The sequence below is a fragment of the Dufourea novaeangliae genome, unplaced genomic scaffold, assembly GCF_001272555.1.
Source record: "Dufourea novaeangliae isolate 0120121106 unplaced genomic scaffold, ASM127255v1 scaffold2, whole genome shotgun sequence".
NCBI lineage: Eukaryota > Metazoa > Arthropoda > Insecta > Hymenoptera > Halictidae > Dufourea > Dufourea novaeangliae.
In genome coordinates, this window is record NW_015373882.1 from 684,830 (window position 1) to 829,008 (window position 144,179).

Consider the following 144,179-nt stretch of genomic DNA (forward strand, 5'->3'; position numbering starts at 1 on the left):
TTCTAAAAATTCTATCGTTGTCCAAACTTCTTTTTCATGATTCTCGATTTATTAGATAGTTCGCGATAGAGGTGCAACGATCACAGAAAGACGCCGACCGGTAGAGAAAGAGAAATAGAAAAGCTTGGGCGTCTCTCTCAGATGACACAGTCGAAAGACTTTCGGAACCCCTCGATCGATTTGATCTTCCACGGGTCCTATCCATCTGATATTCACTGCACGATGGCGTCTCGATGCCAGAGTTATGCGGTTACGATAAGATGAGACGTTCTAGCATATGTTCACGATTTGTCTAACTATGAAATTTCGTCGTTGAAATATTTTAATCAGCGTCTTTGATTTCGTTGTGGTCTCTAGCTTCCGAATCCTGAAACTGAAATACTAATTTGTGGGTAATGCGCAATTTTTCAAGTACAATTTCTGCAAATGTACGGAAAATTAAACAATTATAACAAAAAAATTTTCGTGACCAGATTATAACAAAACTTTTTTGACAAATTTATCTGAATTAAATTCCTGACAGACGTGATTAATCCTCAGTCTCCACATATAGGGTCACACTTGACCCATCGTGGTAAGAAAGTAAAGTTTTTCAAAGTCTTTCGATAACAGTATTTAATATAACAGTTTCAAAAACATTTAGTAGATTATACCTGCTTACAGAATTTATATACATGAAGTGAAAAGAACATTTATTTTTTCCACGATAGTTCGAACTATTAATTACTATTACATAATATTTTAGAAACCGAATCTAAAGTATTAAAAATAAGAAATTTACTATGGATTAGAAAGGATCAATGATTGACTCTCTCAGTCGATGGGTTAAGACTTAACCGCTAAGTGGTTGACTTTTTAAAGACTGAATAAAGCTGAATGGAATTTACATTTGTGTGTCAAATATTTACTTTCAACAATAATAGGTATTCGTGTGCGAAAACATTAAACAATTTATAACGAAACCACTCTACACTTGTGCATGGATCACCCCTCGATTCGCGGTAATTAAATACCAAGTACATCCCCTCCTCGTGAGTGGCACCCCAGCAAGGGGGATACGAGTAGGGTCAGGTTATTGATATTGCACCAGGGGAACAAATGATCCAACCGTGAATATGAATATTAATTTTACTTTACTAAGCTTCGTTCGTCGCGTAGTTCCCCTATTTGTCACCATTATAGACGATTCCCTCTGCTTGAAACAATTATATCGAATTACGATTCTTTGGACCGTTACAGTGAAGATAATCGATTATCAAATAAAGTGATATATGTATTAATACATACGTACGTTTCTTTGCTGTCATTATATTTCATGCGGTGTACTCGCGATAAAGTCGCGATTTGCCATTGTTTATCGGTAAATTAATACCGCACTGAACTGAATTTCAGATTTGACGAATTTAACACTATCTTGTAGCACACTTAAACTTCAATATAAACGTACATGTAATAATGTGCTGTATGTGTATGTGTGTACTAGTTGTGTTTGTTCTGACTGGGAGATGTGTTCTTGTTAACGGTTGAACGTGTTCTGTCTGGTGGTTGTGTGCGTAGACGCTTGTCTCAAGGGATCGACTTGTCATTCGCGGAAAATTCAGGACTTTTATTGGTAAATATTGTGGAAGAAACGGGGCTTGGTGTAGGTATTGTTTCTGGGATTCACGGAGGTCAGCGCCGAAATATAATAACGAACTGTTCTTAGGACATTGAATGTTTTGTACTTGTGCGGCTATCAGTTTGCTGACCGTATTGACGACCCAGGACGCGACGATCGCTGCAATCTTCACCTACCTGCGTAAGGTCGCAATAATATTGTTGCGTGAGCGCGACATGACTTCAAATAAATAAAGACAATGTTTATACACAGGAAGAATTGTTTATTCGAAGAGGAGGACTACTTATCTTGGCACGTCTTTTCTGTTCTACGGTCGTACCACGACTCTACGTTGTCTCTGTTTTTGACATCTTTACCAAAACGATAAAATACGTGCTACTTATCGGGTAACACATAACAATATTATCAGAATGTAGCGACTAGAAATATTTTTCAATTATATATAATTTGACATATAGCATTCAGTAATAGCAATTCTTCTTAAGTATATTATTTGTAAAAAATTCTTCAAATATTTTGGATTATAATATTAATAAGATCATTATTGTGTAGTTTATTAAAACTACTTTATTAAATAGGTTTTATAATTTAAGCTTTTTTCATTCGTGGATTTCATTATTTGAGTTTCTTAGAAGTAAGGTCATAAAATATACACTGTAGATAATTACATTTAAAGAAGAGAAATTATTGTATGGAAGACTAACAGGAATAACAGAAACACTATGCAAATGACATAATTCTACATACCTTTGCATAGTACATAGTGAATCGCGGCGGATTTATTTCGCTTTCCATCTCCAAGACGTTTTCTTCGCTGTCTAAAAACTGGATATGGGCCAAACCAATGAAAGCTTTTGATCGTTATTTCACCTATGCTAAAACATCTTTCAATGTCAGTGAAATTGATTGTCTAAATAATGGAACCAATAGAGAATCAGCTGAGGATCTAAAAACTCGAAATATTCAATCAGAACATTTAGAAAACAGTCTTATTGAAGGTGCATCAGATACGGGAATTTAAGAGACGTACTCTAAATTTACGAATGTTGTTCCATGACTACATTTAACACCATTAAAACAGAATACGATACAATTGGCATAAAACGACAGCGAAAAATTCGCACTTCGGTATGAACGAACACGCGCATTTCGCTGCTCCTGCGAAAACATCGCGTCGATTTCGGGTTCCTTTACCCCGAAAATTATTCTTAGAAAAAACAGCCAGGAAGTTCGTCGTGCTCACGTATCGTTTCTCGAACCTTGCTTCACATGGTCCTCACGTGGTTTCCTGCTCGTGGTTTTTCCATGTCTAGCCAGCATATGCACGATTGCGTAACAAACACACACAAATCATACGCGAGACAGAAGAAACCGAACAGACTGATTTATGTTCGCGGTGCGATGGCCTATCTGCGTTCGCCTGACGAAATGCAGTTCGGCCGCGGCGCACGAGTGCATACATGTAACTAGCGCTGCGCCCGAGGAATGTCTTGGTTTGGGCATCGGATACCGCCTCACTTCCTATGGGACATTGCCGTTTCGACGAACGACAACAAGAAGAGAAATACCATATCGTAATGGAGCATGAGAAAGTGGAAAAAAAAGTGCGAAGTGTGCAACGAAACACGTGCGCACGACCTCCGAGTCCGAATTTTTGCGAGGGATGTCATCGAAATTTACATCTGCTATAATTTGCGCGGTTATAAGGCGAAACGGCATACACTCCCGCTCGTAATTTTTAAGACACTTATGGAATGTACGGTTAATGTTACATGACATTAAGTAATTGTAGGATATTTTGAAGAAATATTGTTCAAGGGATATTAAAGCTCGATGGGCAACGCTTATGCTACCATGAAGTAATAAAAATGGACTAAAATATACGATTCTTACGAAACATCACATTTTCTTAGTACACAGACCAGGTGTCCTAATACTTTTGTTAAGTTTTGTTTATGTATAAATTAGGTAATAGAATAAGTAAACAGATTATATACCCTTGCAGGAGAGATAACTGTTTTGAAAAATGTTCATAGAAGAAAATGAAGACACATAATGGGAACTACATAATCACAAGTAGTTATGTTTATTAATTTCTGTAACAACGTAACAGGATTATAAAATTTATATACTTGTAATAAATGGGAATATTTACATAATAAAATAGAAGTTACTATCAAAATTGAATGATGTTATTTTACTTTGAGTTTAATGAAATCTTTAAAGGAATCAATTAATTTCTGTCCACCCCTGTTTTCGAAAATTATTTAATAAAGTTGTGACTTTCCATATGTGTTCTGCTAATCACAAACAATGCATAAAATCTTACAATATTAATACAGCTGTTACTATTATTACCCTTTATTTCACCCTGTTTATATATATTTCTACACGCAAAATAAGTAGCGGCATTGTTATTATTAGACTGCAAATGTTTATAAATCCATATCTTTATGGGTTAATTTATAAAATCAACGATAAAGTACAGACATATTTTCTTCATTATTTGTTCTATTTCAACACCAATGTGACAAAAATTATATGAAACTATGCAAAAGCTTTTCCTCAATTACATTTTTCACACGAACATAATATCATAGGTTCATAAACGTTCGCAGTATAAATATCATAAATACCATAAGTAGACCAGTCAGCGCCTTAACCTCAACCTCGTCCAAGACCCTTACGTGTTCTCCAAATCTCCATTCACAAAACGTACCCCTCGAAGTTACCGCCATTAAAGAATAACTGCCTGCACACGCGTAAGTCCGACCAATAAAAAACAAAGCGATAACATCCAAGTACCAGTCGAAATCAGTGTTCGTCGAGAATGGTGGGTATCCCCGTCAAACGAACGAACCGCGTTCCAAAATTGAACCTCGAACCTTTAATCTCTCCCGCTCCCCAGACAACGACAAGGCGACAAAGACAAAAAGAAACGAGGAAAGACAAGCGGAACAACGACAAAACGGACCGAGCACAAAGAGCGAAGCAAGCAACGCGACCTCGGTAATTAAAACAAGATGGAACACCTCGGTCAACGCAATAAATCTCACCATTTCCCATTCTCGCTCCCCGCTAGTACCTCTCTACCACCGTCACGACCCCACCCCCTCCGATATATCTTCAGCTTTCCCCTTATCCGAAAGATCAGAACTAGCTCCCTTCGCGACGCTCGAGGATTTATTTTATTATTCGGTAGATTTACCGACGGCTACCGTTTATTGGAATCCACGTCGATCGGAGATTATGAGGCAACTCAAACGCCTGCCAGATGCACGCGTTACGAAACGGATAATTACCGTGGACGACGGAATAAATTATCGAGGTCCCGCGAAAGACGCAACGGACCCGGCGTTCCGCGAATCCCTTGTCCCGCGACAGGATAAGTGGATTCTGTTGTTTCGCTTTATCGACGCATACCGTGCAACTGGATCGACGGATCGAGATCGCGAACGACCGACCGGTCGGTTTTAATCGGTCCGTCCTGAAGTAGTACGATCGCTTCCGTGGGAACGATTGATTCGGTTTCCATTGGTTCATTGCATCAGGACTTTTCTTTGCACAGGATCTGATCGAAAATTTCGGTGACTTTATGTATAAAATCGTTTATTATTAATTGGATGAGCGAAGCGAGTCCTTAATAGGCCACTTGTTGCAGTTTTCTGATAAGTAGGAAACTAAATCCTCGATGTGTGTACGAAGACTCCTCCACACTGACAAGGACAGGTCCCTAGGTGTAACGCCTACTCTTTAATGAGATTTAGGTTAGTGGTAGAGCTTGGAATACTGAATACATTGATATTTGTTTCAGCCACCTGAGGCCAATGGTTTATGAAATATTTAATGTTTAGTGCCGATGAGACTTCGAGCACTTATCGAGGATTTATTGTACTCCTTTCACCTTTGATGTTAGGAAATAATATTTCGCCCGTGTGTTCTACATCACCTGTAGATGTGCAAAAGCTATAAATACGATCAACCTTGTAAACGGAATTATCCCTTAATTTAAAAGACGAATCAGATAGTGGAAAAAATTATGTTAGTGCATTTAAAATTTTTGGAGTTCAAGGTCATTTCAAGATCATACTTTTATAAATGGATAAATGCATAATAATGTTGGCTATAATATATAACAGGAAAAATGATGTACATACACGTAAAAGGTAACCTTGCAAAAACCATTAAAGAATGACACTTATAACAAATTATTGTCGCCATCAGATTTGTCAGTTGAAACCATTTAAATTACGTAAAAAATATTTCCCGTGTGATCACAGATAGAGAAGATATTTAGGTAGCCTGTTTTAAGCTGTACACCCTGTATAGTGGAAACTAATATTACTATATTTGATTGTTAATGTTTATATTACATCAGTGGAAAATAAATAATCGATTGAATACGTTAAATTTATTGTTGATCTTGTTGTAATGACAAATGTGTAGAATCTTTTCAATTCTCTGTACAGGGTGATAAATATTAGGTATTGCAGGATTCAAATGAATCGTAGTTAATAGGATTTTGGTTAATCTTTGCAAACTGTATCTATTTCTCTCCAAATTAATAAGATCCTTACAAAAATTAATGTAATTATTAAAATGACATTAAAATATTACCAATCCCAACATCTAATACGATGTATTAATACAACAACGTCATAGAACCAAAATTACACAATATTCGTGTTTCATTTTGCAGTTTGATTTAGTTCCCGTCAAAGCTCGAAGTTGTCGTTATTCTTTCACGAAAAGTCTCGCAGGATCTCGTTAAAATTTCTCGCCACCTTGTCGTTCGGTCCATTTACATTCGTGGCAGGGTCAGGCTACACGTGTTTTACACGTGATAACAACGATCGTCCGAATCCCAGGACCATCGTTTCCCCTAGGTGACGAAGTTAATTGCTCATTTTCTCATCTCGTTAACGTTGCCCTGGTAGGGACACATCGGCGACATAGGAAAAGCGGAACGACGCACGTGTAAAGGAAATCGTTCACCGATAGGAACACATGTCTTCCGACAGCATTCATTGCTATTTGGAATATTAGTTCTATTTGTACATCTGTTTTTTCCTGAAATATCGTCCGCTATTATGAATTGTCCCTTTACGAGATTCTCAGCTGCTGTGTAACATAGAAAATGGGCTGACAAATGTTTACAAATTTCTACGGGATTAAATTGCTAATGTTGCTACTTTAGAGTGTAGTATTTGTGGACTGTTTTTAATTTAATTATTTTACGTCACATCAACCAGTAAACTGGGTTATTAACGACTCAATCTGTAGAAACGATTTTTGCAGTTATTTGTGGATTTGTAATAGTTAAATGAAAAGAAGTTAATATTATTAAGGAGAACTCTATTTTGAAATATTTATTTTTGAGCTTCCGGTCAATGATGCTACCAAAATATTTCATTGCTTTAGATTCCATTGTAAACTGTACGGTCACGATTAATTATCAATATTGAGTAATATTGGTTCGAAATAAACAAAAATTAATACACTGATATTTATTTCTTTTTGTGATTGTTACAAAATCAGGCTACCCTTACAGATGATCTCTTATCATCTCGAGAAATATGCTGAATGAATAAAATATAATGGCAATCTATGGTTGTTTATGCGAACTCAACGGTACGAAGACTAATTCCCAAAAACCGAAATTGAGTAGATCTCGTTTTAGTAAGTATTTAGTTGAGTTAAAAATATCAGACGAACTTCGAGAAAGTTTAGTACAGTTATTAATTTATCATATCTTGCACATTCGCAGCTATTATTGTTAAACGGTGCCTTTCGAAAGTGCATATAAATACTAAAACACTACTTTACTCTTAATAATTTACAAATATACCTACTACAAAAGAATTTTTCTGTTCTGTCAACTGACTTGATCTATAGATTAGACTGCTTACGAGAATAAGAAGTTTTGGTCTGCTTATGATTATGCCCGAATCGATAACAAAATGATTTCGTTAAATTAAATAGTCATCATTTGTATCGTATCTATAAGAACTATCCGAATGTATAAAAAATATTAACATACCTACCGATTCATAAAGTTATTCCAACGGTATACTAAATAGAATCACATAATGACGATTTACATCTCGTATACCGCAACACTCAAGAATCATAACTAGACTTCGAATTTTTACGCAAAATATCCTTTTATGAAGTGATTTTTAAAGACAAGACTACATAAAAATAGAAAATTCTTTCTTCACTCAGGGATTTTAATAGGATAAAAATGAAATAAAAAAATTTATGAAAATCGATCTAATTTTTCACCTTCACTGTATTTCACGTACTTCTGTATGCTATAAATGCATGAAATCTGTAACCTAATCATAACTATTAAATTGCCAGCACTCATAGCGAGAAAAAGAAATTTCTGGGATGAACAAAATTACCGAATGGTTGAAGCACAATATGAACGTATCTAAGGGAGGCGAACTAAAACGAAAGTTCAGCGTAGAATTCCAGAAGATTAAATTCCCCATTACTTCCTCTTATTACGTGCTCGATTAACTTTCCGCCGTGAGTGGAGCCACTAAATTCAGTGGTGTGTAATTAACCAGCAACGGCGTAACGAACCGCAAAAACGTAAAATTCTATTTTCTCAGCCAGATATACCTGCTCTAATTCCATGATCGTGGATATGCGATCGACGGTGGCCAGATATTATGCGTTTCTCATATTCTCTGACAAGAAACGGTCGCGGCAGACAGGTCGACTTCAAAAGACGACTTCGAAATCGCGTTAATGATGGATCATAACTGTGAATAGATTGTCTTGGATATTTACTTCATAACTTTGTGATATTAGATCAGTGCAAAAGTTTCAATGGATTTTCTTGTCGATGATGTGATCGCCACAGTTTTCTGGAGACAATGAACAGTTATGTTAATACATGTGTCGATTGCTGACGATTATTGTTGTCGAGTATCGTGTGTGAATGTGACGATAACAGAGTGAATTGTTATTTAAAACAAAAATTTACGCAATTCAGTTTGTCTTATTGTTTAAAATAAAGTTGAAATTTAGGGCTTTACAATTTAAATAATGTGCTATAGTAGAAAAATAATTTCAATTAAATAAAACATAAATGAATATTTTTTAAGGTAAGTAGGTACTTTGAAATTGAAGTATTCTTGAAGTGGCATAAATGGGAAAATCAAAGATTTGTGCATACAAAATGTTTTGATTAAGAATATTACTTAAATCACAGCATAAAAAACTTATTTTTAATCTAGTGTAATAGATTCGTTCACACATAGTTCTGATTTAAGGTTATCGCAGATTCGTTTGAAACAATTTTGCAAAAATATAATGCATAAAATATAGATAAATAGAACTGCCAAAAACACTTTCCTAAAATTTTGGGGAAACACCAAGTCAGCAACCGTTATAGGCACACAGGTGCAAATTCACACCAACACACATTTTCGATGATGTTCCTTCGAAGATTAAACCGTCAATGATCGTTGGGCCCTTACTACCTGACATTATAAGGGATAGACAATAAACATCTATTTAACCTAGTGGAGCAAGATTCATACGGTCACTTACCTGTAAATACACAACACTTGAAATTTTTGTGGTGCGAATTCGCACCAATATGCCTACCACGGGTTAATATACGTTACAGACAGCGTAGAAAACATTTGTGATCCGTTTGAATAAGCTGTTATGTCAATCCCACTCTGTGGTACACAGTAAATTTATTAATATAATTTACTTAATTATATTAATTCTCTGAATAATAATATTCCAAAAATATGTTTACTAGAATACAAATTTCTATTAAAAATACTTACGTTATAAAAGAATAATTATGTATTTCATTACATTACTAGTAAATTATAATTCAATTTATTTGTAAACTATTCTTTTACAGCAAAACCCATTAAAACTTTTGCACTGACCTAATATGCAGTATTGATAATAATTGACTTGAATTGCATTTTCAAAATGTTTCAAAAAAACAGTCTGTTCAATATCCGATTACAGTTATTAAATCTATGATACGAAATACTAAGGAGTAAACAAAAAGAGACTGGAAGTAAAAGATAAAAAGAAACACATACCTTGTCACTGCGGTCGTCGTAAAGATATTAAAGAGAATCGGTGGGTAAAAGTGAAATGTGAAGAACGCAAAGGTATAATATTAATGCATCATTTATTTAACACCTACGATGACGATAACATGAGATGGATACGATGCGCTTAAGGTAGAGTAATCCGCTAGGCAAAATGACGGTGTGCGTGCGTGTGTTTTTTACGACAAATGATTAAATCCTACGGGAGGGAAGGATTGTAAAGAATCATTGTGACATTTCGGGCAATAATTATTTTAATTTGCTGACTCTGGGAGAGATTTCAGAATTTTTGCAGCGCCTGGTGTTATGATACAATAATAATAAGTATTAGGTATATATATATTTATAATATATATATACATGGCAAGATCATTGGTCAATAAATATTTTACTTAAGTCTGCAGCTAAATTTACCAAATAATTAATCCCTTGATTTTCATCATCTATATCAGTCCTCCTTCAATAAATTAACTATGTTCATACATTTAATTAATTAATGAACGTAATCAAAGAAAATACACTCTATACGGTCGATAATGTTATTCAAGGAACATGGACCACCTTTCATTCACTCTTTCTCTCTCCCTCTCTCTCTCTCTCTCTCTCACACGCTCTCATTCTCTCTCACCCCTCTCTCACTCTCTCACATCGCTCTTACTCACTCTCACTCCTCTCTCCCTCTTTCCCCCTCCCTCCCCTCTCTCTCTCTCTCACTCGCTCTCATTCACTCTCACCCCCCTCTCTCTCTCTCTCTCTCTCTCTATCTCTCTCTCTCTCTCTCTCTCTTTTTCTCTCTTTCTCTCTTCTATGAAATGGATATATCGTTCGACACGAGATGCATCCGATATCGTGACGATCGATCGATCCACCGTGTCCCATAATTATTTGGAAAATTTAGACTCGCCATCAGTGGCCTAATCCCCTAAAGTCTATGCGAACTAGAGGCTCGTTTCATTTCAATTGCCGGTCGGACATCCAGTCACTATTGAAGGTAATAAGTGCGCGCAAAGTATACCTCTAATACTATCCGAGTTGTACGCTAATAGTAGATCCTTACAGTAATTAGGTAACACTATGTACACATGCTCGACTCGGCGGGAACGATATCGCGAACACGCGTTCCCATCTCCGGGTCGTAATAACAAAGTTCCATTCTTCCCGCCCCCCATGTGATCGTACGCGGGGAGGCCAAACCCAACGAACAGATCCCCCCTAGCACGCTAATATCACGTTAACGTCGTCTAAAAGTACGCTAGTCTCTTCCCCGATGTCCCGTCGAAGGTGTCGCGATCGCCATTTTGTCGCTACATTTCCAAGCCGTTGTGTTCCGCGGTCCCTCTCCTCGGTTCCCCGATTAGTGACCCCCGATGGCGCTCTCGGCATCACGGTGAAGAGCAAACGACTGCTACACGTTCTTGCGGTCTCGAGCTCGTGTTCGTCGCGGATTCGGCGAGTTTGTTCGGCCCACGAGACTCAGAAGCTCGCTTCTAGAACCAGTAGAGGTCTTTCGAATCCTGTACTTGCGACTCGAGACCTGGAACAACGAAAATAGTGCGGCGATTTTTAGTCTGAACAAACTTCAGATCAGATGGTCTTACAATTAGATGCGATGATAGTCGTGTACTTTGCTTCGTTTTAACTTTCGGGTGAAATTTCAGTTTATACAAAAGAGGACGTGTATGACAAAGGAAGACGCATTGGCTAGAAGAGGGGGAGATCTACAGTGTGCGATTAGCTGAGTGATGTAAATTAACAATGCTTTGAATATAGATGTAGATACATGTAGATAATTGTAACGAGTTGAGATATTATTAATTGATATTAAGGCCATTTAAATCGACGAATTCGTAAATGATTAAACATTTGCGTGAATATAAAAGAAGGATGCTATTCACATAAGATATGTTGTAATACCTATTTATAGAAAAAGAATATCTGTTATTTTATGTATTCGTTATGTAGATCATGATACTTTGGTCCTTCTAACCTGAAATTTACATAGGTAGTACATACTTCGATTTTACAGTTCTTCGTGAAATCTAAAGTTAAGACTTTATGGAACGCAAATCTACAAACTTATAATTTGTATACGAATAAGTAATCAAGACTATTACTAATATTTCAGTCTACAAACCTAATAGTTTTATCTCATCTAAGAATTATAATTAACTATTTCACTTTGTTCATAGTATTTAATTATACTACCCTTTTTACGAAGAAATATATTAAGGATAAAAATACTAAAGACAGTCTTCCTCAAATCTCAGAGGATAATTAAATCGCCAAAATTTACTACCGTCGATTTATCACTTGTGTATCGTTCAAGTTATTCCTATGCATACGTATAGACAGCAACTGAGTTATATAGATCCTAATGGAACATGACATTGCACAAATATTAGTTTGTAAGTACATTGTAGTAGACATAAATTATTTAAAAAATGTTACTTATAAACTTACACATCCCAAAAAAAACACAAAATTAATTAATACACTGCATGCTGATTTAGTAACATTAACTGATATTTAGCCTACCCCTGATCGAACAACGATTAAAATTTTAGAACCCCTTACTTTTTCCCTGACTATACAATAATCTATTAATTATTCCAATCTACGACTGTACAATAGTCTGTAAAATATTCAATAGATTATGCTATACTGTACTGTACAATACTGCCGTTAAGCAGTTATCAATTGGTCTCGACCGACTTCACTGATCCGCGGGACAAAACTTTCACGTACACGACAAGTAATTGGTTATTCAAGAAGGTAGGAATGACTTTTTCTTTCGGGCGACCGGCTCATCGTTCATCGAAATTTATAACGCGTCCTGCCGCGTAATAAAAGAAGAGTCAACGTTTTGACGGATGCGAGGGTGCAGAACTGGTGATGGCACCCGCTGAGCGACACGGACGGACAAACCGACGGACGAGCCAAGGGAACGAACGAATGGAACGAAGCCGAACAGACGGACGGACGGACAGACAGACGGACGGACGGGGGACCAACAGAATATGTCACGAGATCGACCAGTTAAGATCTTATGTTCCTTACAACGGTTGCACGCATGCGTTCAGGACTATCTTCGATCTTGATATCTTCGAAGGGTGACCCTGCGGATCATCTTAGGTTCCCGAGATACTACTCTTCAACGATGCACCGTCCTTCGAGAATCGTCCGTAATTAAGAAGAGGTTTATGGGAAACCGTCTGTACTTGGGTTAACAGTTGTATTTACGAGTGTTATCTTGTGCGTTTAAGGACTAGTTGTCAAATTTACAGCGGGGTGATCGAATTATTAAAGCCACCTGTATAAATTCACGATTTCACGATTTTGACAGTATTTTTTATAATTATACAATCTAAGTTTAATTATTGTTGGGTATTTTTAATGGGCAATTGTCAATTACAAAATTATCCAATGTAAAAACTTTGATATTGTGATTTTATTTCTACACAAATAGGAAGAAACATACTTTTCGTATTGTGGGTTTAATAATTTGATCAAACGCTGTAGATTCTGGTGATTCTACAGCAGTTCTGAGAAATGTTCAGTAGTATGTATTGCTCCGGAAATGCTTGAACATGTACGCATACAGGACAGTGTGCTTTAAAAAGAACGTACAGTGGTTGTCAAAAGTATTCGTTCACCCTTTAAAACGGAACAACTTTTCTAAAATTGGTTCAAATGACTTGAATTCTTTTGTGAATTTAGAGACATTAGTTTACTAAATGATGAGAAAACAAAATTTGAAAAAGTCGCAATTGGTCCGAGTCGCGAAGAAAATAGTAAAGGTCGTTTTTTACAACTTTTTTAACTGAGGCTATAATGAAAATGTAATAAATACATATCGAAGATTTATGTTAGTTATATATATGTAGAAAATTTCATCAAAATCGGTTAACGTTGCTACGAGATACAAACGATTAAAAATGTTGAAAATTGCAATTTTTCGCGACTTTAGACCAACAACTGTAATATATCTAAAGATTCTTACATCTTTCGATGCCTGTTACTCGTTTCTGTATTAATCGCTGATTAATTGTGATTCGGGTGATTATGAGATCAACGTTACCAGATATATGTATTCCGTGTCCATGCTAAGTGATACGCCTCTCTCAACACCGGTGTAATTTCAAGTCGCAGCTCGATGCTGGTAGATCGACGTTTTCAAATACTTAAATTCATGGCACGTGGAGCACAGCACGGCCGATTAAGTTCGTATCTGTCGGCGCACACGTGTCAGCACGTGGATCTACCTGCTTCAAAGTCAGCAACGTGTGCGCCCGTACGTTACCATATTGGCGCATCCACGCTGAAAGAAACACGGGCGGAAGCACAAAAGATCTGATCTTGCTGGCGACGACGGGAACTCGAAGCATTATTCGATAGGAAACCATTGGGCCGGAAAGTGATGCTAGAACAGCGTGAGAAGGAGCTACTTCGGGTGTATTTCGGTGAATAAATGATAGAAATTGAAAGGCTCGATTCTTAAAGTATTTTTCACACTTTGATAATAAAAAAATTTACTTAACAATTTAGGTAGATACCTACAACATTGTAGCGTAGGTAATTCAGTATAAGAAACGTGACTGATTTGTACTGTTGCATTTATCGATTTATTAGACCCAAAAACTAACCTTTTAAACACCTGTTTGTTTAAACTTTCAAATGAGAGTTGTTAGGAATCCGAAGTAGAAACAATTTGTTCAGTATTAAATTTATTCTAAGCATGTATTTATTAGACATTGATCACATAATTACAATGAGAATGTAAAGACTACTTTCATTCATTGTGGAAATAATTAACAAGTAACACTATAGAACTTCAATTATAAATTACTATTACAAGAAATGTGCAAATATTTTTTCTTCATCGCTATAGAAATTTTTTTAATTTTCCTAGAATATGAAATTGAATAATTTTGTAAGGAAGCAGATACAATATACTAGACGAATTATAAATATTAAGGTGGGTTAATTAATGAAAAATATTTAGTTAATTAATCTATTTATAGTGAGTTACTTAATGAAATATTTAGGTATAGATTTTTCAGCGATGATCTGAATGGGGATCGAATAAAAAAATTCAATGATATCTAAAATATAATACAAGGATCTCACAGGGGACTTTCTCACTATTTATAATCTTCGCATACTTTTATAGTAGGTATTTAGCTTTCACGCTGTATTTACTCTGCGGGAGCCACACGCTCCCCTCAAATAATCTGAAAACATTGAGTTAAGCCACAAGTCGAAACTCTGCAAACACTGAGTTACCCTACGCGTGATCCTACCGAAAAACCGTTGAACGCGCCAATATAATATTTACCAAAACTACTATCAAGAGCTTGATCCACCACAAAGCGATGGAAACACGAAAAAGTGTTCACATTCTAAGACAGTGTTACTACATAGAATGGTATTAAACTGTTTTGTGTTACCAATGCTTGAAGTAATGTCTATTGTCAACAATACCTTTTTAGTGTTAAAGATCATCACTCAGGTATCTTTGAATATATTTTTTCATATGTTACAAGACGTAATAGAAAGAAATAATATATATATACTCTCCTGCAAAAAAAATACCGATGACCTTGAAAATGCACGAACCAAATGACCTAAACAAAATTTTTCAAAATCGTTCAAATTATGCTTTTAAAAAAGGAGATGTTTAAGTGGCCACCTTCAGCTGGGGCAGCCTGTATAACACAGAATCGATTTGTACAAATTTCATAATCGTACAGGACAACTGGTAACGGACAAATAAGACAATTAATTGTGGCGATGATATATGTAATGAATTCTGTGCAATAGGTTTGGCGGGAAACAAAAGTGGAGAAGGGCCCCTTGGCCATAATCGGCGCGGGTCCTTTCGCTTAAATACAAGAGGGTGACTCCGAAAGCCGACGAAGAGACCGGGGCAATATTGCCCACGCTATCTGACACACCATTTACCAGCAACATCCCCGTCCATTTTGCTCCAGCATATTGGCCTCGCATACTCGGCCGTGAAAACGTTATAGCCACGTACGCGGCACGCATAAATCGTACTGACACTTATGGTGCATTATTCGACGGTTGCGGTCTCCGTATTGAATTAGGATGCTCTCTCACGGAGATTATAATCGGACGTAAACGCGACACGAAAATCGGAATACGAAACCACAGATTAATTAAATAAAATTCGAATGAAAATTTGGCGAATCAAATTTTGTTCGTGATATATGATGAAAACGGTCGGTTTCAATTCGAAAGATTTTGTAATAAATGGTCAGTACAAAAGTTTCGAAGCATTTTCTGTAGATGATATTACTGCCTTAGCTTTACGGCAGTGATAGACTGAGGGGGACGAAGGCATGGAAGAAAGACAAAAAATTCTAAAAAACTATGTAAACTATTAAGAAAGCTATTAAAAGAATATTAGAGCTCCAAAAAATCGTTGGAAAGGGGCGCAAATGAAACTAATATGGAAAGTTGGGTCCCAAATACTAGAAAATTGAGAAGCGCCGTTGTATGGAAATAATAAACAAGCTTGTTAATGTATTGCCTTAATGACCCATGTCAATTTGTACATAGTTATTCGATATAATAATTCACGTAACTGAATACGTTTTATTGTTTTAAAACAAAGTTGAGCGTAATCTTAATCTTAATAATTATATTCATAAAAGGCGGTTATTACAATAAAAATTTGTATTGAAAATATATTCCTACGTATGTTATAAAAGAATCATTATGTACTTTATTAAATTATTGTTGCATTATATTTAAATAATTAAAAAATGTTATTAGTCTATTCTTTTACAGCGAAACCCACCAAATCTACAGAATGGTCTATGAATAAAATGTGAAATGTGACTTGGTGACTTTGACTTGGAAACGAAGCGTTTGCAGAGCCACGTTTATGTATTCATTTTATATTTATCAAATAAATAGAATCAGGTTAATAAGTAGAAATATCGCATGTTATCCATACAAAATATTAGAACACATTGTACAATATTTTCTTTTGGTTTTTTCATAAAGTGTAAATACTGCAAATAATCACACATATTTAAATGGTAATGCTGAGGCGTTGTAATATCTCAAAGTATTTTTTCTACAGTTTTTTATTCTAATAAATATTCAATCTTTACAAAATGTACAAATATGACTACTTCAAAAGTATCTCTTCTGAACATTACTTTCTATGAAAAGAAGTATATTATTGTAAAGTTAATAACAAATAGCTTTATTCTGTTAAATCATTTAAAGTTTATAGTATTTCAGAATTGTACAAATGTTACAAAAAATTATTTTTTTAACTTTACAAGTCTTTGAAGTAAAGTACCAAATAAAGAAGTAAAAAAATCAAGTAAGGAGTACTCGAGTTTGTGTGAGCATTATTGAGAAACAATAATCATTTACGACTGAAGAATACACTGAAGCGTGTTTCCGTTTGAAACCTCAGACGCGGGCAAGCCGGTGAATACAAGGCTACGGACGAACGCACCTGTTATGAATGTTTCAGTATTCAATATCGCGATATCAAAGAGCATGGCTAGATTGTGCGAGGAATTCCCTCCGGTGCTTCCAACAAAGAAACAGCACACAAAGTCGAAGGAAATTCGGAGCGAAAGGTACACGGTCCGAGATATTTGCAATTTCGTCTACTGTATTTCACTGTGAACTTGATTATCAACTGCGACGTATTAAATAATTAACAACTATTTGTCTATGAAATTTAATTTGTTGTACCACATTAGATTTTCAATAAAATTGACCTGGACAAATTATATAGAAAATATAACACATTGTTAAAAGTACAATTATTTTAACAAACTAATTTTGATATCATTTCGATCTACGTTGTACTGTTCGAATAAATACTTTTTATTACCACGATAGAAGTGAACTTGAATATTCTGGTTGAAGGAAAATTGGAACCTTCAAAAATTTTGAAACATTTTATGGTAGTAATTTATATTTAATTAACTTCGTAACACAGATTAAAAGATGTGCAAAAACATGTAGTAATAGGAGTAATTCTCGACTAGTTATTTACTGCAATAATTTATGAAAGTAATTTCTACAGTAACAAACCGTATTTAAGGATTGTATAACTTTCATTATGCATTTTGACGTAACTGCCAAATACAAATTCAATTAACAATATAGAAATTATCTCTAATGCTTTCCTACATATATAATACTATAAAGAAGATTATTACAAATGCATGAGAGGTAATAATTGAATTATAAATTTTATCATTGTTTAATCACCTACATATACGAAGCAAAACATATTTCAAGTCTCACAAAGGCTCACCTCTATATTGCACGAAAATGTCCGAGCCACGTAAATTTAGTACCTTAATTCTCAATTAATAAACGCTCATCGATGCATACGAGGTTCGCGAAGGGGTGGAATCAAAGTAGGGGCTTTCCTTTACCGCGAGTATATTGGATTTCAGCTAGCGGAGGGTTTGACCCCATTGATAAGGGTCATCTCGATGCTTTCGATACCTACCCCCCGACAGAGGGAAGGGTCAGGTCGAGTCTTTGCTTTTTGGAACGGTGGTGTTCGATTTAATTTAATCCCCGATGCCTGATTCTCGTCTTTTGATGTCGAATTTACCATTCGTAGTTAACGTTCAATGAAAACGACCCGAAATGGTTTTCTTTTATTTAACTGTTATAATTGGATATTTATGTAATATAGTCATTTTATGGACCAATAATGAGATTAAACTTTTAGTAGAAATTTATATTTTTTTCTGAATAGTTAAATGATATATAATAATGTTATTAACCATCGTCGATTATGTATGATGTTGGTGATGTACTCCTTCTCAATTGAAGAAGATTTCATCTAGAGGAGAGTTGCGTATAGTGTATCGTTCTCTTAAATCGAACCTCATCAATATCTGTATAATTAATGAATATAAACGACATACAGAACGTACTTACCCAAAATCGTAGTAAAACCGGCTGAGTGGTGACTCTATATGCACAAATAAGTCGAAAAAAAGAATACCATCCTTTCGAGAGATGCTTTGTTTTCGAGATAATCGAATTTAAAAATTTGCTGGATATACATATGTAGTACGGGTAATGGAGTAGGATTTGGTTAATGCGTCTGTTCATTGCGAGCCATTTCTACTTAGTGCCAACACGTGATTCAGATGAATCTTCAAACCTAATTTAGTCGAAAACGAACTCTTAAATGAAAAAATGTTTTTTTTTTCGACTTATTTTTGTGTGTAGAATCACCATCCAACCGGCTGAACCACAATTTTCGGGACACCCAGTATGACTTGTGACCAATTTATTTTACCTGATAATAATCTAACAATACAGTTTTATTCCATATTTTTCTAAACGCAGGTTCCTTGTTCAATATTTTACAGTCATTTTATGTGTACCTATATATTATATTTACCTATTATAAAGGTTAAATCGATATTTATTAAAAAGTTGATCATCTTTCTCAAAACGTACCACTTTACAAGGTTCATGAAATCGTACTGGTACAATTATATATGATAAAATTTTAAACTATTAAATAATATAAAACAAATGGAGAAACCATCATTACACGGCAATTTATTTGTTATGGAAAAAATATGATTTCACATTTAATATGACTTAATATTAATATAAATATGTTGCTTCTGAATTATTATCTATTGGATGTTTCTTTATTTGTTATTAATTTCTATAAACATGCATTAGTAAATGATACCTCATCTCACCCATATGTTATTCCTTATTTCTTTTCTGAAATTCACTACTTTTTATTAGGAAACCGGTTGCTTAAATCGTGTGTACCTTTTACACTATGTCCGAAAATGATTTCTGAGAAATTAATTTGTTCTAGACAAAAGATTACACATCTATTAGTTGCTGCCAAATCATTAACGCCCAGATCCTCAAATTGTTTTATTTTTAAATTACGAAACTTGTATATATAATATGTTACATCTTGTAACTTTGAAGTCGAAAATTTCGATATTAAACCGGCCAATTAAAAAAATTGTTGTAAATATAAAAAATTTATCTTTAGTAGAAGTATTTGAATTTCTCGATCGAAGATCTCGAAATCTACTTCAGATCATTAAAATTACGGATCCCTGCTGACAAAAGTTAGATATTAACCAACAATAGAATTTGACGCACTTTTAAACTAAGTGCTGCACCGATGCAACACTGGGAATTACAGGGTCAAACATCAAGCTACAATGTCCAATATTAACTTGCGTACAAATTACTGCGAAATAGAAAGCATACCACAAAATATCTTCAGTGGTACGATACAGTCAATCCTCCCCAATATAAACCCAATATCATCCAACGATCGATTTCCATAGAATCGATCTCCGAGGGAAATGAACAATCGCGGAACTCGAGCGGTGATTTAAGGTCGAAGAGGGTACACACACGACGTGTTCACCGCAGAGCCCCAGGTCTCCGGTTCACCGGCAGTGTCTCCGGCCGCGAACGAGCCGACTTCGAGAGATCGATATAACCGGCGGCTTTCGACCACTCCCTCCATCCGACCGGCTGACCAATCGAGGCTCGCTAGCCGTCCCCGGCTACCGAGCGGTGTGTCCCTCTTTTCCGTTCTCTCTTCCCTTTTGCTCTCGCCGGGCAGAAGCGGTGTATACAAGCGTGGATTACGTGACGTCACCGTGCGACGCCATTTTCGAGGCGCGTGCCAGAAAGCCCCCGGGGCTGCAACGACCCGCGGATCGAGAATATTCTCCGGAGAATGTCCCACGCGGACGAGAATTTATGGCGAAGATTCCCTGAATTAATTCTCCTGGAAATATTGAGACCGCCGCCGCCGCCGAGGACCCCCTTTTCTTTGTTTACGCGCGGACGCCGCCGCCGCGGCCGCTTGACCAACGCGACGAGCGACGCTCGAGATGACAATAGAGCCCGCCAATCGACGGTGAAATTATGCGAACGATCGATGCGCCCTGCCAGCCCTTGACGATCACCGAAATACTTACATTAATGGTCGGAAGTTTGTAATAACTGCGTGAATTAAGAGAAGCAAGATCTTTTTTTTTAATGAACATGTTTTACGATAGAACCAAACCCGGGAAAATGACAGATTGCAGATTTCTTACTTTACGGTTACTGAAATTATAATAGTGCTTTTCATGGAATTTATTTTGGCTCTTAATTTACTACACTATTTATATTATATGTTATGCTAGACTGCATTATATATTATGTATATTACTATATTATACAATTTAATTTAGTATACATTCGTTGCTGGTAGTTCTAGTGTTAAAGTAACTGATGAAGTTTCATTTGTCAAAAAAGTAGTAAGGAACATATTTTACATTGTGTTACTTTTTTTACACAGAGTCACCTATTTTTTTTAAATGGTCCTTTCACTGGAAGCGTTACTTTAACGTGAGCCAACGGGCATGCAGGATCTCGTGGTAGTTCTGTCGATCCATCGATTGGATCAGAACTTTGGTTACAGATGGCGACCGATAGTGGGGTTCGCGCACGTGTGTGAGTAATACGTGTGATTGGGGCGTTCCTACCATTACTTTAACGTGCGCTACTTTAACGTGAGTCTACTGTATTTTGTACATTACGACGTAATATTACAGCACTGGACTCTCATAAACAAAAGAATTAGATGTTACGATATAACGCTTAAACAGAATGTCTTTTCAAGCAGTAGGAAAGGTTAGGCCAAGCGTTGCCTTAAATTGGGTTTGTTGACTTATACAAGATTATACTTTGGATGTAAGGAAATGCTGATAACTATTCAAATAAAAGATACTCTTGTTAACATGTAGTATATTAACGACGGGCCAGTACAATATTTATCAGGACATTCTATTGTACTAGAAATCAGCAAGCGATTCCAAACTTTTGATCGATGGAGTAGGCGCCCATTGGACCTATGGACTGACGATTTTCTGTTTTGAAATACGATCCAAAGTCTCCCACTATTGTTACTTTCCTGCATGATCTGACTTATTAGCGTCACCAGATGGTTGGAGTGATGCATCGTGCACTCGCACCAGTTTTAAAAGGCAGTTTAATAGCGCGTTTACTCCCGGATTAAGCAGTTGCGGACCGAGTGAGCATTGTCCGATGTCAACGTTCCTTAACTACTTACTGTGTGCATGAAAAAAGGTGTTGAGCAACTCATAATTTTGCAATTCAATACAATACGTTGTGGACTGATAGTTTTATCGTTGGCTGCACTTAGTAGTTATATACTATTGTATTTGTACATTAAAAATATTAGGTAGAAGCATATGAAATGTCTATTCTTTTTTCAGTTTTCGAGGAACCCATTTTTGGAGTTGTATCAATTTGTATAGCAAGTTCTGTACCTTGCATGAATTTGCTTCTGCCAAGACCTTCAAACCTTCATTTCTCATCTTATGCACGAGTCTACTCCGCTTTTCCTCTCTACCTTTAGCGTTGGAATGAAAAAACCAAGAATCTTCGTGATTCGTCTGTCATGTGTGAAAATCGGATTCGGAGAAATGAGCATTCTGGGATAATCAACCTGGTGATATAATTTTTCCCTGTGATGAAATTCCGAAAAAATTAAATTTACATGAACAAATGAAGCCGTTAACGTGCATGTGTGTGTAGTAGTGGTGTAAACCAATTCTTTTAGCGCGTGTTTAACGTTACGTTAATTTTTAAAGCTAGATGTACATCCTGCGACTTGTACTTACACTGCAATAATCTTGTAACACATCACTAACACATGCTCTGCGAAAATGATGAAATTTCAATAAATTCCAGGGTATTTTAATAAACCAATCTTAGTCAACTAACTCCCACTAAACTTAGTCAATAAGCAACAAAAACAGCCGAACATATTCTACAACCAAAAAGAACGTGAAAAAAAATCGAATAATAAATACGGAGCCCCTAAAATAAAAACAACTAATAAACAACATAAAGTTATCGGATAAAGATAAAAACATATTTCTACGAATATTTATTGTTAAATGAGAACAAAAAATTCCATTCACCCCAAGAATCCAAGTCGCGAATCGCACGTCACATCTCGAATGTTCCCTGTCAAAACAAAAAGTCTGCGAATCGAGTAAAGAGCTTGAATAAACCGTTCCGTAAGTCAGAGACGAATATATCATTCGCAATCGGTACGTTAATCCGACAAAATACCGTGAACGGAATACAATCTCGTATTCGCAAGGCGATATTCGTGTTTGATTTAAACCATCCAGGGGTCGCGACGTCGGTCGTGGCGGCTGCGTGTTCGGAAGCAATAGATTTAGTTCACCGCGGGGAAAGATAAAAGTACGCGAACGGCATTAAATTAACATCTCCGGATCCAGTTTTACCGCGGTTCAAGCGTTGCCTCGCGATTTCTTAGCTTCCGCGGCACGTTCTTTCGCGAGTGTATTCAACTTCCTGCTCGAAGTTACGTCTCGTGCGTATGTTCTAAGAAGTTTACTGGAGTTACAAGATTCTTTGTTAATTGAGTTTCGATTTCTTCTACTTTTTTTCGAATGACATTCTGCTGTGTTACCAACATCACTCGATATAAATGTTTTATAAACATCAATATTTGAACGAATCAAGAATAACTTTCCACGCAGACGGAGAAAATGTAATGCGTAGACTGCGAATTTTTATGCAAAATGTAATTTTCTAAAGTAATTTGTAAAGACAGGAGCAAATGTAGGAATTTAGTTTTACTATGAAATGTCTTATTGGGTTCGAAATAAAGTAGAAAACTCGTTGGACCTAATGAAAGTTCTGTCTTTTCTGTATTTCTATAAATGCATCAAATTTGCAATCTAGTAATGATTAATATTTAAGGAACAATCATAATATCGTGTCTTATATGTTATAACAATTAATTGTTAAATTTGATAACAGGTAATTGTGAATTATGTTCGTTCGAAATATACTGAAAGAAGAGGAACGGGAGATGCTTATGACTCAACCCAAGATAATTAATTTTAGAGTAGAGTACTTTAACCACACACCATTTATGATTCTTTGTTTCAATTATGGCCTCTTTGGGAAGATACGAATATTCAGATTTTTAATTTAATCATTTTGGATATTTAAGACAAAGCTTTAAAAGCTTTTGTGAACCAGTAAATTCAATAAAATAATTCTTTTACGCTACAACGAATTCCAAAAATGAATTCAAAATCAACGACTATTAAGTTCATTCCTATTAATCATAGTATATAATACTGTATTCCTGATTTGCTTTACAATTTTACGAATAAAATTATTTTGAAAAATCAATATATTGTCAAAAAATGTTGAAAGTGTTATCGACATTTTCTGAAGGAGGACCATTTCATGTATGAGTTACCATTAATGATTTCAGAATTAAACCGCGCATTCAATTTTGTTCTTTACGGGTGAATTACATTCAAGGAATTTGAAATATTTTACAAAGATTTCTATTCCACGAATCACAATTGATTCTCTGAAACCACCTCGATCGTGGGAACAGGGAAGGCGCTATTATTATTCTCTTTTTGAATAACAATAAAACCAACATTTAGTCGTTGTTTGACGGTGACGGTTCCTGCGAACTGTTAGTAGAAATGAATTATTTCTCTAATATGAATGTTACATTTTAAGAGATAATCTTCGGGATCCTATATATGGCACAGCTTTGTAGTTCTCTAACTTGTTAAGGAAACACTGCAAATTTATTATATTAATATAATTCTCATAATAAAGAAATTAAATTATCCAGTCTGATGAAAGTTACTTAAAAGGATGTAAAAAATACATCTTAATAAAAATATCAGTTTAATAACGTTTCTGTAATGTCAGTTTTGTTGTAATAATCAATTTTCAGGTACACCAATTAGTAATTATCTATTCTTTCATAAATTTGCAGTAAAGTATTTTTCAAATTCATTGCCGCTTTCGTTTCAAAGATTCCCTTACGAGTTAAATCATCCTTTCTCATATTTTAATTAAATCACAGGATAGAAGTAATTATTATTCATTGAAGTGACTATCTTTATTTCATAACCCAATATGAATATGAGATTGTTTGTCACACAAGAGGTGTTTCTATAAGAAAAAAGAAGTGTAAAAGAAAGAATAATTTTTTTGCATTTAAGGTTTCGTTTTCGACAAAAGTGTGTTTTAAAATTCATATAAAACGCGTGTATTCCTGCTAGCAATAAGTAGAAACGGTTTGCAACGAACAGACGCGTTAGCCAAGTCCTATTCTCCTGCGCAGCATCCAACAAATTTTCAAGTTCGATCATCTCGAAAACGAAGCATCCTGAAATGTTTATTCTTTTTTTCGACTTACTTTTTCTTATAAAATCACCTCCTGCCCAGTTCTATTACCCGACCTGAAACCCTCCATATAATATGAAACAAAAAAGTACATTTATAAACAGTGGATGAAATTCACCAAATACATAACATTTCCAAATTATTCTAAACATTTCCGTGGATTTCATTTTATATTTTCACTTCCAGGATAGAAATGAATTCGAAAAAGTACAATCGACGGATCATCGAGCAGAGAAGAACCAAAGATTATTTATCGGAAACTTCGTCAATCGCATAAATTATCCCAGCGATCGTGTCAAATTTGTCGGTTACCAGCCAACGACAGGGAATTAAATTAATGCTTTCCCAGAAGTAATAGGCTGTCTAAGCGGCGGGAGGCGATGGAGCGTATAAAACCGGCGACGAGTAACGTCACACGGTGCGCCATGACCATCTACAGTGTCCAGGCGTCGTCAGACGTCACACGGTAATTGCGATTTATTTCTCTTAATCGCGGTTAAACGGTAGCCAATTTATGCCGGTCGAGTTAATTTTACGCAATTATATAATTACCTCGGAGGCTCGGTGCACCACGGCAAGGCCTAATCGGGGTGCCAAGCGGCGTTCTAATGGCGGCACTTCAGATTCGAAGATGCCGCGGCGGGGAACGGTTCGCACCGAAATTACATTCTCACCCTTCGACAACCGAGTGAGTCCTTTCCAGGACTCGTTAAGAGTCTCGGTGTCCTTCGCGATGGTCGCGTTTATCGGCTCATAACGATAAGGATTTTAAAAGCAATTCGACAGAATTGTAACTTTTTTTCTATCTGTGATCACACTTTGAGACCGTATTTAGAACAAGATTATAGCAGCGTCTATTCGTATTACTCATGAGTAAACTATTGCTATTTACGGGAATTCGCATTTTTAAAAATGATTTGACAATTATTATTTGGAATAAGATAAATACTATGTACTTATAATGGCTTTTTAAATCCTTTGCGTAAATACCGTAGTCTACTAGTAATATTTGAAATGACATATTTTTATAATTTATAGAGAAATGTATTCCATCCGTTATTTTTCATCACTCGTTGGGAAGCTCAATTCTTTTTGCGTTAGTCACTACAACAATATTATCTGCGAGTAATGACTGAAGTTGTGCTTCTAAAAATCTGATTCTCTTTATTCGTCTATATTTCATTTGACTAGAAAATTATCCAATAGATAATTGCACAAGGATAACTAAAAGCCATGCCATACCGACTATGGCCTATCCTGTAAAGTGAAAAAAAGTATGATACGAGGATGTAGGTATTATGTACAGATACTCTGTGTACGCGTTTACATTCTATGTAATTTCAACGTCCACATTTCTTAACAAAATCTGTAATACTCCGAAGCGAATATTTCATCCGAAAAGTATTAAACAAACTTTGGACTTTATCAGCGAATAAATAACATAAATGTGAAAAATGATCAAAAAAACTCATTTAAAATTTACATTTCTAAATCGTATATTAATAGTAAACGATTAACGCAAATTAATTAATGTAACGCTTTGCAAAATTTAAGTGTCCCAATTGCAATAAAAAATAAAAAATAAAAGTAAACCGAAGTAATTAGAGAATGAATCCCTGCAATGACTTTATTAAGAAGCTACCACTTACGTTGGTCGTTACCTAAAAAGAAAGGCGGGTCGAAAACGACCAGACTGCACTTTCCATGAAATACCGAAAATTCGTGTCTGTCCGAATAAAATTCGCAAAAATCCACCCGGCCCGACACCGGTGGTATCGTTTTTCAGCGAGCAAATCGCGGAATCGAGATTCGCTGGAACTACGAAAGAGGACGGGAAGGCCCTTCCTTATTTATTCATTAATTTCCAGAATCGATGTTTGACGACGAGCTCGCGGCTACTTGGAACCAGAGAGCGTGCACAGGGCTCTTACGGTAGCACACGCCAGTTAGAATAGTGAGCGTTGCCGGCATTCCGGCAAGTAAATTCTTGAAAACTTGTTTGGTCGGTCCGATCCGCGAAACCAACTCTCAATCTGAGCTATAAACCGGGGCGCACGCGTGCGAACGTAAGCGTTTCCTAAATTGGCCCTAAATCTCGGGCCATTCGTTCGTGAACCGTTTCCCTGCCCCAGACACCGAGACTTCTTCTGGGGGATTTTTTACGGGGAATTCACCAACACTCGTCTGATTTGACAGAGCTCGATAGAAAAACGTTGTTTCGTTCTCTTACCTCTCGCGGCTCGAGTACAAATAACAAGTAACTTTTTTCTGTTGATAAAATGGACATAACAATTCCCTGCAGTTTTATTCAGAAAAATTTAATGGAAACAGATTCTTGTAGTTTAATACGTGATACGATGAATTGTATTGGAGACAAAAATAAAAATTTTAATTATACTATAATGTAAATACGTCCATCATGTTACTAATAATCGTGGAGCGAATATTCCCTGCTTTCGGAAAATGACAAGAAGAAATCTGTAATAAACTGAAGAATGAGACCTATGTAACAGAGATTTCACGATAATGTCAAATAAATCATGGAAGATTGTGTATTTATTCGTATGTAAAAATGTGAATTCATGGACTTATAGTATACGATAAATATTCAGCCCGAACCTACATGTACATGTTTTTATGGTGAAGGTATTACCAAAATCTTTTGTATGTTTGTATGACATTACTTAAAGTACATTCTAATTCATATCTGTACATTCCTTAATATAGTACATTCTATTTTACATAACAAATTTTTCTGAAATTTGACTGGTTGAAGTCGTCAAGTTAAAAATGTCACGAAGATAATGAGAAGACCGAAGTGGAAGACATAAAGTGGAAAAGAAGGGGAACGAAAGAGCAAGAATCCTTTCCTCAATTATTACTATGTAGATTGACATGACCAAAATGGCTACTGGAAGAGGGTCGAAGCCATAGCATGCAAAATCAATGGTAGCGAAAGGGATGAGAGTGGTGAAGTGGAGCTCTGGTATCGATTTTCGACCCTTGAAATTCACTGTTATAGGGAACCAGACCAACACACACTATTTTCTCTCCCTTTCAATACTCTCCTGTCAATTTAAATTTCAGAACTTGCGTCTCCTTAAATAGCTTTACGCAATATTGGAAAGTATGTATATTGACGATATTAAAAAAAACTCTGCATTGATACATTATGTTCATTACTTTTTCTGCTAGATAGTAATGATTGCATTAACCTTGTAATTTTTAATTCTTGGCATTTGATAATGCAGTATCCATCGTGTTAAATTCGATGACTGAAGATGAAGATAGTGTGGAAAATCCTTTATTTCAGTTTATTTAGCATTATATGCCATAAGAGTTTTATGGAAGACTCTCCATTAATGTCGATCAAACAATTCTTCTGTTAATTCAAACAACATTCAGCTCATTACGTTCACGGAATTTCAAATATTTCCCACAGGTTTCTTTTCCACGAATCAATATATGCTACAAGAGCTTTACTGTAGATTCTGCATTAATGCCCATAAAACAATTCTTCTTTTACTCCAAGCATATAATTCAGCTCCAAACTATTCAGTAATCTCTACAATGGAGGTGTAGTCAATTTGTCAACTCCACTTTCATTGTCACAGACGTTGACTTAAAATTTATTCAGTTACTTCGTCCTTCTCAGTCATCTTCCTGTCAGTTTTAATTGAAAAGTATATACATATACACAACTTTTACTAAAATTCAACTTAAACTTCTGGAAAATCCTTACATTTCATTCGAAATACTGTTATTTGATATCCGTAACATCGTAATTTTTCGTAAAAGAAATCTCATTAGAAAACAAAATGTCATCATTGCCATCTGTTCCATCCGCGTCTCACTGCACCGTAGAAAATGGAGCGAATTAGGGGATTGCATTCAACATCAACTAATATCATTATTTCCCACATTTCACAATCGTACTACATGAATCGCTGTTGAATTCTGCAATCTCGAACACACGTCGCACAAATCAAGATTAATCGTAACAAGCGTCGCGGGAATTAGCAGAACGACATGAAAAAATGCTCGAATACGATCGACCGGTAATACGAATGAAAATACTTCGGATTGCGAGCCGTGGTGAAAATAAAACGGAAGCAAAGGACACGGAAGTTCCCGTGTACGTGGCGGAACATTGCGTCAGAAGTCACGGATGTGCCGCATGAAATCGCGTGAGACTGCCTCGGGGGGTAACGTGGAAGGCGTGTTGCCCGCAACGACGTGCAGACAGATGGGAGTGGTCTCCGCAATCACGATGGGCGTGGTATTTTCACGGCGTGCTGCAGCTGCACCCTCCGTTGCAGCTCGCGTGCGCTACTGCACTCACCTTTCAAACTCGTGGCAGACGAGTTGAGCGACGTGAAAATTTATTCGTCACTCTCGCCGCGTCTATTTGCTCGATCACGAGAAGAATTTTATTACGTCGGTGGATATAAAAAATGTTTTTCAGAGTTCGAATTCGCCGGGCCAATAACATCCATGAACCCTTTAACGGTGTTTAACGGCTATACTCGTCGTATGAAAAAAGAAATATCTTTTACTATAAAAATTGAAATTTTATTAAAAATTGAAGAACGTATTTGTCTTATGAGAATAAAGGAATCAAACTAACTACGTACAGTAGACTCACGTTAAAGTAACGGTGCCGGGCTCTCGAGGCGGGTTTTTCCTGGAAACGCTACTTTAACGTGAGCCAATGGACACGCAGGATCTCGTGACAGTACTGTCAATCCACCGATTAGATTAGAACTTTGGTTACAGATGGCAACCGATAATGAGGTGCATCCACGTGGGCGTTTCTACCGCTACTTTAACGTGCTCTATTTTAACGTGAGTCTACTGTATGTAGATATGTATACATTTCCAAAACAAAATTTCACCGTTAAAGGGTTAAAACTTTGTCCGATCATTTATTGTTTCAGATCATATGAAAGAAGAAATATGATGTGATACAGGTGTTTTGAATACTAACAAGATTTATAACAGAGATACTAAAACCCTCACTATCAGCCGTCATGAGTAATCAAAATATTCGGGTGACTGTTTTGTATGAACTTAAGCTGGGGACAAGTGTCGTAAAAATTGCTAAAAACATGAATTTAAATGTTAGGACAGCGCAAATTCAAGGCTGGTGAATTTGCATTAGAAAATGAATTAAAAGGAAGGCCGATAGAAAGAGTTAGAGATATTATTAAAAAAATCTACATCAACTGCGTGTTGTTAAAGTTTCATTTGTAAAAACGACATTTGATATGCACCAATCTAATATGTAGTATACCTCGAAAATTCGTTTAACCGTTGTTCATTTCTTTATAAGTTTATAAGTAGACTGCAGATTTTTATGGAAAATGGTATTTTCTAAAGCAATTTATACAAGGAAGAGCAAATGCAGGAATTGCTTTCTTTTCTTAAATATCATATTAGGTTCGGAATAAACTAGAAAACTGATTGAATCTGACTAAAGTTTTGTTTTCTATTGTATTTTACAGACCCCTATAGGCTATAAATGCATAAAAGCCGCAGTCTATTTATAAGTTACTGGTAACAGATTGTTCTGAGAATTTTCCCACTACTTGCCTACATAACAGTAATGTATTTAGAATTACCCTAACAAACATTATGAACGCAATTCCATAAAAAAGACTAGATCTACCTAATATACAGGAACAGATAAAACAATGTATACAGTTTTCCTCATCACTGTTATAATTCGAGCAAACCACCATAATCTAAAATTGTTAATATCACAGTCCAAAATAACAAATAATTTTTTTCTACAGATTTCCACTGTAACCTTCCACATTTTACAACTAACCGATCGATCCAGCACGATCCAGCGCAACCCTCTGGATCGGTCCCGCGATCATGGAAAAAAGGGCGAGATGCGGCAGCCAGCGTCCCCATCCTTCCCCCCTCGCTCCTCACGATTGCAGTGCAGGGTATACGCGTACTTTTTATTCGCGATTTACATGATAAATCTCGTCAGGAGGATCGACCCGACATCAAAGTTGGAAGGCCGAGGAGGAGCGTCCGAACGCCGTTTGTACCGGCCCGGCAGATCGAGCGGAGGCAGAATGGCGCGCAGGTAGCGCAAGAAAGGTCGGTCGGCCCCTCAGATGCTCGCAATTAATAAGAGCTTAATGGGGGCCGCGCGCGGGCCGATATAGCGCCGCTACGTTCGGGGGCCCTGGGTTTCTTCGTTGTTCTGCCACCGAAATCATCGATGCCGACGACAAAAAGCCAAGGCACGGCCGTAAAACATTTCGCTCGGCGAGACGGAGGTGCTCGGGACACGTCTTTGCAAAAAGGGCCGCTCTCCTTTTTAACCCCCGCAGCCTCCTCGACGAATTATATAAGAGACTGGGAAAGCTTTGGCCGTTCTCAGGGATTAGAACGACGAATCGGGGACGCCGAGAAAGAATTCGGAGCTGGTCTGATCTTGGGATCGGGAAAATTGTCAGTTTATAGTAGTGGGGTGGCTTGACGATATTATGAATTAGGGTAAATGTCCCAATTACTACCACTTTATTAACGGTACTGATTTCTGAGGAAATCGAAAGCTTGTGGTGTTTCAATGATATTTCTTAATGTCCAACATATTCCTCTATCGGATTTAAATTGTGTTGTTAGGTAATAAGACATGTAGACGATTAATTATTGTTAGATCTGATACTTGTTGTGATGTTTGATAACTTAGGGAACACTTTGAAGTACCATTTTATATTCTTTTAGGACATTTCCGACTGAATAACGTACAGTGATGTCTGAATACGTATCTAGAGAAAGCTCTCGTTATAAAGATACGGCTTTTTATATGTTAATCGGATTGGATCACCTTCGAAATGGACTTCAAGTTCGTGACTTCAAAGAAGCCGACGCACGAATCATATGCTATAAACCGTTGATAATAAAACTGGGACATACAAGTAACAGTCTCTAAGAATATACTATACTCTTACAACTGATACCGCTTCTCTTTAAAATAAGCTAGTAAGAATAAAATAAATGTAATTAAATTTGACAAACAGAGAAACCATTTTATGTCTGTTAAACTATTTTAGGGTGAAATTTCGTTAATTACCCATACGCCACTTAATTGATGTTAAAGATTTTATGAAAGTCTGGACATTAAGTACCTTATTTCGTTTACAACTATTGCACATTGTAAACGACAGGTTAGATGTCACAACAGCGTTACTTATTTTATAATTTCCTCTTTGAACCTAATCTCAACGAGAAACTTTATTATCTGCATATATCTGAAATAATTAGAGGAAAATGTACTCCATGAACTATTGCTAAATAACATACCAATTACGAAATATGTGTTTTCTAAAATATCCCAAATAATCGAACTTTGGTTAGACATTTTCAATAACATAGGGTGAAACAAGATAATAAGCCCCGATTAACAAAACGCCTTACTACATATTGTTTCACGCACACGAGTAAGGATATAAGTTCGAAACGGTCTCCGACGTCCACAAACGCTGCTAAAGTATAAGCATCATTATTACATTTCTACAAGGAAATACACAAATTTTGATTTTCGTTTTCTGAACAATTTACGGTGAGTACTAAACAAATTGAACTTTGTTCATTTTATTAAACATATTCTATTTGTGTTCCTGACTCTATCGTATATTTGCTTTGCTTCAAATTTGATAATGTTTCGTTAAAAAGAATATAAAGCAGTGACTTATTTATGTAGAAGCATTTTTTCACATTTTAATCGATTACTGTGTTACAAAATGCCTTACCTAAACGTTACAAAAAATGGTTATTTTCTGCTACTTCTTGTTACGTTTTCATCATATCTAAGCAGTAGTTGTAAAGAGAAAAAAATTAATATATTGTAATTTTGCGGATAAAATAAAGAATTCCTGAAGAATATTTTCTTCCATTGAGTTTTCTTTAAAAGTGGATCATACAGTCTAGTTTCACCCTGCGTCTTTTTTTGCCAAATCAGCGACAAGGTATGAAAGGCCCTATATTAGACCGACGTCGGATATCGACCATACAATTCCCGGAACCGGTAACAATTCGCGGATTCATCGAATTAACTCTCGTTCTACTCACCAGAAAGGGGTGCATACGGCCCGTGAGGGTAAGGGGGTGCGGAGGAAGCGTCGACGAGGGACTGCGACGGCGTCGCCGACGTCCAGTCCTTGTAGGAGGCCGCGGCGTGCGCGTGGTGCGCCGCATGGTGGGACGTATGGTGGCCGAGTCCTCGTGCACCACCCAACAACAGACCACCGTAACTCGTCACCGCCGCCATATTATGGTGGTGATACTCGTGCACAGCCCTGGAACACAGAACCGTGGAAACCGTTCGCCTTTTAATTTCGATGTTCGACCGTTTGGTATACACCAAGAATATCACGATGAAAGAAGGGGAGAGGGAAAGAGGGAAAAAAAACAAAGAAGAGAGATAGTGAAAGAGAGAGGGAGAGAGAGAGAGATCGCGCGAGGAAAAGAAAAACAACCGAAACAAAAAAGAGTGGGGCGAAATGAGAGGGGAAAGAGGGTGGCATAGAGAGGGAGCAAGAGGTAAAAGAATTCTCGATATCGTGCCTCTTCTCAAGAACGGTGACAGACTGGTAATTTATACGGCGGCCGATGCAAGATCAGCGCTAAAGATCTCTCGGGGCAGTGGTACCTGCTCCCGACGGTTTTCTGTATTTTTCACGTCTCGTTTTCTCTTTGCCTCCCGCCGTTCTCTCTTCTTCCCACCTTCTTCACCGTCCCCTTTCGTACGGTCCTTTTAATGGGACCCCTCTCGTTCGGGCGCGCGCGCGTGCGTGCTCCGTTCCGGCTGGTCCGTCTCTTTCCTCGATTTCTCGTGATTTTTCTCCCATCTTTCTTTCTTCTTTTTTTTTTGTCCCTTTTTTAGAACCTTCTATTCCCTCCCTCTACCCTTCCTCACCCCTGGCCAGTCTCTACCCGTGCTCGTTTCCCGTCTCGTGCCCGCCGCGACATTTATTTCTGACGGTTTATCCTGGCGGGCTATCGCGTAATGACCGTGTCGCGCCTGCCGGAGGTGGATTTTTGGAATGCGTGAAACATTGGCCGCATTATCGTCCGTTAATTGAACGAACGACGCTAGCGACGATTCCGTCGATTTGTCACCCCCGTACAGTTTTCGTGCGGCGTCGTTGTTGTCGTCGTTGTCGTCTCGTGCGCGAAACACGAGCTTCGGGCGTGAAACCGGTCGAATTTAAAATGGAGCACGCCACGCCGCGGCCTGGAGGCGGATGGATGAGATTCTTCGAGGGGGCCTCCTCCGGTCGCGCTCGTGAACGTGTGATATCATCAAACTGGATTGGCGTGATACTCGTTTTAATCGTCGCAATAAAGTAGACGTACAATTCTAGATTCGCGGAATGTTGACTGATAAAGCTGATATTTTAAATTGGGTTTTAATAAATTGGGTCGAGAATGTTGGAGTAAGGTTGGAATCGGGTTTAATGACAAAGATCTTCGTATCGCTGAACCTCGCTTATTATACGGTTATTAATTTAAAACGTCGTGTACTCCGTTACTTGCGTTTGCATTTTGGAAATAAGACTATCGATAAAAATGAAAATGGTATTTTTCTAGTAAGTAGGTAAATGTTTACATCACACTTGAGGGGAGGTTGATCACACGAAAGAAAATGTACCGTGATTAATGACCATGAAAAAGTCTCATTTTACTCGTTATGTTCGCGAAAGATTGCTCGTATAATAAAATGTTTTTAAAAGGATAATTAAGAAATATTAATGAAGCAACGAGGAAACGTTAAAATTGTTATTTCTGTGCCACAGAAATTTATTTATCTAGAAGAGATGACAACTATTGGATAGACTCACCTGTGGTGATATTGTGGATAATGTGGATGCCATGGATCCGTTGGATACTCATAGCCTTGACCAGGATGCTGACTGTCCCAGAAGGAAGCTGGGAAGTTCCTCATAGACATAGGTGAGATATTTTCTAGAAAAACGAAAGCGGAAAAACCATGTTACTAAACGCAAAATAATTTTCAGTATAATGAAAGAATTATTCTCCACGATCACAGTCAAACAGTATGAAATAGAAAAGACTATTATTTACTGCTAAGTCGTTGGAATTATACGTCACATTTTACTTTTCTTCCCAGTTAAACTTCTTACCAAATTTGCGAAACCACAATGCAATTTCCCAGTTTTTATGCCATCTTTGTGTATTTAAGCGAACGCGAAGTCACGGTAGCCTACTTTCATATCACAATTACTCCTTAAAAGTCACAAAGTGGCGTGATGTACTCCAATTAGAGACCTCAACCTATTTTTCTGTAGTTTAAATATGGAACGAACATTCTCTTTCAACGTGCTGATAATGTTATTCGACGGTTTATACATAATACTTTAAATTCTGGCAGGTTTCCCTTAAATGACAATCAGCTACCAGTAACCTGTACCAAAAACATAACAGAAATAATAATAACAATAACGACTTTACTCCATCATAAATGATGAACAGATGAGATTCAGCAGTATAGTTATTATAACACCTAATCCAAATGACTATCAATTCAATGAAAGATTCAGCGTTGTTTAAGAATTGACAGAGGAAACTTGATAAAGACTTTATTTATTATAATAAATAAAGAAACACTGTTCTCCACAACTTGCCACTGTATTCACCATCTCATCTTTACCGAATTTCCCAGTGTTAGTCCCGTTTATTTGAACCAATTTTCATTCGTACCTAACCGTCAACGGAGTCCGACGCCATTTTAAAGTCTTTAGCTGAGTACAGGTAACGTAGTCCTACGTTATTTCAAAATCTGTAGCATTCATCACCTGGTCCTCTTTAGCGAGATAATTACTACCTTGATTTAAAATTTTTGTTAGCTTAGATATTCTCTTTATATAATAACGTTTTAAAAGGTGACTATTAACTCATTATATGTTTAAATAGCAGAACCCTGCGGTATTCAGTTATAGACTTTTGAACATTCTACGCGTGTTCAGCTAACGTCTCGCCTAAAAACCGCAGACTGTGAATATGTTAATATTTTCCAATCATACATTCGACTGTCTTGTTATTCCGTATTTGGATGACGTAGCCGTCAAAGTGTTAAATAGCCTTCAACAATGAATCACGTAGTGTCCCTCATCGATCTACGATGGATCGACCCGGTTCTCTACCGATCAACGGAACCAATTGACGCAACAGAGTTTCTGTCGAAAACGATGCGTCCCGACTGAACCAGGAATGTTTATTAAAATATTTGTATCGGTTTCCCACGGGGCCCAGCACGCGATTCTTTCGAGGGCTCACGATAAACGAGTAGCCGGATCCCACGGGATCGAACCGCACGACAGAAAGGTACCGCTCGGTTGTTTTACAAGCGACCACTCCAAAGCCAGAAGCTTGTCGTGTATCCTCCCGCGAGTCTCCGGGTCCTTGGTCCCGGGATTCCTTTTTTCTCTCTCGAATCTCCACTGGCCAATCCAAACACATATTCGAAGGTTGAACCAACGAGGTCGAACCAGCCGACGATTTATACTTCTAATTCCTCCTCTCGCTCTTCCTCGATTTCATCTCTCCGCCAGTCCCGGGGCTGCTCTTAACTATCCCATGGAAACCATGTCGACAACTAATTTATCCTGGCACGGGGAACTGCCATTATTTAACGTAACCAGTGTCAACCGGGAGATATCGTTTGAATAAGCCACCCTTAATTCCATTCGAACGTTCTCGTGCCACTTCTAGCGGGTGGTTTGATGATTTTGTGGTATTAATAACTTCATTTTGAGATATTAAGTTGGATATTATACCTTGTGCATTTAACGAAACTTAACCCTTTCATTCCCAAATTATTTCAAGATTATCAAAGAAATACTTTGTTGTAGTTTTGTATATATTACATGAAATATAAATGATTCGCAAGAGCATTTGAAACCGTTTAATGCTGTTTGTCGTTTGTTGCCATTTGGTTACCTGTTTATTTTTATCACAGTTAGATATAATTATTCCTATTACAATGTTATTATACTTAATAAAATCGAATTTTTCTTACCGTTGATCAATAAACCGTCTTGCAATATTTGAAAGAAATTAGAGCTTTGCAAGTTTCTATTACATTGGTAATAATGCTTAACACCCGAATTCCATCAAACGAAGGAAACAGAGGACTAATAATGTCTTATTTTGCCGATAAACTTTTAAATGCACATTCAAATGTGTGTCATACCATCTATACAAAACTAGATAAAACTATTATATACTCACAGATATGAAAAAATACATAATACCTATATTTTATTTCGTAATTTTAAATACGGAACCATATGGCAACAGTGGAAATAAAAGGGTTAATGTAATAATATGTTTGGTGTAGTTTACCCTTAAGGACACGGGCCGTGAATATGCCATTTCTTTGTTGCGTAATTTTAAGGGGCAGAAGCAGGCTTTTTGTTTATCATTTACTTTAGTAATTTTCGGGCAAAAAAGTTAGAAAAATTCGCAGACTTCTCCGTATCAGTGAAGAGGAATACGCCGCCCATGACATTTAAGGTTAATGAGGTTTTTATTTTTTTAACCAAGTAGTTCGCAAAATTCCATATTGTCCAATTAATAAAACGGTCGCAATTCAATAAGAAAAAATTAATTTCACAAAAAGCGAACGATTCAGTACCAACAGCTGAATAAATGCGACGTCGTAATCATAAAATAATGGTTTATAGGTAGTAAATATTTTTCTTCTGGACCAGTTCCAGGTGCGTTCCATGTAAATAATCACAAGTGGCACATCTGTAAGTAAATATTGCGCGAGAACATTAAAAATTTTCCAGATTTGTAAGTGGAGCCGAAGTTTATGTATCAAGGTCTCCAGTATCGATCTGACGTATTCGAACAATTGACAGATAATACTGGAAATGGTTTCACATAACTAGATTGTGGATGTTTATGCAAGTTCACAGCTTTATAGACTAATTATCAAGGACTTTATTAGATGAAAAATTAAATAAAAACTTCGCGCTACAGTATGTGATCAAATTATTGAAGCCATAGTACGAAAAATATATTTTTTTGTTTTTATAAAAATAAAGTCACAATATTATAGTTTTGACACTGCATAATTTTTAATTATCAATTGTGCAATAAGAATGTACAAAAAATAAAATTAGTTTATGCATAATTATTAAAAATACAGAAAAAATTCGAAAGATTGTCAATTTAGTGGCTCAAATAATCTGTTCACCCATTGTACAGCTCATTTAACAAGTTAAGCGCCGTCATATAAGAAGAATGATATTGCTTTGTTGGCCACTGTGTAAAAAAAATTTGTGTAATTTGTAAAATTACAAAAATAATGTAAATACTGTGTAAAAAATGTTGTGTAAAAAAGCGTATCTGAATGAAAGACACAGTATCCAAACGAATACAAGGGCCCACTAGAGTGTATTGTATTCAATTGGATCTAAATGGTGCTTAACGTGCTAACTTCTCGTCAGACTGCGTTCGTAATTACCAACAATGTCCAAAAACCTGTCCGCAATTCCCAATTATGTACACAAGTATCCGTCAGGAATAAAATATTTTTCCCAAATTTTGGAACCGTTTCATCCGTCTCGTCCTCCCGATTAACATATTAACAACGCCGTAACAAGAAGCTCGCCTCCGCCGCGATAGGTCGAGAAATTCGAATCGGTCCGCAATCTCCGCGCGGCTAGCCGGGCCGAACGACGATACTGTAATCCGATTGGGTATCGGGTCGTCCCGGTAACAACTGACCCGCGACACTTTAAGCATAAAGAAGCCATGGGGCCGCATTGTTTCCCACGGGAGGAATAGAGGAATGGGGTGGGGGTGAGGAGGGCTCCTCTCGTTCCCGACGAACGTGTAAAATATACTTTCTCGTTGATCCCGGGGCTGGGCGACTCGACCGACCGGATTGGCCAATGCGGCGCGGCATCATCCTCCTACACACGTATCAAGAAAGATTGACTAACTATCGCGTTAAATATTGCGATTTGCTTACAGCGAAGGGGGCAGGGAGGGGGAGAAGAGATGCGAGATAGCGCGAGAAGGCCGGGGACCAGGCCTTCCACACACTTTCGTCCTTCGTTCCACGTCCTTCGGCCCTTCCTCCAACCCCCGTGGTCCCGCTTCCACTTTCTTGGCCGCCGTGCGCCTCGTTCCTCCTCCTGCTTCTCTCCTATCCCCCTTTTCTGTCTCTCCGGGGCCCCGGCTCACCGGCCTCGGCCGACTGTCCTTTATTTATTAACGCAATTAAAGAAACAGAGTGTCGAGCGTCCACGGCCGGCTTTCTACTGTGCCGATGCCGCGGTGCCGGCCGAAGGGAACGCGTCGACCGAGCAGCGGGTAGAAGGCAGGGAGGGAGGGAGAACCTGGCGAAGGTAGGGATTCAATTCTATGCGAACCGCGAACCGAGGCCCCTGATGGAACTCGAAAGGGTTGTCGATGCCAAATTCACGGACGCTTCAGTCGAACGAACGCGTGATTTGTACCGTAATTGAAGGAACGATTCTGTACCCCTCTGCAAAGTAGCATGCTTGGTATCATGAGATTGCGAAATTTTGGTGGATGTACAGGAAAATGTTTTACTTTGGACGCTTGTTTTTGGAAACTGTGACACAGTACAGTACGAAAGTCAGTCAATAAGTAAGTTACATCCCCTCTCTAAAAACAATACGATCAAATGTAGAAAATCTTTTTCATTAGCAATGTAAACGGACTAATTCACGAGTTCCTGTTTCAAAAAATTTCCGTTCTGTAAGGTTTTATTTTTCTAAGATACGCTCCTGTCATGAGATCCCCGTGTGTCGCACCTGAATAGCGACGGGGCTGGCGACGAACAAAGGCGCGACTGTCAATTTTTGTCTGGACGATGATGTCAACGGGCGAAGCGCGTCGGAGCGACAGATTCATTGTGTGACCGGAACGACGCCTGGTTCGGCTCGCTGCGTGTCCTGATAAACGAATCTTTTTTTCTTGTTACGTATACGTGTCGTTTTTTTTTCTAAACCTTTACCCACCCGGCCTACAGTTCGAATTTCCATAACCATTTTCAGATTATTCCTCCATTTTCTGGAGTGCCCACTTCCCGCGAAATTTCATCGAATTTTATCCGTCGATTTGACTGAAGTAAGGTATCAACTTCCTCAACATTGGCAGGAGTCGTCGCAAATGCGATACTCATGAGTAACCTGGTCTCGCCCATTTTCAAATGCTTTCCACTACTGAATCACTGAATGACTACTCAGAGCACGTTGTGTATACATAGACACTAATTCTCGATGAATTGCACACCGGTTATTATTTTTTTCCCGTAAAAATCGGATAACAGCACATATCTCGGACTTGGACGCATTTGTTACATAATGCTCCATGTTCAACATACAGTAATATAAGACTGATTGGAGCAATCGGATTGAAATTTACTGCACATTAACAATAACACTGTTTCTATAATAGCCATCCACTGACAGAGATATATCTCTTTTCAAACAAATAATAAAGAAGGAGTGGTGTAACTAATATTACTAAATACAGAAATTCATATCTCTGACATTAATAAAAAAAGAAAGGTATTGAAATTATGGTTCATTAAAAGAATCTCTTCGCTAAACAATAGCTAATTTAGTAGGGAAAAGAAAAATACCAAAAACAGCGAATTTAAATACACTTTACATATACAATTTTGACCCACAGCTTGGATAAAACCGAGTACCATATCTGATACACCCCCTAGCATCGGTGCCAGCGGAATGCATGTAATTCTTCAGTTCCCCAACCACTTTATTACACTTTGTTTACCCTTTAATACATGACAAATAGGATAATTTATACCCACAAATATTTACTGAACACTATCAGTATTTATAAAGTTCGAAAATAATCAAAAATTAGATCTGAGCACTCAAGAAACGCAGAAAATATCACAACCCTAGTAAGGACACGTGTATCGGTATCGGCGTTTGTTGATGAACTGATGTAAATACCTGCGAAACAAGCAATGGTACGTTCCGGTTTTACCCAGGTACCCGGTTTTGGGTGGGTTTCCCCCACTCGAGCTGTCATATTACTTTCTATAACGGACTATTTTGTAAGACTTATACTTTGTTATTAAACGCATCTGTTATTAGGGGACGGTGGGGGAAATACAGCGCCAGGTAATCCCGGACATAGTGATATTGACTTCATGTTTACATATTTACAGTGAGTGGAAAAAGTATTCGTACACCCTTTAAAACGGAACAACTCTTTTAAAATTGGTCCAAATGACCTGAGTTTTTTTGTGAAGTTAGAAACATTAATTTACTAAATGATGTGAAAAAAAATTTCAAAAAGGTGCAATTGGTCCGAATCGCGAAGAAAATATTGAAGGTCGTGTTTGACAACTTTTTAATCTGAGGCTATAATGAAAATTTAATAAATACATATCGAAGATTTATGTTAGTTATGTCCATACTGAAACTTTCATTGAAATCGGTTAATACAGAAACGAGCAACAGACATCAAAAGATGTGAGAATTTTTAGATTCACTACAGTTGTAGATCGAAAGTCGGGAAAAACTGCGATTTTCAACATTTTTAATCGTTTGTATCTCGTAGCAACGTTAACCGATTTTGATGAAATGTTCAACATGTATATAACTAACATAAATCTTCGATATGTATTTATTAAATTTTCATTATAGCCTCGGATTAAGAAGTTGTAAAACACGACCGTTAATATTTTCTTCGCGATTCGGACCAATTGCAACTTTTTCAATTTTTTTTTTCACATCATTTAGTAAATTAATGTCTCTAGCTTCACAAAAAAACTCAAGTCATTTGGACCAATTTTAAAAGAGTTGTTCCGTTTTAAAGGGTGTACTTTTTACATTCATTGTATACGTTTTCTCGACTGTTCTTACCATATTTAGTGGCGAGAAAACAGTCACGACAGAACGTCACGCATAGATAATGCGTGTAACAAATGACCGTCCCCTACTGGTCATAATTTGACACTGTAAGTGTAAATGTTACGTATAAAATAGACATTATACGTATAAAATCGATCGAAGCACAAAAAATTTATTTCTGTAGACAATATCATCATCAAGACTCTGTCTTCTGAATGTTTAGCTAGGGATCAAAATCACCCTGTACTATGTCACTGTCAGAACGCTTCGTAACTCTCCCCCTCTACAATAACTTATGATATGATTTCTCCGGCAAAAGTAGTTAAAATTGCTAGAACACATTACTTCCAAAAAAGGTCATCACTCTAGAAAATACCTCCATTGGACATAGCTTCATAAAATGATACCCTAACATTTACGTAGATTTTGGAGCCTCCTATTCCCGATCAAAAGTGAAACTGTGGAACCACCCCCACATTCCCAGTACCTATTCAAGTAATTCATGAGTATTCTTTCCCAAAACCAGTGTACAATTTACAAAGCCAATAAGATTCAAAGCTAATCGAGATGTACACAGTCTAGAGATCACGAAGTCCCCTCGAGGTGTCAGGAAATAGACAGAGAAACGCGTCATTAGTACTTCGCTGTGATCTAAATCCTTGTCCGGGGCGTTGTTTCTTTGCTAGTGGGGCCGCCTCTGTGCGGCTCGCAATCAGAATAACGAGCCATCCGGTCGCACCGCCACATCAATCTGCTCTGGGTTACGTTTTGACGAATCGCGGCACCGCGACGCGCGACGTCTTTATAGAGCCACCTTCTGGCGTTGGGCCAACGCCACGCGTCGACGCCGAGCGGCACGACGAACTCGTGTCAGCCGATTATTTTTCGTGACGCTTTAGAAATGAAACACTGCGACCACGTCCACGGCGAAGATTTACCGTACGCATTTGTATCGGGCTATCGCGCGCGAGTTCGACCGATCGATGTCGCTGGATCGGAGCGGCCGAAAATAAATCATCACCGGTTTAACACTAGAATTACCGATGATAAACGCATATTTGCTTCAATCGGAGGATAAACGTGAAAAACATTAAAAAATTTAGAAATCTAGAAATCGAATTAGAATTTCATGTATTGCCATAACATTTTAATTGTCGTTGTAGGAGTGTATTGACAAGTCATTTTGACTTTCTTGGTAGTTCTAGTGTTAAATCGGAGGAACGAATAAACCTAAAGAAAAATTATTGGTCTCACGCTGGCCAAGCTAGTACATTTCGTTATCCGTATTTACGTCTATTTACTTTGCATTGTTAACACTAGAACTACTCAAGTAGTCAAAATTAGTGATCTGTAATTTCTTATAGGAATTGCAACATTCAACGACATTGCATTTTCTGTGTTAATGCTATATGTAAATAAATTAATTTTATAATCCATTAATATGTATTTTCTCGTGTACCTATACTTCTTATAACTTTGATAAAAATAGACGGAAGTTATCCTTGGTAGTTTTAGTGTTAACCACCCTACGAGTAGTTAACCCTCTAAATAGCATTCTCTTTAATGTAACCCTACTATGGTCCTCCAGATTTCTCCGATCTATTTCTGTTTTTATTTATTTAAAACCTTTCTATATTTAATCCTTCATGGGCAAATATAGTTTTACACACCTCGTAGGTAAACTGAATCGTTTATGTCCGAGCCGAATTTTTTAACTGTTTTAGGCTTTCAAAAAACCTGACATAATTCTGGGATACTTATCAAAATCTCCATTACATTATATAATTGTCCGTTCAGTGAAATGTTTAAAGCTTTTGTCAATGAAAATAGAAATTCAGAGGAAAGTCCCGGAGAAATGTTTTAGCCTGTCTAAAAGTTGTAGCTATAAAAATGCCTATAGGGTTCTGTAAAATATAATAAAAGACAAGTTACATCAGATATAACAAGTTTTCTATTTTGTTCCAAACCTAATAAAATATTCAAGAGAACAAAGAAATTCCAACATTTCCTCTTATTTTTACGAATTACGATACATGAGTATTACCGTACCTTCGTAAGCAAATTCGGCTTCCGCTGAGGGAAAAAGTGACGTAGAAGAAAACTCTTACCACATAGTAAATTTGCTTCAAATACTGAAATAAATGTTAAACCGAATATTACTTCGGCATAAATTTCAGTAACTCCCAAAACTAATAATAGGCCCTAGGAGGTAAGAGGCCCTTCGTCTACCTCACTTTTTCCCCTAGCAAAAGCCGAGTTTGCTAATCAGTGTACATATACTGAAATGTAGAATCTAAATATGTAACGTTTTATAGGGGGTTCCATTTAAAATTATAAAGGTACCCCCGCCCCCACTTAAAGAGGAAGGTGGGGGGCACTTCACGTTTATGTAGTTAGAAAGGCCCTTCACATTAATGCAATTTAATACCAAGAACTTTAAAATCGATGGCATAGTTTTCGAGATATTGAGCTGTTAAGAGTTACGTGGGCCACCCTGTATAACAATAATATAAGTATGTCCACCATATTATACTACACATAATCTCTTGGCATAAAAATTTCCTAAATCACCCCTTCAAACTTAGACAATACTTTCAAACACAACCACGTGAATGTTTCATAAAAAATGTCTGCTGTATATCAATGCTTCAATCGGTCCCTAAACAGCCGATAAAAAATATCTGAAAGTTAAATCGTCATCGTGCGCGTCGTAACGCCTTTCAATTACGGTGCATTAAATCTCGTCGTGTCATAGATTACACGGCAATTTTCATCCGTAGCGATCCCTAGTTCGAGCGAGCACGCTGAAAAAGCGGGATCGTAGACAGGGCACGGTATCGCGACTAATCTCGCGGCAGCGCCTTTGAAGACGCGACGGCGCGTCGTGCAAGGGCCATGTCAAGTAATTGCGCGTCTCTGTTGCACGGTGGTGTGCTCCACGAACGCGGCGTTAATTTGACGCCACCGGCTGGAACGACGCGCTCAATTTCCCGAACTCAACGTACAACCGCCGTTTCTGACGTCCGTATTCTCACCAGAGCGACGAGTACCCGTGACGATAAGCCGCCCCTTCTCCGCACCCCGCGACCCCTTGGCGGATGTTCCGAATTAACCCTTTGGTCGGAAGCATGCGCGCTGATAAACGGGCGCGATTTTTCAGTCGGTGACGGCGGCACCAGTGACTGATTGTGGAGCGGTGTTCTTGTCGCAGGAGGACGTCTTGTTTCCCCGACCAGAAAATGACAAGAAGACGAGGACGTGGAACATCAAGGGCTCCAGCTCCGATGGAAGCTTTGGTTCATCTACGAGGGTTGATCGGAAACTAAGGTTCCTTGTTTGCTGAGGTTGCAATCACTGTTGCGCTTCACTTCTGATGGCTGCTTTTCTATAAAGTGTCCAAGATAATTTATGCGCTTGTCTCGACGTAGCATGAGCTTGAAGAGTCCCTGTCGATAGAAATCCGGTTCCTGATGTCCAAACCATTATCGGACTGTACAGCTGCATCATCCGAAAATCTTCGTCCTGTAAGATGTTTTTTTCAGTGGACCAAACAGATAAATATCGGATGCGGCCATGAACGTCTATCAATTGCGTATCAATTTTTATAGGAAACATATGTTTAGCCCATAAAAACCGAATCACGGTAAATTTCCACGCGGGACCGTGTTTCAAGTTGTGTGATTATTAGACTGTGTTGTAGAGAGGCAACAGCTTACGTCTATGACATGGGTCGTACTGTCGGAACACGTGGAGTTGTAAGCAATGTGTACACACGAGAAGACGAAACTTCCTCTAGCATGCAAGGAACTATGACTGAAGGAACCTTAATTTCGAAGTGGCACGAGCATATGTTTATGTGGATATTCACCGAAACAAAATGGTTAAATTTAGATCCTGCGTTCCTATCGACGACCATTTGAGGCCAATATCATTCTCTTCCATCCCTTCTTTCAACTCCTTGCTTTAATAACACTGAGACAGACACGTGATGAGGATTTCAAACTGGATTTAATGTATAAGTACCTATCTTATTCGTTTTCTTTCATTCAAAGTGAAATATTATTTTCCTAATATTAACATTTAATATTTAAAGTAAATGTACACTTGCAATAAAAATAGAATTCCTTTTGTATCTAGGAAATTATTAACAATAAAACAATTCTGGAAAGTGCAGTCGTGAAGAAAATCGTAAAGCAAGTGGTTAAGTGACGACAGCCGCTTCTAGTGCAGACTGGTAACCGGGAAAAAGTGTATCAGACGCAGTTTCTCCGATGCAAGAAGTCAATCTCCCGAGAGAGTAACGCTGCAACAATTTCCAGACGGAACTGCAATTTCGAGCGGCAACGAAACCCGCCGGGCCCGCTTAACCCTCAACGTTCTTTCCGTCGTGGACGGAACGATTATTTTGTGCCCGCTCGTCCGCCGCCTCTTTGTCCTATGTCGCGAACTCAGCGTGGCTTCCTTTAACTCATTAGCTGGTGAAACATGTTATCGGCAGAGAGCAGAGAAGGCTAATAACGTCTTTAGCTCGGTTATACGGGACTCGGATAATTGATAACTTGAAGCGGAGTAGCCGTGATTAAGGGGCACGCGTATCGCCGATCTAGGTGTTCGGCACTTCTTTGATCTACCGTTGAAATTACATTTAGCGTCCAGTTCCTGTCCGATAAGCGTTCTATGGACACATCGAAGGTAGTTCTTTCAATTCTTGTTTTAATTTTATTCGCTTCTTAGTTTATACCTAGTGTCTTAATGCACTGACTTTATCGACGAAATCGAGTACTGGTTTCGTTCTGGGTATTTTGTAAGTCAATTACCATTTTGCGCTATCTTTTTCTTATACTTGAAGTAGTTCGCAATATGATCTCCTTGCTTCAATAACCTCCTGGACCAAGTTACTTTCTGCGTTGACATTTAACCAACGTTTTGTTTTGGAACACGTATTGCACTAATGGATTAGTTTTCAGTTTTGTGTCATAAAAGCGTCCAGGCAGCAAAAGCGTAATAACTAAAATGAGTGTCTCTCTGAAATACACGCGCTAGAATTCCCCTCTTAACTGTTACTATTACAATATAACTACGTTACCACTGAAGAATACTATAATAATTGTAAAACCTGACAAGTACCCATGTCCTCTAATCTAATCTTACAAAATTTCGCTGCAACATGCAGATAATCGGATACCCTATTCTCAAGGACAACAAAATAAACAAAAAAAAAACAGTCACCAAGACCCTAGCTTCCGATCAGTAGAAAAATCTTCCTAGAAATAGTTCTCCATCGCAAAATTGTTCAATTTAACAAGACATCGTTGCGCAATAATTCCATGCCCGGACAAAGCGTTCCCGTTCGACCGCAAACACGTGCCGTAGCGGGCCGGTTCAAGCAATTCTCAACCCTTCTTATCGTTTCTCCCTCGAACCACCGCAGAGGGTGTCTTTGTGTCTAACAGTGAACATGTTCACCCGGCATGAGACGTTCACTCCTTGTACGTATGTTAGCCGGCATACCGCGGCTAAAACTGTCTCCGGCAGTGTCTCCTCGTTTCTGTCCCTCTCCCCTTACCATCGACCGTCCTTCCTCCTCTTGCCGTCACCCCCCTCGTGGTTTCGTTTCCTTCTGCTCACTCCCTGAGTCAGCAGCGTGCATCTCGTGGCCCCGAGAGAGTAGAAGCTCTTAATTTACCTTTCCTACGCCAAGGAACCGTGCTCGCGATGAAACGGTCGCGGGGGTACACGAAGAAGGGGTGCGGGGGCCTAGGAAGGAACGATGGGGCGGGTCCACGGGTGAAGGGAGAGGCGCACGGCACATAACAATTAGGTCGTGTTGTCTTGAATTCTAAGCAGGCTAGTGAACTGATCTCTGAGCACCGCCGCGAGATAAATGCGGCCTTAAACGATACCGATATAGACGGGCTGCTACGCCGATCGCTTGCCAAACCCGCTCGTGCCCGACAACCCCCAAACCCCCTTCTGCCCTTTCTCGTTAGCGGGCTGTTTCTTTCGGGAACGATGCGCGCGCGGGCCTTCTGCCGGATGATTCGTTTCGCCGCCGACTATCGTCTCCATTCAATTCCTTTTCTGGTGGTTATGAATGTTCCTTCTTGTACCTTCGCTATGTCGTCCATGTTATTCTTTTTTTCTCTCTCTCTCTCTATCAAATTGTACGATTTTAGTATGCAGCCGTTCTTATACTTTTTTTCTTTTCGTTTTGGTAGATTGTAGTCTTGGTTCTTGGTGACGTGCGTTACCAAAAGTAGCCAGATCCATTTTTCGTAAGAAAAACAGCTCGTTCGTCTTCGTTGTCACGAAAAGGATCACGTTTCATTCTTCCCAGCGAGAAGTGGCGTATTTGAATTGGCCTTTCGCTACGAAAGTTAACACGCTCGAGTGATGTGGCACGAAAATCAGCATTTAAAGTTTCTAGCGACAAAAAGATGCACGTTTGACAAAGTTTTATTTAGTACTAATTTATTCAATATTAAAATACTATACTTAAATTGTGCACATTGAAATTTGTATATTGTGTTCCTTCTGGAGATTAAATGGAATAATTATTTCTTAAACAATATTTTCAAGGGTTGAATTTTTCGATGCAAGATGCATTTTAACAATTTAAACTGACCTGACGCCGAGACGTATTAGTTTTCGTCGAAAAATCCAAAATGTGTTATTCTTCGTAGCGAAACGTGCCAATAGCTATTCATAAGAAACAATGAAATGCACTTTTTTACGTAGCAAACTGAAACGTGCTGTTTTTCGTAAGACATACGAGACGTGCTACTTTTCGTAACGAACGTCGTTATAAAGTCGATGATATACGTCTTAGAGTTTAAATACTGTGTTTGGAGACAAATGATTATTTTGTTTTAGCATGGTTCCTGAATGAGCATAAATGGTCAATTAATTTATTTTACTGTGCATGTTTGTAGTTCTTGTTGTTCCATTTGTGGAAAGTGAAAATAAATGGAGGAATATGAGTTTTTTCACATTAAAAGCGTTATTTAAAGAGTCATAACACGGTTTAAACTACACCGAAATCTCTTCTTTTGGACCACTTTTTAAAAAATAAGATTATTTGGTTGCTTTCTTAGGTTTTTATGTTTTTCGTATTTCCTCCTTTATTTTTTAAATCTTTCCTCATTTTTCTACTTTGTGTACTATTTTGCGCAACCGTTTTACACGTTTTGTTATAACGATACGCGATAATATGTATACTATGGCTAACATAAATATTGTCACAAAATAACTCAATAGACGTATGAATGTGTTAGAACGTATATGACGAAAAATATTAACAAAAAGTTACACGAAAAATCGACGCATGTTAAAACATTCTTAACAAATCTGTATTGGTACTCCAACCGGTATTTATAATGGGTATGTATTTGTACACTGGAAATAGAATTTACGTCTTTTAGTTACCTCTTCAATGTTCACATTGACATCTTTCATTTTCCCCTTTAACAAAAAACATTTACCTGGGTTGACCACTGATTGCATATTAATTTCGATTCAAACTCTTTCTGTTTCTCTTTTACGCATTAGTTTGTCTTTTTTATTAGAATAATATTGTAAGTATTAAAAAATGTGGTAATAAATTGTTTTAAAATGTTCAAAAAGGAAATTGTACACATTAATTGACACACAGTAATCAATACAGGTATTCAGTAACTGATATACAGTAAATGAATTTTTATATATATATATATATATATAAGACCAAAGTAACAGACTCAAAACATGTGTATCGATACCAAAAGTCCTACTTATGCATATAACAGACATCAAAATATAATTTCAGAATGTTCCGAAGAGGAAAATATAAAAAGCAGCTGTTTAATAGATCGAAAAGTTTGAACTTCCTCTTAATGGGCACAGTACCTGATACACTTACCATATACTCTGACAATTTTCTTACACACTATACCCCTCAAAATTTGAAAAAATTTTTTGCTCCGCCTCCTAGATCCTGTCGCAGCGCTCCTACATGTTTATTGTTTTATAGAGTATTAGTATTTATTAGAATTTAAAAATTTTTCCTTATTTTTCGTACTCTATTCTTCCTTTTAATCTCTTATTTTCGTCTTTGCTCAATTCTTTTCCCGCTTCGCGTATTCTCGCCCTTGTTCGCCCCCGTCTCTCGCGCGACTTACACTCCTTCTTCTTCGTCTCCTTCCACGGGCCGACAGCGAGGGTTTTAGGTCCCCAAGTACGACGACGGTACAATTGTTACGTGGCTTGTTAGCGTTGTCGCTGGCTAATGGCGTACTTTATTATCGGCCTCTGCTGGCTCCGCGTTGCATCCCCGGTGGATGCGTTTAAATCACCGCCCTTTGATGCATTAGTCTCGGTCCCGGCTCATGCTGTCCGATCTTCGACTCCCGTGCTTCGATGACGTAGAAGCATCGGCATCGTAATTGGAACGAATCGGATCCACACTTTTAGTTTTCACGAACGAATCACTCTATCTGTTACATTTAGCTTTGTTGTGAAATATTAATTTGTTTTCGTGAGTTTATATGTTCTTTTAATTAAATTGTCTGACTTCATATTACCCCACAAATGGGGAGAACAAATCTATTCGCCTTGGCTTATACTTTTATATACAATTTGACGACACAGAAATCATATCACTTCATTTTAACAATATTATAAGAATAAAAACGCTCCTTTTTTTAAGTCAAATACTTCACAGTTCGGCGTGTGAAAATTCTTTCCACACTTAAGAGGTTCACTACGAAACATTGTGACAAATGTTTTTTTAAACTTATGACAAGTTGTATTTAAATACTTCGATCAAATGTTTAAAATTAGATCGAGGTATGTCCATGTTTATAAGTATTTCATGTATTATAACTGTAAGAAGTTTTTCTTAATCAAAAATTACTTTTTTTCTTGTGTGTCCGGTTCATCTAATTTAAGTTAGTAGTACGTACAGCTTAGCGATTTATAACGATAATTCGAAATGTAACAGTGTTCAGCCAGTTTTCTTTCGAAACATAAATGGACGATGATCCTACTGTACCTAATAAGCGAATAAAGCAAAACAAGTGCTAGAGGGTTGCTAAATTGATATCTTTTCCGTACAATACTAACACTATATGTACACCCACGAGCAAACTCGGCTTCCACTAGGGGAAAAAGTAACGTAGGGAAAAGGGCGACCACCAGAAATAAATTTATCAAGTGGTGGGAGGCCCTCCCACTTCGCCACTTTTGCCTCTAGCGGAAGGCGAGTTTGCTCCCGAGGGTACATTGACACCTAGTTATATTCATATAAAAAACTTTTTGGAGATTATACGTGGTACTGATGAGCAGGGCGACTGCAATACACGATCCGTTAATCGTTTCAAGCAGTGTAGTAATGTGTGATTCGATCAGTTGCTTCGAATACACTTTGTTCCGCCTGAAATTTTAAATATGGGTTTCGGTAAAGTAACTTACCTTTTAGTTTGTCGTGTGCTAGTGCCCTCTGAAAATGTTCCTCTACTTCAGACGCAGCATCCCCTCGGTAATGCGTGAAAACCACACAATTCGCATTTACATATTGCGCTCTGCTTTCACCGTCATCTGAGTCCTCCGCGGCAGTCCCAGTACCTACGGCTGTAAAGAAATCAGTAACGGTAATTTACCAGGTTTTGACACTTCCGTTAATTCAACATTTTTATAAAAATGTTACTATCAATGAACATGTAAACAATAGCGTTCCGAGCACTGTGTTTACAAAGAAGGTAATGATACCTTTTTACTGGGCGAAGGAAAGATCATTTGATCTGGTGAACAGGTAGGTATGTACGATTTTCCAGGTGTGGATTGAATGTACTTGCTGCATAAGTTACTCGTCGTTATTTTTTGGTTTTATTGTGAGAAATACCGCCGAAACATATGCACCAGTACCCAGTCCATTTTCATTACGTTCTGTTAAATTTGTAAAACATTATTTATTGTTTTATCTATCATAACTTATTATTTCAACAATTTTAATTATTCTGTGTTTTGTGTTTAATATAGTACGTGTCCGAATTGGAGTCTTGGAGGCAAATATTTTTATTAATAATTTAATCCTTAACTGATGTGGTGGGGTCTGATGAACCCCATTAATATTTTTAAAATATTATACTCTTATACAATCGTTGTTTTTTTTACATAAGAATGCAAACAAATTATGTAGTTGTGCGGTAAGTAATATGTAGACTGCGGAAGTTTATACACATTCACAATTCTGGATGCAAATATACAAAAATTAGTAGTGTATAGAACTTTAAATCATATACTATGAAGTTTATAACGGTAACAATAATACATAAATAACGTTTAACTTTATTAAAACCTTCATTTTCATACGTTTTGCAAGTTGAGAGATGCTGGTAATACAAAAATATCCTCAGTCTAGTAATATGATTTGTGTATAGTGAGATTTGTGTAATAATAATCACGTCATCAGTTAAGGGTTAAACTCCCTGAAAAAATAAACAGTCTTTGTTGAATTCTTGTTCGAACTCACCGTCCGTTGATCTATCGTCGTCTAACGTTCTGGTGGGCTGAGAAGTGGTTGTCGCAAGGGGTGGCCGTGGTTGTGGGGTTGGCCTCGGTGACGCAGGACTAGGTGCTGAACCACCTGCCGCCTCTAGTGATCTTTGGTGCACGTTCAACTGCAAACAGAATAGCACATTCGTTAATTTTTGTCACAAATTTTTCTATGCAACAATATAACTAAAATTTCAATAGTAGAAATACGTAATAGTAATGTAGTAAAGTGTTAATCGTTAAGTATATTGGCTCAGTGCAAACGTTTTTTTTACGTTTTGTTCTAGAAGAGTAGACTAATAATAAAACTAATAATTTAATAGTATATAATGCCGTTTTTATAATAAATGTATTTTTAGTAAAAATTTTGATTCTAATAAACAATGTTTCGGAATATTATTATTCAGTGAACTTGTATAATTAAGTTATATTAATAAATTTACATTTTACCACAGAGTGTGATTGATATTAACAGCTTATGTAAATAAATCACAAATGTTTTTTTCAGTATTTGTAACGTTTATTTCTTTCATTTTTTAATATTTCTTTTCGGGAACTTAATTTCAATTTTATTTTAAACAATAAAACACACTCAATCGTGTCAATTTTTGTGCTAAACAACAATTCACTGAGTTGCATTGATATCAAGACATAATATATTAACATAATTCTTTATTGTTTTAAAAAAATCCTGGCGATTACATCAACTGCAGAAAAGCCATTAAAACGTTTGTATAAACAGAACACACTATACAATACTATAGTTGAACCAAAAAAGTTTGCATAATATGTATCTTCGTTATTTAAATCTCTTTAGTATACACCGCAATTGAGTCTTAAGTTTACAAAATGCATTGCCAGTTTATCGTTAATAATTAGATAAGCAAGTCTGTTATAATATGAGAATACGTATGCAAGAAAATTTTTATTCCCCATGATATTATGCATATTTTGGTAATGTAATATCAAGTTTTCATTCGTGAAGTGTAAATGACATTCCATTGCGGTAAGAATTCAAATGTTAGGATTGTACATTTTAAATATTCTCAAAGTTACGCTGTTTGTCGATAGTCGGATGTCTTGTAAGAAATAAAGATGTGATAAACTTTATTAATGATCCAGTGTTTATACACGCGGCGATTAAGATAGTCACGGTTTGAGTAGAACACGAACCGTTGCATTCGCGGTTCTTGATAAATTTCGCAATGTCCTTTCACTTAGCGATTTTCACACGCTTCTCCATTACATTATACGCAACAACTATTGGACCTGGTGATATTTGTAATCATCAGAATTCGAACAAACTGTCATTTATTAACGTGCATACGCAACACGCAGCTAGTAAAGTATCATGTATCAAAGAAAATTCATTTTAATCACAGTCTATTAACTGTGAATGAAGAGGAATAAAAATAGACATTTCGAGCTTGACGGGAAATAATTCAATCTTCATTAACCCTCTTACTGCCGTGCACTCCAACAAGTCAATTAATGAAACTCTATTTAAACTGTATACTTTGTCAGTTAAGTAACACAATATGTAAGCGTGTTGTTCTACTAACATGTCAATTAATGAAACACTATCTAAACTGTATACTTTATCAGTTAAGTAACACAATATCTAAGTGTGTCATAGTGAGCAAAATTTACTGGGCGTAAACATACGCCTCCATCGAGATTGTATAATACACTACCGCTATAACTAGTGGGACATCTAATCAATACGAAGAAAATATGATGTTTCGTAAAAATCATATATAGTAGGCCACTTTTATTAATTCATAGAGTAGCATAAGCATTATCCATCAAAGTTTAATATCCCCTAAATAATATTTACTTAAAACTATCAACATTTTCGTACTGACTTGTAACATTTACTATATATTCGATAAGTGTCCTAACACTTATGAGCACCAGTGCATATACGCCTTCCGTAGTGTACATTTTTCGCAGTCAAAGGGTTAATATTCCCCGACTCCATCTTTACATCACCAACAACAGTATCTACATATCAACAACCACAATTCATTAAATATTCCCAATTTAGAAAATGCCTCCAAAACGGTCTCCATTGCCAACCATCAAAGGTTTAACCACAGTATAAACTGCAGTTCCCCAACCTGTTCATCCCTTTCCCATATCATTCCATTCAAAACCACTCAATAAAGAGTCGGCGTTGGACGGACCAATCGACGCTACCGAATTGCAACAACCCCCATATGGGGGGCGGCGGTATCGACGTCGGTCGAGGCAACACCAAAATAACGCAGGCCCAGCAAGACCGCCGAAAACGAAATGCCTGTCGATTAAACGCTTCGATATCCGATTGTCAGCGGCGCGGATAATTCGAGGGATTCTCCACCCACCCCTTCCCCCCTCCTGGTACACCCTGTCGTCTGTCTGCTCGTCTCACCCCGTTGAATCCGTCGATCGAACCCCGACGTCTGGGTTGACGTTCAGTAGGTAAATCGTACCAGCAACGTCCTTAGAAGAGGGGTATAGCCCACCATTGAGCACATACCGACGCCAGGCGTCGATGTCCATTCTGCACCCCTATCCCCGGTCAGGCAGACTGCAAATAGCGCGAGAGCTATGCTATGCGCACTGGCATCGTCACACGGCTGCTCGCAACGAGACCAAATAGGACGTAATGCTCGCTATTCATTAGATCCCAGGGATGCAAATGCCACGCTGGGTCATGGCATTCTGCTCGAATTTTTTCGGGGCCGCCGGCTCTACGCGATACAATCGTGCCCGCTAGCAAGCCAACTATTCGGCCACGCTGGGATCGAAAGATGGCACCGGCCGGCCGTGCCTCGACGCTCGATCGGGACATTCCTGCGGGACGTTGTCGATTTAGATTGGTCAATTTACTTATCATTTAATCGTCACCTTTCTACTGTGTTTACGATTCTGGGGTCAACATGAACGTCGTGAAATTGAGGACGATCTTTTCAAACGATATCGTAGAATCTTCAGGGCACTCTTCAATTTTCGCGGAACAGAGTGGGTCAAAACAGTATTCGTACACTACACTTCCCATATTTTAACCCTGTGCAATATGATTGAGTGACATACTAATAGAACATGTAGATATTCAGTGATGAATCTGCATTTAACATTTTCATTTCAGACGGACGACCTACAGTTTGAGGAAACTGAAAACACCGAGTATAACCGTAATTCCAGATATTTGGATCATTTGGATGATGTGACTCTAACAAACTCCAAACGTTTCCGTTTATCGGTTGTGCCAATAAAAGAGTTTCTTCCAGCTAAACGACCACTGTAACCAGCTTTTCTAATAACACCGCATCTAACAATCACAACTAGCTATTCTAATAACAAGTGCATTATTGTAGCAGGGGATTATGACTAAAAATAGTGTAGGAAATTAAATAGAGATTTCCAGTATATATATATTGTTTATTAAAATAAAATAAAAGTATAGTCAAAATATTCAAAACACACAACACGCTAGTCAACTCTCCAAGTGCAATCTCACCACACGACTTTTCTCCAACGACTGCCCTGAAACCACGCACTCTGCCCTCTCTCAAGCATCCACACCTACAACACACACACACAAGCCTTGCATCCCTCGCTCTCAAACTACGCAACCATTCCCCGAAATTCCAATCACCCAATCTAAACAGTCACACGTAACTCTTCCACGCGCAGCTAAACAAATCTTATTCTAAACATTCGCTTAGCTCCAAACATTCATCATTCATACATCAAGTTCACAAACACGCACAAAATCCTCCCCTACAATAGTTACATCGTGAGATTCGTCGAATAAACTGAGGGGACAATAGGTATAGTAATTATAGTCAATATTTGTTCACACTCGTTTAATATTAGGACGCGAACGTTGCAGAAATGATATCGCGAGATATATATAAACACTCAATATATAATTAACTCGTATACAAGTTATACTAGAAATTGTGCGCTGACGCGGCGGTATGAAGTGAACACTTCGGTGAGTTCTTCTAGAATGCCCCCCAAGACCGAAAACCTTGGGGAACAACCTCGGAAAAATGACCTGACAAAAATGGTCACAACCTTCGATGAATTTCACCCTTAATGTTAAAACTGTAGGCCTGCACGAGTCTGGTTGCCAGATGGGTACATCGACAAAAGCCAGCCCCGAGCAGGACCTTCCGGAAAAACCCGGTAAATCGTCGCTTACGCATACTACTTAAAACATGGGGAATGGTAGTGACCAGGTCGCTACAAAAGCATATACTAAGACACCAGCAGTTTGTTTCGTAACTCATTGAAAGACCCGCGTAATTTTTCAGTTGCTCCATGCCACCCACTTTAACCCCCTTTAGAAAGTCTCGACGACTCATGATTCGAAGACAGCCAGGTCGGCAAGGATTTCGCGGAACACGCCCAGACACCCGCGATTCCATTCAATTGATGTCAATTGCGACCACCACGGAACGTTGTCATCATTCCTCGATCAATTCCCCCGAGGCGGGTCCAGGGAAAGATTACGTGCCTCCTAGGCGGAACCGTTAACCCAGAGGGTTCATCAGTTCGAAAGCGGAACGAAGCGGGCTGAGGATCGCGCACGGTTCGACGTCGATTAATTCCGCGAGTATAATCCGAGCGTCGCGATTATTCGAAGAACTCGGAGGACGCGACCGTCTCGAACGGACATCGGCTAGGCACGCCGATGGCTACATAATTTTACCTAGCGTCCACATTGGCCGGTGGCTATCGAGACCCGCTGCCCGTCGCGGCGGGAGTCGAAGGTCAGCAGATTGACGAGCGATCGAAAGTAAACGGCGACGGTGGGCACACACACACACACAGATAGATGGGGCTAATGCTTGCTAGCAGAGATCGCGCAAGACGATCCTGTTGCATTACTCACGCGGCCTGGTGATCGTGATGATGGGCAAAGCGGCGGAATAGAACCGCGTAAATACCGGCATTTTAATGAGGATAGTCGAGATTTCCCGAGTGGCATCGAGGCCAAATGTTTCCTTAGCGGGACTTCCGGAGTTCAAGCAGAGACATTCACCGGTAGAAATAGCTGTCCTACGAGTAGGCTTTCCGCTTGGAATGGATGGGATGACTTGTGAGTGAAGTTCGAATATTTACACGAGCTTAGGCTTTTGATTGGGTTGTTTGTAAGAACGAAAATTGAACGGACAGGTTGTTGAGGACAGGTGTGGAAGAAGAACAGGTTTCGCGTGTTCTTAGTTCGTAAGTGCACACGGTAGGTAATACAGGATGGCCCACATAACTCTTAACAGCTCAATATCTCGAAAACTATGCCATCGATTTTAAAGTTCTTGGTCTTAAATTGTATAAATCTGAAGGACCTTTCTAACTGCATAAACGTGAAGTGCATCCCCCTTCCCCTTTAAGGGGGGCGGGGGTACCTTTATAATTTTAAATAGAACCCCCTATGAAACGTTACATATTTAAATTCTACAGTAAAAAACAAGTAAATTTTGTCTGAAACATGTTTTTGTCAGATATTTCCATGATGAGATATAACAGTTTGAAGTTTCTAAAAAATAAAAAAAAACACAGAACTGTCTAGAAAAACGTTAGCCTATTTATTAGTAGACCTAAGAATAGCAACTTATGAATATTTAAGCCTTTGTCATTTGAATCATATGTTGATGAACCATATATGTATATCATAATATGTTGCACTTAGGATACAATTCCCACTAAAATAGTGTTAAACAAACAACCTCAGAGAACAAAACTGCTAGATGTACCAATAATTAAACCACTATTTTTTCCTTAATAAGCTAGTTATACAGTTTAAATTTATATGGAGATGTACTTTCAAGATTGAGGATAAGTACCACAGAAACATCATAGGCTTTTGATTTCATCAAAACCAAATATGAATTTCACAAAATACAATGGTTTACATATCTGCTGTAGCATCTACCAGTAAATTCAGCAGTCCCAGATACTAACGGGTATATTTATAATTGGCATTTGTTTATTCTACAATGCCGCAGAATTCCATAGAATGTCGCAACAGCAACAATTCCTACGACATGAAGAAGATCGAATATAAAAGAGGATCGGAGCTCCTGGCAAACCATGTCGCAGTCGAGAAATGGACCGTCCACGTCCCTCACACGATTTGCCAGGGTTAAACTTATACTTAACTTGATGCACGCCCATCTGTCGGCCGGTCTTGCTAGGCAGGGAACTCGCGCAACAATAATGGCCACCACCGACGCGTATACGCAACCGCAATTGCGTCTACCCCGCCGTCGAATGGATGAGCTTTCGGGGTATATGCGTGCGCGTTGCACGGACATACGCACACATCGTCCCGGCCGATTGCGATCGTTCATTAGCGAGTCTGAAAGTTTAATTCATCGTATAAACTGTCTAGTTTATGCGGAGGATAGACGCTCCTACGCATCTGGCCTCACTAACTGCCACTTTACAAACTACAACTTTCGCCCATTGAATATTACACGCTTATCTTGTCCGCGGAAACCTCGATTCTTGTACACGCTGCTAAGAGTGTTTTTAGGAGATTCTTTTCACACGAGAAGGAAAAGTACGTCTAATGAAAGGAGGAAAAACATCATTTCCATGGAAGGATGAATTGCCTGGAGAGATTGAATCAAAGTTGCAACATTAATTTCAGTTATTACTACATAGACTGTGGATTTTTATGTTAAATAAGATTTTTGTAAAGTAATTTACAAAGACAGAATTCAAAACAGAAACTTCTTTTTCTTTTAGAGTGTTCATTGAGTTCCGTGTAAAGTGAAAGGTATGTATATTAAACCCGATGGAAGTATTGTCTTTCATTGCATTTCACATACTCCTTTATGCTGCAAATTCATAAAATTTACCGTACAGTTCTGACGATCTTGCATTTGCAGATTAATATCTAGTTTTTTCAATGTTGGGGATATTCCAGAAAATAAAATTTTCACAAATTGTATGTTCAGATGGATATTAGGTGCTGGTAACATATTCCAATATCACGAAATCAGTTGCAATTATATTTGCATATTTAAACTTGGCACGTATTCTTTCATTCTATATATGTATATGTATATGGATTTCTGAGGCTCAGTAACCTATGTTCAAAGCACCCTGTACACCAATTTCGTAACACGAATACTAAAATGACAATAGTACCTGTAAAGAGAATTTGCGTCAAATGTGAACTGTAGATCAACAATTTTATCTATAGAAAATAGATCCCTTTACTCATGACTTTCACTTTGACACTTGAATCATGATTTTCTTTATCAAGAAACTTCTAAGGATATCGTTAAGTACTAAATTTTGTTACCAATGTATATAAAAACACAAACTGGTATAATATTATTAATCATTCATGGGAATAAGTAGCCTGTTATATCAATCGCAGTGTCACAAAGTCGCACAATTCTCACGCTTTCTGTCATTGTCGAATGGAAATCCAAACTTCGGAGTAACAGTCAAGCTGCCTCTTCAATTCACTATGATTCAAGGTATAATTCATGTTCACCCAGGCTGTCCAGCAGATTTATCTGCGATAGTTCCTGAAACAATAATGGCTACCGGCCACGTATACGCGACTGGAATCGCGCGTCCTTTATCATCGCGTCGGGCAGGCATGCACCTCGCGCGCACACCAGCGCAAGGTTTCTTGGATCATTACGATCGTGTTCGGGACAATCTCGAGGATCGATGCACCGGCGGTGCGCGCTCGGTCCAAGGCGTTAGATAGGATTCTAGGTATAATGAATATCGGTTGTGTCTCGTATCCGTCTTCCCGATTTATCTTGTTACTAATATACGCTCGTCGTGGAAACCGAAATTAATCCGTACAGCTGGGACTGGCTCGTTTTGAATATGGAGCTACGGTAATCAAACGTAGATAGAAATAGGAAGGTGTGGCGTATGTTGGAATTAGAATTCATGGGTTTCGAAAAGGCGCGACATTGTAGCTCCACTGGAATAGACGATTTCTTTCACTCCGTTTTATAACAATTATTAGATTTCGGATTTTATGGATTTATAGTGTAGCTGATCGACTGAAATTCAGTATATCGAGAAGTTCGATAAATTTTACTATAGTTTTATGTGTAACCTGGTGGAACCTTCGATAGAGTAAAGAAACTTCTGTGTTTCTAATTTCTATAAATGAATCTTCCAACATTGGTGATTGCATAAAGATTGGTAGTCTAGTAATTATACTATATTATTTCTCAAGTTCAGTATTTATTTCTGAGGATCTCAGAAGAGATTGGCGTATCCAATTATTTTACATGTTGTAAAATAGGTTAGAGTATTAATATAATTGTGACAGTTTTACACAGGAACTTAATGGTCTGTTTTCAACAATAATTGCATATGAATTATCAGAGAAAGTATAATTTAACCGATGAGAGACGGATACATCAAATAACCAGGCAATGGTGACTGTCACAGTAAGTAGAAATAGTCGATAATATACAGACATGTTAGGAAATCGTATTCAGTGGCACGTTTACTCCATGAATGTTTACACTTACCCGTTTTGAAAACGAACTTTTGTCTAAAAAACTCCACTCTGCTTCATTAATATATCTTTTAGAACCATGACAGACTTAAATTGTCCGTCAGAATTGCAACGACAGCTACTGTATCCTTCTAGATACTCCAAACTGTAACATATTTCATACTTTACTAACCCTGCTACAATCTTTGGATTTACATTGATCCCATCACATTTCCGTTTCTTTAACGCTGCCATGATTTTACCCACTCTTCCAACTGAATCATAGTCTCGTCTCTTCAAAAATATCCTCAGGCTAGCAAAAAGTGTAAGAAAATTGTGTTCCCTTTCCTCGCCATTACTTCGAATGCATACCTGCACTGAGGACCACACCAGGATTAACTTGTAATCCTACATGTCAATTAACACTAGAACTACCAAGCAAGACAAAATGACTTGTCAATACACTCTTACAACGACGATGAAAATATTATGAGAACATATTTTCTCAGATCCTTTGCACCTTGTACTACGATATGAAAATGAAGAAATTCGTGAATTTCTAAATTTCTAAATTTTCAAAAGTTGTGTACATTTATCCACCGATTGAAGGAAATATGCGTGTATCGTCGGTAGTTCTAGTGTTAAATGCTTCCTTCATACAAAACATTTGATCTTACAATTACCCACGAACTATCTCACTATCAAAACCAACATCATCCAAACCTAACCCTAGAATTGCATTCTCGATAGATTCACTTCGACCATAACGTTATCCATCTCCTTTCTAATCACCGTTGCTTTCCGATTCGCAACCACAACTCGGCTCAATTGTCCGGAAAACGATGTCACCGAGGAATTAGTAATATTTAACCATCCGGCAAAGACACGATGGCGTCCTCCCGCGTTTCACGTCCACCCCCTGTTCCCTACTCCAAATCAGTTTGTCGTCCCAGCGGAGGAACCTTCTCTCTCTCTCTCTGGTTGCTCGCCGTTGACAGGCAACCTTTTCGCGTGTATATCGAGCCGACCGTCGCGTACCCCGCCTAACCAATTACGTCCATACATCAGCGGTGGGCTAGTGCAACGCACGAAAATAAGCTGACTGTGATGTATGCAGTGACTGATGGCGACAGCGGAGGACGTGTGGGACGAAAGGAAAGCGACTATCTCTCTCTCGCAGCTCTGCAACGCGAATATACACGCGCGCGGCTACGCCTTCGAGATGTTATCATTATCTACTATAATAAACCCGGGGCCCCGGCATTCCACGGGGTAGTAGATCACCGGCGTGATCCACAAAGACCGAGAGACCGGGCGGCGCGGGAGCGCGCGTACACGGAGCAAACGACGCCGAATGATGACCGCCGGCATTCGGGGAACGCGCAATTGATCATGAACTTGGGGGTATCGCCGTCAGCAAGAAACTCGCTCTCCGGGTTTCCTTCGTTTTCTACGACGACTTCGCCTCGCCGCCGATGGACATCGGTTTTTTCGTCGGTTGATTCCCGAAATCGATTCCGAGGGAAACGTCGATGGGGAACGGTGAACGGGACGAGAGCTTTTTAAAATTGAGAGTATGAAAGTCGGACCCCTCTCCTCGAGTTTTATACACCCAATTTTAAGAAGCCCTCGTTCCGTTCACCATTCCCCACGAACGTTTCCCTCGAAGTCGATTTTGTGGAATACTATACTTTCTTTTAGGAAGAATTAGTATAGTGTGCTTCGGAAAATTAATTGATATTTAGAAAGACTTACTTAACTCTCTGGAGTATATAATTTTCTGAAATATACTACACAAGCTCTAGTTTTCTAAGGATTATTGATTATTTCTCTTGAATAGAACAAGAAGTTTAAGCTATGAAGGACACAGTGTGGGTACAAGCTGTATTCAGTCGGAATTTATGTTGAAAAGAAGCAACGATCGAAAGGGATTATCTTTTTCGAAAGCTTAAATTAGTTTTCACTATTAACACCTTCGGGTGTAAGCTGTACTCTTGTATTATTTTCCCAGCGTTTCGCAACCATAGCAGCTAGTTTCATCAGAGGGAGCAAATGATTGAGTATCAGGGGGTTAAACGATTGAGTATCAGGGAGTCAAACGACTGAGTATCAATGGGTCAAATGATTGACTATCAATGTATCTTGGCAAAATAATTCCAAAAAAAAAACACAGCTTACACCTGAAATCCTGAATAGTGAAAATTGTATAATGCCGGGCCGTGAAAGCTTGAGGCTTTGATTGAATTGCTGAATTAGAATTGTTGCCCAACGTATACATTCTAAAATATTTTCTGTAATCCATACATCCGAGATTAATCCGTTTACTTTACTGTCTGAAATAAAAATTTGTCCATGAAGTATCACTTTTCAATAAAAAGAAAAATAAATATTGCACGTGTCACCGTAGATTATCAGGAAACGCGCATAGAACGCACAAAACAGGGTAACTGCATCTAGCACCACCTAGCTCATAATATTTCGTGAAAAAAGCAGTAAAATCTGATGTTGGTAATGACTAGACTCCGGATGTTTATGCACAATAAATATGTACGAAACATATGCGATTTATGCACGAAAAAAATGCAAATATGCAGGAAAATATGCAAATTTGCAAGGAAAATATTCAACATGAACAATACATTTTGCGATTTATTGTGACATATTGTAATTCGAGTTACAGTAAATGACAAGCATTTTTTCTAAATGTTCAGCATCAAATAATGCCGTCTCAATCCACGTACCTCATCTAGTTAAAATAGGTTCCGGTGGTAGAGGAGTACATATTTTTTAATATTCTTCGGAACGTTTCAATACAAAGCGGTGCTTTAACAAAGACCTTCCTTATTGATGATATTAATTTATTCACTGGTGGAAAGTGAAGACGTACTTCCTTCGCAATTCTGTGTAAACCATGCACTATACATGTAATGTGTACCATATTTTCGTAAAATAATTTTAGTTCTTTTGCTACCTCGATCATATATGTTGCTGTATCTGTGACCAGTAAAAGAATTCTTTCCTGAATACCATTCAGTAGTAATATTTGCAGGGCTGAATTCACAAACCGAGATATCACAGAGATTTCCTACCATTAAGTTTGCAATGCACTGGCCTTATTGCATTAGTGGTTACATCCACAGAAATCCACATAAAATGATCAGCAATGTCTTCCCTAATATTGAATTTTGAATACTCGAATCATAGCAATCGTCCAACTAATTTTTTCGTAGTGTCGATTCATCCTAAAGAATGCGGTCTGTATATTTTGCTAGGAAATTCCTCCATAAATCGTTACTTAAGACACACTAATTAATACACGCATATTAACAGCAACCATTGCTCGCGTTAAATTCACGTAAAATTCATTTTTTTTTTTAACTCGTTTGTAGCTGCTCAGAAGTAGGTATCCCTTTTGCACGTATTAGCTGCTTCTTCAACGTATCTTTTGTAGGTAGCAGTATTTATGTTGCAATAACTGCGATTTTCTTTCGCATTTTGTAGTTTTATTATAAGTTCTACAATATACATTTTTTTCATTACTCTCATCGATGACAAAATTGTAATCGCCTTCGATCCAATGTTTCATTAGTGATATTCTACTATTCCGAGTTTTCGGCGTTATTAAAAACACTCTAATAAATACAAGTACTGCCATATCTAATGCTCAACGAACAACTGAAGCCTGTACACGTATCTTTTGATGTTTGTCTATAATTACCACGATGTATATGTTTACGTTGTCGACATTTAATAGTAATCTACAGTTATAGTGCGATAGTTTCCTGATAGACTAAATTAATGTGTAGAAAAACTTTTTTTTTAAGAACACGAAAGATATATACAGGGTAAATAACATATGCAATAAGTTATTGCATATGTTTTTAAATATAAAACATAAGAACATATGCATTATCCAAAACGTGCAAAATAAAAAATATATTTTCAGAATGCTCCAATCACAAAACATATTTCTGCTCAGATTCTATTGCTTTATCCGTTTTCTATAAAAATATGCATTTGCATAAACATCCAGAGTCTAGTAAAAACCAAAGCTAGCAACCAAGCATATGTAGGAAGATATAATGTGGTAACAATGTCACGTGAGCAACGCGTAGCAAATGGGAAGTGTTTCAGTGAATCTTAATAATGTAACAATTTACCGAATCGTAACAATTTCACGTCACATTGAAACATAGTAAGTTTAAAAATTCTCCGAATGCATGAATATTCACTAGGAGTATCTAATTAATAACATGCTTCAGCAACTTTATCGGACCCAACATTTTTAATAACGGAAACAATTTTTTTGCTACAGAGGTATGAAATTTGCAGAGCTACAGAGCTAAACTTTGATTTAACAATAATAATAAAATTAAGTAATATTTAACAATACAAATATTTTGAAATTGTATTTCTTTATTTGTATAATACAAACAATTATTAAACATAATGTCATAAAACAAAAATTTGGAATAAAGTTTCCCAAATATATATAGGGTTTAAAATAATAAACGCCCATATAAATATAATTTTAAAAGCTTATAAATGCGTGAATTAATGAATATACAGTGGGTAAAAAAAGTATTCGTACACCCTTTAAGACAGAACAACTCTTTCAAAATTGGACCAAGTGACTTGAGTTTCTTTGTGAGCTTAGAAAGATTAGTGTATTAAATGATGTGTTAAGAAAATGTTGAAAAAGTTGTAATTCGTCGGAATCGCGAAAAAAATAGTAAAGGTCGCTTTTTGCGATTATTTTATCTGAGATTGTAATGAAAATTTAACAAACACATTGCTTAGATTTATATTAGTTATACGCATGCTGAAAATTTCATCGCAATCGGTTAACGTTCTCATGAGGTACAAACGGTTAAAACTGTTGAAAATCGCAATTTTTCGCGACTTTGACCTACAACAGTAGTATATTTAAAGATTCTTACATCTTCCGATGCCTGTTACTTGTTTCTGTATTAACCGATTTTAATCAAAGTTGCAGTATGTATATAACTGACATAAATCTTCGAAATGTATTTATTAACTTTTCATTACAGTCTCAGACAAAAAAGTTGTAAAAAACGACAGTTACTATTTTCGTCAACATTCTGAAAAATTGCAAATTTTGCAAAATTTGTTGAACATATCATTTAGCAAACTAATCCTTCTAACTTCACAAACAAACTGAAGTCACTTGGTCCAATTTTGAAAGAGTTGCCCTGTTTCAAAAGGTGTACGAACACTTTATTTACCCACTGTATCTCAGGTAGGCAACATTATACGTACTATCCCATGATCATAATTTTTGCTTGTCCTGTTTCCTTCTAATCGCGATTGAAAATCTTCAGATTTCAATACCTTTAACCTGCTGTACACGAAACACGAACAATCTCTTCTTTAACTGAGACTAATTAGATAAAAAAAACTAACAACTAACCTTCAATTAAGAACGATTTCAATTTGGTTAAGGGATATTACGTGCACTTATCCTACACCTATGCATCTCCTTGCGCGTCCTTCCTCCTACCCAGCTTCGGCTTACATCGGTTCAATTAAACCGTACAATAATTCGCACCCGTGTTCGCGAAACGAATGAAACGGAAACAGAGAACCGAAAGAGTATCGGGTACTAAACCGAGAGACCCGGTGGATCTTCCATAGATTACCAAGGCGAAGTATCTAGCGTTCGCCGGACGACAATGTGGTAATTAATCGAAGCAAGCCTGTCCGCGACGACCAGCGCTGGCTTCCTTCGAAACGGTCCACGTCCTCGACATCTCGCTGCGAACGAGGAGCTCTAGCCAAGAGCTGCTCGCGGTCTTTCAAAGCATTCCAAAGCGCGAGCGCCTGTTCCTCCCCGTTCCCCTATGGTCCCCTCCTTTATCCCCCCTCCTTCCCTCCCAAACCCCCTTCCCCACACCACCATAACGTCCACCGCCGGTGTCGAGTCACTTCGCGAACCTAAGGCCGCGTCTTTATTTGTTTCCCCTTTTGTCTTATAGATCTCTGAATCTTTGTATCACGACCACCTCCTTTCGCCCTGTCGCTCGGCCCCCAATCGTACCTCCCTCCCCCATTAAAATACTTAATACCTCGATGATCCGCGACGTTGATTTGGATTTATGTTCACCTTGCAAATCGAACGAGGCTTCGACCGTGCGCGCAGAATCCAGGTATTCGACATGATCGGTCAGATTGGTGTTCTTGCCAGGAGGTTGCCCGCTTCTGCGCCAAAAGTAGCCGAAAACCTTTTTGTCGCGGCTGGTTTTTACGGACGGGGTAAGGATCGCGCGCCGTCGGTTGATTTGGCTCATTTACGTGGAGAAAGGAGACGATCAGAACGATCAACCGCGAACGAATTCGTGGCAAATGTTAGCTTTCAGATGGTACCAGGTGAGTAGTATTGCTATGAGCACTGTGCGAAGACAGAGTAGAAAGTTAAGGCATACTCGCGTCACAGCAGAATCGTGAAGACGGCCGATCTCTGTCGACATCGAAATAGAAGTAGGTATATTAATATATTTGATACATCTTTCTACTCTTTTCATCTTTCACAATGGCGACGTATATTGAAGACTGAGGACAATTATCGAAAATAAGTATTGATGTTCACAAAATGTTGTGGATTACTTATACAAGTGTAGGGTAATTTTATATACATGTGATATTGGTCGTTTTGTATTCATTGCAAACGTCGTGCCATTTTGTGTTCATTGCCGCCGTGAAGAGTTAAGTTGTTTATAACAAGAGGTAATTTGTTGCATCTGTGAGAGAGACTGAGAGAGAATAATTTGGTTGTGAGTGCGAGAGAGAAGAGAATGGATTATGTCAATGACGATCGTATTTTTAGTAGTGTTTTTCTAGCAATAGAGACGGACGGCATAATTTCGACGAACTATATTAATGAATTTAATTATAGTGTTTCGTATTGTATTTGTGAATTACAAAGTTAAAGTGTTTAATAAATTTGTTATCCTGTTTCTGCATAATTCTATTATCCCTGATCCTGCACAAGTAACAGAAAGAAAATTGAAGAAAAAAGTAGTTTGTACTTCAGACCGTCACATCAGTATTATCCTTATAGACAGAAAGTTACGATGATTCGAAGTCTTCACAGCTAGACATCCAGATAACGTTCCAATCGAACGCGGTCCGTCTGCCTGATCAGCACGTCAGACATCGTTCACTCACTTCGTGAGCCGTCAAACCAGCTAAAATTTGTCGATCGCGGCGACAACACCGTGGCGGCTTCCCGAAAACCGTGTAAAACCAGACAACCCCCCATCGATCCGGAACGAAACGAACGACACTGGACGTTCAGTCGACCGATTCCCACATCAATTCCGGATCCAGCCGGTTGAAGAGGTACGTCGATCCGTTCGGCAAAGGCGGGGATAGCGAACAGGAGGCGAACGGAAACAAGCGGCGATACGAAAAAGAATGGTCGACGACCGACAAAAGGGATGAAAAGGCGGACGTCGACCACGAAAAAGGAATCAAACGACCGAGGCGATGAAGGGGAGACGGGGTCGGTAACAAGCTACCATAGGGTATCTCGCAATTTGTTTGCCGGACACGGCCATTCGTCGACACGATTCTCCTATCTTCCACGAAGATGAGAGGAGTCCCGACTCTCTACTCTCGGTCCACGGATCTCAGCCGCGGCGCTGGATTACGACTATTGATAAGGGCACCGGTGGACGAGTTCCCTTTAGTTAAGTTTAGTTCATTAGCAAACCAGCCAGGTGGACGATGGAGCGATCCCTCGTTCGGCCGACAAATTACAACGAGATCGGCCCCCGCCTATCTCCTTCACCCTCTTCCTTCGATTCCAGCCGCTTTGGGGACGCGAGAAAGTGCGCTGCACACCGGTCAAGGAGAATGAAGGAATTGACATTTGCCGGTGGAATATGTGTCTCGATACCGGCAGAATAGGTTTGGGTTTAGAATAGTATGTTCCCAGATAGCATATGATGTCTTGAAGACGTCCATTTTACGGATATTTTAGGTCTAAGGCGCCTTTAAGCCGTCTTCAAGGCGTCGTCGAGCGTCATGTGCTATCTGGGTTAAGGTCCATTTACACGTTCAGATACTTTGCATAAATGAACTGAGTCGTTGTATTTTATTTGAAGTCCCTTTACATGTTCAAATCATTTGAGTACAGTTATTTACAGTTATTTTATACATATAAAGAATAAACTATAATTAATTAGTACAAATTAAATAATAAGGAACGTAATGGTAATTATTTGCCAGGACAGTTAGTTTTTGTTTAAATGGAATAATTTGCTTGTGCAAATGTGAATGCACAAGTCAGTTTGCACGAAATATTTCAATTGGCAAACGAGTCTTTATAACTGGAGTATTCTTAATATGAACAATAAGATTATATTTTTTAATGTCAAAATATTCTTCCGTTAGTTTTCGGGGAATAGCTTTGTCACAATTTATGTAAAAAATTACAGTGAAAGGCATTTTTAAATTTCGGACAAAGTATTCCAAATTCAGGCCTCCTTTCTCTTGTAAATTCAGACTATCCAATGTATAAATGATTTACTGAAAAAATTCAGCTTAGCTTGGTTATGCAACACAATTACTTATTTAAACACAATTATGTTTTAGAACATAGAAATACTTAAGAAATTAGTGCAAAAGGAATCAATTTAAAAACTTTGCTTTGATGACTTTGTTATGAAAACTTAAATTGTACACAAAAAGAATAAGGTTCTCGTATTATAAATTATCATTATGTAATAAGTAATATTCTGGTAATATTAAAATAATTTCTATTATAATATTAAGCAGATTCAAAAGTTTTGGTAAACCAATACATTTTTTATTTAACAATTATGAATGACAAGATTACCTATTTTTGGAACACTTTCACAAAAACAAGTAATAATCAGCAAATTTTCATTATTTTTCAATTAAAGTGCTTCTACACAATCCCTATAGGTTATAAGAAAAACTTTGCTTCTTTGATCTCATATGAGTGGATCTCGAGATTTTATGTAGGTACAACGTTTGGGGATCCGTTTATGTTATCGTCACCGTCATTGCAGGTTTTTACAATATATTAAATAAAATAAGAGAAATTTGTTTTCGTATCTTAAAATGTATATTAATAAACTTCAGACTGATTGTTTACTTTATGTGTTACAGTAATCTTTTACAAACATCCTGAGAAACCGATTTTTACAACGTTTACACCAGAATGTACCCTTAAAGTCAATGTGCAAAATAAAACGTTAAATAAGAGCACTGCCCTGAATATCAATTAATTATAGTATTTCCTTATTAGACAATTTATCAGTCAACAATATATTTTCGCTTTACCTCGCATAGATGAAAATCATCAAATTGTGCTATAAATTATATTTATTCTAACAAATTGCAGTCATCGCCCTTACAGACTGAATGATAAAACACTCACGACAGCATATTTTTTGTCCTGTCAACGATTCTCTAAATTCGAGCTACTAAAATTTAATTACTTAAATTTTCTGAAGTATTGTTGTTAACCAAATAGGTTAAGAAAATGGTGTCAAATTTTAAGATTCCATTCGAAACAAGTACAGTGGATGATTAGAGCTACAGTACTAGAAATATATTTCTTTTGTGTTTGTGTAGAACTAAAATCACACTAAGGTTTTCACGCAGGACAAGTATTAATTAACAATTACCCACTAAAAACACACAAAAAAATCGAATGTACCTTAAGTAATTATAAAAAATACAGTTGAAACTGTAAAATCGTCAATTTATGCAAGTGCTTCCAATAATTTGATCACCCATTGCAAGTCGTAAAGGAACGTTTACCAGGGCGAAGACGACGCTACAGAAATATTTGCAGACCCCAGAACGACACAGATAACCACCATAACTTTTATCAAATGTCACCACACTGTTCCGATGTAGGAACGAGCGAATGGAAACGCGAAATCCAAGGAATCCAGTTAAAGCCTCGCACATTAACACCCCCGTCGCGTGTTCGTCGCGATATCGGTCCGAGTATCTCGATCTGTCAACCGGGACGACCGTTATCCGACCGTTTTTCGTCGACATTTAATATTCGCCGGAACGATAATGGCCGCGACAACTAACGGCGGGGCTACACCCCAGGCGAAAGACACGTGGCGCCCCGAGTCGTACGAGTGATTCCAACGCGTCAACGGAGGATCTCGTCGCGTCGTGAGTCTTAAACGCGGCCATGCGGCATTCCGTGGCGGCCTCGATCTCTTTATTTTCCCGCCGTTGAAATTGCACGTGTAAACCGCCGCTATGAATTTTGCGGCAACATAATCGTAAAGTCGATAAATAGAGCGGGATTCCAGCGGGCGTCGTGGGGAACTGAAATAACCCGTCATTTTTATCATATTCTCACCTGACGCTGGTGAATCGACTCCGATTAATCGATCGTGCCCCATTGACGGAAACGAAACGACGAGGATCGCCACGCGTACTGGACGCACCGCGGGGAATCGCTTTGAAGTTTCGCGCCACGCGACAACCGATCCGGGGCCGCCGTCTCAATTAAATCGAAACGGTTATTCACTGTGACCGGATCCTACGGTTGGAATATGTTTCCGCGATCGTTACTGGATATCTAGGTGATCTATGAAGCTGGTCGATCGAGTTTTTGGACATCTTGTAGTGGACGAGATTTCTCGGGTAGCAGTGAGATTGTGATGCAATTTTATACAGGGTGAGCCATTTGAAGAGATCCCCTCGACTGGCTTCGAAACCGTTGAAGATAGCGAAAATTGTTTCAAATAAAAGATGAATGTATTCCAGGGGGGAATAACTTTAGGTGAAAAATTTTTTTTACATATGCGTAGGGGACATGAAGATCAAATTTTTTTTAATAGAATCATATATCTTTTAATACATGTGTCGCTGCAGCTCGTGATGCCATATAAAAAAGAGAAACCATTAGTTTGGGAAATATTTTAATTTCAAAATTGCTAAGTGTTTACCTTCTTGAAGTTGATATTCAAAATAAGATTTTAAAGAAGAGAAATGTGAAGACAATTTTGAATCTAAAATATCTCCTAAACTAATAGTTTTCCGTAGCAAATAGCTTAATACTTTTTTATAGCTAATGACGAGCTGCATCGACTAATGCATTAACAAATAAACTATTTCACTAAAAAAAAAAGAATTGGACGTTCGTATCTACACGTCCATCTACATATAACTACTTACATCAAATTATTTCTCCTTCGAAATCGTTCAACTTTTATATGAAACATTTTTCGATATCATCAACGATTTCGAAGATATTAAAGGGAATCGATTCAAATAGCTCACCCTATATGTACTTTTAGGATTAGTCGAAATAGTGGATGAGTACGCAATATTGTGAATAATCATGTTGAATAAATAGATACGTGGAAAATAGTGTGATTTATACAGTGATTCAAAAAAAGATAAAGAAATTTGGAAAATCGACAAAATGTGTTCAGGCAATTCAGTTTATAAAAAGTTTTCTTTGGGTAGTCCAGAGATGTGTTTTGTATTCTTTACTGAACGTTAAATTCAGAAAAGTTCATGATCTTTTTCTTCTCTCAATAGTACCTGGTGAGTACTGTAATATTTTTCAAAATGATAATTTTTGTTAATTCTGGAACTTTTAAGCCTTTCTTACAAGTAAAACAATGTTTAAGAAATTCAAATATACATATAGCAACCCGAATATGCCCAGGGTCCTGTTATTAGGATACCTAACAGGCGCCTATACTTTACTGTTTTTCAAGTTGAAAGATTGATGGCAACGCTTACTAAAAATCACTTGAAAATAACACAAAAAGCATACTGAAACTAGAGGTGATTCCTCATAAAATATTGTAAAGAACGTTAAATAGAATAGTATTAAGAATAAAAAAGTATAGGTACTTTAAACAAAAATTTGGCACATTAGAGTAAATTCTACATATGATGGTTCAGTATTTAGTTTCAAGGTACTATTATTCATAAACTATACGTACTTATTTAACATTCGAAACTTCGAAACTTCGATAAATCATTGATCGTTCTTCGTATTATTTTTCCATGAATTTCCTTTACTATGATCTACTAAACTGTCTATATTTGAAAGTTCCTACAATAGTACATGTTCTTTATTCTAAATTCTACTATCCACAGAGTCCTCAATTTTTTAAATTTCGATTATCCCGCATCCAAAATTTTTATCTTGGTTTATTGTAGATACTCAACAATTGGCCCTACAGAAAGAAACCTCTAGTTGACCCTTTGTAGTATAGTGACGTGGGCCCCACGTTGGGTATGATTGTTGGCCCAATTGCAAAGAAGGGCGCCAATTCTAACTGTTGGCCAACCAATTCTGACTGTCGAAGGCTCATAAAAATGCCAACAGTAATTGTTACTAGGGAGTTCCAAGAACAGAATAACAAAACTCAGTCTAAGTAATCACGTGTCCACCAAAACGTACCTCGGTCAAGTACAAATCTCACCGTAATGTACAAAACAGGGTTCATCGAACGATACCAGTAATTTTTCCATCAACATGTATCACCAACACCCACTCCTCTCGTCCCATCTGTCGCCCAGTTTCTCTCGTCCGACCAACACACAATCACGGGAGCTTAAAACGTGCTGCGTCGGACATCGACAAACGAGCTTGGCCTCTCTGATAAGGGCTCGTTCCGTTCGGTGAAAAAAAGAATTGTGCCGGTACTCGTTTAATGTCCTTCTCCCCGTAAGTACCATACCAAAGCCAGATACGCCTGAGTAATATTACCGCATCGCAATATAAATGAAAACGTATCCGGGGACGCGAGATCATCCGCAACGGCGTGGCAACACGGGGACCCAATGGCCCTGCGAAATCCCCTACAGAAGCTAGCCTATCCAGGCCAATGGCAGGTGGGAAAGGGGGGGGGGGCGCAACCGGGAATAGGCGCGTTAAAAGCCATGGGACCCCCGAGAGATACCGGTGAGACGAGGCCTTTAGTGTCCTGTTATCAGGCCCGATCCGATACGGTCACCAATAACTTCGGCTACCTACCGCAGCGCTCGTACTAAAGGTTATGCTCTCGCTTGGCCCCCAGCCACAAGCCCCGGCCCCGGACCATTTACCAACTTATTACTATGTACCCGTCTCCCGGCTCATTGAAAGTTCGCGCCGGCCAATAGTTGTCCAATAAAAAGCCGCTCTTTACATCCGCGGCGCGTAACGCGCTGCCAGCCATAACCGAGATGCATAACTTAATGCACTTTATCGGGGGGACTTGTTCTTCCGTTTGTCGGTCGACTGTCGGCGGCGGGAGCTGCGCCTCGTTCCTGCACGATGAAGCTGTGACGGTGTAACGTATGGATTATGCTACAATAACGTGGCCGGGTTTACGAAACTGTGTTACGGAACTGCAATGAAATGTGGTTCACGTGGATATGTATAGTAAATTGTGGATAGTTGGTGATATTTCTGGTTTTATTTTTTATGAGGTCGGACCAGTGCGATGGTGAAAACGAAAATCGAAAATTGTTTTTCGCGTTCTTTAGTGCGTTATAGTTTTGGAAATATATCTCTAAAATGGATTTTTCAAATCTCTGGAAATGATTATGGTATGTGTCTTTGAAGTGAATGGTTCATGGAATATAATTGTACTGTATTGTGTTTTATATTTATAATCCACCTAGAAATTAGCATTTATGTCCGATTAACAGTGTTTAAGAGTAATTTGTAGAAAAATTACAGCATATAATGTACCTACAATGTACTACGATTATAAATATTTGGTGGGATGTTTATTTATATGGTAGAAATAATTCGAAATTTCTAGATTCGTTATAAATGTGAAATGACCTACATCGATTGTAAACAAAAAGAAATGTTTTTCCTAAGATGTTCTTGTCATATTGGATTAAAGTGAAAATACGAGATACCCTTGGTTTGATTGGAAATAAATGTTGTTTTGTGGGCGGGTTATAAAATGTGAGATAGACTGTATAATACTTCTCAAACTTTAAACGCGTTTTTCTCAAAATCATGTTTGTCACATTGACGTGATAGATAACTGAAGAAATAATTAACCTCGATCGACTTGATACTTTGCCTACTTATAGCAGATCCATATTACTGAAGGATAAACCTATATAATTAAGACAAACGATAAATTTTATTTGTTAGTGTGAAGTACAAAAAATCAGGATTTTGATGCATAATTTTCAAATTACTATTATCTTTGTAATTTTCATTCTACAATTTTTAAGTTAGGTTTATCCTCCAACCACTGGCATAAAATTTATCAAAATGTTTGGATGAAAATTGCATGTGTGGACATGCCAGGTGGAAAATTATACGTTTGAATCTATACAAAAACGCTAATGAATGATTGAATAATGTCTTAATAAATACACAAAGTTTCAAAAGATTCGATTATTGTTTACACAATTGCAAAGCCACTTTTCAACTGTACCTTCTTTGTGTATGTATTTTAAACGTAGAGTATTAATAGTAAGTGTTTCATTATTAAAAAAATAGTTTGTGAATTTTCATTTAGATTCTATTGAAAAATTTCGTAAATACCAATACAGCGTTTTTATTTTCTCAAAAATAGATCTTACTGTAAAGGCTCAATAAAGTTTTCAATAGTAGACGATATTATCAAGATCATTTTCACAGTGAAAAACAATTACTCTATTCCGAAGTATCTTTATACGATCTCAGAATACCAATGCCGAATTTCCAATTCGTCTTGGTTATTTAGACGGGGTCCGGGAGGGTCTGACAGCGGAACCATTGGATTTTCACGCTCTGCAAAAGATACTATTAGCTTGACTAATCTCGGCGCCTGGACCGGAGTCACTAAAATGGTCAAATAAAAGAAACTCTGCCTTCATAAGCAACATATACATAAAGTAAAAAATAGCACAACTGAGTTTCGCTTCGAGACATTCCACAGTATTCAAAACTGTTGCCATGAAAATTTCGTTAAAGTCCATTTCAAGTACTACTTTTTCAATTAATTCCTTTACTTCGCTCAATTAAGATTATTTATTAGACGTAGCAATCAGTAATTCACCAGCTTTTGTCTAATTCAATTGTATTAAATATTTCTCGCATGTCTTACTCCTTCACTGAACAAATTAAATAAAAAATAAGTGATTGAGGAAGAAACTTGAATTTTAAATATATTATCACTGCATGAAAATAAATAATTGCGTTACTCGTAGGAAAATATTATACATTAATTATCATTACTATTCGTTGACTTGTATCGATTTTATAATGTACATATTAAATTCTAGTAAGCTCGAACAACTCAATTCAATAAACTAATACAGCATCGACGCATGAACGACTTCAAATCTAAGATTTACGTGTGCGTACGAGTTTCACAAGTTGCTTAATTGTTTCCTTATTCGTCGATCAGTCGACGAATGCACGGTGACACGCGAGACCTTTCATTTCCTTATGACTAGTGTGCGACATATGAATTCCTGTTCGACGTTTCATTGCATCGAACAGCGGGTGAACTACTCTCGGAATCCGACGAATGTCCTCACTGGGCTGACGCGCGTCGTTTTCTAGAATCTTTGCCCCGCTACACCGTTTTACCACGATTCCTTCAGTTTTCTGCCCATCGTGCGTGAACAGTTTAAAATCTGTAAAAACGTGCTGCGCGGTGCAACCACGCGGAAGAATACGCGAGTATGTCTTTTCGTTAATTCCCTTCGATCATACAGAAGCCTCCCCTTTAACCCTTGTATAGGCAACCGGGTACTCTGGGTACCCAGGTACCCATTTCTAAATTACCTTTCATAATTTTGTATGTACTTGTCTAAAACAGCACTTGGTATATTATAGGAAGGGAAAACTAGGAGTTTCGGAAAAGTATGAAAGTAAAATTATCTATGTTTATCTAATCTGTCAAAATAGGAGTATTCCAGTTGCTCAATAACCGTGAATATTTTGGTTGGTTACACGAGGGTTAGGAATAACTTAAAAGTAAAATTGGTTTTACACTGCAACTCCTATTCTAATAGACACATACGAAGGGTAAAATTTAGTACAACTGTGTATATTATATTATGTTTTGGTTCTTCGCAAATAATTAAGAATCTTTGGCACTAAAAAAGTATATTCATTCCGGAATGTTAAATTGTAATTCAATATGAATATATTGTTATCATGGCAGATTGTTTAGTTTACTAGAGTGTTTTCAACTTGCACTTACCAATACATACGAGTATCAAGATTGATTACAACTAGAAAACAGAAGATTAGTTATATGTTTGCATCTGTCTACTGTTTAAAGTAATGCAAAAAGGGCGCTATAAAACAGGAGATCAAAATCATTTCGGCCTTCGTTGTATTGCTGAAGTCATTACGATGCACAATTTGTCGAATAACAGATACCTACTTGATTTGATATTTCAGTGGCAATGAAATGAACAAACTAGTCTATAAATCTATACAGAATATACAGTACCACTGTGGGTTATAAGAAATGTAATGTCATCAAACTAATATTTGCAAGCGAACTTATAAATATTCCGAAAGAAACGGTTCTAATATTCATAGTAAGTTACAGAATATATGTTTATACTAGTATGTAATATAAATCAGCCATATAAGTCGTACAAGAAATATTTAATATACGCATAAGAAGCTTTGAGTTAAACGAAAAGTTCTTTTATGTATACAGGATGTATCTGTAACATGCTATTTTTATTCCTGTAATAATCATTCTTCTATTCTGTGTACAGAAAAAGTGTCGTTCAGATTCGAATATTCCACATGTAGCTTCAGAAACATCGATCACAAGATATTTGGCACTAATTAGCACAAGTTACCAAATCACTAGCAGGGAAATTACGATATAGTTTAAACTGCCCTAACTATCTATGGGTGCAACATTCCACTTTATCTAACGAGAAACTAAAGCGGCCTACACACACTTCAACAAGTTGCGGTGCACGCATCGACTCCTTGGTTTCATGAAACTCCTTCAGTTTCATTTCACCTGCGTATTACTGATTCTTTGACGGTTTGCGATCTAATGCGAATGATTCTTTAATAGTGTGTGATCTGATGGCAACGTTGAAACACATATTTATAAATGTCTGACTATTTTTCAACACCTGTGTTATTATCAACAATGCGATGTATATCGATCATAAAGCATACAAAATTAAAGACTGAAAGGAAATGGACAAAATGATGGTTAATTGAGGAAAACAAATTTTCTAATTCCTACGCTACGAGAAGGATGGAAAACAAACGAACTAAGTGATTTTAAAAATTATTAACATACAGAGGAGTGTGCTATTCGACATTTACTGCATAAAATTTCCCAGAGAATGAATAGATGAACAATTTGAACCCTGCATCAGAATCGGGTCTTGCTCACTAGCCAGAACGATATTCTGATGCATCGATGCAAATCAATTTTAACCCCGATACGCCGATTCCCCTTTACACATATTATAGCCTGCACGATGAAACCTAGGAGCCGAAGAAAAAGTTAAAAAAATAACCGAACTTTTTCTGTTTAATTTTTTTTGTTTAATATACAGCTTATTGGTCTTTGTCTCCTTCAAAGTACTCCCCTCCTTTATCCACGAACTTGTTCCAGCGGTGTTTCCACTTTACCATGCAGTCCTGGTAAAGCTTCTTTAGGAATATCCTTCAATGCCAGTGACGAATTGTTCTTAATGCCATTCAGCATTGATTTTAATTTTGGAAACAAGAAGAAATCGCAGGGAGCAAGGTCTGGGTAGTAGGAAGGCTGGGAGAGGACAGTCATCTGAGTTTTGGCAGAAAACTGGCGAATTAACAAGGCTGAGTGCGCAGGCGCGTTGTCATGGTGAAGGAACCATGAGTTGTCTCGCCACAACTGTGGTCTCTTTTTGCAAATTTTTTCACGCAACCTTTTCAAAACGCCTTCGTAGTACTGGCGGTTGATTGTTTGACCTTGAGGCAAAAATTCAAAATGCACAACTCCGTTGAAATCGAAAAAAACCGTGAGCATCACCTTTACAGAGTGTCCTTTTTGAAATCTTGATGACCATTTTCAAATCTGGTAAACCATTCGTAACACTGCGTACGAGAAAAAGCATCACCTCCGTAAGTTTGCTTCAAAAGTTCAAACGTTTCCGTGAATATTTTCCCCAGTTTCACGCAAAATTTCACGTTGCATCGTTGCTCTCGTAAATCAGACATTGCGACAATCGCAGCGTACACTGAAACACCTTGCCCTCAAGTAACAATAACTCGGGAACTAAAGGAGATATAAAGAATGTGTAAAACGCATGTTACGCGGAAGATTATGACAATTGAAGTACTGTGACCCGTTCGTCGCTATGACGATCCATTGCCGCGTAATTACAAAAGTTCGGTTATTTTTTTAACAGACCCCGTAAGTCCTTTAACAAGTAACGGTTGGTTCAAAGACAAAAGAGGATCCACGCAGTCAGTGTCACGAAAACAAGGTCGAAAGATAATCACGCGTGCCAGATAGAAGCAGGTCGATTGATTGCCAACAATCGTGACGCATCGAAAGAAAGAGCGCGATCCCCTTTCGAAAATAATTCTCCCGGCAACCGCCGCGACACTTAAATACCTGTCATTCGTTACGTAGTCCGATAGCCGGCGAGAATGCGATCCTTTTGCACGGTGGCCGTGATTCGATTAATATTGAACGGGCTACCGGACGGCCGCGATCGGGTGACTTCACAACCTACAGAAGTTTTCCTCCGCATAGCTACCAGAGACCTCTCTATCCTGCGCGGCCAGACATCGGTAATTCCCGTTCTGTGTGTATGTGTGCACGTGTTTTTTTTTTCTTCTTCTTCTGTCGTAGCACGGTATTGCATTAGTCCCGATGCAAGTTGTATATCGAGGACGCGCGGGTTCGTATGAATGCAGCGAGGACTCTTATTAAATTGAGTTCTGGAAACCGCTCCGGCAACGGCTTAAGAAACCGGCGATTGGAAGTCACGAGAGCGAACGAGCTGCGCCGCTTTTACCGCCGCCACGGAATCCGCGGAATCGAGCCCCGTAGCAGATGCGATCACTTTGAGGCTTTGTGCATTGGAATTATTTCACCGGGTGGAAAATTTCAGTTGGTAGTTTTCGAGAAGAAACGGAAACTCGATGGGTCGAGCCTGGTGTGAATTGAACTATAGCCCGCGTTCTTTGAATTTATGGAGGATAATAGTTTAAGATTTTGCTGCGTAAAGTAACCAGCTTCATTATTTGCTGAAATGTAGTTACACAGTGGGTGGTCAAATTACTGGAGTTGCAGTATAAAGAATATGTTCGTTTTTGTGTTTACGTAGAAATAAAATCAGAATATCAAGGTTTTGATACCGGATAATGTGTAATTACCAAGTGTCCACTAATAGTACACGTAAAAGTAAACTCAGCTTATGTAATTATATACATACAATTAAAATCGCAAAATCGTCAATTTATGCAGGTGATTCTAATATTCTGTTTACCCACCTTAATTTATTTAGATTTGTAATGTAAATACAATAAATGTGTTACTTTAATTCCTAAATATGTAGTAAAAGTATTTTCTTCGTTCCACATTGTGTTTTGCACATTACACGTTTTACTGTGTAATAATAATCATTTTTGTAGTGTTCTAGTCATTGGAAAACATATTTTATTTAATAAATGTATTAAACTAATATGTGGGTTATTGGTAGGTAAGTAGTTCATCAAGTAATCAACTCTTTGTTTCGCATAGGGATTCTCAACATTCGGAAATTTGCTACCAAACAGGTAGCAAAGTGGCAGGTATGTACTCGAACTTCATAAATTTACCAGGAACGACAAAAATGCTTCTGCGTAGAATTGTTTCAGACTGAAACTCGCAGGCTCGAATTTAAGACGTAACTTAAAACATTCAGAGATTTGAAGGTAGATATCTGACCACCCTCATTACCATACAATACCACTAATCTGTCAACAAGAATCAGTGATTGGCCCATCGCCGCCTTGGATAATTCAATAAGTTTGCAATCTAAGATAACACAATTTTTCATTCGTCCACATTTTCTGTAAAAACGTATTTGTCCAAACAAACGCGACGTTATGTAAAAGTAACTGAACATAAAATCCAAAACTGTCATGATATAAGGAATTTCTGTCATTTTTTTCTGTTGAACTTAATTAGAAAATTTTTTTAATTAATTCCTAATGTTTACCGAGATCACTGTTTTTTTAGGTGAACAAAAATGTATATTAATCTATCAAAATGCTTACAGTAATAGATTACAGCAAAAATTATTTGCAATAACAGCTTGCTTTTCCATTATGATTAATCTATTAAAGAATTTTTATCTTTACAATGTCAACGTGTTTTTCTATTATACCTACATGGATGTGATACAATACAAATCACCTCATAGGTGAGTTAAGATTTCCTGTAAATATGTACATAATTTCACTCGTCGACTTATTTCGAATTGTGTATAATACATATACTGGGTATAATGTACATAAAAACATAGACAATGAGCATAATAGAACGTTGTATAAGAAAGTTTTTGAATAGTTGGCTCATCTGAAGACAGAAGTTCGGTTAAGGGGATACACCTTGTAGGCCTAAAAGATATAAATAAGTTACAAATAGTTTTCTTAGGTAATTATAGAGTAATATATTCGGATCTTTCTAAAGGATGTTGGGCAACATTTGAACTTTATTTTCTATTTTGATACATTAGTTACTATTCGACATTACAAAATGGCGGAATTATACAACATTAACTACGCTTAATCAACTTCATAATTAGAGACATTATGTTTTATAAAATTACCTACTGTGTAGCGTATGATTTTTGAGCAATTTTAAAAAGGAGAGAAATCGCAGCTTCATAAAGAAAAAATTATTTTAAAAAAAAACCGACTTCCAAAATTCATAAAAATGCAACAAATTTAAATATCAACGTTGTATAACTCGCTTAATTTTAAATAACAACTAATAAACGAAAATGCAATTAAAATGTCGCGTAACATTCCCTAAAAAGATCCCAATATGTCACTTAATAATTACGTGAATAAAAAACAAATGTTACATTCACCAACGTTGTTAGGCCTACAAGCTGATGTACCTCCTCAAGGGAAATTCCACTGCACCTCGAATACATTGAGAGACCGTTGCAGACACGTTGCAGGTAACCAAAACCCAGTTTCCAAAAAATTACAAAAGAACAAACGAGAACAGAACGAATGAAGGTTGGGGGTATCGACGAGGTATCGGGATCGGGGATCAAACTCGGGCGTATCGGCGGAGCCAAGAAGGCATCGACGATCGGAATGCGATCCTCAGAAAACAGAGGTGGCCGGTGAACGCAGTGGCACGGAGCGGTAGCCCCCTTTAGCGCGTGTCGCAAAGAATGGCGTTCCTAGACTAAAAACGGAACACCGGCAAGGAATGTAACGTTGCAGCACACTTCGCTCGGGGCTGTGACACGAGTTCACACGGGGACGTATAGAAGCGTGCGTACACAGTACCTACCGACGCAATCCGTCCTGGCATGCGTGAGATATGGCAATGCCGTACCGATAATTGTCGCACATCCCAACAATTCCGCGACCATCCGACCTGCCGCCAAGCTATTATCCTAACCGTGTGACGTGTCACTCTTCCTTGTCGCCTGTCCTTCCTACAGAACACCGAACAGACTCCGTTTCGATGATACTTGACAGTTTAACCCTTTCCCTGTTGACGCTATACAGGGTGTTCGGTCATTTGTCTCAGAAACTTTCAGGCATAGTATCCTAACTTTTCTGTGGTTCACTGCCCCTTTTTTGAATTTCTTTTTGTCTAACGCCCCCTTTGAGTAAACTATCTCAATTATTACAAGTTCCAAGTGTAATTGTGCGTATAATCTTTGAATCTTAAAAAATTGGATAGAGAATAAAGAAAATAAAATAAGTACAATGTCCCTCCAGATCTCAGTGCCCACCGGTGGATTGTAATGTCCATGTTGGGACACCTAGGTTTTAAGGGATGATTCAATGTATGAAAAGGAAACGAATATTTAGAATGACGAAATTGTGTTGGAAGCTTCGTTGTCAAGTTATTAAGTAATAAAAATTCAATTACAGTGTAGTTGAAGTGAATATCGAGAAAGTGGTGCGTAAGACCTGCACTCAAGATTGGATTATCTTTTTACACACGTCGTGAAAAAGCACAGACGAATCGTTGTACAATATTAAACCACAAAGCAAACCACAGCACATACAAACAGAATATACATTAAATAAATTAACTCAAACTAAACTGAAACTCACTGTAATAAATAAATTAAAGTGATACACTATAACAATTCGAGAGCTATTTCGCGCCGATTAGATGTGTTCGCTTTGTCGATTGTCACAGAACTAAGGGAACGTTAAGTACTTGAATCTCACGCAAAGGATAGGAAAATAATAAAAATGTGTAAACAGTGGGTATAGAACTACCTACTTTTCAGTGGAGCCGCCAATGGCCGCGAATGACTTTCAGATGTTGGGATTATATCGAGGAAAAGGTACATATTTCATATTCTGCTAACAATAAGAAGTAAGGGCGTATTTTTTCAGAGGACGCCCGTATGACTGTCGTGTCCTTCGTTTGTACACAGATTGCCTAGTTGCTGACGTTTCTGACATGTTGATTGTTAATAACTTGAAAATGAAACCACCAACGTAATTTTGTCATTCTTCATTTTCTTTTTCTTCCACCACGCAACTATTATTCAGAAATTTGCTACTGCCATACAACTACATATTATTGAGAAATTTGTTAACATGTATAGAATTACAATTACAAAATTGAAAGTATTATATTAAAGAGTACTTTAATTAAAAGAGACACGTTAAAAGGTATCGCAATTAACACTAAAACTACTGACAATAAACGTTTATCTATTTCTATCTGATCGATAAACATGAGAAACTTTTGAAAATATACAAATTTATAAATTAACTCATTTCTTCACTTATATATTGCAGTAAAAGGTGTGAAAGATCTGAGAACATACATTATTGTAACGTTTCAATAATCGTTATAAGAGCATAATAACCAGTCATTTTCATTTCTTTGGTAGTCTAGTTATGAAATCAATTTCTCTCTATACTGTAATTTTATATGTATAAGTATACATGATATACAAAATTTATAAACAAAAACCGTAAATATTCTCTTCAATTAAGTAGGTACAATCTCTGTCAAACAAAAACTGTCTGTAACTCCTATTTAGTATACTCTTATTACAATGAAAGTACAATAAAGTTATTCATTTATGCTAATTCCTTTCTGCTAAATGTCACAAAATAAACGCAAATTAAACTGCTCTTGATATTAGTAGCAGAAATTTTCACCGCAAATCTAGCTCAAGCTACACAGATAGTTGAAGGAAAGGGCAGCTGCTTGCGGTGCGATTCTGGTGCAGTTCGCTGTAATCCAACCGGTCATCCACTGTGATGAATTACCATCAAGGATAGCTTTCTGTCTCCATGCCCCTTCCTTGTATTTGATGGTAAACGTGATTAACGTGTTCTTCTGTTTCCAACGTCCCGTTTGATCTTGACACGCAAATCTATGCTACCTCTACAATCGCGCAATTCCACGGTACCTATCATAGAACTAATCTTTACTACTAAATTATCATGGATCATCCTTTAAGGGATTTAACAGAAAATATCAGTGTAGTTTCGTATTCGAGTACTGTAAAATTTAAACTTTGGGCATTTCACGTTCGAGTACTCGTTAGTACAAAATTACTGAGATTAAAAAGGTATGAAATAATAAATTAATTCGTTGTAGGAAAGAACTATTAAACTTCATAAAACTTTTCTTACAATATTATTATTAATTTCCTTTTTTGCCTAATGTCGAACAAAATTTAACGTATGAAATTTTCAATAAGAATAGTAGAGTAGACCGTCGATTTATTCAAACTAAAAAGCAGACAAATACGTTCGGATAATCGGTCCAGGGGGACCAAAATCTAATATCACAAAACAACTGGAAATAAAGTAATTTTGAAAAACATTTCTTCAGCTGTGTCGTTATTTGCTTCAACCTGAATAAATGAAACAATATCATCTTCGTCTACAATTTCATGTCTTGGAATATCTTTAAGTATTCAAATCCAGTACATTATATTGTCAATTAAAGCGTTGCACAATTTACATTAAACTCGTTTAACAGTAATGGAAATTATGTTCCCCCACGTTTTCGGTAATCGACGTTCTACTGTATGATAATAATGAAGACAAAGGACAGAGTTAATAAAATTGATTGCGTTTAAAATCGTTGGTAATTAAACGTGAGAGGAACAAAATGGTCGTTGAAGTGGCCTTTTTTTACGTTCGTTAACGACTAAATCAGCGATGAAATTGGGACACGTATCGAGAAGAATTTAAATCTCGTTCACGTTCGAACGGGGCCCGGACGGAAACAATAGGCCCAGCGAGACTTAACTAGGCGATCACAATGAACGCATAAATTCTGGGTTAACAAATTCGCCCGGAAAATGGTTGATTTGCCTCGCCTCGCAGGTTGTCCCGTCTCTCTTTTCCCGGGCGGACAAAACACAACGGGGCAGCTGCTACAATAGTCGCCTGCGGCGATTAATGGCGTCCGGTCGGTGATCGTAAATAACAATAAACCAGTTCACTCGAAGAATCGTCGGTCGCGTGGCTTCCGCGGTTCTGGGAAACGATTCGAGCTGCCTTTGCACTTCGTCAATGCGGCTGTGACGAAAGGCAATTAATTTCCGTGGCGGACGTGGATCGTGATCCCTTCGCCTGTAAGATTTTCCAACGTGGAACGAGATAAGAGGGAACGTTGAAGGAGCTTCCTTGTTTCCCTTCCAATATATCTCGAAGGAAAAATCTTGACGAGAAACGAACCACTAATATCGGGTGTGCAAGGTTTTTAAATCTTTTTTTAGCACTCCTACTATACTCTTTTGGGTCAATTTCACTCGAAGTCAATGTTTGATCCTTAATTTTCTTATGAAAATTTGTAAATTAATTTGACGCATATATTACAATCTAGCGATAGGCAAATATATTTCCTTGATTCGATTTTTATTCAGGTCTAATTTAATTTAAGGAATTGTTATGCTACAGTTTATTGGACAATGCAGAAACGTTAGCAATTTAGTTTATACAACACCGTTGTGGCATATGAAGTATTTTCTAATGTTAAAACATTTTGTTTGTATTAAATTTTTTTCAGGAATTGTGACTTTTAAAAATTTGTAATCGCGCATTTTTAAAGATTTTGTGCCGGTTTCATTAGAATACGTAAATAAATAATTTAATTAATTTACTGAATGATTATTCTTCTCGGAATCTTATCTGATTTATCGCTGGAGTAAAAATAGGTACATGTACATTAATCGCAGAAAATTCAAGTATTAAACACTGAAAGAGAGTTAACTCAACGTGGTTTTGAAAGATAAGCGTTCCTAATACATGAGAACGCAAATATGTATATACTGATTTCTGAATTCTTAGAAATGTTTTTTACTGTAATAAAAATTTTAAAAAAACGGAGAGTACTTCATTGATTGTTTGTACGGATATATTAGATGTACCAATAAGTAATACATAGACAATAGTTAAAATATGATTGGTATTTATGTTATTTCGAAATGAATACAAACTTTCGTTAAAAATAGTGAATACCTAATACATATATTAAGCGACTTAATATTATTGAGGTAAATAATCAATCCCACAATAGAATCATTGCAATACAAAATGTGAATCTCAGCAAACATTCCAGCGCCTACCAAGGAGGAATTCGAATCAGACAGAAACTTACAAAGCATAGATAGACCCGAATCCATTCAACACAACTAGCACCTGTGAAGATCAATAAACCAGAGAGTACATCTACTACTACCTATTCCATAAACTGGTGCAGTCCACATCTATAACGGCTAGACAAGGAAAGTTAACTACGTTGCCATAGAGCAATAAGCCAGTGAAACTGAGTATACTAGTGAGCGCTATAAAAACGTCACAAGGTCATTCCATTGATGCCGGCCTTATTGTATTGTGGTAATACAATTTATTAGCCTCATGCAATTTATTTAACCAATTACGTACTGCCATTATATGCTGTCTAACATATCACTCCAATAATACAATCTGTCTTCGGGAAATTCTGGTGACAGTACAGTAAAACTCCATTTATTGGGAAATTATTAACTCCATTTATTACGAAATTTCAGATGGTACTCGATTTACTGAACTCTTGCTTAGCTCTGCCCGCAGACTGTCCGGCATCAAAATTAAATTATAAAAGAAGTTGTAAAAAATGGCAATTCATTTTTACAAGAACCAAAGAACTGAAGCAGAATTATAAAATAATGGTAAAAGTTTGACCAATCTGTACCAATCCATATTGTTTCACACAAAAAACTAAGATGCTTGTATTAAAAAATTAACTATTTTTAAGTAGGTCTACCCTGAAATGTTATGCAATTCTTTGAATCTCTCCATTGTAGCATTAAAATATGTACCTTCTTGTACAAAATTAGTGACTCGTGACGCAATTCCCTGCTAATATCACCGATTACAAGAAGAAAAAACATTAATCATTAAATGATATTCTAAAGGACGGTAGAGATTACCGATTTCCGTGTACATATTACCCTACTTAAACAATTTTTATAGATAAATAACATTTTAATTAACGCATTATCTATGTATGCTATTTAATAACTATCCAACTAAACATTTAAATCACAGTAGCAAATGACATTCATGAAAAATAGCAAGACCTCTAACAGAATAACGCAATAATTTCTAATATCAAATTAATTTCTCATCTACACTGGGTGGCATAACTATAAAACCACCCTAAACTTTGCACATCTTATGTATTGTGGTTGAAATAAAAACGAACCAAGTATGCCATATCAGAAATCATGTTGAGAAATAATGCTTCTCTAGGAAGGATAGATTATAGTCCTTTCAAAAACAAGTGGTTCGTTTCAATTTTGAACCACGGTACATAAGGATTGAAAATTTTAAGGTGATTCTATAGTTACGCCACGCAGTGTATTATCATTGACATTTACAAGTCTATCAATAAGCTACCGATCAGTACAGCGTTAAGGATCCAAAGGGATTTACGAATATAAAGAAATCGAGAATCAAGTAATAAAAACTGCTCAAACTTACGGGTCTCTCGCGGTCAGACAGCTGTTTTAAAACACCCGTACGTCCTACACGCAGAAGTGGCTATACGTTAAGAAAAAAACGTCGGAGTGAGAGGCGTCTGAACGTCGGCCGTTCTCGGCTAGCTGGAAACTGGCCCCCGGTAGGAAAAGCTTATTCAATTCAATTCTAATGGTGAGTTGTAAGCGAGGCGAATAGTTGCATTCGCGATATCGCCGCGGATCTGTACCGTCCGATCCGACAAGGCCCATATCCTATCCGTCCGCCGCAACGACGGCTCCTCGCGCGAGTCTTTTGCGAATGATGAGAGTATTCTCACCACGTTTCCTTCGACAGCCGGAGGTATTACCGATCTTCAAAGCGCCGCCGTCGGTCTGGCGTATCGTTAATATAAATTACACCCACGCGCAACCGTCGAGGCCAGACGTGCAACCAGCATTGAAAAGCCGCGCGAGCACCGTCGACGTATTACCAGATTCTTCGGAATGCTTATAATTTTACGAGCCTCCTTAATATGCGCTTAGCTCCTGCCGCCGCCGCCGGTAGCCTCCGATGCCTCCGGCCCTAGCCTCCAATCTTCCTCCCTTCCTCCTACCTTCCTCCCTACACACCTGACTCACCCCCGTCGAATGCCTACGTACGACATTTTCTACTTAACCTTTGAACCAAGATCGTTCGCGCGTAGCAGGTGCATTCCACCTTGCGGCGGCGCGACGATCACTCGAAAATCCGCTCCGCGGAGGCGCGGTCGCCTCTGCCGCACCGCGGGAACGTCTATATTGGATACGGATGAGCGAAGAGGGATTCCGTCGAGATTGGAGTTTCCTTTTCTTTTTTTTTTTTTTTAGTATTTTTCCTGTGTTTTTCTTCTGGCGATACTTTTCCACCCTGTCTTGTTTTTTTTTTTTTTAGTGGCTTGAGAAATACTTGGCAAAGATCGCGATGAGGAAGTATGGTGACTGTGGAGATAGATACGCGGGGAATGTCTCTATTGCTAGGCGAAGTAGGATTGAAGTTTGTGCTGCTTTCTTGGGACTGTATATAGGGTGAACTACGAATCGTGATCAGTAGATATCATTAGATGTGTTCCAATGTACAGAACGAAATGTTTACAAACAGTAGGCAAGTGCTCGATATCAGAACGCGTACAATGGCGTAGCACACGATACTCTTTGTAATTTTACAGTTTGAATGTTTCTTGAATCTTTTCTCCACCCAAATGAAGAAAAAAGTAACACATGTTATGTTATGATACTTACCGAATTCGTCTTGAAATCCACTAACAGATAGACGTAAAAAAATTATAGCTGTATTTGCAAAAAATTGAAGCTGAACTTGAAAAATCATGAAAAAATAGAGTTAACAAAAAATTTGCTATAATCACGTTAAAGCTCTCTTGAAACCATGCTATACCTGATAAAAACATTTTCGATCAGAGTGCTAATAACAGAGTAATCTCTATTGATCACGATTCGTGGTTCACCCTGTATACGCTCTGGAATGGCGATTTGCGCGGGTCTTGAGTCATGGAAACGACAGGAACGTTGAATACTACGGTATCGTGAGAATTGATGTGAACAGAGTGACTATTTGGGATTTTTTACACGCAGGCATATTGTTGTGTTAGCTTTGGCAACTGTGTGTTACGTGTGAAACGTAACCTCTGGTCCAATTTGTGTCGATGAGGAAGTGTTGATGCTATTAGGTTGTTCGGAATATAATTTCGTTTTTTTCGGTTAGGTGTCGTTAATCGTGTGATTAAGAAGACAACTTCATTCTAATTAAAAAAATTATTATATATTCTGATAATTGACATTCAAGCTTTCAAAGAATCTGTCAAGTCGTTTTTGTTTGTCGTCGCATTAAAAATGGAAAACAGAGGTGAGCATTTTCGGCATATTTTGCTTTTTTATTACCGGAAAGGTAAAAATGCAGTGCAAGCAGAGAGTATCTCAAAGATGCACCATGTTCTGGAAGGTCAATTAAGGCTGATGAAGACCAAATGAAGGCATTAGTGGAAGCAAATCGTCGGATAACAATACGAGCAATTGCGAGGTGGTTGAATTTATTGAATTCGACCGTTCATGAGCATTTGAAACGACTTGGTTTCGTTTCAAAGCTCGATATTTGGGTTCCACGTGTTCTCAAAGAAAGAGATTTGATTCATCGCATTTACATCGCGATATGCTGTTGAAACGTGAGGAAAACGATCCATTGTTGAAGCCAATCATAACTAGCGATGAAAAACGGATTGTATACAATAATGTTAAACGGAAGCAATCATGAAGGAGACGCGATAAATCAGCTCCAAGCACATCGAAAGCTGATATACCTACATCAAAAGAAGGTGATGCTCTCTGTTTGGTGGAATTGGAAAGGGATTGTTTTTTTTTTGAGCTCCTACCAATCAATCAAACAATTAATTCGAATGTGTACTGTCATCAATTGGACAAATTGAATGATTCTATCAAGCAGGAGAGGCCAGAATTGCTGAACAGAAAAGGTGTAGTATTTCTTCACGACAACGCTACACCTCACACAAGTTTAGTGACTCGCTAGAAGCTGTTAGACCCCAGATGGGATGTGCTACCGTATCAACCGTAATTCACGTTATTTCGGTCGCTGCAAAATTCTTTGACTGGCAAAACTTTTGTTTCAAATGAAGATAAAGAAAACCAATTAATTCTGTTTTTTACCAATAAGGACAGGAAGTTCTCCGAGCGTGGAATCGCTTCATTATCTGAATTTTTTGAAAGGTCGCAAAAGGTGTTGGAACAAAAGGGTTGAATATATAACTGAATAAAACTGTTTTATTCTATAAAAAAAATCATCTTTCATTTTCATACAAAAAACGAAATTACTTTCCGAATAACTCAATATTTAAAACACTTTTAGTATCAAATGCTATGTTCTGTCAAACACGTTGATTGCTATGTGTCCTACATTATGCCCACAGTGTCACGTCACATGCCGATGTGACGTACCTCGTTTTTTAGTATTTTGTTGATTCGCAATTTACAATATAATATAACTTCTTTTTATGGTTACATAGCACATCAGAAATGTTCATTTTTTACTAATGCCAAATGATTTTAAGATTTTTCTAAATTTGATTGATTAAGAACTTTTGTTGCCATACTATAGTTTGATATGATGGCACATGGAGAAGGAAAAGTCAAATCTGCTCCAGCAGCCAACGTGTTAAGAATACTTTAGTGTCTTCGATCAGGTGACTTTTCAAGAATGCGAGAAAAAATTGCGAACTTAAGTGAACACACTTCAATAACACAGAGGGATATGGCTTAGGAATGTCGCGTAAGTCTGAGGGCAGGGAATAAGACTTGGAAACAAAAAAGGGAAACTGGATCAGTTGAAGTGAAGTGAAGAGGAAAATGTGGAAGAGAAGGGAAGAGTGCTCTTCGCGGTAAGGCAGTTTTAACAAGAAATGGTAAAATAAACCACAGAAAAACTAGTTTTAACCTGCAACAAGGTTTACACAAGGCTAGATTCACAATTCATGTCTTCGGTGTGTCTCTCGGAGTAAAACCTGTGTTGAAATTAATTCGCATAATACTGTGTATAGAGCGAGTATATTGAGACATTCAGGTGGCAGTTTCGTTTTTCAATTTTTAGAATGTTTTCGTTCACTCTTATACAATTTGAAATGAAATTTGCTTAGTTTTATTCTATGATACAGGAAGTCCAACGATAAGAACGCGAACTATATTAAAATGAAAACTTAGAAGAACTTGGGTTCTAGGACCGACAGTTATACGGAGCTACAATTTCTCAATTTGTACCTTTTCTTTCATATTTTATCAGTCATTCTTTCTTTACTTCTACGTATTATGTGTAGCGTGGAATTACAAGCACATAAAATGTTGATCTACAATTTGAATCTTCCATTGAAGTATTATTCACGATACCATACGCATTGTTGATTGCACTGTATGCATAGCATCAGTCCTTTCTTAAGCGAATAAAGAATTGCAAAAATTGTTTTCCAAATTTTGACCGATATTTAGTCGTTTTTGCAACAACTATTATAAAATTTATTCTGGAAATGCTAGTGATATATCGAAATGCTGAATTATCGAATTGTGTGCAATTTTAACATTTACTGTAGCTGAGTGATATGTAATTTAATTACAATTTAATAATTGATTCCAGTTTTTATGTAATAACTATATTGTGAGCATCATACAATACTCAGTACCTCCACCTGATAAAATAAGAAACGATCAAATAATAAAATTTATGCGAAATTGTATGAACCTCGCTTGGAGGACGCATCGCTCAGTAGGACCCAAGAGTCACAAAATCGCACAGGTGTTGACATGTTAATTAAACATCGTTTAATAGAGTCCAACAAGTTTCTTTCGCGACGGCACCACTACTTGGGTAAGAATTTCAATTAGCCGAGGAAACGATCGAACTAAGACAATTACAGAGAACAGGGTCGCGCTTCCGGGTTTTAAAGAATGAACTGCGGATTAATTAAACTCACTCCTCTCTATCTATTCGCCAGAGATCAAGAAAAGCGGCACATTGAGGGCACATTCACGATAATTGAGCTATCCTTACGGTTATTTAATTACGATCGCTAAGCTCAATGATAATCAATTATCATATATGGCCCCCAAAAAGAACCCTCGGAAGATATTTACGATATTTTACGTTATATTTCCTATAATATATTATCATTAAGTGCTATTTAAGATATTTTACGTTATATTTCCTATAATACATTATCATTGAGTGCTATTTAAGATATTTTACGTTATATTTCCTATAATATATTACCATTGAGTACCATTTAAGATATTTTACGTTATATTCCTTGTTTGGCAACAATTTGTACAGAAATCAATATTGGACGGTGTAGTTTGATGTTTAAGACATCTATTACTAGATGTTCAACTTTTTGTCAAGAACAAGTGAAATTGTTATGAATCATTTTCTGACATAGTGTGAAAGGTACGGTTTAAGCAATCAGTCTCATGAGGAGAGGAATTATTTACTAATATAAATACATATTAAGAACAAATAAAGAAACATCCAACATATAATAATTAAGAAATAACATACTCGTATTAATATTAATTTATATCGGATAATGCAAAGGTTTAGTCACGCATACAATATTCAAATATCGTGTAATGCATATATTCCAGCTGTAGTTTCTAAATCTGATTGTAGTCTTTTAGCCATAGTTTTCGGTTGTAAAACTGATTGTTATTTCAATATTCAGTTTAAAATATGGTCAAAGTCTCCTTAATTGTTTCCCATGCAAGTTAGTATGTATCATACCATGTTGGAATGTATGTACTACTCAAGTTAGAAGGGAAACATGAACAGAGTTACTCCATATCTTCCTTTTATTAGTGTTCATTACGATCATAATATTTATTAACAAATTTAAATATCTTTATTGTTGAAGGTATTTTCGAATAATATGTGTATCGATAATTATCACATTACCCCCAATTTCATTCTTCTATAGTTACTTTCACTTTTACTGCATCATAACGGATGCAATTAAACTTGAGTGGTAGTGTATGTATAGGTAAAGCGAATATAAAATCTTCTACTAGGGACCTATTTTTAGAAAAATACATAAATACAGCATAAAACTGTATTGTTATAATGTCAGCTAAGTTGTTCACAATTTACGTCAATCGTATCTGATTTGTTAAAATGTTTGTACGACGTACACAATAGAACGTAATATTGAAATATTTTGTATATATTTCTTATTGCTTATTTATTGCATATTTTCGCCATTAAATGTCATTTATATTCATTAATTACAAAAAACTTGATGAGGTACGATTTAGAAGACCTATATTTATTTGTAAATAAATTAATCATGTTTCAAAAAATTGTACCACCACAAGATTTCTTAAATCGTACCGGTATGATTATATGTTACATAATTCCAACCTATTAAAATAACATAAGAAAAATGAAAAGAAAACATTTTTATTCTGCAGAAATTGATTTGTTATTGATAAAATATAATTAATATTAATATGAGTATGTTAGTTCGTAATTATTATATGTTGGATGTTCCTTTATTTGTTTTGAATATGTATAGGTAAATTTGTATTAGTAGAACGATATAGGCAACTCTCCCCTCTACATCGACCTTTCTCCACGGTGATAAGAGAACGAAGTCCGCGCGTTTCTTTTTTCAACGCGTTAGATTCAATGTAATACAAGCAGTTCCATGACAGAATGGATGGTAGATATCATATCAACAGAAAAGAGGTCATTTGTATTCGTAACTGTGCACCACTTAAGGTTTACGTGAACCTTCAAGAAGTTATCTATTCATTTACGAGTCTACTTCGACATAGTATCGTTAAGTCTTAATATCACCACTATAATATCGAAGATACAAAATTTTCAAAGAAAAATTGAGATCAAATAAGGAAAAATGAAGATCACAATATAATATAATAACATTACAATTAATTATCATTTTCAGTCAATGCGTAAAATCCTATGAATCAATGAAGAATGCTTTAAAGTGCTGAGATGACTTGATGATTCAATATACGTAACATCACATATTTTTATATATTATGTATACATAATACTACATGCAAAATGTTGTGCATAAAACTTTCATCGCCGAGAAAACTGTAAAAAACATTCTTATGGGGACCACATTCGATATTAAATATTACTCTATATTCTAAAGAAAAATATATAACGTAGCAATTAAAAACAATTTCTTGGTGTTATCGTTTTTATGTTCGATGATATTGGAATTCATCTTCCTGCCTTATTTTTAGTAAAACCCACGATTGAGCTTTAGCAAGTATTAATTATGTCGGTAAATATGCTGTTGAGATATTTAGAGGTTTAGAAAACATCATTTAAAACCCTCCCTGAATTGGTACACTCGCATAATTATATTGATATAGATCAATATCATCTTACATAGTGTGAAGCTATGTAGGCACACAACACTTATGCACAAAATAGAATGAAGTTGGGCCTATCTTGTCATGATGTTAACTAAAATGTTTTAACACGTTGACTGCCATGGTGGTCACCGATGATCGACACCATTAAATTACACGAACAAACACTGAATTTCTAAACAGGAAGAATTTAATATTTTATAAATATAACTATTAATAGAGGAGTAACGAAAGTGTTCAAGTGAATCCGTAAGTATTTATATTATCAATAACAAAAACCTAGACAAATGTATCTTATCATACTACTATCGCAAAAGTACAAACTGTGACATTCAACGTGTTTACCCTCATCCGTCCCTCATTTTCCCAACTTAATTTATTGTGGGGTCAAATTGACGCAGCGTTAAGATATCAATATAATGAAGAAACGAATAGTTAAACTTGCAAATTCTTTAAAATAATAATCACGGAGCCTCAGTTAAATTTGCATACACATACCAAAATAACATCATTCCTTCAAATTGACATAAGGGACGGATAAGAGTTAAAAACTAAATTACGCCATTAATGCTTTCAACAGCTCAATTATTGCATCTTTCACCGCTTCCTATGCGAAATTCTATACTAGTCACAGTGTGTATCACTTCGTTTCATGTAAATTCTCTGTTTTTCTTAGACGACAAAAAGCAACAGCTTATGCAGACCGAAGGTATCCAGATTACGAACAACTCCCAGAACAATGATCACAGCTCATGACGAAACGTTCTTTGCCGTTTAAAATTCATTTCAATGTGCCGTTTTCACGATTGGCGAATCGAGAAGGACTTTCTCTCGTAAAGGAATAATGGGGAAACTCGTTTTGTTTCGCGCGGCATCCAGGAACCCGACGCGCCGTTTCGTGCGTTCCCCGGGGAATAGCGGACGAAATATCAAAGGTTTTCGCGGATCATTTTTCATTCCCATAATCGCTGGTCTCATCTCGAGCAGCTCGTGACACTGCACTAGCTGACAGTGACGAATCGACAGTTGTTGAGTCAACCCTTGAGACACTGGCCGCGACCGGTGTCTCTCTGTCCCACGCGTTTCGTGACTAATGAAAACGTAGCGTCCTTTCGAATCCGACGATTCGAACGTTCAGCCGGACTTTATTCGCTCTAGCGTGAGAAATTTCTGATGCCTATCGATACTGACTGTGGAGGAAGAACACCACGATCTTCGAATATTCATGCAACTCGGACTTTGGTAACGGCTTTACGTGAATTGCCACTTTCAACACTGAAAATCAGACATTTATAGCGATAAAACGAAACAAACACGTTGGTTTTCGTGGCAGAATTTTGTTATACGTTTTGTCTGACTTTGACATATGAAATTATATACTTTTCAAATGTAGTGACATTCTTTTAATTCAGAATTCTTGAAAACAGGAATCTAATCAAAATGTATGAGTTCTTCGTTTTATTTGCAACTCGATACACTTAACTGTTGGGACGCATCGATTGAAGATTTACATCAAATGCTGTTTATTCTACAATATATTCGAAAGACAGAAATGTTTAATTGTTATTCAGACAGAGTATCGACAAATATATTTAAAAGTATATTAAAAATAAATACTTGCAAGGAACAAATAAAAACCTTCTCAACATTTTCAATGAACCCATGCAGTTTCTTTCACCTATAATCATCATGACAGGGAATGACTTTTTCTTTTAAATCTATTCTTCATTTATTATATGTCAGACCAATATGCATTTAATTGATATAAAAATTTTATCTGTATACATATACTATCTAAATACACCAAGTGGCGAAAGAAACTAATAGAATGAAAAGTAAACATTTTAAACGCTCCTCAGCCTTCTATAAGAAATTAAAAATTGAAAATTAACTTTATCTCCAATTCTTGTTACAATCGCACATTTCCTTTTTTTTTAAATGTGAAGTACTGTTTCCATGTATACCTTCCATATTACAAAAAAAATTACAATGTAATCACTGTAATCAGTCACATACAATGTGAAACGTATGCTAAAGTTAATTTTCTTCGATGTATTTTCTACTTGATTTACTGTAATTAATCATTTCCTTATGAATCGCACGACGCTTTTATTGTACAAACATCGGAAAGTTTCTTCGTCATTTTGTAGGCATTCTACGTGAACAGATTTTAACTCCAATCGTGGTGGCAACTTTCTTCGCGGATAACTTGTTACCATTTGTAATTATGGGAGGAAATTAATGCAATTACAACTTGTCGTGTTGAATACAGTGACGATTCGGCGTTCGCTTAAATGGTGACTCGGGAAGTGGTGGTGATACAAAAACCGTGGCCCTTCACCTGTCTCATAAACGAGCCGAGTTACTTTCGCGTACCATACTGGTTTGCACCTTGAGTATTGAAAAATGCAACGCTTCCGAGAAATCGGGAAACAGAATTATAAAATTTCCCTAAAGTATTTTATATGTCCACACAGTTGGCATAGCTTTAATTAGAGCTGGGCCTTATTCAAACGAATTTATATTTAAATGATTATGTGAATAATATTCGTTATCGCATTATTTGTTTATTCACATTATTAGTATAATAAACCACTTCCGCCGTGTGCACCTATGAGAAGATTGGTGTTTGTACGCCATTATAGCTAAATTTCCAAAACGTAATAAATTGTCGGACAAAATATTTTTGAAAAGAGAGTTGCTTTGAAATGTAATATTTCTAAGAGTATATTTTATTAAGGTTTGTAAACATTAGTGTGCGAATAAACATTTTCTCAAATGAAAATTTGTTTCTGAATTGAATATTATTCATACCTTATTTAAAAGCGCTGCGATTATTTAAATTAAATATTCAAATAAAGTTTTATTCAAATGTAACATTTATTATTGATACAGCATACGTAATGCAACATTTACGATACCAAATTAATATTTTATTGGAATAAAATATATTCGTAATGCACGAATAAGACTTTATTCAAATTTGAAATTATCTGTTAATGGCAAAAACGTATTATTCGTTATCTATTATTTACTATTCGTAAATATGCTCAATTCTGGTTTCAGTTACATACCTGGAACTGTGGCAATACAGCGCTTGGACTTTGACCATGTACGGTTTTCAATTTCGTAATTAAAGTAAAAGTATAATTAAGAATTGTAATTAATTAAAACATATTTATAAAAGCGAACAAACAATAAAAAGAAATAAAGATTATAATAAATAATAAATCCAATAATATATGAATAATAAATCCATTCATAATGAAATTAATTAATAATTTAAATTTGTTCATAATATAATAGAATAATCAGAAAATTCTCATTATTGTTGAAATATTATTGAAGAAGTAAATTATGAAATACGTTTGTCATTGCGTTATTATATTAATGTTACATCAAAATTTATAAATTATTTGAGAATTATTAGAACACTCCCCATTTAATGTACAAAATTTATTTAACAATTATTTAATAAATTATTTAAAATAAAATTGTTTAACAATTACTCAATAAATAATTCTATTAATAATTTATTTTCATAATCATGTGTGCACAATAAAAGGCAATGAAACATGACATCAATAATGAAAAATATTCTATTAAATTAAGAATATTAATAACAAATTATTGTTAAAAAATATTGCAAAATAATCTTTTGTTTGGGTATTATTTATAAATAGTTACGAATTTTGTATTCATACTAAAAAATGTTTTAAACTTATAATGTCAATGTACTAAATTTTATAAGTGAAATAAAAAATTTTTTAAATTATTTAATATTTGTGTTTAATTTTTATAAATTATAATTGCATTGATTAAATTTCTATTTATACTAAAATATCAATATTTAAGTTTGCATCGTATAGGATGTTATATCCTAAATTTAAGCAAGTAGTACTCGAAGCTGCGGTGTCCGAGCGGTTAAGGAGATGGACTTGAAATCCATTGGGTGTTACCCGCACAGGTTCGAATCCTGTCCGCAGCGAAAATTTTTTTTTGTAAAATTTTTACATCAAAATATTCTAAACCTCGTAGTGTGCAACCTCTATATATTTTTCACTTTTTGCAATTGAAATAAACATAACAAAAAATTATTTTTCCATCAAAAACCACAGTGAGTCACTATCTCGTCATTCAAGACCAGAGTTTCTCATAGGTATAACAAATATTACATATTTCACACATTCTACTTTTTCATTTATTTTATTTTCTACGTACATTCTTTTGCTTTGTGGTTGTTGTAAACCAGTAAAGAGAGAAGAATGTACGCGTACCACGGTAAAAGAACATTCTGACTGCAATCACTCTCGCAAATATTCGTTCGTCTGAGAGCATGAAATATGCAGATTTTAACAGCGATTAGGAAGTTGTAATTCGTCATTGCACCTACGCAATGAGTGTTCCATTCAGTGGAGATTTTATGAAGGTGATAATAATTTGCAAATGGTATGCAGGACTCGATAAATCTCGTGTTGACGTTGATGCATTGCGAATGATACGATATTTCTAAAGTTAAAAGAGTAAAATCCTTATATTCTGCAACGTTTAATATTCATAGAAGCAAGAAAGTGAACTAAACTTGGAATTACTAATGATATATCATAGATACTTTCAAATGTGTCTCGATTAAATCGATTGAATTGTGTTTTTATATACCCACATTATTACAGATTATCCTATCAACAAAAATTCGTTACATTTACTTATTTCTATTCTGTCAGCACCACATAAAATAATATATCAATTGAAATATTAAAAGGCAAGTATCTGATATTAATGTAAATTATATATCTATGGAAAAGGAACTTTTAGGTGATAGTATCGTCTTCTTAGCCACACAAAATAATTTTTAGAAAGCAATATTTCACAATCGATCACTAAACTAATGATTTACAGTGTCACTTAACAATTTACAAAGTAATCGACTTTTTGCAACTCCATCTTCCACTTCCAAACAAGAAACTTAATTATTTTTAAATTTACAATTTCATATTTTTAGGGTCGTTAGTAGTTGTATTTATAAAAAGACTCATTTCTGAATTCAACTTACGTACCTCTTTTCTGCAGCATTTTTCTTAAGGAAAAGAAAAACGGATTCTATGGTTTAACAATTGCAATAACACTATAAAATATTAACCCTTGACTGCAGACGACTCATCTCCGAGATAAATAATCCGACAACGACTGTACTTCGTAATACTTTTAATAACCAACTAATCCACTGATTCCTCACTTCCAAAATTCTCCGTTTCTCGTGATAATGAAATAACAATTTAGACTAGTTTCCGAGACGAGTGTAGTTAAAAGTTAATAATATACGAGTACATTCTTCAAAAAGGTTCTCACTGTAAAGAACAGTAAAGCTTTGAATAAGCAAACTTTTGCTACAATAATCTACGGAATGAAATACAAATGAAAAAAAAATTAAACATCAAAGGTAGTGTTAGACACCTTGAAAACGTTAGAAACCGTTAATTTCCAGGGGTAGACGAACGATGACGACGACGGCGTGGATAGAAGCCATTTCATAAAAATTCCTGGCCACCATCCTTCCCGGCCCCTCGTGTTTCTCTCGTTGCCCGTCTAAACCCACGTAATTGAAGAAACAAAAGGGGACTGCAATTATGCCCGGCAATTACGGCCGGCATAAGCGCGCCTGCGCGCTGGGCGAAGAAACATGGCGGCGCGGCGCGCGGCCTTTCTTTCACGCTCGACCCGACTTTTTGATGAAATTATATCCTCCGGCGGACTTATAAAACTCTTTGAAATGAGTGAAGGGGCCGCGGTTCGAATTCGAGCGGAAGCGCGCTTCGCGTCGCGAGTAAAAATCGCTCGCTTCGAGATGGAATTAAGCAATTTTCCACGGAGATCAGCCATAACCAGGTGCTTCCGTACAGGAAGTCTAACACTTCATCAAATTTTTTCTGTTTCTGGTAGAATCGAATTCAACATGCACATATTCCGGTTAAACAGTTTCTACACTATTAATCATGGGATACCTACACATAAAATCATATATATATCGTTTACTTTAGAACTTTAGCTAATCTCTTTGGGCTTATAGCGTAACACTCGTGTAAATAAATGTGGTAAATTAAATAGGCTAAGTAGTAAATTATATATACTAAGTAGTATATTAGTAAATTAATATAATACTCAAGCTATTATATAAATTTAGGTATTACAATTCGAACATTAGAACTACCAAACCCATAAAAATGACGGATTGCGGGTTTCTTATTTTAGGATAACTGCAATGTTTTACTAGTGTCCAAGATAACAAAATAATATTGAGAGGTGTAAAATAGTGTTTATGAGACATATTGAATATTTTAGATTATTGACAACTCATTTTACACGTCTCTGACTTTAATATACCGGGGTGATAAATATAAGAAGGAAAATTTTATTTGGGTGCTTATGGAGGTTGATTGTGATGCAGTTGAAACACATGTAACAGTAGTCGTTTCACCAGAAGTTGCATTAGATGTCACAAATAGTAAATGACAGTCATCGATCGGAAAATTACCTTCCACACGATTTCGCAAACATTGCACAACACATGTGACAGACCTGATGCAATCGAAACGAAGAAACCAAGAGACAGATGTCTTACAATTAAGCGAATAAGTAATTAAAGCGTTCGCAGACGGTACGTATGTAGAAACCTGTTGTAAAAAGCTTGATAATAGAATGAAATAAGGGAACTTGTTAGACAAGAAATATATGTTCTTATACAAAATGTACGAGCATTTTTATAAATATAAGGATAACTTTTACAATGATTGCAAGACTCTTAATAATTCCTGGAAGCTGTTGTACTATCATTGGGTACAATGTCCTACAAATCATGTACCTACTTACTTTCCTTCTTAGAAGAAAGACTTAAGCAAGAATTTAAATAGTTTTAAGAAATGGATGTTTTGCAAGAGAACATTTTTCTTATTATGTTGTTTAGTATTAATAATAATTATTGTATCTAATGTATTCAGTGATCGTATCTTGTAATGTAAAAAGTGATTTTAATTTCGTTTTCATAAAATAAGCTCTAAAAGATTCAATATTTTCAGCCCTCTTCTTGCAAATTATTACACAATGGACTTCACAAAATCCTTTTCCCAATTCTTCACCGCAAAATCCACGTTACACCATTCACACTTCGAGATTGACACAACAAAACGTCCCTAGTTAACTTTTACAATGTCAGCTGGGTATATGCTTCCAAATACAATTTATAAAGAGAAATATGTGTTAGATGTTCAGCAGCCAAGATAGATAAACGGACTAGAACTATACGTTTAAGCTGTAGAGCTGGACTCTGAATTAAATAATTTACACTTTACCATTGATAATATGATAATTAATTACCTTATTCTATCAACTATTTGATTTCTTAACTATTCGAATGAAATTTCAATGAAGAAGCTTATTTCCCAGTTGTTATAATTTTTTCAGTCGTCATTGAGACTTAAAGCACAAATTGGACTTGTGTTGGGCCGTTAAGTATGAAACTTGACGAATCTCAAAACCCAAACTTTGACATTTGTCATCCCCCTTTTGGTGTTAAATTTCAGTATCAGATTAGGTTAGTTTGAAAGACGCATCTTCGCTCTTCATAAGTCTGTTTGTTAAAATATCTTTATTTAGTTTTATCGGTTGATTCATTTTTAGGGAACTATGGAAAAGTCGAAAATTCTTGTGGTTTATAAATACAACGAGTTCCGCCGTGGGATCACAATATCGGAGACAGCCCGTAATGTTAACGATATGTTTGCTAAAGGATCCACTATGAAAAACACGGTGAGCAATTTCAAAGATTCAAAAATAAGAATTTCAATCCCAGAAATGACTCACGTGGTAAACCAGAGATAATGATCACCTGAAACCCGTAGCAGAATCCGATCTATTTCAAAATATCCGTGAATTGACATCGATATTCAGTGTACCTATAATCATCACATTGGTTTATTTTACACAAATCGGTAAAATGAAGATGTTATAGTCTGTATGTCTAATTTCATACTTAATAACCACATCCCATTTTCAAATTGTGCTTAACCTGTTGTTCTCCTTCATATTACAGTGTATCATAGCTCGTATTCCTATTATATTTTTCAGTTCACTGGTAAAAAGAACTCCGCCTCAAAAAGGTTAAAAAATGTGCGCCCCTGCGGCCATAACGAGCAATCGCCATTTTCTGACCCTGCTCGAGCGCCGCGAGAAATCAAACCCGCCGACGAATTAGCATACATTTCCCCCCTGGTCGAGATGACCGTAAAGCTGTCGGCTATCGCGGAAATCGCGGCGAGCCATTGTGCGACCATGGACAAATGTCCCGAGACGAGTCGGGATAAAAAACCGATCCAAGGAGAAAGGTGAGTATGGAAGAGGATGGAACGGTAGAGAGGGTGAAGAGAGACGCGAAAGCGCAAATAAGACGTCGCCGCGTCGTTTAGTCGATCGTGGAAGCGAATCGGAAATCGCATGGCGGAGCCACTGGGAAAGGTTTACGACCTTCGTTATCCTCTTTGCGCGCTCATCAAGCCGGCGCGGCGCGGCGGGAACGCATCCACGGCATATCCCCGAAGAAATAAGTAACCGGTGACCGTGCAACGCCCCGACGATCGCGATCGCCGCCGATGCGGATTCTCCGTTTCCGATTCACCGTTGCGCACACACACGTTCCGTGATGTACTGAAATGGATTTATCTCCTGATCCGTTCGATTCGATCTCCCTCGTTCTTTCATTCGCCGTCCTGGTGAACGTCTTCTTTCGTTTCTTTCGACCCTGTCCGTGAACGGGCCCGCGCAACCCTTTGCGCTTCCGCTCCGGAGATCGGAACGCGATGAGGGTTCAAGCGGGATCTTTAATTTAAACTTTTCGTTAATAAGATCCGATGCTGCGTTGCGTGTTGGAGAAGTTTTGTGAACGGTTTGTGTAGCATTCTTCTTCGTGAACGTTTTATCTCGCTGGATGTCCAATTTATCGTGGTAGCGGTAATTGGTATTAATTTGTATTTCATTGTGCCCAGGCTATGGTTCATGTGATAACATGTGATTCGTTACATGATAAAAGTATGACATGTGAATTATATAGTATTTTGTGTACGGGGTTAATTATTTCAAGTTTATATTATAGTAAATTATTTCAAGACTGTAGTGCATGGAGTAATTTAAACGTCTAGACTAAAGACGTCTAGAATAAACTCACATTGAGGCAGATCATGTTTAGGTATTTAATACGCTACCGCTCGTAAGTATATATTTGGACACCCGATCGGTATGAAGAAAATGCGATGTTTCGTAAAAATTATGGATCTTAGGCCACGTTTCGTTTTTTATGGTAGCATAAGTATTGTGCATTGAGCTTTAATATCCTCTAAATTATACTTATTTAAAATTTTGAGCAATGTCATAATGCCTTGTAATAATTCTTGCATATTCAGTGCTTTCGTACTTACGGCTTTCTTTAAACTCGGCTTCCACTAGGGGAAAAAGCAATGTAGGGCTTAGGGCCTCCTACAGCTTGGTAAATTTATTTCAAATACTGAAATAAATGTTAAACCGAATGTTAATTTCGCATAAGTTTCAATAACTCCGAGACCAAGTGGTAGGAGGTCTTTCTCTTAGATCACTTTTTCCCCTAGCGGAAGCCGAGTTTGCTCGTGTGTGTAGATACGTACGAGCGGCTACTAGTAATGAATGGTTCTCTATAAACATGTGACGTTATTTTTATGTTTTTGGAATTTCATAATGAACGGCTTAAGTACGTATAATTGTAGAATGTTATGATGTGATATAAATATATGAAGTATAGAATTTCTGCTTTTCAATGTTTTTAATGTAGTAAAAAGAAAAATGTACCCACTTTTATTCTATTTCACGTAATTGTATTTTCGGTTCTACTAATCTTATCTCTGGTTACGCTATCATTATGTAATGTTTCCACCTACAAGCTATTTAACCTTGATACAGATTTCTTATCAGTCTGACCTGTGTATGGAACGAACAACGCAGCGGCTTTGCGTGTTACACGATTCGTACTATGTTTCAACTATGTAAAGTCTTATCGATGTTAAATAATTGTTATGCCATTAATTTTGTACGCGTATTCTTTGAATTTCATGGTTTCTCGATAACTCTAACATTTAAGAATGTAACATTTAACATATGTATTATATGGCAGTCTGTATCACACATGATTATTGTCTACTTGGGCACGTTATTCGTAAGAAAATGAATCATTCTATTAACACAAAAATTGTTTCTTTGCAATTAGTAGAATGCAAATTAGCTTCTCTGCGATAGTATTCCAATAAACAAATAACTATTAATTGATGCATATAGTATAGTATAGAGAGAACGAATATAGCATAGAGAGCATACTTTCAATCACTATATTCCTATTAAATTCGAAATTTGTATAAAATTTGAAATTACATTATTCTATTACATTATTTTCAATAATATATTTCCTTTAAAATATGATGGAAAAACGTACTGATTAGTGTCATACTGTTTTACAATATCATATGTTCAAGTATTTACTTGTAACGAATAAGTATTGTAGTAAGTAAATAAAAAATAAGTAAAAGAATTTTAAGATACGAAAATACGTAAAAAAACAATAGTAGAATTTTCATATAGCAAAATATTTGCTGCTTGTGTTATAATAACAATTCAAGATTTCTACTGTCAGTTTCACTTTCTATTGTCGATTTAAGAAAAAAAAGTGACGAAAGTAACTAACGAATACAATAAAATAATTACCACGTAATTAAATTAATAAATAGAGCAGATAAGTATACGTAATGAATGTTAATCATTTGCTGTCAGAAAACTATTAGAAGACGGAAAACTGTATACCAGGTGTATGTACACAAAAAGCTTAAAGCAAGGGTAACAAGAACCCCTGCGAAGTGCTCTTACCCCGAATGAAAAGCGTAACCGTTTTCACCGCAATCTTTAAGTTTGCCGCTTAACCCTCGGGGAAGAAGCTTTTCATCGCTTGAATATCGAAGAATTTGTCGCTCCGCTTGAAGCAGGTCGAGCGAGAAGACATCAAAGGATTCTTCCTCGACCCCGCCTCGAGCGCCACAACCCCACACCCCCTTTTCCACGACGTAATAATCATTTATTATCCCGACAAGTAATAACCAGTATACAACGATATTATGAAGTTGCGAAATTAAGGCTTTGTTTAAAAATTAGCTGCCCGCACGTTCACCGCGGGTCTTATCATGAACTTTGCCTACCCGGGCTCCATGATTCGCCTTGGTATTTCTTCCTTACCCCAGACTCCCGAAACCGTTAATGATACACTAGATACATTATAAAATGGTATACAGAGAAAAGTCAAGGACTGCGCTATTGAAGCTATACTTTGTTATAGTTTTTATAAATAGTTATGTTTACATAATTATTTTCTGTGTATTGTAACAAATACAAAACATATTGTACACGTAAAGCTCGTCTTCAGACCCCGAATTAAAAGGTACCTCTGTTATTAAGGTACAGTAGAGCGTCCCGTATTCGAACTAATAGGGAGACATAAGTGTTTAATGAAGAACTTTTCGGATAGTAGAACAATGAATTTTCTGACACTGAACTCCATTTACTTAAATAGAGATAAAGAGAATCGGAAGTTTGTTTAAATATTTATTGATCTCCTATGTTCTTGGTTGCTAAATTACAGAAATTTCGAATAAGAATTAGAAGCTCGAATTCCAATTTCGAAATTAGAATTCGATCGAATATAAGAAAGGATGTATTGTATGTACGAACCAGTCCGTGTCAAAACGCACAGAATTGCAATCACAGTCACCGATTTTTTTTCAAAATTACAGTATTAGTTGATAACCACAAAAAACTGAATTGTATAAAATTGTAGCTTCTAATCCCAAACCGTTTTCGAGATATTTAATGTTAATGTTTCGAAGATCTGGACAAAATCAGCCTACACATCACTTCAACCGCAACATTTCGCTTATTTTCAGAACACCAACTTTGGTCTTGATATATAATTTCAGGAAAACAAAGTTACCGACACTTGTAATGAATTCAAATAAATTGGACCTTTTACGGAGTTCGAATAAACATATTAATACCACTTGATTCGGAATTCGTTTAAATTTCCAAAAATGTTGCCAATGTGATCGATAACGTGAACTCCTTGTTGCAACGAGACTTAATGTTAAAACCATAAAGTCGTCGATCAATTCAGTCACGTGACACCTCTAATCAAGACAGAGCGAACCAGAAGATCGGCGTTAGACCCATACCATGACGCCATTGGCGAACGCCTGAAGCATATCCCCGCGGGGTCGTCAATGGAATAGCTGCACGCGGCACCGTGAGACGCGTGAAATTGATGAAAGTATGCCGGGTCCACGCATTCCGCGGAAGTTTCGAGTTCTGACCAGCTTTGGCAGCCGAAAGTGCACGGGGAACGCATCTGTTTGGCCGGCCGATAACACGACGGACGACGCGTCACGTCGCGTTCGCGCTCTTATTAATGAGAGGGACATTCCCGGCAAGCCATCGAGGATCTTCGTTCACCGGCACACGATCCCCCCGCCGAATGAAAGCCGAAAACGCGAAGAATCCGCGGATAGCTTGGCCCTCGGGGGAATGAAAAACAGATGGTGACACCGAGACATTCGGAAATCTTGTTTTTTCGCGCCAGCTCCTTTGATGCTGTATCACGAGAACACGTGGTATCCCATAGACTTCTGTTTCGCTTTGATTTTCGACAGGAGAATACGTCGAATCGCGACGACGACGGTGATAATTCATGGTTATTTTAGACTGGAGATAATGCGATGGGAAATTGTTTTTTCTTAGTTTGTTTCGCTTGTATTTCAGGATGACTTCCAGGTTGTATTCTGTTAGGTTGTTGCACGTGGAATGATCGGTTTATTACGGCTAGAGATGGCGTGCAAAATCACTAACGGTGATTTATCACAGTGATCGCCGAATCACGATCACGGTCGTGATTTAACTTCATTCACGACCGTGATTGCGATTTTTTTATCTTGAATGAATTTGCTCACTGCGCTCGTAAGTCCTTGATCTTTAAACAGAAAAACGTATTCAATATGATTTTACGATAATTACATTACTATTCGTGTTTGTAAAAATCAGTAGAAAAAACAAGAAATTTCCAAATAAATGATTTGCTAGGTAACATGTAGATTATAATTTATAATCATTAATTTATTCATTATTCTTCATTGTTTCTAATTATTTCTTCACTTTATACGATATAACTCGAATTTTTGTCTTGATGTCGTTAATATAAAATATACAGATTATGTGTCGCGCGTAAAGAACTGTTAGGTTTCTTCACCAATCAGAAACGATCACGAGAAATAACGAATCACTGTGAAAAATTACCGGGATTGGGAACGAACGTGATCAAATCACGAGTGATTCACAAGTAGCAGTTCACGCCATCTCTAATTACGGCACTTAATATTATCTTGAACATTATTTATACGAATATTATTAGACAAAGTCAGATTGAATATATACACGTTTTTCATTGAAATATTACGTAATTATTGTATTGTGCTGAATTCGAAGATGACTCTTCGGGGACAGTTTTAGCTACCATTTTCCGCTGATTGTTGTTGTCGCTAAATAATATTTTTTCGCAGAAGTTTACATGCATGTTTATCAAGTTTGTTTAGCAATTTGGCTGAATGAATTTAACTGAAGATTGATTCTCTACATTAATATGTTAATAATCACGCTCATTTCATGTGTAACGAACTAATACTTAAAACGATTAATTTATATTCATTAGGAAGTAGTAAATCTAATGTAAGAACAATATTAAAACTCCGTACATTAGGTACTTTAGATTTAAACTGGATTCTTTCCATCCGTTCAAGCAGTATGTTGCTAGTTTTCCGTAAAAAAAAGTAACAATATTTTTTAAACGGTAGAAATTTATACTTTATATAACATAAGAGTATAAGTAACTGACTGTTTTAACGTTTCAAACATGATACTTCTATGACACTCGCTTGCCATTGCATACAAATCGAAATATTAGAATGTAGACGGTAATGTCTAAATTAGACTTTCAAACACAGTAATCTATAATACGTAAAAACTACTTATGATAATTTTAATATGAATATTTGTACATCGAATTGAACGCAACGGTCTACAATGTGTGATAGCGCACAGCACGTTGCGAAAATTGTTTGACCTCAACCGAAAAGCTTTCACAATCCACCATGTTCACTGAACACTGTACAGATAAACAATGTCATTATTAAATTTAAAAAACTATTTTAATTGCCATCTCTTTTGTTAGCAGCCGTTACATTTCACTTTCGTCGCGAACGACCTGAATTGTCTCCTTGTTTACGGTAAATTTCCGACGAATAGAAGGCAGCCACTTCAAAGATGAGGATCTCTCCCTATTGACGCGACAAAATCACGCACGCACGATCCCTTAATTGCGATCTCGGAGCGCAGGTGACTCGAGAGCACGTGTATGCTTCCGCTGCGGCACGCACAGAGGTGTCTGTATTAACTCTGGAAACTAGAGAACCGTGCAAAATATCTGGCTCAAGGGAGCCGCTCTATATTAGCTCGTTTTATGCAGACGCCGCGGCTTCTATCAAATTAAGTTCATACCGGTATCTCGCCTTCCGCGCGCTCCCGCTATTTCGAATCTTAGCTACCGGGCTCCCCTTCGATCGATCGGCTCATTGGCACCGCCGTTTAATCAACGCGATGCTTGGCTCCGCTAATGCACCGCACAAAGGACGATATGCTCCACAGGTGAATGTTCATTTCACTGGTTTTTGGTAAACTTTTTACTAACATTTTTACGTCACAAGTCTTCAGCGCGATTGCTTTAGCTTAGAGCAGTGGTAATCAACCTTTTACATACCATGCGCCAATTTTTTCACATACGAGTTCAGATGCGCTATACAACTCAAGCACCTTTTCTACCTTCTTACGGTCATGGTTGGGGTTGGAAAATAGGGCAATATGGGCTTTGGGTACTTGAGAAATTTTATGATGAAATGCGCCACTTGTAATCTTTCAATGTGCCATACGTTGGCCACCCCTGGCTTAGTGCTTCGTCACCTCATATGCAGAACTAATGTTATGTGAGTAATTAGGATGAATAGAACAGTTATTTGGAGAACTTGTTTTGAGATTAAATAACGAAGAGTAACGAAGATGACGTGATCTATACATAGAGAACTCGAGTGTTTCATAGTTGATTTTCGAAAAGATACTAGCTGGATGTGACGGCGAGGCAAAGTACGAAGAAGGGAGAATCCTTGCTATTGGATAAAAACTAGTAATGTTTCCTTTAAACTAATTGGTCGATTCGGTGTTGGAGGTAGGTTATATCCAAGCGAGACGGTAAATATCAAAGAAGCTTCCTTCTTTGTCCTTGCGCATTGTACCTGGGTTACTGGAATCAACCTTTGTCGAAAATGAGTACAAGGCTTCTATAATGACCTGTGCATAAGGTAAATGTCCCAGTGGTTGGACACGGCCTGGTGATTGGATACTATCGTGAATTTTTGTTCATATTAAATTTTTAAAAAATAATAGCGAACTTCAGGACAAAAAATAATTATCCTTAGTTATTTCTTATCATAAATCACATAAAAATGTTCGCAAAAGCGCGGTGCATTATTTAAAAAAAGTACTCCCATTTGGTAATCATGAACTTGAGGCGACATAAATCCTTCGTAAATGTTTCGCGAACATTGAGAGCGCATTTCTTAGGCTCTTAAATAATAAATAATTCGTGTGCTTCTATTAAGTAAAGGTTTCTTGAATTTATTAAAGTCTCTAGAATTGATACCAACTTTCGGAAATTTTCTGTAATAAAATTTTCAAGATGCTGAAGGGAAAGGTGAGTAAAAATATTATTCGCAACAAGACGGAATAATGCTGTCAAGGCTGTTAAAAATGGCATGTCATTAAGAATTGCTAGTGATAAATATAAAGTGCCTCGAAGCACAGTTTATATTAAAAGTAAAGGGCTTTACTTTTTATCATTTCCTGCAGACAATAAGAACATCGCAAAATTAAACTGATTACAGAATAAGGAACAATACCTACAAAAACCATTCAATATTCGTCACAGACTACAATCTTCTACCAGTCAATAACTAAATTGCATCGAAACATAATTTGCATTCGGAAAATGATGCTTAACATAGCTAACCGTATACTCAAACGTGGAGGTCAGAAAGCGAGACGAAAATACGTGCGACAAAACAGCACAAAGATCTCTGAGAAAATTCACACGTGCGTCATTTCTGGAATTGATATGCACCGAGATTCCCTCCTGTAGAATTCATACACAACGTACGTTCACCAGTCACGCGACTAACATTTAACTCGGTCTAGCCCGGGGATCGTACACATAATTGGCAGGACAGGGGGTGTTTTTATTCGCCGTTCATATTCCACGGTGCATTTAATTGTTTGCAATTCAAATGGAAACCCGCTATGAGAGGCTCAACATCGTATGATACATTTGCGTTCTATCACCGTCGACGTGTACGTGGAGCCACGCTAATTTCCGGAAGTGAAGCGAACTTTAAAATAGAGGGTGGGAATGCATACGCGAGCTTACCGTCAATATACAAGGAACGTATCTCTATTAACATTACTGAAAATGGAAGAAAACATTCATAAATTTCGCATCTATTAGGTCCCACGCCTTATAAATGTTATTTGTGGACTGGAAATTTTGCTCGCTATAATATATCTTAAAATGAAGATTCCTAATCCATGTAAGATCCGAAGGAATCGACACACTTTTACCGCTGAGACACACGCTTGTTGATCTCACAGTTTCGAAAAAAATTTAAGTTGACTGAAATGAAGCTCGTTGAGAAACCGCACTTATTATGCAATAACCTAATATTTTCTCTTTATCGTTAACTAAACGAATTTAAGATTCTATCAGTAAAATTCAAAAGGTGCCAAATTACTACAGTGAATGATCAAGTTATTAGAGCCACCTGCATAAATAGACGTTTTTACGATTTTAACTGTATTTTTTATAATTACATATCCTAAGTTTACTGTTTCGTGTATTTTTAGTGGGCAATTGTTAATTAAAAATTATCCGGTGCAAAAACCTTGAGATTGTGATTTTATATCTACGCAAACACAAAGAAATGTATTTTTCGTACTGTGGCTCTAATCATTTGATTACTAACTGTAGAATCGTAAGACCAACACGGACAATCGGATGCGACGATTATTTTTACGTAAACCTGATGCAGTAAATATTAGACATGAATAAAAAGCAAGGTACGGCATAAATGTTGTTATTAAACATAAGCTTCATCCTGAACGGTGAATTACTCAAGGGTACACTCAATAATATTAATTGCCTTGAAAAAAAAATAGAAACTGTTGTAGATATTAAAACGTACAAGAAACAGCTGAATTCTATCCAAATAGCGACAGCTAGGTGTCTGCCGTGGACGTAGGTGGTCCAGGGCGTTCGTTAAGGTACACTGGGTAGATTCGAAGATAAACAGAAGCTACACCTCGAGTAACACGTACGGAATTAACATAGCTGAGCGCGGTTCGACGTTTAAAAGCCGATCGCATTTCCATACTGGTGCCATTCGGTCCCATTTGAGGCCAGTACCTTTCGCTACACGCTCGTCTATATTTGCCCTCGGACCTCTCGAAGACTCATTTATATACTGTTATCCGTGAATCTTTCCGCGGTGGGCTTCCCTCGTGCTGTCCGTCACCATTTTTCCTTTTCTTTTCCTGCTTTTTTCATTCCGTCTTGTTGTCCTAGTCCCCACCTTTTTCGATTAATATTAAGTTTCTCTCCTTTTTTCGTATAATGTCATTTATATTACTCGGTACAACGCATTATCAACATTTAATGTTGCTGTAAGAGAAAGCTTAAATGTTACTTATGTATACGATGTTACAATGTATTTATAATAAGATTTGCATCAATTCAGTAAAAGTAATCTTTAATATAATTCAGACCTATAAGATAATATGAATTTTTCGTCGGAAATAATTCCCTCTTCTGCAACTTGCAAATCTTCTGTCTGATCGTCAAAGTTTCATAAAGTTTTTATAAGTTTTTGTAAGCAATTTCTGGGAGCATACGATAGATATGTATAATAAATAGCAATATTCCTCTGGCAAATACTGCGTATTCGTTTTAAAAATATTGTAAAATGTAGGGTAATTTTATATATGTATATGTGATATTGATTGTTTTGTATTCACTGCGAACGTCATGTCGTTTTGTGTTCATTGCCGCCGTGAAGAGTTGAGTTGTTTATAACAAGACTGAGAGAGAATAATTTGGTTGTGAGTGCGAGAGAGAATAGAATGGATTATGTAAATACCGATCATATTTTTAGTAGTGTTTTTCTAGCAATAGAAACGAACGGTATAGAAAACACGGACGACATAATTTTGACGAACTATATTAATATATTTAATTATAGTGTTTCATATTGTATTCGTGAATTACAAAGTTAGAGTGTTTAATAAATTTATTATCCTGTTTCTGCATAATTCTATTATCTCTGATCCTACAAAAATATATGTAAATATTTTTTATTCGTTTTTTGTTCAAACACACTTAATTATTGTAAACTTCATATGACTCTTTTTCTCAGTTTACCTCACTTACAACAATTTCGTTTATCGTTCTATTTAATTTTGTTACACCGTGCCTCTATTCCAGTACATTATACAGGTCCTTTTTGCTTTTTAAAAATCCCAATCGATATTGCAACTAAACTGAGCAAGGCAATCTTCTTGCAGCATCATCTAATATTAGAAAATAATGAGCAAAAAGTATTAATTAAGTATCTTCGTTCTAAAATTCTAGTCTTTCGAATTCATGGGATAAGTAAATTAAAATTATACAAATTTTCTCCACAGAGGATTAGAACCGAGTCTTGATATGTAAATCATTAGCACGCACGGAATCCAATAAAAATGGTTCGGCGGCGAAACGTTGACACCGTCGTTATGCAACGCACAAATCAGCACCATCGGTCGCATGCTTCCTCATTAGCTGATGCAAAAGTGAATTGCGAAACGGCTCAACTGACGACGATTTATAAGGAATTTCGGGATTCGAGATTAGAAGAGATGCCGTTGCAGCCGATGAATCACTCGAAGTTCGCGGGCTGCGATTCCTGGCATTCAAAAGAGGCGTTAAGTGATTAAACGACTAGTTGTCATCGGTGACATTAACATATTGCGTTCTCCGCGGCTAGAGTTAATGACTTGTATCCAAACTACCGGCTGTCATGTAGAAAAGAATTATATATGACGGGAGACGACAGTTCACAGGGAGGCCGATGAAAGTGATCTTTCTGGATATGAGAATGAGATAAGAGATTCGCGAAATCTCGCTGCAGTAAGAACAATGCACTTGGACTCTTCTGTTATAACATTTATCTTTCCTTCCTTCGGTGGTGTTACATTTCCATACGATAAAATTCCTGGATTTAGAAATACATACTTGAACAATTACATTCTTTACACAAATAAAAGATACAGTTTCACGTACATCTGCATTCGTAAGAACTTAATCTATTAATAGTTAGAAAATGCACTTATCTTTTCTTTTATATAAAATCTATACTTCTATTATGTACATTAGTCGAAGGAATTTTTTAATGTAGAAAAGAAAACATTTAAATTTTTGAAAAATAGTCACTTCCAATAGGTTCATCGATCTCATTGGATTATGTGAAATTTTTTCTAAAAACGATTATGTTCTGTACAGAGACTTTTGTGTCAAATTTAAAATGTGCGCTTTCGGAATTTAAAAGAAACATCGATTTTTTTCATTCATTTCAAAGCATTTTCGTAATCGTTACTATATTTTCGTTGTGAACTTGCATACTGAAATATAATAATTGTACATAGATAAAGGAAAGAATGGGTAATTATTTAAATAGGTGTAAGTTCACGCGAAAATCTTTAAGACATGTTTCGTGAGTCAAATTTGTAATTTCGACACGAAGCTCACAGACGTTCGTCACGCGACGGTCCCGCGCAGAATCAAGCGTGCCCGTCGCCTGCACAAACGACGCGTTTTCCCCGCCGGTCTCATTCCTTCGGTCAAACGGATTCGGTAACACGTTGACTGCTATTAAATTACGCGACGAAATAATAAATTTCTAAGCGGGGACATTTAACATTTCATAAATAAAACGTGGGTCATTTTGACAAAGTGGATTCTACATGCCAGACTAAACCGAAAATCAAGAATGACGAAATTAATTACGTTCGAGACTTTGTTTATAATGTTATTAATTATTGTTGAGAATACGGGCAAAATAATATAAAATATGTTTGACTCGATGGGTTATGCTACTTAAACCGCCGATTCCCAGCTGATATACGGACTCGATTGATGACCAAGTAAAACTAATGAATGGAATAAAATGAAATGAATGAAACTACATAACTTGTCAAACATTTGAAGAACGCGCATCTCAAGTAGAATGATCCGTCGCGTCAGACATGCTTTACCCGTATTTCGCTCGTTTTATCGTGACGCGTAGTTTGTTTCCTTTTTCTTATGGACAGTGCTCTTCACATATAGTACGGGGGACTTGAGGGTATCAGACTTATATATGTACAGGACAATAAATAACTTTTTGAGCATTTTTTACAGAAAAGAAGTCGGAATTAAAAGTTTTCGTCTTGTGGGTTCGAAGACCCTCCCCCTTAGAAGTTCTAGGATTACCACTCTGTATAATTCCTAGTAGAGTAATAATGAAAGTAACGAATGTTCAACTCAACGCGTAAATACTTGCAATGACTGCCAAAAATGACTAGCCAAACTGTAATTTCACCATACCTTTGTCAAAATTTTTGTCAAGCCCATATTCGTTAGAAACAGAACAGATTACTTTTATGCAAGAAGATTTCTGATATCACCTAATCTGAAGAAGCAACGTATCCTCACTACGGGTATATCAAGAATTCATTCGTATTAGATATTTTTCAGACCTGAATTTTCATTTTAGAGTAAAAAATATTTGATTACACATTTTAACTCAGTAGACTGTTTAGATGACATTTTGCCCCATACTTCTGTAGATATTAAATGTACACACTGTACATGTATGTGCACTCAAGTATCACATGACACCTAAAAGTGTACAAATAAGGGAAGAAACATATACAGCACTTTATAACAGTTGCTAATAATGTAATAACTGAACTGCGGATGTTTATGCATTTATAGCGTTTCTCAACTGGGAAAATGCAGTAAAATCATGATTCCAATACAGTTTAATACTATTTATGTGTTTGTATCAACGTACTAAAGCTTGTAGTATAGAAATCAATTTGAATTGAAATATTGAATTCGCATAAACTTCCGCAGTCTAATAATAACACTGGAAACTGAAGAAGATGTGTGGAAAATTGTACTGCTTTCAGGTTCCTACTATTATCTGTCATTAAACAGTATATAATCAATGTTATTCAATTCTAAAAACATTCAGAATATGAATAAATTCAAACTTATAAGCAAAATATGAATCTGGCGTGTTTGAATTTCCGAAACATTCATCTTCACTGAAACATCAGCGTAGAAACTTCACGTATGTGATGTTTCTGGGTCAACATGACAAATGTGAACTTCACAAATGTGATCACCGTGTCTGAAAGGGTTAGAAAGATACATTAAAATTACAGTTTGGCCGGAACCTTTTGGCAGGCACTATCTATCGTTAATAACAAGGATCTAAACAAACGTATCTTATCGAAATACTGTCCAAAAGAATAAAAACTGTGGCATTCAACGTGTCAAGAAGAAACCAGAAAGGGGCAGGGGGGTGACGGTGGTGAAGTAACGGGGCAGACAGGCCGCACGATGGAGGAAAACGGATCTTCGCGTCGATCCTTATTTTTCTTGCCAGTCCGCGTGTACCCTGGCGCAGAAAGTATAAGTTATAGCGACGAGAGTGAACTCCCTTGTAAAATATATACAGCGGCCGGCGGACATTAAGAGAGTCATTTGTAAGCGGTTGTAACCGCGCGCCGAGTGCTTTACGATACCCGGAGCGGTATTTTCTGCCGGCGGGAGCGGAGCGGCGCGACGCTGTCCGCGGGTAACGCGAGCTCATAATGAGACTAGCTTTTATAGAGTTACTCGTTTTTCTCGGGTTTCCCCGATGCACGCGACCCAAAAGTCCACGTCGATACGAACCGATCTCGGGAGCGGAAAGCCGGCCTCCGATGAGCAACAAGAACCCGTCCACGCGGCCGGCAACAGAAGTGTATCGGGTTTTCTATACGTACATCGACGCTGGAGGATCTACGACCGGCCGGTGAAAGTTTCACCCTGTCGCTGTCACAAGCTTTCGCGGAAAGACTGGTATATTCTTTTCCCACCTTCGCCTTTTTCTTGACGCGCCGTTCCGCCGGTTCGATTTTCCTGGACGTGCCACCGCGGGGGGTAACGCAGCATGAGAAACGTGGGAAAAGTGATTGGATCGGTGCGAAAGTTTTCATGGATTTCCGAGTGGAGGCACTGCTAATGATGACCGATCAGTTATCGGTAATTTATTGATAGATATATCGATAGTATCATTAACCCTCAACCGTCCCTCAATTCCCCAACTTAATTTGTCCTTCGGTGTGAAATTGATCCAGTGGCAAGAATTACTACTGCGAAGTGATAAATAGTTAAATTTTCAAATTCTTTAGAGCAAAAATCACGAAACCTCAGCTAAATTTACCTGAGCAGAAAACTGTTAGAGTAACCAGAATTTATATCAGAGGACGTTTCCGGCGACTTCGGGTTGCAGGTGATGCCACGACGACGCCGGACCGTCCTATAAACAATGAGATTGGGAGACTTCCTGGATCACGCGACGATCTTTGTACGTTCGGCGATTGACCCCGGAAAGTTCTCCCAACGAAAGACAAAGCAGGGCACTGTGCTGTCTCCTCCATAAGAAACGAGCTTAGGGCGAAATGGAAGGGACGCTGGGCCAGTGTCCTGACTTTAAAAATCGACAGCAGAATTAGCTCAAGACCGGTACCGAAAAGTCGTGCAGACACGTTATATTTCTTAAACATTGTAATACTCGACCAGCTAGTGTGATACGTTATTATTTTTAAATACACTAATTTAAAATATCAGTGACTCAATTAATAGTCCCGAAAGGGTGGTCCTTCGAAAAGCACAGTTATAGACGTGTATAATAATTCGTGCAATATTTCGGGCAACCTGATTGACGCCCAAACAAAAACTGTGTCAAAGTGACACAAGGGACGGATGAGGGTTCACTATCGAAGACCACACTGTATTTTCCTACCGATTCGACCGCACATGGCGTTAGCGTAACCCAGAACGTTTTTTTGCCTATATCTGTAAAGTTTTTCTCAATCGATATGTAGGACAATAAATAAAAGAATATATAAGTAATTTAGTTACAATTCTGTTGATAAAACACCACAATCCTAACTTTCCACTTTTTGGCGTTCAGACATGCCAAGGGTCTTTCGGACGAACTGGATTACCATAAACTAGTGTGATCCTTTAGGGTTAAGATATCGATAAGGCAAATATGGGCGATTAAAGTTCGAGGGCAACATGTACGGAATTTATCATTTGGATCTATTTATTGGTATACAAAGTTATTACAGAAAGCATGTAAGTGTATTTCCGGTTGTAACCTTGTTCTTTTGCCAAAAGAATCTGTCCTGCTTTGGAAAATAATCTTTCACCTGGAATAGAAGTTACTGGTATAGATACCTAAATATTTAACAGCCATGATCATAAGCTTGGGAAAAATTATAGCACCTTCTGTACTAATAATTATGTATTATTAAATACATTTATCTATACAGAAATTGTAAGTAAAAGAATCATCTATCTTATGTTATTGAGTTATTACCGACAATATTATCAACATATTAAAATATAGTCAAATATGTATCCATGTGTTAAGACCAAATTAAATGATACATTTTGCAATTATTGAAGTCGTAATAGCACCGAAAACATATAATATGTCACTTTGTTTATCTGATATCATAATAATTTGATCTCCACTGTACTTCGAATAAAATGAACGATTTTTATAAATTTGATCGGTGATTGAATTAGTATATATCGTCAATCTCGTTACATTTCAGATGTACTGCGTATATTTATGCAACGTTAAGTCGCGTGTGTTAACCTTGGTTACTTCAAGGTAAAGATTGCACATGAATTTTGTCGTGCTCATAATCAGGAACACTTATTTGACCCATAGACAGAAACGTAGAGTGCGCCTCAGACTGGGCCGATGTCCCAACTTTTGAAAGAGACGGGTTACTTTCGTAGAACTTGCAATCTCTTTCTAATACAGGGTGTAACAGAAATGTTGGAGGACCTAAAAATGGAAGACTCGTGAGGTGATTTGAAACAAGTTTTTCCTTAGTAAAAATGTTATTTACCAAAAATATTGGCTACCAATCGCAGCGCGTAGCCAACGTTAGCGCGGGAACTCGGCCGACAGACTCGCGCTCTGATTGGGCGGGGTTTTTCGTTAATATCTCGTTAACAAAGCGTCGGATAACATTTTTGCTAAGGAGAAACTAGTTTCAAATCACCTCACGAGTCTCCCATTTCCGGGTCCTCCAACATTTTTATTACATCCTGTATAGCCAAGTCAACCATTCGAAACGCAGATCCCCAAAACTTCAACCGCCCCTACTTAGATTTAAAAAGAAATGCCAAGTCCTCCGTAAGCTACATATCTACCCCTTTTTCAATTTGGGACACCCGTTTCAGAGAGATGCGCAGTCTATATTTCCATGTCTATGGTCCGACCATGCGATGTCGAGAAAAATTAGGGGCATTCAGACAGAAATCTTCAAAGAAGGAGCATTATAGTTAGATCTGTTGTATAATTGAAAATAAGAAAATAAGATACAGTTGTTAGTTAGTTCTTCAGTTTAATTCAATACAGTTATTAGTCACTGTCCAGTTTAATTCTTTACGTGTAAGTTATTTGATCACGTCCGACAATAAAACACTCAAATCGAATTTAACCGTGGCTCAATGGTGAATCAGTCAAGCGCGCGCGCGCGGGCCAGTGACTTTCGCGCACGTAAATATAGAGACGCTTTGGAGCGCTCGTCGGCGTCGCGGCCCGAAGAATTCGCAGGCATTGTGCTTTAGCGCCGAGCCGAAATCGCCGCGTGCTTTTGTACGGCTTCGTTTGTTTTTCGTGGCATTCCCAGCTCGAAAAGTAGCACGAAGTGTGCCTCTGGCCAGGCCGTGGTGTGCGAGCTGGAAAAGTAACAGGCTTCGCTCTAAATCTGACGAACCGTCGCGCACGCTAATTTGGTTCCATTCGAATTGGAGTAACGACAGGTTAAACGGAGTCGAATCGAAATGTTGTTAACTACAGTACAGCATCCAGTATCCGAATATTCTAATATTCGAACATTCTACTAACCGAACGTTCTGTTATCTGAACAAAGTGTAACCTAATAACAGATGCCTTCTGTTTCATTTTCTTTTGTTCGATCGAATTCTACACCAATTTAGGTGAAAACTAGATTTATTTAAATAGAGACCAAGAAAATTGACAGTTTATTTAAATATTTATTAATCCCATATCTTTTATCCCAAATAAACTGTCAATTTTCTTGGCTTCAATTTAAATAAATCCAGTTTAGTACCAGAAAAGTAATTGTCCCATTATTCGAAAATTCCTTTATCCGAACACTTATGTCTCCCTATTAGATCGGATACGAGAGGCTCTACTGTAGTCGAAAAATTGCGTTTACTAAATGAGAAAATTCGTTTGGAAAACATTATCTTCTTGACAGCTATGGATTCATAATTGATTTAATTTGTTGCAATTTAATCGTATTAATTGTCCATTTAGTATCGAGGGACTACATTCAACACATGAAGTCCGATAAAGTCTACGAGAGTCCTCAACTTTAAGGTTATTTCCACATAAATATACAAGATTTTCAATATACAAGACAATTCCTTTTACTGCTTCATTCTAGTTATTCATTTTCTTTTCAGTAAAACTACTGACAATAAACGAATGTCTGTTTCTATCGGAAAATTCCTCTAATCTCTACAATTATAATAGCTCAAGAAACCTCTATCTTGTCTATTTTACAAAAATACTAAATATATAATTTGCATTTACAAACATAATCAAATAATGAAATTCACAAAAGTGAATACTGTTATTTTTTTCGAAAAAGAATTCAAGTTCAAAGAAACATACCTGCAGACTCAAGAAATCTTAATGCTTTAATCCATTTACTATCACTTTTTAAACATCGACATATACTACTGCTAGCAGCTGGTATTGTTTAATTAAAATTTAACACTACATTCCATTTTTATTACTAAGAGGGTTGAAGGTGTTGCATGGAGAACAAACAGTAGGTATCAGTGAGACAGAATATCTATCTATTTCGTCTATAAAATTTCCATACAAAAATTTGTCAACTCCCCACTGGAACACATATGTCTCATTATTGCGAAAGAGTTAATACACCACGCCAAATCAATATATACGTCAAATCCAAAAAAAACCTAATTATTTTCTATCTACCAAATAATTGTCAATTTAACTCAGACATTTCACGTAAATTCAATTTCCCTGTCTACATATATTTCTCCCATTAGTTCGTATTCCAGCTGCCGTTTGGAGCCATCAAAGTTCCCAGTCACGATCGGTTTCCTCATCCCCCGCGACAAGTCCCACTGATCTCCATTAAACTGTCCACAAACCAGCTCGGAAACGTGAAACCGATCCAGTCGCGCCTCGAAAATTAACGAGAACCGGGGACTGCATTATCGTCGTCGGATTTATGGGATCGGGATTCGAAGGAGAGGCTGCGCAGTAACCGACGAAAACAATAACGCTCCGGGGCGAAACGTTTCCGACTGATTTTATGAACCTGCCCCCCCCCCCCACCCGCGAAAAAGCGGCTGTTCCCTGGCGGCGCGCCAACCGGCCAAAACGGTTTATTATAGTTTTGTTATGACAGCGGGGCGTTTCGGTAAATTAATGTTGAAACAAATGTATCTCGTCCTAAGAGAGCGGCCGGTTGTACCTCTAATTGAATTGGTAAACACCATAAGTTAACCGGTAAGTAGTCATGTCGGCATAAATCACTTTTGGGTGGATGAGCTGTCACCGCGGGACGACGACGATGAAGACGACAGACGGGCTCTTCTCCGTTCGGCATCGATGGAACGTACGATTACGGGGAACGTTATTCTCGGTAGTTTCGCGGGAAAACTTTGTTCTTGGGAACGATCTGTGATGCACCGGAGATACTGGCTAATTAAAATTCTTGAACGATTCGTGATTGTTAATTGACTTGGTAACGTTAACTGACCGTTTAACTCGTAATTGTCGACTGGTGTCGGAAAGTTACACGGGATATATTGCAGTTGTATCTTCAACGACATTTATTCTTAACAAAAAAGTTAACCTTTTGACGGATAGTGGCACATGCTCGATGGCAAAAGAAAACATTTTTTTGCATTCTTGTCTGTCGTTTTGTTAACTTTTAAGACACATTGTTAATTCTAGTTCGGACAATAGCGACCATCGTACTAATTAAGAATCCGTTTGGATTTTTTCGTTCAGGTAAGTCTAACAGCTGGAATCACCTACGTCAGAGAGGCATCACTCTTTAAACATATGTATTATCAAGACCGCTTTTAGAAGCATTTTAACAACATTAATTTTATCACTTTTATATTTCTTACTTACTGCAGAAATGTAGTTTAATGAATAGAAAAGTTTTGTACCATAACTACATTCCTTCCGTCGCCATAAATTCCCGAAGAACGTTTAATCTTTTGGCGCGTAAACTGGAATGGCCCTTTAATCTTTCTTTCGTTCAAGCATGATTCCAAAAAGGTACAAAGAACGTTATTATGAATGAATATTCGTTGGAAAATTTCTCAGCAATAAGAAAAGCAAATATCTTACCATTTGATCGTCATCAATATTTATAAATATAATTGTGAATAAATGCAGCTGAAATAGCCCCCTTCTGTTGCTCTTCATTGTATAAACAATCAAACGAATACATTCAAATTACGAAATGGAAGTTTTATAAAAAAATGTAATCATACACGGAGAGTTATCTAGGAAGTGATGAATAACAAATTACGTACGTTCAGATTGCCGAATACAAGAAGAAATACAATTTTTAAATGTTGAATTCATTGGCTATGAAAAGAGACGTATTTGTCTCTTCTGTAATTTTAAAAAACTCTAGAAATGCATGTAGTTTTATATGTAATTTTCATTACAGATATATTCCTAAATTTTGTTTTAAATATTCGTAACTGAAAAGTACAATACTTGAATGAGAATGATGTCAATATATTGAGTTTTCGGTAATACCAAAGGAATCCAATGAAAAGTTTCTCAAACAAGTTGAAAGGTTTGGTAAAATTTTACAAAGTATCCTCCCTGATATTATTTACACAGAATTACAAGAAATTTTGCTTGATGTTATTAGGTATACCAATAAGTTAATCACTACAGTTTCAATATGGCAGTAATATATTTTAGATTCAAAATATCTTTTCAATCTTCTGTTTAGTCAAAATGGCAAATGACGATGGAAAGAAATAACGGATACTACTGAAATAGGATATGTATTTGAATTATTTCGAATGGAATACAAAATTTCTCGAAAAATAGTGTATTACTTATTGGCACACCTAATACATTATTAACAAAATTTTTCACTTATACATATTTCGTAATCTAACAGAAACCATCGAGATTCGAACCCAGTCCATTCCAAGTCCAGGCCAAGTCCCATTCTCAGATTCTTTTATAGCTTCCAAGCGATTGATTTATCGTACGCTCTATCACGAGGAAACGGCACGAGTTGGAAACTGTCTTGATTTTACTTCGCTTTCGCCAGTTTGCGACAAACTTATGGGCGTATACACCCTCAACTTGCCCAGACTTTCGCCAATTAGGAATAAGCAGGAGGCAATAATGCTGTCAGTCGATTCGATTGTTTATTACATTGTGTTCTATCCGCTGGCTTCGTTAGGCACATTGTTGGCGTTCCCGCCGACGAAACTTTCATCGAACATTCGAAGATTTATTCAGGATGGATTCGTTTGAATTCCTCGAGTAAACTAAACTGCGCTCGGATATCGTCTATTAAAGACTTTTATAATCAACATTCTCGTTTAGAAAAGAGAATCAATTACAAGAAATATGCATATAATATAAGGTGTACGTAACAGAATTCAACTACCCTTTCGTGTTTCCATAATCACGAATTTGTTTTTCTCGGAATCAATGGGTTCTGCCATCGAACCATTAAATACGTGGATACGTCACCGTAAAAACAGAGACGTCCATAAAATACGGATCATTTTTTCGCCGTTAGCCAGAACGAAGGAACGTGCGCTCGCGATCGCTCATTGCGCGTCGCACACGAGGCGCGCGAGCGGAGGCCGATAGACATATTTTTGCCGGGCTAAATGGGTTTCTTCGGAAAGTCTGGGAGAACACGAGGGCAGCAGCTGGTCGGCGATGCGACAAATCATACCTGCCGGACAGCCTACACGCTGCAGCCAGCAGCGGGTGCTCGCGCGCGCCCGTGTGCATGCCGATGCACGTCGCCAAAGGGGAACCAATGGCGTAACCAGGGTCGGTTATACGACTACTCTGGGTAATTAGGGAGTGGTGTGAGTCAAAATTATATCAAGTTCGTTTGAAAGTCTCAGTGGAAAAATGGTAGGGAAGGAACGCCTAATATCGACTACCTAAATTCAAATAGGTTTCAAATATAGAGAAGGTTCGTATCAACAAGGAAAACATTGTTTTTTGTTTCACTTACGGCAAGTTGGAGCTATTAAAATATAAGGGTTTTCAATCGTGATTCATGAGAAAGCAAAACGAGCGAAAGGCAATATCTCGTGAAGTATACGTAATATCGCCTACCTGAACAATATTAATTAATACATGTGTTTTAAGAGTTTTTAAAGATATATTTATATGTAGGTTTATTATTTTTATACATATGAATAATTTAGTGACCTTTTGGCAAACGTTTTTTTAACACTCCGTGCATGGAAGCATGGTCAGCGGTCCCGATGTCATTTCTGACCCCACACCGATATTCTACTACCACACAGCGACGGCGAGGCTCGCGCTCGAGGCACCGTCACCATGTATACAATGTAATGATTAGCTGGTTTTACATTACACTTGGATATTCGTGGTGCTTCTTATACTAACTAGAATAAAAATCTCGTGAATTATAAAACAAATTATATTTATTCACTATTGGGTGTTGTTTTACACGAATTACATATAATCGTACTTGTTTTTTCGCTATGAGCAGTACATACATGTCTAGCACATAAATTGCAAGTATTGGCTATTTATTATTATTACCAACGTAAAAGCAACATCTGCCACGCTTCTGAGTGAATTTTTTTTTATTTTTTCCCGTTCCATACGTTTCAAAGTCTTTTACCCGATTATCAATGTTTTCACCAGTCAATTGTGTTGACAATTCTTCTAAAAAACGTAAGTCAATGCTTCTGCGGCGTCTTGACCCGGTCGTTCGTATGTAAACAAACATTGGTCGCTATGCGTTTTACACGACAGCTCCGTCACTGTGTGTATGTCGCTCTCGAGAACGCGTGACCCAGGGACCGTGCTCGGAGGGTTAATGGGATTATGTTCAAAAATAGTTTTGTTAGAAAAAGAAAGAAATGCAATTTTAAAATGTTTATATTGTTGCATATTATTTTTTGAGACAATCACGTTTACATGCTGGGCAAACAAAGTTCACCTCTGTAGTTTTGTAAATTTCGTGCCTTGTATGTAGCAAAGACTACACTGAACAGTAGGCGGTACCTATAGAGTGCATCCCTGGTAGACGTTATTAAGTTCACGCTGGCCAGGACAAAGAAAACTGTTAACCGTTAATAAAAATATTATTTATCTAGAAATCAACAATGTCCTAGCATAAATTATTTCTACACAAATTTTTTTAAATATCTGAAAAGTCAATAAAACTGGCATTCCTCTGCATCTCCACACAAAATATCAAAGAGCCCACGACTACCAGTGGAAGCCATACCGAATATTTTCTGTAACAAGACTAGTACATAATAAATAACGAAATCGTTAACGTTGAAGTCCATAACTTTCAAGGAAATTTGTAAGACGTTTTGTTGAGTAAATCAAAACCGTTTTCATTCTATCCACTATGAGGAAATCTTATACAACATCCCCTACAAAACTTAACCCAGTCTGCACAAAATTCACTAAACAGTTTCAAGAAAAAGAAGCAACATTCTGCGATTTTCCAAACTCCCTGATCGCAGGCAGACATCGACTCCATCGGAAACTAAAAGAAACCCACCGCGATTAAGTAAAGGAGTCCCGAAAGAAACCCAATGAACATGAAAAAAAAAACCAGCCAAACTCGTGGCGAGTATTTTTACATGAAAACACCGGCGAATTCCTCGGGTCCAGGCCGCGTAGCCGACCGTACGCAGCCAAGAATAAATCACGGAAAAGGCAAGGGTGGGGGGGGGGAAGAAAGCGCGGCGCGGCGCAATCTACATAGTAGCCGCTAGGATACCGAAGGGTTAATAACTTTCCCGACTTTTCCGCGGGCCATTAATTAATCGAATGCCATGTAGTCCCTCTCACGCAATCCACTGGCTAGACGCTTCTGTCTGCATGCACGGAGAAACAGATAAAGCCTCCGTGCTACAGGAACACAGTGGAGGGGATCGAGGACGAAGAGGACGAGAGTAGGCAGGATGACGATTCGAGGGGGCGGGAGAGAAGCCAATTGGGGTGGGAGTGGGAGAAGGGAGACCAGAGGGAGTAAGAAGGAATTGCTGGGACCGTCGAGTTCCGCGGGGTTAAACAGTCGGTATTCCAGTAATGGAGGCTTATCGTGTGCTACCGCAGAAGTCCCGAGTAGCTAGCCTGGAGTTCGAGGCCTGTTGCTGGCGGCTTCACCGCGCGAGCCTTCGCGGCGTTTATTAATTCGCCACTTACCGCGCATACCCCGGGCTCCGTTCTTTCGATATCGATGAGGAATTAGGCGCAGTACTGGTCGGCTTGGCCGGTGACTCGGTGCCACGAGGGCCTGGAAAACGGCCATGGAAGCCGAGCTAGCCGTAAATAACGTGGCGCGCGGCCGTGAAGTCACTCGATGCAATTAACCGGCCCCTCCCGCTTCCTCCCGACGACTCGTTACTCCCGGTTTTGCGGGAAGATTGTTGCGAAGACCTCGTTATACGCGCTGCCGCGGTTTTTTACACCCCCCCCCCCCTGCCCCCTTCGCTCGTCGTATTCGACGCTGGGAATTAGGGGTGGGCCTCTATGCGGGCCGATGTATATGATCGCTGGCTGGAATCTCCTGGTCGAATGGGTTTTTGCTCGTTGGACCCTGCCGACCAGCCGCCATTTGCGAGAATTGGAGAAATTGACCCGGTGGAAATGATAGGACAAAGAACTGCCGATGGGTGAGAAGTTGGGATCATTGCTCGTGGGGATGTCGATAATTGTGAACTGACTACTTGACTGACACTTTTGGGAATTTATTGGAAACTTTTGTTTCATGGTCATGGTCTTCGACAATTTACTAGACACGAAAGTTCACTATTCTTTCATAATAGGTATACTAATATAGCGAGTGCCACAAACTTTCCGGCCCAACTGTAATTTCGTCATATCTGTATCATAATTCTTTTTAGGAACAGAATAAATTATTTTTATGCTAGAAAATTTATAATATCACTAAATCTGAAGAATCAATGTATCTTCAATATGGGTACATCAAAAGGTTAGTCGTGTTATGTATTTTTAAAACGATATCTTGAAATTGCAGTTTGGCCGGAAACTTTTGGCAGCCACTGTACATAATTACACATACAATCATGTACCTAAATAGAGAGTTCATGGATTGTCTGTATACAGGGTGATAAAGGCAGAGATCTTAGCCTTTAGGGGATTGTAGTACTTACCGAGATAAATAAAAAATGTCTGATCAACATAGGTTCTAAAATAAATCCTTCCGATATAAAATCGACTTCTATATTTACGAGCGTTCGATGTCGTAAGTGTGTCACTTCGCGACATGTTGAATGTAAACAGAAAAATTGGTTTAGAAGCACATTAACTAGATGTTGTATGGCAATAGACAACACGAGATACGGAAGCAATCTTTGAAAATGTACGTTGATCTATGATCCACAGATCTCAGTTCTGTATTGAAATAGAAGGAAGAGGTATGGCACATCTATAGCAAATATCATAACAAACTTTCGTATTTTTCTTTGAAAGGATTGATTTTAAAACCTATGTTGATTAGACATTTTTTACTCCTCTCGGTGAGTACTATAAGCCTCCCGAGTCTTTTCTTAATCACCCTATTAATACAGACCAATATGAAGCTCTTTATCGTATGAAGGTGAGATTCAGCGATTATAATATTTTCTGCTGTTACAAAATCGTGCTCTGTAACTGTAAATATACAATATAAGCATTTCTAGAAGTGACGTTTCAGCAAAATATTACATGTGTCGTTGCGTATTTTTGATATTCGAGTTTATTCGTTTGAAATTTTGACACAACATCAAATGCAGAATATATCATTTATCTTAACAGAATTCATCGACAGAAAATAATATCAATGTCCTTATAATCTCCAACGTCCTTATAATCTCCAACGTCCTTATAATCTGAATGTGCGTCCATTAAAGTCATAAGCCAGTTACAAGTAGATCTACAATTTATGTAATATGTTTAAGTGCTTAACGATATCCTCGATGACTCACTCTACTGTGTAACTTTTCGATAATTTCAAACGGACGGAAATTCACAGTTGCGATATCAAATGTAATTGATAAACTGTCTTTGCGAAACAGCACCATTAATTTATACAAAATGTATAAAACAGTGTAGCTAACGAAGTCTCTAAGACAATTACGCACGTTCATGGACGGCATTGCGTCAACACAGGATTCTGAAACTGTTTTTCTCCAGTTCACTTTCATATTTCATGTCAAATGAAATTATAGGTTTAATTTACCGGAGCATTTGATTAAATTTATAGAAATGGATTTATATCTACCCGAAAAAGTTTTTTACTGTATATTGTTATAAAGGACAATTTTAAAAAGAAACGATTCACAAGTCTTCCAGTTTCGGATTAAAAAGAAACAAGTATCGATCTTATTTGTTTTGTTAATTTTACGATCCACCAGGTAGGACACGCGCTACGAAGAAGAATATTTGGACCGGTGGGCAAAAGGCTTGTCCAGCAGAACTGGTCCTGCACGACAGCTTACATATCAAAGAGATTCCGACTCAATGTCGGTCGCCCCTATATCCAGATCAGATCCAAGATATCTCAGAAACAATTTCTAATTAATTGCGATGCATTAGGAGCACGGCGCGATGCGACGGTCTACAGCTGCATCACAGTATTTCTCTACCACTTTAATTTAATCGTATCCAATTTAATTGACACTCTTATACTTCTATACTATAATACATTAAAAACACAAGAATTATGTTGAAATATAAATATAGTCTTATCGATGGACAAGATTTTTATGCATGGTATAAAATAACTAGTAAATTGCAGGTTTGACGTATTTAGGTATAGTGAATGTAAATATTCAAATCTAGAAAACATTGGATAAGATTTCACAAGGTCCTTACTTTACGTTGAATTTAATAAAATCCTTAATAAAGAAAATGAATATTTGTTTAATTCCCTCTTTAAATTTACGGGTTCATCGTAGTCAATCAAGTTTAGTTGGTATGAAAATTATTTTTTGTTTCTAGAGGGTGTATATATGTACCGACGTACATCCATTATCAAATTAATAAAATGAAAATAATGAACAGTACAAAGAAAATTGGTTTTATACAACCTGTTTTGAGTTTACCAAATATACAAGGTGTTTTCGAACTCGTGGTACAATCCGAAGGAATGTGATTCTACATGTAAAATAAGCCGAAAACATAAAATAGATTTTTTTTGTATGACGTTTCGTTTCGAAGATAGTAATCAATTTTCGAAATTCATGTAACACTACTATCTCTTTAAGAAAGAATCGAAGTTTCTAAAGTTATTGAGGAAAATCTATGTGGGAAAACACTAATAAGCAACATATTTTACATTTTATACCATTTTGTTGCACAGAGATAGGTATTTTTCTGAATTGCCCTACCGTTGAAAAACACTGCCCTTAATTTTAATGACGTCTTGACACATTCAGGGCATTAGGATCTAATATTGTAACACTGGACTCTTATTGGATAAACAAAAGAATCACGTATCCCCATATAACGCAAAAACAAAATGTCTTTTTAGGTATTAGGAACACGGTTAGGCCAAGCGTTGCCTTCAATTTGACTTAAAATATATTCTTATATATACTTAACCACAGGTTAGTACAAAATCTATTAAGGCATTCAATTGTGGTACAAACCACGAATGATTCCAAACTTTTGTTCGATAGTATATGTATTTGTTCATTTGTTGTGACAATGAGTAGAAATAGAATGCAACGAACAGACACGTTAGCCAAGTCCTATTCAGTTGCACGCGTATCCAGTCGATTTTCAAATTCTAGTGTCTCGAAAACGAAGCATCGTACGAAAAAATGTTATTACACATTTCAGACTTATTTTGCATGTAGAATCACGTATCCTTCGGGCTGTACCACCAGTTCGGAAACACTCTGAATACAACACAGAGTTAATTGAAAACGCCACCAATTATGGAAGCAACTCCCGAAATGGGTTCACGTCACAATTATGCGAAACTATTTTGAATATGCAACGGCATAACAGGCATTTTTCACAGACACAATTGTTGACAGCATGAACGTATTATTTCGCGAATGATATCCTGGCTCATATTGTGTCGTTACGGAATTTCTCGGGCGTACGGCACGGCAGAAACACGAGAAGAATTTGGCGAGCGGCGAATCGAACCCGTCCAAAAATTTGTCGGTCGACTGTTTTCGTGAATTAATCATGGATTCTCGGCGATTTGGCTCGCCATGCTTTCTCTCGCATCGTTTGGAGACAGACTTTGTTCACAATTGTCTAACAGTGTGGTAAATGTTTAATCATGTGGAACTAGAGTAATTAGTATTACTCCACGACCTATTTTTTGTCATTTTTTTTACTCGTCTCTTTCTCTTCCATTTTGTACAGGATGAGTTAGAACGTGTGGTATACCTGTGCAGATAGCAATTTTACGCGTAGAAATGAATTGAAAATATACAATAAATTATGTTCGCCTGAGTGTTTATTTGAAATAATCGAATTGCAAGATTCATCTGTTATAATGCCTCAGTCTGATTACACGTCTGTCTATTATTGATGATTTCTACTTGTGTCAATGTTTATAAATATTGATACTGGTATGGTACTTGATATATAGTACTAGAAATATTTATTGTATCATCGGAATATTAACAGATTATCACGTATACCTCTTATCATTAATACTAGAAGGATTAATTAAAATTAACTAATTAGGATAGTTATTGGAAAAATGTGTAGTTCACGGTCTTCTTGGCTAAAATAAGTTGGACACGAATCGTTTTATTAATCATAATGTTACTGTGCATACTACGTTCATTTGGGAGTGATGCAATAAAAATGTCTACTGTAAATCATCTATGTTCTGTCCAAGTAGAAACAGTCAGTAATAGACAGACGCCGTAGTCAGTCGTATCTTAAAGCACGTGAGTCTGACGAATGTTCCAATTCAATTTTTATGAAAATGAAGGATTTTTATACAATAGAATTTTTATGAAATACCACAAAAAGCCTATTATTTTGGATTTACTGTAACACATACAAACACTTGCTGCTTGGTTGCACCACCTGTCCCGAACCATGCTGTGTAATGTATTGTCTTTAATGATTTACGGATTAGAAACCCAAGACCATCAATTTCAACTACGATTAAGATTTTGTATTCCTATTAGCAAAAAGTATTTCATAGTATCCGTTTGCATTGAACTCTAATAAAAAAAATTTAAGCGATAAATTTTTTTGTAATAGTTATAAGCAAGCAGCAAGTTTTTGCACCGATATTACACGTGCCCATTTGACAACTATACATTTTCATATTGAACAATTTATTTTCAATTTTTTAACGAAGGAAAACAGTTCCACCAATTGAATTATCCTAAACAGTTGATCTTACTACATGCGATTTTCAGCTGAAAATTGATGAGTACTGCAAAACTCTTTTCGATACGTGTGTCACTTCAAATATCGATATACTATTCATCATGGTTATTTATTCGAGGCCGGCGCCTAGAGGTTGTCCATATTTGGTACTGACATGGTCGATCATTGATCGAGGTAGATCGTGTACCGTCCTAGATCGTGTTCTAAGGCGGCGAAGGCTGTTTCCTCAGCTTCCTGAAACCCGTTGGATCTACTTTTTTTCCCCTTTTCTCGCTGAACGATTCCTCCTTTGTCCTCCACTTGCAACAGGTTACTCGCTATCGATTCGATCTCACCACACTTCCGGGAGAGCCTTCCTTCGTCTATGGAGGAGAGGTCTCGCATTGTTCGGCTCCCTCGCGTCACAGGGACTTTACGTGCCGATACATGAATCGATCTCTTGGCATCGGAACGCAATCGATCGTTGATTATCCACCGAATATGATTGAAACGACCACCATTTAGTGTTAGGTGTAATTCGAATAATGAATAACGAATAAACTTTTAATCACTATTCGCTTATACGTTACTCGATTTCGGCATTGGGCAAAAGTAGGTTGCAATTAACGAATAAAAAGGTTTATTTGTTATGGCAAATAATAACTAATCGGGTTATTTGATATTCGCGGGTAATGAATAAATCAGTATCATTCGTCATCGTTGTATTTATTTATTTAGCTATTAAACGGGTATAAACCCAGTATATATATGTATATATCAATTTAATGAAAATAAAATTAGGAACAGTTACAGGAACATAGTATACAGTATGGAGTTAATCGTAGTAGAGAATTTTTAATTAATTATTAACTTAAATTAAACAGTTTTTAGTGTCCTATGTAAGGATTCCGTAAAGTAATCAATAGAACCACTGAAAAAGTCAATCATATCTATAAATTTATTGGTCTACTTCAGCACTCGATAAATTGGATCACTTGAATCATATTTAGCTTTTATGGTAGCATAATAAAATGTATGACTCTTTGGAACACACCTTGAGGGAATAAAAAAATAAAAAAAGCTGCAACAATTGAGGACATGAGATCTGAACATTTATAATCTTGAACAAAAAAGAAAGATCATGGACAACTCTGTGATCAGCCAAAGAAGTCACATTGAGTGTGTTTAATAATGGTTCATAATTTATTCGTAATAATGGTTCATATTTTAATCGTTATTTGCAATGAATATTGCCCAACACCGTATTTGCATCAACGCAGTGACAATATTTTTTCACCGATGATATGCACTGTATTTATAGTAAATATGCATGGCACAAAATGGCAGTACACATTTTAATCAACATTAACAAACGTTTCAATTAATTTTGATACTTGTAAAAGTTTCAATAAATCCAATAAATCCCTACTTTGCAAATTAATTCAAGTAATCCTTTTAATTTATCAATAGAAAATGATGTAAATAATGGAATAACTGTTTAGACCTAGCGTGTAACACGATTGATTACAATGTTTTTGATGACTGATGGAAATATGAATTTGCTATATAATTATTACGTATAGAAATGTTTATCCATCCTGGAGAATAGTATAAAGTGTAAATCGAGAAATGAAGATTTATACGAAAAATACGATTCATGAATAAAACTATGTTTCCAATGTTATACCGAAGGTACACAAACTAATTATCCTGAAAGTAGATCTTTAAAATAAAAATTACCATTAAAGATTCCACTAGATACACTTCACTCCGTCCAAATGGACAACCAACCACGATATTCTTCAGAAACCCATTTTCTCGAATCCATACTTAATCGAACGGTAATTTTTAAATTTACCAAATTAGTCAATAGAAAAGCAAGTAACCAGAGGTCCATGAGTTTCCTGAGGCGGCGGAAAGGATGCGGGAAGGTGGGCGAAAAAAAACGATTATACGATATCGAGAGAGAATGGCTCCGCTCGGAATTGCAAATCGGCGACCAGATGGACGAGCGTTTGTCGAAGGGTGAAATTCCACGGGCAGCGATCCAGTCGGCCGACCAACGGAATAATATTTGGGTTACGCAAGCAACGCCATCGACGAAGAGGAGACACGGAAAGGAAGGAAAGGGAATCGAGGAAGAGGATAAGAAGGGCGAAAGGGACGGGGGTCAGAAAGAAGAGGAAGAAGAAGGAAGTGGCGGCGCTGAAGCGGCTGCAGAGGACTCTCTTTATACACCGTCTAACTGTCCTTCGTGACTCGTGACAAACCACGGACGCGCGTTCCTTCTCCGGCAGTCATTGAATTGTAGATTCGTATGGACAGATGGACACGTCCGTCGACAAACTTGCAGTACTTACGGGCCGGCAAAAAACCACCCAGACCCTGGAAATCTTGCGATCGTTTATATCGTCGACAGATCCCCGGAGACTTCCGTTTCGATTCGTCCCTCGTAACCTGCCCGCCCCGGGTTTCGTTCGACTCGATTTCCGCGCGGGCCTCAACGCCTTTCGTTGATGACTTTGTAAAAGGGCACCCCGTTCGATAAACACCAGGTAATACCGTACGCAGTCATTCGAACATTTATCATCGTATGTCTCATTCTTTACTTAACTTATCGTAATCCAACGTTGTGTTAACGCAATATTTCACGCGCAATTTTTTTCCAGTGAATTTACATTATGTATTCCGTGTTTCATATTGTAGTTATCAACAAAGATGTCAATGGTTTGCTTAATATTTTTTCGTCAAAATTTTTTCTTTCATTTAGATCCTTTGACAATTTGAATTTTGAAAAAATTAAAGTATTTATAGCATTATAATAAAACCAATTTTTTTTCTTCAATCATGGAAATTGTTGGGTACATATTTCTTATGTAGTGAACTTTTATAATATGGTGTCTAGTATTATAATGCGTTTGTTATATCTCAGCAAATTGATATATGTTATTTTATTCACGTTTTTCAATAAATATTTTGTTACACAAAAAGTACGGATGCATTTTTTATAGCATTTATAGTCTTTCTCTTACACTTTTATGAGTATTACGTAATTATATGTTACTTAATGGCTTCACAAGTTCCCTGCCACGTAAGTTTTCGATGACTTTTCGTCAGAGTTGATCATATTTATGAATAACAAATAATACGTTATTTGTGCATCACGAATATTATTAATTGAAATAAAATATTGATTTGATATCGCGAATAAATGTTACATGTGAATAAAACGTTATTTGAGCAATTAATTTAAATAATCGCAGTGTTATTTAGATAAGGTGCGTATAATTTTGAATCCAGAAATAAATTTTTGTTCGAATTAATGTTTACTCATGTATTATTTTGTACGAACCTTTTAGAAATAAATTCTTAGAAATGTATTGTGGGATAAAATATACATTATACTAATATAAAGTGTATATTATTCGTTTAGAGAGAATTTTGCTGAAATATTCCATTTTGTATGTATTCTACTCTATATTCTAAGAGTTATAGTTTATATCTATTTATCCTGCTACAATTCTTAGAAGGAGAAATACGAACTTCCTATAGAAAGATAAATACGAAATAGAATGTTTAAGCGATCTGGCATTCAACTTCTTCAAGCGAATAATCACCGAAGATTTATATAAATTTAGTAATTTCAATAATACTTTTAATTTTTAAAATAAAAAGTAAATGTTAATTACTCATTTTATTCAAATTACATCTTTATTCTCACTGACAGATTATTTCCAAACATTCTGTTTTTAATTTCATGAGTATAATACAGATGCATAAAAAATTAAACGAATGAAGGTCAAGTAGCTAAAAAAAAACAATAATTGTGAAATCACGAAATACTCGATGATTTTACGGTGTGCCGTGCGCAACAGCCGCGAGACATCTTTATTCGTCTACCATGTCCAAGAAACTGTCCACGCGTCCGTTTGCAACAATCTAAAGCCACAAATCACAATTAACCTTATGCGTTCTCGCTCGGATTTTAGTTCTTCCTTATCCCAACGTGTGGTATATTTAAACACAATTACGTGCCGCGAGCTGTCTCTATCCACCGAAATCGCAGGCTTCTATCGGGAAAGATTAATCGCCTCGGATACTCGGAAACTAAGGAACCCACGATCTGAACAGGGATGCTAGTAAAAGTTAATGGATTCTTGTAAACAGTAAGTCATAGCGATTCCATCAATAATCCAGTAGTCTACCTACAATTCTATGGAAGAACACTAAATTACAATGTACATATCTATATTTAAAGATACACGTACACTGAAGAGCTTTTAATTATTTACAGGCAACGAGTGAGGCGAAATAAGTTTAATTTTTTCAAAAATTAAGTAAGTGTATAGTATATTAAAAAGTGGTCTTTCAATACATTTCTAATAGTATAATCTGTGTAATGTAGTTTTGTTATTTTCTTTTACTAATATTATAACTATCGATAATTAATCTATACCCATTTTCAGTAAAGTCATCAAAGTAAATGTATTAAATGAACTGATGGAATGTTTTTAAATAAAATGATAAAAATATCAGAAAAATGCACCTTTACAAATTAAATTGATTCTTAGAAAAAGTTATTAACTTCTATTCGTAACCTATTGAAATGTAACGTTTTCCATGGGTTATCTAAACGACTTTTCAAAGTAGTCGCACAAATATCAATTTTCTGACAATTAATATACAATAAACACCGTACAGCATGTTTTATTCTATTTAACGAATATACACACTAACGTTGTTATAAAAATATATTGCTCAAGAACGCGTTTCAAAAGAACAAATATTAATTGTCTCTTACTTATCATTAATTTCACTTCCCGTACATATAACGGAACAATTTCATTTTTTCTTCATGTCCTCATTTATCTTCCCTATATGTAGATAAACTCAGTATTAAAACCTTATATAAATTTCCCACTTAAAAATACATTACGAACTCGTACGTAGAATGTGCTGATCATTATTATTCATGCATACTCTTCGTCATAAAAAATGACACATTAATTTAAAAGGAAGTAAATGGTTTGCGGTGCAATGAAAGAACCCGTACAGTTATAGGCGACCTTAATTTAATTCACGTGATCCGCTAAACTAAAAATTAACATAAACCGACACAATGGAAACCGTAAGATATTTGTTTTCCGATAACGTTGGCCTTCGACGAGAATACTTTCGAAGCGACCGAAGTTAAAAACACTTACCATTTAATTAAAGTCGTTTAATGAGAGATACATATCCACGATGATCGGTAGCGAGCCAGAAAAAGGAACAGGTGATCAGTTGACAGGCAGACACGATATTGCAACAAGATAGCGCAATTAATTAACTGAATTTTTGCCTAGTTAAAATGCACAGGAATCGACGTAACGCGTTCACCATGCTTGGTGCATCCTTTATATCGATTGGCTCGAGCAATGAAGAAACTTCGTGAGGTAATAAAATCGACGCGAGAGACGCGACGATGATGAATCAGCTGATAAAGCTTTCAGAAGGAATACAATGTAGTTGTGCTAAGTAAACTTTCCGTTTCAAGGTAATTCAACTTTTATTTTGTAACTATTTGAAAACACAAAAAATTAGATTTCGTTTCCTCTGTCTGTAGGAAATTAATCATTACTAATGATTCATTAGACTCCGGATTAAGTGCATTCACAAGCAGACATAAGGACTTGTCCGAATTACAATAAAAGGTTAAATTTAAGTAAGATTAATGAATTTTTTGTATTCATCTCAGCCTATTAAAATTCTTGAGAGACGAAAGACATTTCTATTTGTAATCCTGACTTTATAAATTGTTTGAAAAAATATAATTTTACACAAGGATTTGCAGTGTAATAAATCACTAGACTAAGGATTTTATGCATTTGTAGCATACACAAGTATGTGAAATGCCCTAGAAGATGAAAGTTACATCAGTTTTAATATATTTCTTATTTTATTCTTAACGCAATAAACTCCTTATCAGAAAAAACAAGTCCTCGTTTTCAATTCTGCCTTTACTAACTACTGTATAAAATGTTATTTTGCATAAAGATCCGCAGTCTAATAATCCCACAACAATTGAAAATTCATACAGATTGAAGTAAAGAAACTAAGATAGAATTAATTCCTATTAAGTTATAACTTTTAAGTTTAATTACTTTAAATTTAACAGTGCAAGAAATTGCAAACTTGAGTACTAAAGAAAAATTAACGATAGGAAAGCCTGGTACTATTGCAAAATTAGCCAAAGAAATCTATTCAATTCGTTAAATAACAGCAGAAATGAGAGTCTCGTTTATTGAAAAATAGTAATATTTTAATATTGACAATATACTGTGTCCAGACACTTATGGACGATATTGTATTTAACGTTCGACAATTCCTTTCTTTTACTTCATCCCTTAACCATCTCGCCAGCGATCATCACCGACGAAATCAAAGGAGTTGTACCCGGTGTCGTCTCGTTAACGGCCGAGCGACGACCTGCGAAAAAAGTGAGCAACACAACTTTCACCGAAACGTCGCGAAATCGAGGTGAACCCGCCTTACCGGTTCCCGCGAAAAAATTCATACGTGACCCGGCCGTGATCAACGGTTGTGTGGCGGGGCATAAAACTGGCATCCGTGCATCGGGTGCCAGGCAAAGGCACACCGGTGGACAATCCGTTGCTCGTCGTGTAAAAACAGATCGGACGGCCCGAGTAAAACCTGATCCGATTCCCCAAAGGCAAGGAACGATCATTTCGAGATGGCAACACGCTCCTTTAGATCAAGCGACAACCGAATAGTGTCAGGATCGAAATCTGAGACGGGATTTGGCAAAATGTTACGTGATGAAACAATGATTGAGAATTAGTTCCTCGATTTTAATGTTATCACCAGGTGAAAGCACTGTTATTGTATTATCAATTGGGGCAAACTGAAAATCTTTGAGATATTCCTAACTAGCAATATTCATCATCAACAATATTCATGGATCCAAAATCTTTATTTAATGAGATTAAAAGTATGATATGGTACTTATATTTGTAACTTTGTTCAGAGAAGGAAGACTAGATTTTAGTTCATCTGATACGTATAGTTCTCTAGTTGTAACTCACGGGCTTTGGAGAAATATACATAGATACTTGATGAAACAATGATCAGGAATTAGGTCCTCGATTTTAATGTCGAGCCTTTATGACCTGGTGGAAACATAAAGCAATGTTATTGTATTGTCAATCAAGATTGACTGAGAATCTTTGAGATAATGATCGTATACCCTAAAACACTGTTAACCGTAACTATTAACTATGCCTCATGTAACGAGTCGTGTCAGTAACTACAAAGAAAAGGTTTATCACACGAATGTTTTGACCATCTTTATTGATTCGTCTCGTTCAACGGATAATAGCAATATCTATACATTTAAAATCTTTATTTAATGAGATTAAAGCAAGATTAATGGGATAAAGTTTGTGATACTTATACAGAGTGTTTAGCAACTGGTGTCAAAAACTTGAAGCGGTTGCTTCTGCATGTCAAAATAGAACAAAAATCAAGAATGGCAAAATTGTGTTGGAAGTTTCGTTTTCAAGTTATTAACAACTAAAACTTAGTGTCAGAAACCCCTGAAACCAGACAATCTACGTGCAAGTATAAAGTACGACAGTCACGACGCGTACATTGGCGTCGCTTGGAAAAAACTACACGTTATAGCCAAAAAAGTGATGCGTGACATCTGCACTCGATCACTGGACCATCTTCTTGCGACACTTCGGAAAAAAGCACGCACGAAACGTTGCACGACATGAAACCCGACTACTCGTTCAACGCCACAAGGGAGACCACGGCACAGGCGCAGAATAAACACTAAATAAACTAATGTAAACTAAACTGAAACTCACTTTAATAAATAAATTAAATTATTGCTATACAAAATTCAAGGGCTACTTCACGTCGACTAGATGCGTTGGCGTCGACAGCTGCCACTGAACTAAGGAAACGTTACTCGAATTCCACGCAAAGGTCAGAAAAGTAATGAAAATGTGGAAACAGTGAACGGGTATATACCTGTTCTTCGGCAGGGTCGCTAACGCTTGCGATTGACCTGCAGATAGTGGAATTGTACCAAGAGAAAGATACACATCACATGTTCGGTTACGAAGTAAGGACATATTTTTTTCAGAGGACGTCAGTATATGGTACTGGCACTGTAGTGCCCTACGCTTACCCTGTTTACGGAAATCGCCTGGTTTCATGTTATTAACTTGAAATAAAGCTTCCACCACAATTTCTTTATACTTGATTTTAATTCTATTTTAACACGTAGAATCTCTATTTAAAATTTGTGACAAACTGTATTTTCAACTTTATCCAGAGATAATAAAGTCTGCATAAACTGAATTTATCTAATATGTATAATAATCTAATTGTAGGTGTTATATCGATAGCTTCAAAGGAAATGTTATCCATCATTAACATAGGGGCTCTACCCATGGACGTCGCTAATGGAGAGAAAGGTAATACTCCGTTTATAAAGAATACGATTCCCGAGTAGAAGTATTGATAATTTCTTCCACAACTTTACTTTCAATGTAAAGTGGCGTACAGACTAAGATACAATCGCTAGAAACATTGTATCCTGATAGTTGACCAATTGTGGTCGAGCGGTTGTAAATTGATATCATTTATTCGGATGACTGTTAAAACGTGCTTATAAGTAAAGTCGAGGTCTATAGCAATCGAGGCATTTATGGCAGGAAATTTTACCAGCGCATCCAGCCAAGGACCGATTCGCGACCTTTTGTTTTCGAATTGCCGTTAGACGTCGACGGTGACCATAACCTGGGGTTCTTGGACAGCTGAAAAACACGTGCGGGACACTCGCGTATTTATATTAGCTTACGATTTTTCCTGGCCATTGATTCCAAGAATTGCAGGGCTACTTCGAGAAGGGGAGTTTCGGCGCATCGTTCTCCCTTTCACCATTACAGACAAATTTTGCCACACCCACACTAACACAGAACACCAATCATGTACAAATACATCCACCACTCCAACACACTATTCAAGCAACACACAAACCTGTAGATTATTTCTGTACCACAACTACACATTCTGCATCCAACATCAGTAGAGACCACTTCACCAGTCTAGTGCGATTTCATACATTAAATACAATTTATACACAAGACACCAGTGTCAATCAGTCATTCCAAATATTCCGATAATATTAATTTATTCTTCGGGAAGCGACGTTCGTGAAATACTCCAAATTCAACATTTTTCGTGAACACCTCGCAACATTGTTGGTAAGCAAGCCATCAGACAAGATATATCTGTCGTGGATCTTCCACTCGGACTTGTTAAGATAATTGAAAGTCTATTTCTAATCGTCAAACGGTTGAATGATCTTCGTACCTGTACAGTCAGTCAACTGTCGAGACACAGTGTTTCCAACAACGGTGACCCAGTCTATACACCGCTTAAAAATAATCGTACATAACTATCCAAGCATGAAAGGAACACCCGACACTAAGCCGCATCATTGAATAAGCATAATTATTCTTAAACGACGCTAACGACACAGAATCGAATCACACGGTATTTCCATTATACAGACGAAGATCCGCAAGGTAAATGAACTATACGCTGCTGGGATCGTGGAGTACGGTCCACTTTTCGATTTCAATTAATTCCTCTCGTTATCCCGAACGAGGGGAACTATCTCACGAAAAGCATCCTCCTCGAGAAATTCCGCTAAAGGCCAGCCGCGCCGACTTACCGTACACTCCACGGCGTGGCACCACGCGAACGTTCTGGGTTTCGTTTAGGAACCTTTAATACCGCGCGAATCTTTTCCAATTACAGTTACTTGCCTCCGAACTGCATTAAACCCTGATATACGCAACGTGGCGACGTCGTTCGGTCGAGAGACCTCGATCTTTAATGTCGATTCCCTTGCTTGCCGCGGCAGATAAAAAATAATTGAAACTGTCGGGAAGGGGGCGAGGGAGCCCGGTTACGTCGACGACACGCCCCACGAGAACACGGGACCCGTGGCAGTCGGTGGTGCAAAAGCGGTTGTTTGGCGAATTGATAATTTGCGACGATTATCAAGGCCGAACGGAAATTTTCTAAAGAATGTTCCGACAACCACCTCTCGAGGGGGTCATACCTTTGGCACCCGTGACAAATAACTCATATTTTCAAGAATTTGTTCCAGAAATACTACTGGATGACTTGATTTCCTCCTTTTTTTCTATTGAAAAAGAGAGACATTCTAATTTTATTTATAAAAGTTATCGAAGTAGTATATAAACAAATATAACCGATAAATTGATTTTCGTACATGTGCGCAACGCTAAGTAGCTACACTGTTTTCACGATGCAAGTTCCCATATTGATCCGATTTGAAAAATGGACGAAATTTTATTAAATTTTATCGCATCAGCTATGATCTATCGGAGGCCAATTCTGTGAATTTTGGAAAATTGAGAAAATTGCGCCCTTTTAAAGGAAAAAATAACATTTTACGTTTTACTTCCTCACTGGTGAATACAAATTTGAGAAATTGAAAAATAAATCAAAATGACTTGACAGGTTGAAGATAATTGTGTTAGCTATATGTATGCCAAATTTGGTAGAAGAATATTAAAAATCAACAGGGTTATCGTGCACACAGTCTTCGAAGAGTGTGGTTCGAGAAAAAAAGCGTTTAAACTTTTGCTTGCCCTGTTGCCTGTCGTGGCACGCTACTACAATTTTAACTATTACTTCGTGAATTTTTTTTTATTAAAATTTATATTGAATAGTCTTCAAACTACAGTAAATCATCGATAAGTGTTCGAAAGCTCCTCGGCACTGAACATTAAATATTTCATAAACTAATGGTCGTATAGGACTAAAACAAATAGCGTTAGCTTCAGAATTCCAAGTTCTATCACTGTGCTAAACCTAATTAACAAGTCATTGTTACACCTGAGGACCATTCCTTGTCAGAGCCGACTTACACAGTGTATTCAAAAAGTTCTCGGACTTATGTTTCCTACCAAAAAGATTTATAGGTAGACATCATTTTATTGTTTAATGTTCTACATAGTTTCCTCCTCGATTGATATACTCTTGATGACGTTCATACAGTCGCCGGAAACATTTGAAAAAGTCTTCGACTGAAATACCCGTTAACGTCGTTGTCACTTTCCGTTTGATTGCTTCCTCATCCTCAAAACGAGTTCCTTTCAGGGTTAGTTTCAATTTTGGAAATAGGAAATAATCCGCTGGAGCCAGATCTGGTGAGTACGGAGGGTGCATTAGAACCGTGACTGACTTTTTAGCCGAAAATGAAGACGCAATTAGCAATGTGTGAGACGGAGCGTTATCGTGTAACAGAAACCATTGACGAGACTGGTGTTTCTTTTCCAAGTTCGTCATGAAGGATAGCATGAACACTTCCAATACTTATTTTCAATTCCTCTGACAACACTTCAATGGTCATACCACGATCTTTCATGAGAAGCTGACGAACTCGCTCAACATTTTCATCCGTTTTGCTTGTCGACGGACGCCCTTTCCTTGGGTTGTCTTCGAGTGACTTGCAACCATTCTTGAAACATGAATACCATTCAAATACTTGCGAACGACGGAGACAGTCACTTCCATATGCATTTGGCATCATTTGATATGTCTTGGTAGGACTTCCTCCACTTAAAAAACAAAACCGTATCGCAGTTCTTTGCTCCATCACAAAAATTATTACAACAAAACAAAACTGACAAATTTTAAATGTGCTCTGTAGACAAACGATTATATCTTTTAAGGTTAAATGAAACTGATAAACAAAAAAAGATCTATAGTCAATAGATTTAGCCTTAAAACACAGATGTCGCCACCAGAACTTTTTGAATACACTGTGTAGCACTGCCGAAGAACCTTCGAACACTCATCGATGAT

General features: G+C 37.1%; 1 protein-coding gene and 1 non-coding gene across 2 annotated transcripts; one reads left to right on the plus strand and one right to left on the minus strand.

Moving 5' to 3' along the window:
- Positions 1-11,201: 11,201 nt before the first annotated feature.
- LOC107185665 (protein vestigial) lies at positions 11,202-78,704 on the minus strand. Its single transcript, XM_015573440.1, has 6 exons — positions 78,525-78,704; positions 52,435-52,582; positions 51,375-51,533; positions 34,875-34,998; positions 33,103-33,329; positions 11,202-11,248 (listed from the first exon to the last, which is right to left on the minus strand). The coding sequence occupies exons 1-6, from the start codon at positions 78,702-78,704 to the stop codon at positions 11,202-11,204; spliced, it is 885 nt and encodes a 294-aa protein (XP_015428926.1).
- Positions 78,705-98,937: 20,233 nt separating this feature from the next.
- Positions 98,938-99,019, plus strand: Trnas-uga. The gene has a single exon. It is a non-coding gene; the product is annotated as a tRNA-Ser (tRNA).
- The last annotated feature ends 45,160 nt before the right edge of the window (positions 99,020-144,179 follow it).

Coding starts and splice junctions, on each gene's coding strand:
- LOC107185665 (XM_015573440.1), bottom strand. CDS start 78,704: ATGACTGTCCTCTCCCAGCCTTCCTACTACCCAGACCTTGCTCCCTGC. Junction 33,330..34,874: donor TATCCACAATATCACCACAG/GTGAGTCTATCC, acceptor TCTGTGTTCCAG/GGCTGTGCACGAGTATCACC. Junction 11,249..33,102: donor GCCGTATGCACCCCTTTCTG/GTGAGTAGAACG, acceptor TCGTTGTTCCAG/GTCTCGAGTCGCAAGTACAG.